Source organism: Tamandua tetradactyla, chromosome 9 (assembly GCF_023851605.1).
Source record: "Tamandua tetradactyla isolate mTamTet1 chromosome 9, mTamTet1.pri, whole genome shotgun sequence".
In the NCBI taxonomy this organism is placed as follows: domain Eukaryota; kingdom Metazoa; phylum Chordata; class Mammalia; order Pilosa; family Myrmecophagidae; genus Tamandua; species Tamandua tetradactyla.
This window is the reverse complement of record NC_135335.1, coordinates 94,056,576-94,200,754: the sequence shown is the minus strand read 5'-3', so window position 1 is coordinate 94,200,754 and position 144,179 is coordinate 94,056,576.

Below are 144,179 nucleotides of genomic sequence, written 5' to 3'. Positions count from 1 at the left end.
AAAAGCATATAAAATATCCAAGCTTGGCTAAATTAATCAGAAAGTTGATGTGATTCCGGTAAAAATATCAGTAGTTTTTTGGGGAATGGTGAACTGATTATAAAGCTAATATAGAAAAAATTAGCAAGAATAGCTAGGAAAAATCAGGAAAAAGAGAATTACAATGGAATAATAGCCCTATCAGGTATTGAAACACATTGAATAGTCTCAAAAATTAAAACACCATGGGTTACTGACACATGACTAGCAAAACACAAAATGAAATGTATTTCAAACTCCAGAACTGCATCTAAACACACATAGTAATTGTATGATAAAGGCAGTATCCTAAATCAGTGGAGAAATGATGAATTATTCAATAATTGTCTAAATACTCTCATATACTGTGCAGTTGGGAGTGTAAATTTTACATGCATAGGGATAACATTTTTACATAAATGATTATTCACAGCTGTATGTTTATAACAACAAAGTTTGGAAACAATTTAAATGCTCCAATAAGATCATATAAATGATGAAATATTTATCCTGTGAAATAATATACAACCATAAAAATGATAAAGGCACTCTTAAATGGAAAGATCACCAAGGTCTTTTAAGTTTAAAAAATGCATAGCATGCTCTTATTTCTATAAAAAAATAGAAAAAAAATGTGTATATGTGTGTATTATATACATAAAATGCATACTGTACATAAAATATCTCTGAAGGGAAACATGTCAGTTACCTTGGAAAGAGGATTGACCAAGAGATTCAAGAATAAGATGTAAATGATTTTTGTGTGTGTTCTTCTTATATTTTCTGAATTTTAACCATATGAATATATTACATATTATAAAAATGAAACAAAATAATTAGCTTAGGAAGACCAAAAAAAAACAAGCAAACAAAAAACTGTAAGAGGGTCTTGAAATGCTCACTATTTGGCAGAGCACTGTAGGGAAGTCTAAACACAGATTGAAACTTTTCCTCATTATTTTAACTAATTTCTCAATTCCAAATTGTTGGCCAACTACATGTATCAAACACTTTAATTATAAATAAAAACATTTGCAGAGGTTGAAAACTTTCTAGTGAATTAAGTTGATCTTTAGACTAAAACTATTATGGTTCTGTCGATTCCAATTTAAAAACTCAATGATACAGATGCAATTTTTCCAGCTTTTCAAAACTTTAGTTTGACATTTCCTTCACTAAGAATCAGTAAATTCAGTTCTTAACCCCAATTTTTATACCCGGTTATATAAAGACAGATCTCCTATAACCCCAATCATCATTCATTCCTTGTTCCTGTCATCCTCTGAGACCACGCAGAAGACAGATCAAAGAATATTTATGCATTGTGAGCTGATGTCATTGAAGAGAGCAGTTTTCTACAAGAATTCTGTTTCCAAATGGAGTGGAATGAAAACGTGTATTCTTATTCCTTGCTCGAATAAAATATATTTTCTTAACAACAGATTGCTCATGTTGAAGCAGCTTTAACTCTTAGTTTCCTTGTCATTTTATTTGGATGTATAAAAACCAACACTGGAATAACACTCTCATGGACTTTATTTAAGTAGTTATTTAACAAAGCAACCGAGAGAAAAATAAATTTCAATCTAGCTATGATTCTGACAGCATAGATGAGCTCTGATACTGCATGATTGAGCAGAAAGGTTTCTAATATTTGAGTGTACAGCTGAGAATTCCCCAACTAAAGATGAAAGTAAGCTAAAATGGTCACTAAGGGAACCCTATCAGTACCTGCATTTTGCATATGTGCATTTTACACAGCCTATACATCCCTGACCTTACCTGCCCAAAACAACATGACACAGCATCACATCATTTTTATAACTACATTGTTATAGCAGGATCTCCTACCAGAATAATTGCTCTAAATCATCCCCTTCCCACCATCTACTAGTATTTCTTTGAGAGTTATTCAGGAAGTCTACCTGAACAGTTGTTTTTTTTACCCTGAGGAAATCAGATTTAAGTCTACACCCTTGGCCCAAAAAATGTTTTATCTCCTCGGTCAACTTCAGACTTAATGAACCTTTTTATTCTGAAATTATATTTCCTGAAGCAGAAACCTTAGGAGAGATTTTCATCCATTTAACACAAGCCTTTTTCTCCTACTTTTCCTCCCCGAGTACCTCTCATTGGATTTGCCCAGGAGCCCATCTGCAGGTTCATGCCAGTTTCAGGACCATTCTGAAAGGGAACAGAAATAATATTACCAGCAAAGTCCGCCATACCAGTCAGGCTGGTAAATAGGTAACATTTCATGGACTTGAACAGCTGGTCCATTCTCAGCTCTCTTTATACCTATGAACCAGACCCACTAAGTATCAAGGCCGGCGTTTGCCTTTATGTAGTACAGACCCATAACAATTCCTCCTCACTGCCACACCTGTCCCCTGGACTTTGGCTTTCATTTCCCTTCCATGGTAGTCTTGGTTAGCATGCCTGTCACCCTAGTTCCTCCTATAAAACTGAACCCCTAGCACTCTGTTTAGACCTTTCCCAGGATTAGAGCCCTCAGCTGACTTTCTGCTACATAATGATATCTCAAATTGACCATTTTCCCATTTCACTTCTGAATGAAGACCCCACCATTGATTCTTGGCTACTGAGCCTGATTTAAGGGTTGGCTCTCCTAGTCCTGATGATTACCAGCATCCAAGGATTCACTCATGTCTTGAGCTACCTGACTACACTGGATGGAATCTTACTCACAGCTTGGCACCTGAATCCCAACCTCAAGTCACCCAGCTTTTGTTTCTGCTTCTCTTCTGCCACAGGTGACTCAATAAAGGGAAAGAAGGGAAAGGAAAAACAAACCCTCCACTCCCAAAACCACCTGTATTTTGAGATGTTAATACAATTTTTCTCTAGTAGTTTAGGATTTAAATAAACTTGAATACTCCCCTATTTAATCCTCCCTACAGTTATAAATCAGGGAAAGAAAAAGCTATTATAATGGATAAAGACACCTGCATGCTTCATGAGTCACACATCACTCATAACACCTGCTGGCAACATATTTAGTAATATTTTCCAAATCTTAACCAGTCTTTGTAGACCTAAGTTTGGAATCCTATATGCTAACTAATATGACCTAGAAGAGCTATAATTCTGAGGCCGTTTTTTATAGGCCATTTTTATAGACTCTACCTACTTCAAATTGATCTTGTCTACTTTGGAGAGATTTAGCCAAAACAGAACTAAAGGAAGAGGTGGGGGTAAAACCGCGAAAGCTCTGGGCAGCAATGCTCAAATAGAAGTAAAAACAATCACTTCAGAGAAGAAACTGAGAGGAAAAGGGAGTAAGGGAGTACATTGGAATGAGTATTTAATAGCCTTTTCTTAATGTGATTAATTTCTAATATAAAAATTTATTCTCTCTTCTGCAACATCCACCTTATCTTAGTGTACTAAATGGGGTGAAGTGCTGATTGATATTTTTTCCAAAGTCAAACAGTACAGGGATTATATCACAGATAGCACACTATTAGGAAAAACCAAAACTGACTATCTCCAAAACTGATGGATGATAGCTGGCATCTGTCCGTAACCCAGCCTTGGAGCCCCGAGGGTAAATCAGATTGTAAGATCTTAAAGCTCAGCAGGGTAATCTGAAGGTAGAAAAAGAGATGCCTGAATCAGGAAGGAGACCAATGCCTGGAAGTGAGCAGGAAGACAAAACTGAGGCCAGAAAAAGCTACAAAACCCCCTCAAGATTGAGTACCTTGTTAGCGGAGCTGAAGGTGCCACCATTCACTGATGTAAAGCCACAGTCAACCTATTGGTAAATCCCAAATGCAATTACAACCTAACAAAGAAAGGAAAATGATATTGCCAGGCAAAGTCGTGTAAGGAGAAAACTGATGCCAGCCAGGCACAAGGTAAGATAAAGAATGAGGTGGGGGGGGGGTGCATTTTGTGGAAAAGGAGAGCACACTTAAAGCCACGAGTCTAGCATGTGGTGGGGGTGGAAGTGCGGGCGAGTGGGAGATGTGGGGAGCTTTGAGCGAGTGAGACAAGAATAAAAGAATCCGTAATTTTCCAGGCAATGAAATTAAGTGAAACTTTATGGAATCAAATGGGGATGTCATTACAGGAGCCCACTACATATTAGAAAATGCGAAAGGAGTTGAAAGACTACATTTGGTAGTAGGAAGAGAAAAGACGATTTCACATTTATATCCCAGGGGATGGAGACTGCTCAAATTGGACACAGCAGCATTCAGGGTCTCTATTATAATCAACAGGTAAACGAATGGCAAATTCTTAAAAGAACTTTTCTAGCCCAGTTCCTTGCATGTACCAAAAGGGATTCAGAAACATCCCATCAATTCTAAAATACCACTTAAAGGAGAGTCTTTTTTCAAAATTGGTTCTGATGTTTAATAACCCTATTGCCAACGCACTGTTCTATTTTCATGTCATTACAAATCTTTTATACCTATGGAACGCCTACCTAGTACTCTAAGAAATCATAACCACTTAAGTTTTCTCATTCTAAAAGTGCAAGTCTTATTTTACTCAGCAACATGATTACGGCATCTGGTTTTTCATGCTGACTTACACAAGTACAACGTAAAATAAAAAATATCTCGTGGTCTTTTTAGCAAATTCCTTTATCCCTGAATATGCACACTCTACCTTCATCTTCAAAAGGCTAAAATGGCAAAACATGTCAAGAAAACTGAAAATAATTTTTAAACTTGATGTGATATAAAACCAACTCATTGGTTCAATAGAAACATTGATTAAATTGATTTTTCAAAAAGGCAACAGCATATTGCACCATCACCTATAAAAAAAAAAACATTGGGGGGCAGGCAATGGTGGCACAGTGGCAGAGTTCTTGCCTGCCATGCAGGAGACCTGGGTTCGATTCCCAGTGCCTGCCCATGTAAAAAAAAAAAAAAGGGTATATCAAGTTAGGTGAGAATTAAGAAATAAGAGAGTTGATAGCAGTTAAGAATCCCTTTGTCTTCAAATTTAGGGATAAACATACATTACAGAAGAGGTTAACAGTCAACATTCACTGGTATTATAGTTATTTGCACATTGAAATCAGGTCAAAAGTATGTGATAAATTTGGAAGATAGTAACAAAGAAAGACTACCATGAGTAGATTAAATTTACAGAATGGGAAACTATTTGCTAGCACAATTGTCACATAAAGTCTATTTTGTCAGTAATTTGTCAACAAAAACATATACTATCATCGTAGCATAAAAATAAGCATAGAGATGAGAGCCAGCACCAGAATTTAGGATGGAGGAAGAGGGAAAACCCTTGTCCCACAAGAAAAAAAATCACAATTTTCATAGTGCCCTAACCAAAATATTCACAAAAAGATATCTTGCCAAGAAAAAAAAATACTTTCTTAATTTGTTTCTTTTGTTGTGTTTTGCTTAGAATTTTAAACTTTCTTTTTTGTTTTGTTTTAAGGGCAAACATAATATTTACAGAAAAACTTATTAAGCAGAAAAAGAGATTAGAAAATGTTTTTGAACAAATACAGCTCATATAAATTGAATTATACAATCAATTTTATACTGAGGAGAAAGAAATTATAAATTACAAAAAGAATCTACTTAATGAGACAACTTTTAAATGTTATGAGAAATTGCAACAAATCTAGAGTGTTGTGTTTCTATATACTCTATTTGTTATGGTTCAAGTTAAATTTAATAAACATATTGGCACCTAAGATAGTAAGCAAAATTATGTGGCAATGTTAAAGCTCCACCAAAAATTGTATTTCCCAAATAATAGTTGTTGAGTCTTCATCTCAAATTTTTTATTTAAACAAATATGACACACTGTTAGCCATATAAAATCCTGCTTACTACATAGTATTTTTGATTTTCTATTGTTTTGTTTGTCTAAGATTATAGTAAATTTATCAATAACTGCCTTCAAAATTCATAAAGTTCAACTATATTTGTGTTCAATTAGTGATTTTTTGTGCCAAAACCACATTTTGTTCTATCGAAATTAAAATGTTCTTTAAAGAAAATGCATTCACTACAGCCGTTAAAATGCTGTAGCACCATAACAGAGATATTTAAATTTCTTTTTATAATAATGCATGTCATTTTTAAATACTTTACACTAAATAGTGAAAACAGACTTTTTAAAAATACTATTTCAGGATGATTTCCACTTAAAACTGGCTTTATCAATTATAGCACTACTTAAACAAATACAGATTAAATTCAGAATGTTCCATTGTTTTAAGCATTGCATTCATTTCTCCTAGGAACTTGATAGCCCCAGATATAACTACTACCGTACTTCTTACCCATGGAGGGTGAAAACTTAGGAACTGATGTTCAACTCTAAATTGGACATCAGAAATTCTCTTACCACTCATTTAGATTTTAGGCATTTCATTGTCAAAATTGTTTTGTGCATCTCATCGGTCTTTGGTTTAATGATAAAATAATAACTCATGAGTGCCTCATAGACCCTGTCATGAAAAGAAAAATAGAAAAAGTACTAAAAAAAAGAAATCTCCACTATCTTGCCTGAAATTCTTTCTTTTAAATAAAAATGATGTGAATTGACAGAAGAGATCTTGTATCTATAGGCCAGACGTTTGTTTGGAAAAAAGTTATCAATCTTTTGTTTTGATTTTTAATTTATGCTTATTTTTAATTTTTCTATATTATGAAAGTTGTGGGTTTACAGAACAGTTCTATACACTGCCCCACCACTAACATATTGCATTGGTGTGGAACATTTGTTACAATTGATGAAAACACATTGTAATGATCATTCTATTAGAGTCCATGGATTGATTTAGGATTCACTGTTTGTGAGTTATATTTCCATGGATTAAAAAAAAATCTTTGTTCTAATACCATATATACAATCTAACATTTCTCCTTTCATTCATATTCAGATACATAATTCAGTGCTGTAAACTGTATTCTCAATGTGTGCTACCATCACCAGCATCCATCGCCAAAACATTGCCATCATTCTAAAGAGGAACCCTTTACATTTTAAGTTTTAACTTCCCATTCCCTATACCCACCCCATTCTCTGTTAACCTATATTCTAGATTCTGACACTATCACTTTGCCTATTCTAATCTGTTTCAAATCAATGAGATCGTATAATATTTGCCCTTTTGTTCCTCACTTATTTCATTCAACATGTCTTCAAAGTTCATCCATGCTGCTTGCATGTATCAGGACTTCATTCTTTTTTACAGAGGAATAATAGTACATTGTATGTATATATTGCATTTTATTTACCCATTCATTAGTTGAAGGACACTTGGGTTGCTTCCATCTATTGGCAATTGTGAATAATGCTGCTATAAACTTTGGTGTGCAAATAATCTGTTCAAGTTCCTGCTTTCAGTTCTTTAGGGTATATATCTAGTAGTGGGATTGCTGGGTCATATGGTAATTCTGTATTTCACTTTCTGAGAAACTGCCAAACTATCTTCCACAGTGGCTGACCATTTTAGAGTGCCACCAGCAATGACTGAGTGTTCTATTTCTGCAAATCCTCTCCAACACTTGTTATTTTTCTGCTTTTTTAATAGCAGCCATTCTAATGGGTGTGAAACTCTTTCTCATTGTGGTTTTAAATTGCATTTCCCTCATGGCTAATGACGTTGGGCATCTTTTCATGCGCTTTCTGGACATCTTTATATCTTCTTTGAATAGATGTGTATTCAAATCTCTTGCACATTTTTAAATTGGGTCGTTTTGTCTTTTTGTTGCTAAGTTGGATTTCTTTATATATTCTGAATTTTAAACCTTTATTGGATATGTGGTTTCCAAATATTTTCTCCCATTGTGTAGGCTGTTGTTTAACTTTCAAGATAAAGTCTTTTGAGGAACAATTTTTTAGTTTTATTGAGGTCCCATTTATCTACTTTTTCTTTTGTTGATTGCTTTTGGGATAATGTCTAAGAAACCATTGCCTAACTCAAGGTCCTAAAGATGCATCTCTTAAGTTTCCTTCTAGGAGTTTGATACTTCTAGCTCTAATATTTAGGTTTTTTATGCACTTTGAGTTGATTTTTTAATTTAATGTGAGGTAGGGGTCCTCCTTCTTCCTTTTTTTTTTCTTTCTTTCTTTCTTTCTTTTTTTTTTTTTGGCAAATGGAGATCCAGTTTTCCTAACACCATTTGTTGAAGAGCCTGTTCTTTCCCAATTGAGTGGTGCTTGCCCCCTTGTCAAAAATCAGTTGGCCACAAATGTGAGGGTTGATTTCTGAGCTCTCAATTCAATTCCACTGATCTATGCATATCTGTCCTTGTACAAGTACCATGCAGCTTTGATTACTATGGCTTTGCACTGAATTTTAAGATCTGGATGTGTGAGTCCTCTAACTTCATTCTTTTCAAAAGGGTTTTAGTTAGTAAGGGACATTTGCCCTTCCATATTGATTTAGTGATTGGTTTTTCCATTTCACAAAGGAAGTTGTTGGAATTTTGATTGGTGTTGCATTGAACCTTTAACTTCCTTTAGGTAGGATATCAACTCCAATATTTCTTTTTGATTCCCTTTTAAACTTTCTATCTCTTTACTAAGACTTTTGTATTCCTCATTCATTGTTTGCCTAATATCCTTTAGTTCTTTCTCTGCATTTTCATCTCCTTGAACATTTTTAAGGTCATTTTTTAAAATGTTTTGTTCAGTATGGCTACATTTTAGTCTTCTTCATTGGTGTTTTCCGGATTTTTTAACCTCTGTCTTTGGATGGCCTATTATGTCCTGTTTCTTTGTTTGTTTTGTACTCTTTAGTTGTACACTATACATTTTAATATTAAAAATATTTACTCTGGGATTGTGCCAGTTTGAAAGGATATTTGTACCCTAGAAAAGCCATTTAATCCTAATCATGTTTTGTAAAGGCAGCCATTTCTTTTAATCCCTATTCAGCATTGTATTTTTTGGAAACTTTAATTAGATTATCTCCATGGAGATGTGACTCACTCAAGAGTGGTGTTAAACTGGATTGGGTGGAGATGTGTCTCTGCCAATTCCAGGTGGGTCTTGATTACTTTACTGGAATCCTATAAAAAAAGAAAACATTTTGGAGAAAGCTGGAGACTCAGAGAGAGCAGAGAAGAATGACAGAGCCACAAGAAAGCCACAACAGAGAAAACTGCAGAACCACGAAGCAGAGAGTCCACCAGCCAGCAACTTCTGAAGATGAAGAAGGAAAATGCCTCCCAGGGAGTTGGAGAAGAAGTTAGCAGATAACACTGTGTTAACCATGTGCCATTCCAGCAGAGAGAGAAACCTGACCGTGTTCGTCATGTGCCTTTCCATTTGAGAGAGAAACCCTGAACTTCATCGGCCTTCTTGAATCAAGGTTTCTTTTTTTTTTTTTTTTTTTTTTTTTTTTTTTTTTTTTTTTTTTTTTTTTTTTTTTTTTTTTTAAAGGAAAGACAGAGAGAAGGAAGGAAGGATAGAAGGAAGGAAGGAAGGAAGAAAGGGAAACATTTTAAACATTTTCTTGTTTTTATTGTATTCTGTTTCTCCGTTTTTTGTTACATGGGCTGGGGCCGGGAATCGAACCGAGGTCCTCCGGCATAGCAGGCAAGCACTTTGCCCGCTGAGCCACCGCGGCCCGCCCTTGAATCAAGGTTTCTATTCCTGGATGCCTTAGATTGGACATTTCTATAGACTTGTTTTAACTGGGACATTTTCACGACCTAAAAACTGTTAACTTGCAACTTACTAAATTCCTTTTTTAAAAGCCATTCCATTTCTGGTATATGGCATTTTGACAGCTAGTAAACTAGAACAGGGATTTATTCCCTGAGATTTATTCCCTGTTTCTTGATTTTGTTATGAGCTGCTGATAAGACAGATTTTCTTGAAATTCTGCCCCCTTATTAGGAAGGTCTGCCCAAGGTGAATGCAGTGTGCAGAGTTTTCCCTGTCTTTCTGGGCCTCTGTATTATCTTGGGTTTTTGTTTGTTACTTGTTTTGGAGTTCCTTTGTTGATAGGATTTTGCTTGCTCCTCTGTTTCCCAGGAAACATAACTGCATCTCCTCAGTGTTGGCAGATCTTTGCTCCACCTCTGCAGTTCATTTGTTCTCCTAATCTTCTTTTGCCTGAAGGGTAAATTCTGGGAGTTGTTGCAAAGTGACAAAGATTTTCCCAAGTCAGTCTTTCCCAGAAAAATGGGGCCAGAGACCCATGAAGGGACAAGACCAGCTCCAAAGTGCCCTGGAAAGTGGAACAGGAAGGGCACAATGGCTTCTCTGATAGCTCCTGTGCTGGTTTAAATCTGTTATGTACCTCAGAAAAGCCTCTGTTCTTTTAATCCATCCTTGTGGTTGGGATGGTTTGCTTAGGTTGTTTCCATGGAGATGTGATCCCACCCATTCTAGACATGTCTTAATTATCTTGTTTGAGTCCTTTGTAAGAGGATACAAGACAGTAAAAGCCCAGAGGGCTTAGAGAGAAATACCCAGGGCATTTAAGAGACAGCCATTGAAACTAGAACCAGAGAAGGACCAGGAGACATTGCCATATGCTTTCCTATGCAATAGAAGAACCCTGGATGCCATCAGCCTTTCCTCAGAGAAGGTAACCTCTTGTTGATGCCTTAATTAGGACATATGTATGGCTTCAGAACTGTACATTTGAACCAAGTAAATCCCCATTTAAAAAGCCAACCCATTTATAGTATATTACATTCTGGTAGCTTAAGCAAACTGAAGCAGGACCCCAAAGTTGAGCTTTCCTGGCCTGCCTAGCAAATGCAGCCCTTAAACTAACTGTTCCCTGATTCCTGAGGAAGCTCTGCATCTGTAAGTCTTCATCATTGCTGCCCTTGGCCAGGGAAGTTTGAAGCATTAGCTGGTGCCACCTCCATCTAGGCAGGCTGAAACAACAGCCACCCTCAAAGCAGAGCCCATAGGGATCTTAATTCACCAATCATACCCACCTTTGCTCTTTGGGAATAGGATTTTAATGTCCCTTTCTGTCACCAGCTTGCTAGCCAGGGGCTGGACTCCACAGTGGACTTCTATGAGAGAGGGGCATGGGTACCATTCACCACCTCACAGAGAGTACAACTTACTGTGCTTTTCCATAATTTATCAGCCTCTTCCTCTGCTCTTCCCTGGATGTTATACAGTGTTCTTCTGGCCTCTAGAGTTTCAAAATAGTTGTTTTAGACAGTTCCTACCTGTTTACTAGTTGTTTTGGTGGAAGGACTAAGTTCCAGAGCTCCCTACTTCACAATCTTCCCACAATCCTCTCTTTACTCATCTGATAAGAACTTCTAAAATGCAGCTTCAAAGCAAAAGTTGACCACACACACACACAGACACAAAAACAAACACACACACACACACACATACACTCTATGTCTCTCAGTCTAGTTCTTTTGATATTCTCAATTCCCATTTCAAAATTCCTGCCCATATTTAAAATTGTCAAATTGGTATCAAACACTGCCCCTGGTTACAAAGTCCTTATTTTTATATTCTTGGAAACAACGATGTGCAAGGAGAAAAACAAAACCTTACAATTCTTATTTTATCTCCATTCTTGTTTCTAACCACTTCCCAAACTCAGAATTGTTCCCTATTTCTTTACACAGCCCATTTTTTTCCTGCTCATTAGGTTTCCATTATTTGAAAGTTCAGAAATCATAGTTTTTTATAAAAGAAATTTAAAAATCACAGTGGTAATTAAATTTCTTTTAAATGTCTTCTGCTTTCAAGAAAGAGGTCATAATTGCTTCAAAAGTAACTCACTATTAAAAAATGAAAGTTGAAAATTTTTAGACCCTATTAAAGATTTAATCCTATTAAGTCAATTAGTTTTTATTAAATAAAAATTAGCCTTACTAAGTGCTTCATTAAAAGATGGGGGGGAAATTGGGCAGGCAAAAAGTTCAGGACTGTCTGCTGAAAGAATGGTTAGGAGGAAGTCCCCTTGAAGTTTCTAATTGGAATGGGAGGGAATTCCATCTGTCTATATCTTCTTTAGGTGGTCCCTGGTGAGAAACTATGGAATATTACCCAAACCCCACAATCAAAACCGAGAAATAGAAATTTTGCTCTTCAAAGCTAGAGAGAGGGAAAGAAAGAAAGCACTGTACAAAAAAAATAGAGAATTACTTTAGTATTTAAGTGAAGAAAAGACAAAGCTAAGTAAAAAGCACCACTGTCTTCAAAAATTCCACTCAGAAGAACTTAAGGTCATGAATAAATCTAGGTTCCTTGACTCAGTCAGTTACAAAGTAGGGGAGAAAGTTAGATGATTTAATTTAATATGATTCAGGTGATTTGCATGTTTGAAAGGTGTGGAAAGAACAATCCATATAAGATCAATGGAATAAGCTAGTTGTAACTAAATTGTGTTGACCCTACAATAGATTGTGAAAAGCTGATGGAAGTTAACAAATAATTGATAATTAAATGTGAAGGTCAAAGGGTCTCAATGGCAGCTTACAAAAGATGCTTATTCTTTATTTCCTACAGTGCCAGAATAGAAAAAAAACTGAAATCTAAACTCAGGATTTAATAGTAGTGAAGGATCTCCTAGCTTCAAAGAAGATTGAACACTCAGCTGAGGCAGTCTGTTATCCCAAGATTAGGATACTAGTGAAGAAAACCTGAAACCCTAACATGGATACATTGGGATGGATGCCTCTGAAGATTTTGTCTCCCAGGACTCTCCTGAAGCCTCAGAAGCAGCAGAGGTGACCCACCCGTCCCTATTAAGACTCAGTACTGCCCCCATATAGGAAAGAACTGCAGAAGCCCCTGCTCTGCAAAGCAACAGGAGCCACCACTGAGGATCTGCCCTCACTTCCTCTTATTCCAGGTCACCAAATAGCAAGGATTAATTTGCAGCAATAATCTAGCTAGGACAGGCAGTGCCTAATAAGAGAAACAGATGAACTGTATCCGAAAGACACATGAGAATCAGCCAGCTTGTACCAGTGGGGGCAAGGATAGTTTGTACTGACTGGATTTTGAGGATGCTTGTTCAAGGAGGGTGAACCATAGGACTGGATTTGAGTATTATTGATGTGGGGCCACTTTCTAAGCACATGGTTTTAATGTCCTGGAAAGGACCCCAAGAAATCATGTAAGTTTTCTGCTAGGGTGGCTCCTAGAAGCCCAGAGAAAATGATAACTAATTCTAAGAAAAGTTAAAATGTCTCAATTACCATGTTATAGAACAGGATTAAAAAGCTTCAGCTTCCTGGGACATCTAATTATGTAAGACCTGAAAACCCACCAGAGGATTCTATGTCACAGGAAGACCGTCTAGGTCTAAATCCATCAAGATGCTACTGGTGAAGGGGCACCATCATTATTAATAAGTTCACTATGACTCTATTCTGCAGTTCAGGTTGATGGTTGGAAACACTGTATCAGAATTTGGCTCATTGAAATCAATAGACATGATGGGGTTCTGAAGCAATAGAAGCCTGGTGATGGAGCACAATCGCCGAAGCTCAGGCATCACAATGAGTATAATGAATGGAAAGGTGCAAATTAAGCATATGTACATATACATACATATATACACATACACACACACAAAAATGAGAAATTTTCAGTACATGATGTTGGAACGATTTGCTATCTATATGCAAAAAAAAAAAAAAAAACTTTCAACCCTTACCTCACACCATGAATAAAAACTCAAAATGGATCAAGACTAAGCTGAAACTATAAAACCTTTATAAGAAAACATAGAAGAAATTTTCATGACTTGCAGGTTAAGCAAATATTTCTAAGATTGGACAGAAAGCATAAACCATAAAAGAACAACTTGATAAATTGGCCTTCATCAAAATTAACACATCTTGCTCTTCAAAAGTTATCAAGGAAATGGAAAGTTAAAACACAGACTGTAACAAAGTATTCTAAAAATACATATCTGTTTTTTTAAAGCCTTGTGTTTTGGTTTACTAAAGCTACCAGAATGCAATATACCAGATATGAATTGGCTTTCACAAAGGGGATTTATTAAGTTACAACCTTCAATTCTAAGGCCATGGAAATGTAAAAATTAAAGCATCAACAAGAGAATACCTTTACTTTCAAAGAGAGAACAATTGCATCTTTACTTGTGAAGGACAATTGCATCCAGGTTCCTCTTTCACCTGGGAAGACACATGGTATTGTCTTCTGGCCCTTCTCTCCTAGGTTGGTTTCAAACTGACTCTCTCAGTTCCTGTGGACCCTTCAGGCTTCTGCTGGAATGTTTTCTTTCTTAGCTTCTCTAAAGGTCTCAAGCAAGCTGTGTGTTCTCTTAAAGGTCTCAAGCAAGCTGATTAAGACCCACCCTGAATGAATAGGATTACATCTCATGGAAACAACTTAATCAAAACCTCCCACTCAATGATAGGTCTGCACCCACGAGATTGGATTAACAGAACATAGGCTTTTCTGAGGTACATACCAGATTTAAACCAGTACATTCCACCCTCCACTGTAGTAGTTGGGGTTCTCTAGGTAAATGGAACCAACAGGAGAATTTATAAATATGAGATTTTATAAAAGTGTCTCAAACAACTGTGGGGATACATGAGTACAAATTCTGTATGGCAGGCCACAAGTTGGCAACTCCAATGAAAGTCTTCAATGTATTCCCCATGAGAGGCTGGTTGGCTGAAGTGGAGAGAGCAATTCTCTCTTGTGACTTCTCCTTTAAAGCTTTCAACTGATTATATTAAGCATCACTCATTATAGAAAGCACTCCCCTCAGTCAACTGCAGATACAATCAGCCATAGATGCAATCAATGTGCTGATTATTTAAATCAACAAAATGTCCTCACAGCAGCAGATAGAGGACAGTGTTTGTTGACCCGACAAGTGGGCACCATCACTTGGCCAAAGTGACAAATAAACATAACATCACAGCTTGTTCCCAGAATAAAGAAAGACTTCTTACAGCTCATAATAAAAACAAAAATTACACTTTAGAAAATGGGCAAGGCATTTTAATAGACTCTTCACCAAGATGATATAAAAATATCTGAGATACAAACAAGCACGTGAACAGATACTTGCTTCATTAGTCATTAGAGATGTCATGGTCAGGTTCATGTGTCAACTTGGCCAGGTGGTGGTACCTGCTTGTCTGGTTGGACAAGTGCTGGCCTGCTTTTTGCTATGAGGACATTTCATAGAATTAAATCATGATCATGTCAGCTACATCCACAGCTGATTCCATTTGTAATCAGCGAAGGAGAGTGTCTTCTTTAATAAGTGACATTTAATCTAATCACTGGAAGACTTTAAAGGAGAATTCAGTAGAGTCAAGCTCTCTTCCTGCTTCAGTTGGCAAGCCTCTCCTGTGGAGTTCATCCAGACATCAGCTTTGGAATCATCAGCTTCACAGCCTGCCCTACAGATTTTGGACTCTACCTTCCCATGGTTAGGTGAGACACTTTTATAAATTTCATATTTATGAATATTTCCTGTTGATTCTGTTTCTCTAGAGAACCCTAACTAATACAAGGGAGATCCAAATAAAAACTACAATGACATACCACTGCATATCCCCCAGAAAACTTAAATTTAAAAGACTGAGAATACCAAGGAACTAAAGCAACTGTAACCTTCATACATTGCTGGTGTTTACATCCACTTTGAAAAGCAAGGTTAGTGGTTTCTTATAATGTAAAATATACACTTGCTATACAACCCAGAAATTCTACTCCTAATTCATTTCTCCCAGAGAATTGAAAGCATATTCATATTGAAAGCACAAAAACTTTTCTTGAAAGTTCAGAGTATCCTTATTCATAATAACCAAAAACAGAAAAGAAACAACCCAAATGTCTCACAACTGGAGATATAATTGCAAGATATCCATTCAATGGGATACTACTCAAAAATAAGAAAGAACTACTGATAAATGCTATAGCATAGGTAAATGTTGAAAGCATTATGTTAAGTAAAAGAAGCACATCATAAAATACTACACACTGTATGATTACATTTATATGAAAATTTACAAAAGGCAAAACTATAGTGACAGAGCACAAAACAGTGGATACTCAAGGCTGGTGTTGAGGTGGAGAATAACTACAAAGGAGCTTGAGTGAAATTCTGGAGTGTTAGAAATGTTCTATATTATGATTGTGATAATGGTTACATGATTGCTTACAAAGTATTCTACTGTCCAATCTCACCAAATAAAACACTTCAAATAGGAGAATTTAGTTGCATATAAATTCTATCTCAAGAAATCGCATTTAAAAATAAATGAACAAGAATGAATAAGCAAGGGGTATAGGGGAATTCAGTGGTAGAATTCTTGCCTGCCATGAGGGAGACCCAGGATCAGTTCTCAGTCCATGTACTTCCCCAAAAAGCAAAACAAACAAACAAACAAAAATTCAATGAATTGTGCTCCAATAATGAGATACCCACATGGCAAAAAATGAAATGTGACCCCACCATACAGCATATATATATATAAAAAAAAAAAAAAGGAATGAATAAGCAGAAGGCTGAAGGCCATTGCCTATGAAAATATCATGACCAAATCCCAAACCTGACCCACCTTTCAAACCTGAAAATTGTTGATTGGAAAGGTGACCAGGTCTCCAGGAAAAAGGTAGAGCAGAATAATAACAAGTAAAACTGTGATCTAACTATACGCAGCTCACAAGAGACTCATCTCAGATCCAAAGATATCAACAGGTTAAAAGAGATACGGTGAAGGGCGATGCAACAGTGGCTCAGTGGCAAGAGTTCTCACCTGCCGAGCCAGAGACCCAGGTTTGATTCCTGCAGCCTACCCATGCAAAAAAAAAAAAAAAAAAAAAAAAAAAGATAGGGTGAAAACATATTTCATTGAAATAATAATCAAAAGATAGTGGGTGTGGCTATATTAATATCAGATAGACTTTAAGTCAAAAAGTTATAAGAGATAAAGAAGGATATTACATATTGATGAATGTGTAGATTCAACAAGATTTAACAACTATAAACATATAAGCACATAACAACAGGACCCTGAAATATATGAAGCAAATATTAACAGAACTGAATGGAAAAAGAGTTCCACAATAATAGTTGAAGATATCAATATACTATTTTCACTACTGGATGGAATATCTAAACGTAAGATCAACAAGGAAATAGAGTACTTGAGCAATGATATAAACCAACAAGACCCAACAAACATATGTAAAACACATTCTATTCAAGTATACATGAATCATTCTCCAGAATAAATCACACATTAGGGCACAAGTTTAATCTTGAAAAGTTTTAAAATATTGAAATCATACAAAGTAAGATCTCCAACCACAATGGAACGAAGTTAAATATCAATAACACAATGAAAATTTTAAAATTTACAAATATATTAAATAAACCTAACCAAAGAATTAAAGAAATTAAAAGGGAAATTAGAAAATACTTTGAGAAGAATTGAAACAAAGACACAACATATCAAAACATGAGATCCAGCAAAGGCAGTGCTCAGAGGGAAACATATAGCTATGAATAGCTATAGTAAGAAAAATCTCAGATAAATAAATTTACAACTTGAAAAACTAGTAAAATAAGAGCAAAATAAACCCAAAGTTAGCAGAAAGAAGGAAATAATTAGGATGAGAGCAGAGATAAATGAAATAGAGAACAGAAAAGCAATTGAGAGAATTAATGAAACAAATAGTTGGTCCTTAGGAAGATCAATAAAATTTAAAAACTTTTGGCTAGACTGACAAAGGGAAAAAGAGGAAGATGCAAATAACTAAAATAATAAATAAAAATGATGATATTATTATTAACCTTATGCCAACAGATTAGAAAATCTAGATGAGATTAAAACATTCCTAGAAATACACATATTACCTAAATTGACTCAAGAAGAAATAGATTTCTCAACAAATCTATAACAAGCTCAAAGATTGAATCTGTAATAATAAAACATCCACCAAAGAAAAATCCAGGACCATATGGTTTCTCTGGTGAATTCTACTGAACATTTAAAAAAGAAATGACATCAATATTTTTCAAACTCTTCCAAAAAATTTAAGAAGAGGGAACATCTTCTAAATCATTCCATGAAGCCAACATTATCCTGACACCAAAGCCTAGCATAGATTTCATAAGAAAAGAAAACTATAGACCAATTACCCTTATGAATATAAATGCAAAGATTATTAACAAAATACTAGCAAACCAAGTCCAGCAGCATACTAAAAAGATAATATACCATGACCAAGTGGGATTGTCTCAGGAATGCAAGGATGGTTCAACACACAAAAATCAATCAATGTAATACACCACATAATTTGAACAAAGGCAAAAACAAAAAGACAAACAAGCAAACAAAAATTGATCATGATCATCTCAATACATGCAAAAAGGCATTTGACAAAATCCAGAACCCTTTCTTGATAAAAAAAATACCCAGAAAACTAGGAATAGAAGGAAGCTTTATCAAGATGATAAAGGCCCATTACAAAAAATTCACAGCTAACATCATATTCAAAAGTGAAAGAATAAAAGTAGAAAGATAGCCTACACAATGGGAGACAATATTTGGAAATGACATATCAGATAAAGGTCTAGTATCCAGAATTTATAAAGAGATTATTCAACTCAACAACAAAAAGACAGCCAACCCAATTACAAAATGGGAAAAAGACTTGAACAGACACCTCTCAGAAGAGGAAATACAAATGGCCAAAAGGCACATGAAGAGATACTCAATGTCCCTGGCCATTAGAGAAATGCAAATCAAAACCACAATGAGATATCATCTCATACCTACCAGAATGGCCATTATCAACAAAACAGAAAATGACAAGTGCTGGAGAGGATGTGGAGAAAGAGGCACACTTATCCACTGTTGGTGGGAATGTCAAATGGTACAACCACTGTGGAAGGCAGTTTGGCGGTTCCTCAAAAAGCTGAATATAGAATTGCCATACGATCCAGCAACACCATTGCTAGGTATCTACTCAGAGGACTTAAGGGCAAAGACACAAATGGACATTTGCACACCAATGTTTATAGCAACATTATTTACAATTGCAAAGAGATGGAAACAGCCAAAATGTCCATCAACAGACGAGTGGCTAAACAAACTGTGGTATATACATATGATGGAATATTATGCAGCTTTAAGACAGAATAAACTTATGAAGCATGTAATAACATGGATGGACCTAGAGAACAGTATGCTGAGTGAGACTAGCCAAAAACTAAAGGACAAATACTGCATGGTCCCATTGATGTGAACCAACATTCGAGAATAAACTTGGAATATGTCATTGGTAACAGAGACCATCAGGAGATAGAAATAGGGTAAGATAATGGGTAATTGGAGCTGAAGGGATACAGACTGTGCAACAAGACTGGATACAAAAACTCAGAAATTGACAGCACAATACTACCTAATCATAATGTAATTATGTTAAAACACTGAATGAAGCTGCATCTGAGGTATAATTTTTTTTTCTTCTTTTTTTCTTTTTTTCTCTCTATTATCGTTTTATTTCTTTTTCTGTTGTCTTTCTATTTCTTTTTCTGAATCGATGCAAATGTACTAAGAAATGATGAATATGCATCTATGTGATGATATTAAGAAGTACTGATTGTATATGTAGAATGGAATGATTTCTAAATGTTGTGTTAGTTAATTTTTTAATTAATAAAAAAAACAGTCATAAATTAAAACAAATAAATTTTTAAAATAAATAAATAAATAAAAGAATAAATATTCCTATTTAAAAAAAAAATGAAAGAATGAAAGCTTTCCCTCTAAGATAAATAACAAGATAAGGATGCCTGCTTCCACCATCTTCATTCAATATTGTACCAGAAGTTCTATGTAGAGCAGTTCAGCAAGAAAAAAATAAAAGATATCCAAATTGAAAATGATGAAATAAAACTATCCATGCTTGCAGATGAAATGGCCTTATATAGAGAAAATTCAAAGGAATCCATAAGAAAATATTAGAGTTAATAACTAAGATCATCAAAACAGCAGAGTACAAGATCAACAAAGAGAAGATAATTGTGCTCCTGTACACCAGCAATGAATAATCCAAGGAGGAAATAAAGAAAACAATCCAATTTACAATAACATCTAAAATAATAAAATATCTAGGCATAAACTTAATCAAGGTTATAAAAGACTTGTACACTGAAAACTATAAAACCCTGCTGAAAGAAACTAAAGAAGACCTAAATAAATGGGAGGAAATACCATGTTCATGGAGTGGGATAGTTAATACTGTTGTCAATATTACCCAAAATGATCCATAGTTTCAATATAGTCCCTATCAAAATCTCAGCAGCCACAGAGTGCAAGGGTAGTTCAGTGTTAGAATTCTTGTCTGCCATGCAGGAGACCTGGCTTCAATTCCTGGCTCATGCACTTTTCAAAAACAAACAAACAAAACAAACAAAAAATTCAACAAATGGTGATGCAATAACAGGATACTTGCATGGAAAAAGAATGAAATGTGATCTCCACCATACTGCACACAAAAGAAAAAGAAAAGAAAAAAATCCAGGAGGCTTTTTTGCAGAATGAAAAAAAAAAACAATCCTCAAATTTATATGGAACTGTTAGGGGTTCAAAATGGCCAGCAATTTCAAAAAAAAAAAAAAAAGACAAAGTTGGAGAACTCACACTTCTTGATTTCAAATTGAACTACAAAGCTACAATAATCAAAACAGTGTGATACTGGCATAAAGACAGAAAAATAGACTATGGAACAGAATTGAAAGCTCAGAAACAAATCCACATATATGTGGCCTATTGATTTTGTCAAGGGTCCTGGGTACGTGGTCTAAACCGTGATGGCTTTCCTTGCCAGAATCACTGATCTCAACTTGTCTATTCTATTAGTCATATTAAACATCTACTTAAGATAATTGCTACATATCTTCCCAAAGCCACATAATGAACAAATTCATTGTTCTTTTTTAGATTCATCTCTTATATTGGCTGTTTACAATGAGCCAACACTCTTTTCTCTCTCTTGACAGTATATTGCCTTCCAGATCACAGGTAGGCACAGTCACATATTTTTCTTAGGTATCTAACAACAGCATCATACCTGTATTATAAAAGCAGTGGACACTAACTTTACATAAAATAAGCAAATAAGCTTTAATACTAAATAACTGGGGTAACCATATAATCAATTATCCAAACTGAGTCACTGATGAAAGTGAAACAGAGTACTATGAATAACTGAGCCAAAATAACAGACACAAATCGAAAGTGTCCTAACAAACCCACATTCTACCCACTAGAGAACAAATTTCCTACAGAAGTTGCATGTCACAGCCCTAAAGAAGAAAGATCAAATTACCTCATGTGTCATCCTTTTATTCACTCTTTCAACAGGCATTTAATTCAGTACAATACCAGTTACTTTGCTAGGTTCTGAGTTGAACATTATAAACAAAGCAAATATAGCTATTGTTTTGGGGGAAGAAACAAAACAAAGGAACATACAAGTAACTAAAATAATTATAAATTGTTATTTTAAATCCTATAGAGAAAATAAGAAGCTTTGGAAGACAGAGAATCTATTTGAGATAGTCTATTCAGAAAAGACCTCTCTACAATCATGAAATTTGAACTATGCATCAGATTAACCACTGGGGTGGCTGAGAAGTGAGATGTAAGAGTGTTCCAAGATGGAAGAACAGCATTTGCAAAGGCCCTGTGCAGGAAAGATTTGTTTACGTGAGAAAAGGAAGAAATCTTCTTGTCTATAGTTTAGTGAAAAAAAAAGTTGTAGGAGTAGACTGGAGAGGGCAGAAGTCTTGCATTCTTTATCTAGATTTCTCAGGTGAACTGAGAGAACAACTTTAACTGCCCGTGCCGGTTTGAAAGGATTATGTGCCCTAGAAAAGTCATTTTAATCCTGATCCATCTCGTGATAGCAGCCATTTCATTTAAACCCTATTCAGCACTGTACGTTGGGAACTTGATTAGATTATCTCCAGGAAGTTGTAGCTGTCCAATTGTGGGTATTAGCCAATTATTAGAGGAAGATGTGATGCCACCCATTCCAGGTGGGTCTGGATTAGTTTACTGGAATTCTTTAAAAGAGGAAGCATTTTGGAGAAAGGTTTAGAATGTGAGAGGACAGAGCAATGAAAACCGCGAGTATCCAGGCAGCCAGAGACCTCTGAAGATGAAGAAGGAAAATGCCCCAGGGGGAGCTTCATGAAACAAGAAGCCTGGAGAGAAAGCTGGCAGATGTTGCCATGTTCACCATGTGGCTTTCCAGTTGAGAGAGGAAGCCTGAACTTCATCAGCTTTTCTTGAGTGAAGGTAACATCTTGCTGGTGCCTTAATTTGTACATTTTTATAGATTTGCTTGGGATATTTTCATGGCCTTAGAACTGCAAATTTGCAACTTAATAAATTCCCCCTTTTAAAAGCCATTCCATTCGTGGTATATTGCATTCTGGAAGCTAACAAACTAGAACACTGCCAAAGCAAACAGCAAAACTAACTCATTCAGAGTTTACTCTTGGGCGGGTCATGGTGGCTCAGCAGGTAAGAGTTCCAGGTTCGGTTCCCGGTGCCTGCCCATGTAAAAAAAAGAATTTACTCTTCTCTCCGTTTTACCATAAGCCACCCAAGGAGATAAATTAAGTAAAAAATGAAAGAGGATATTGAAACTTCTTAAAAGTTAATCATGCTCATTTCCTTATCTAGTACCCTGGTATAATCAGAAAATTGGAAAGGAATGGGTATCCTCTTTGCAGCAGCAGAATTGCTCACACTACACCACATGCTTCCTCATAGGGAATCACTGTACTTATCTCTGCAGAATCAGATCTGATGGTCTCTTTCTCCTGCATCTTCCAAAATAATTCTGGTTCAGGCCTTTTTCAAGTAACCACAACATGGGGAAAAAATTCTAGATAGCTTATGTAGTACTTTTAAGGCTGAGTGAGATAAAAAATTAAGATCGCACAATTATTGATAGGGAAGCAGAGTTCATTTACTCTATGAAAAGTCTGATGACATTTGAACATAAAGAAGTTGGATGCTCACTTCTGCATGTCAGGGGTTTCATCTGTAATGAAATGAAGCAGTAAGCCAAGGACTTAATTAGAGGTAAAAACCATTTTCAAATTGAAAAAAAGAAAAACAGTATTAAGCCTAACATGAATCAATTTTAAAACAAGAAAGACTCCAGCATGATTTGAGGGTCCAGGAAAACACTGAGCTTTAGTCTAGTATTTTGGGTTCAGCAAAATACATTTTGCCAAGGTTTTTCCCCTTCATTTGGAAAAGGCACGCATATTTCAAAGGAAATTTAATCCATATGTTTCTGATTCATTTACACTTAATTCATCAAAATGTTTTGTAAGAGTTATTTGGTGTCCAAGAAGTCTTATAAGGCTCTTCTCTTTGAACCAGAAAGCCTTGTGTTGCCAAAACTAAATGGAACTTTATATGCAAAAAGAGTAGGACCTAGTGTTCCTCTAGGAAGTTTGGCTCATAAACTAGACTCTACTTCTGGAGTTATGAGGTCAAGAGTAACAGGTAATGCTGAGAACTAGCAGGGAGCCTTCAGTTAGATAAAAAAGGAAACTGCCAAATGACGCTCTCCAGTGGAAGACTCATCATTCTGTTATTGAGAGCAGTTTTTGTTTTCTTTTTTTTATTATTATGAAAAACCATTCCAATGTTTTGACAAGAAAATGAAGGACTTTGGTCCTTTCATGGAATGTTATACTTAGTTATTAACCATGAATAAATATGTTATTATATAATGCAATACCAAAGTGTATTTCCTCTGGTATTTCAAGCATTTCGTTACATGAATTGTGACCTTTCTCAATGAATTCGTATACTTTCTTATTTGTTTTGGACCTTAAGAATTCTATTTTGTACCTAATTGATGTTCAAGTTTCTTCACTAGCCAGTAGGCTTTTCTTTTGGGGTATGTGCTTGCTTAACTTCCAAGACTTCACATATTGGTTCTTCTGTCATTTTTTTAAATAAGCATGCAAAGTCTCAACATTTAAAGCCATATTATTCTGTGATGGATTTACTGTGCTTATTAACTTGATTGTGCATATGTTATGTCAACAGTTCAAACATCTTTTCCAATGATCCAAACATCATGATGCAGTTATAGTGTTAGCCCTTGACAGATCTGGGAAAGCATGCAGTCTCTTGAATGACAATGACACAAAGAATTCTGAAAATATAGTCTTCATCAAGTTCAAAATGGTTATGAATATTTTCCATGACTGAAACCATGAAATAGTTCTGTGAAAATAACTTGAGTAAAATATTAAACAGTAACAAAAGTGGTTCCTGGTAATGTTTTAAATAACCAATTTAAACTAAAAAACAAAAATAGAAGCAAAAATGAAAACAAAAAAACCCCTCTGATTTGTAAAAACATACACCATGGATGTGTATTATTTGAAAGTATTGATTATGAACCTTCATATAGTATACTGTAGTGATATAATTTAACTCTTTTAAAATCTATAATATTAGAGGGTTATATAATCTTAATTTTCTCTGAAAAACTTTCCCCACTATATGTACACAGTTTAGCAGAGTACAACTCACAAATTAAAGATAAAAGTTGGTTGCAAGAAATTATTGGGATCCTAGCCTAGAATGCAAACAACATTTTTTTTCAAACATAAAAGGTATATCTGTGTGTCAAAGTATAAAATTTGAAGCAAAATACCTTATTTCTTACCTGATACTTATTACAAGAGAAAGAAGCATCCAAAAACACAACATGAATCAAGTTCCAACTCTATGATTTAAGAATTATGTAGGTATTATTTTTTTAATCTCTATAAGCCAGTTTACTCATCTGTAAAATGGGTGAAATATTACTCTTAACTCAAAGAACAAAGAATTAAATACATCATATATGTATGTTAAAACAAGGCTAGCTGTTACAACAATTAAATGTCCAAATATATAGATTCCAACATGACAAAAATTTTTTTCTCATGCTCATACAATCCTGAATGGGTATTCCTCATTGTCAGGAGCCTCTACTCCTAGCAGGGATATTGGAACCAAAGCTCTTTGCATCTCATAATTCCACCCTTTCAATGCACCACTTCCAATATAATTGTGCTTTAATTATATTGGAAAGCAGCAGAAAGAGCTCAGATGATCACATGTGGGAAGATTTTTATAGGGTGGATCTAGAAGTGGTACAATTCACTGTTATTCACATTCCATTGGTAAGACCGAACTTCGATGGCCACACCTAATTACAATTGAGGATGGAAATGTAGACTAGTTGGGTTGCCAGGAAGAAGAGGAAACCAGATGGGTGAAAATGAGCCATTCTTTGCCATAACATGTCAAGTACCTAGCACTCTTCCTGTCATGTAATAAATGCCCAATAAACATTAACTATCACCATACTAGGGTTTCTCTTAAGTAAAGATATTTGGCTTGAGAACACTGGCCTCATTGTCAGGGTGGGTGACATATATATTTTTTTCCATATTTTACTCTGTTGTGTGACAGAGAGACTCATATATGTTCAAAGTTAAAATACAGTAGCAAAATGTTTTAGAAAATAACTAATGCACTTAATAACCACATATATCAAATAGAGTTCTAAACAAAAGACTTTCTATGTATATTCTTTAATAATACTATGCTAAAAAAGAATCATGCAGGCTTCCCCAGACTTCAAATGTCTAAGCTTAGTAGATTAGAACAAAATCCTTAGACAGCTGTATTTCAAATCCCATTAAAGCAAACCCCAAGCTACTGTCCAAATTCCTTTCCTGTACTATCATTCTTTTGCAAAGCAAACAGCTTCCATGGTGTGGAATTGAATATTGTTTTTGTTGTATGCATAGAGTTCCCATTGTAATATTGATTTCTACCATGGAATAAGGCCCATGCAGTCCACCAATATTTTCACATGTTTTTCTTCAAGTAAAGATCTAAAATTGTGCCTGTTTCTCAAGGACAATGAAGAAATCTTGTAAAAAGATCATTGCTTCTTGCTAACATAAAAGAAAAGTTCAAGATTTTTCAGCATCTGTCTGGTTCTAATGGTAAAGTATTGCCAATCCAAGGGGCAGATTTCAGCAGCTTTAAACAAGTCAGTTAATTAAAATCACCCTTCTCTTAACATGCCTCTTTTTCTGTCTCTTTAGTTGGCTCAATTTGTCCATTAGTATAATATTAAACAAATGAAAGCCAAAAGGAAAAACGAAGCAAGGTTCTTTCTATGCATATTTCTAAGACCAGGCAGTATATGGTCCAAAACCATGTCTACATGAGCCAAAAGAACTGTTGTGAAATTAAAGCAGCTTTTTAGCTGAAAACTATTTGCATCCTATGCTTATTTTACATACAAAATACAATGCACATCCTTGGAGTTTAAAAAGTAATGGCAAAGCAGATGCTACTAAAATATAGCACTCCTTTCTACATACAAAGTTTGTGGGTCCTTTGAAATATCCCCAAGAAAATAAGTTACCTCTTCATCTTCCCAGGCAATGTCCAATCAGCTCTCACATTATTTGCCCCTTAATAACCTGCTAACCTTGAAAAATAAAAGCTTTCTTGAATTTGTCCCCAACAACCTTGGCTTTATGATCATGTGATCAGTGAAAGAAATACACTCTGGCTTTCATTAGTACGAGGACATCTGCAAGTGGAACTTACAACACAAAACAATCTCAGTTGCTGATCTTGTTCTCTCATCTGGACCCGAACAGTGTTAGTGTCAACAATTTCAGTAAACAGCACGGCTACAGCTAACATAAACATTTCAGAAATCATAAGCTTAATATCGTCGTTCAGAAGTGGGACCAAGCTATGACTAAACTCTTCTGTACTTCAGACCGCAGGCTAGAGGCTGATTTTGATATATTTCCAGATAGAAAGGGTATCCAAACCTGCATAGTGGGACAGAAGTAAATATTCCTGGCATTGGAAGTAAACGTGGCAATAGGTCCCTCTGGTGGGTGGGTAAATGCAGAAGGTAGAACAAAAGACAGTAGTGCCCTGCCTGAAGTGGGTGGGAGACATTCCCTGGTCCCATAGTTATTAAAGTCAAGTCATAAAAGTTGGTACTGTTTATTTCTGCGGTGGCGGTTCTTCAGCTCTAGCTCCTTCTCTGGCCACATTTTTTTTTTTTTTTAAATAGCTCCATGCCATTCCCATTATGAGCAGGCTTTCTTTAGACCCAGGGTGAGACAACGGAAAAACAAACCTAAACAGAAACTAAATGTTTTGGGTTTACTTTATAAGCATGTCGGCCACAAGGAAGATAATTACCTTCAAATAAAGGAATATTTTGCTTGATTATTGTGTCCAAGTGAGAGTTTTGATGACATTTACAAGATCTTAGCATTCGCTTTAGACCTTTTTGTCCCTAGTTCTAAATACACAAAGACATTTTGAGTTCTATATTTATTCCCAGGGCTAATTCTGTGATAAGGATTGAGTAAATTGAATGGCATCTCCTCTATCAAAGGTGCGGCTTCGATGGTGTGCTTAGCCTGACTGGACTGAATCTGAAGGCTTAGGACCTAACTACTTCTTTTTAAAGAGTTTCTCAGTCAGAAAAATGGGAATGTTCTCTTCTTTGTCATAATTGCATTTGTGCAGCCCTTTATAAGTGAGATACTTTTGCATTGCCTCTCTCATTATTGCCCCATGGCAACCTTGAGAGCTGAACCAGCAAGGAGTTAGGACTCATATTTGGTATTTGGCACAAAAAGAAACAGGAGGCAGTAAGTGTCAGGGCTGGGATTCAGATGCTAATTTCTGATTTTTTCCACTACATCATGTTGTCTCTATACAAATGTAAGGAGCTCATATTAATCCCTGCTTTGCATCTGATTCTTTCAGTGTTCGGCTGATTTATAGTGTCTTGGCAAGTGAAAGTGGGCCAAACATACCTAGAAAATGCATAAAAAGATGGCTCATGTAGGTACTCCATAGAATCATCTTTTCTAGATATCTATGATAACGGTCAAAAAACAATTTTAGATACCTATTATGGGTAGTACTCATGATCTCCTGGAAAATTCTTAATAATCCTAAAATGGCAGTATGTTTTTAATTTACATATGAGAAAATGAATCCAGAAAAATGCCAAGAAATTTATTCAAGATCAACTTGCTAGTGAATGTCAGAGCTAAGATTTGAACCTGAGTGTGACCAAGTACAAAGCCCATGCTTTTTGCACTAGAATACACTGCCAGACCTCACAAACAACAGGTCAGCCAAAGACTATAAGATTTGCACTTAAAGCTAACCAAATAAATAAGAAACTTTAGAATTCCTTCCATTTCTTCAGGATCTTGTTCAGCTCATGTCCTTACAGCTCACGTCCTTATTCTAGACCTTTTTGTCTCTCAGCATTTGGTTCTATAATGAGGTCTCAGGATAATCCTTTTTCTTTCTTTTTTCTTTCCATTACCTTCAGTCTTTAAAAGGCTACATACAATTACTATCTCCAAGTTAGTACTCCATCTTGTATCAAATGGAGTTTAGTTCTCCTCTAGTTTGGTCTAAAAATCAATCAGGAAGGATTTGTTAAGTGCTTGCTACACATTGCAAGGTATGAAAAAAGAAAAAGATATTGAACTTATATTCAAGGACTTACAGTACATCTGAAGTTAAATGATTTCAGATAATAGAAGGAAACATGTATGTGTTCAACTTGGAAACACTTGAAACATGAAATGCTCAAAAAAGAAAAAGATGCAGTACATCCCAGGATTGCTGATGTTATGGCCAAGGAATAATAATATTGTAGTAGTTATCATGTCTTTAGTACCTGCCATTGTGTTAAGATAAAGAATCTATGGTACTTTTCTTTCTAATTAATTGAAAACTTTACTTCATTCCTATTGGATCCAGATAAATTAGTGAATTATTTCCCACTCACAAGGCCCTTCCCTCTTCTTTCAGTTAATCTAAATTCTTCCCAGTTCAGGTCCTACCTCTTAAATGAAAATAGCACTCATCTCCAATTACCAGGCTCCTCTCTTCCATGTCTAAAAAACAAAACTTTTTCTCCATTCCACATTTGAGCAGAAAGGAATCTTCCAATTGCAAGTGATAGAAGCAATTCAAATTAGCTTGGGCAAGAAGGGGAACTGATTGGCTCAAATTTACAAAAATTTCCGCAAATCCATCATTGTTTGCAATCCTGGTCAAAAGACCAATTTTCTCTTAATAGAAATAGCTACCTATGTCTCTAGATGTATTTTTTTAATTCATAAAGAGTAAAACCCAGCTTGTATTTTAGTTTCATTTTAAACATTTTCAGCTCATAAATTATACAGTCACAAATATTGTAGAGGGCAGGCCACAGTGGCTCAGCAGGCAGAGTTCTCACCTGCCAAGCCAGAGACCCAGGTTCAATTCCTGGTGCCTGCCCATGCAAATAACAATAATAATAGTATTATTATTTAGACCTATAATATTATTAATTACTATTTAATAATAATAATAGACCTATTAATATTGTGATTATTATTATTATAGAAAATATGTTACTTGTTTTTTGTTTATTTGTTTTCTGAAAGGAAATGCTATCTTTGCCAACTGATATGCCTTTATATAAGTAGTAGTCTCTACCTCCCCTAGCTGTCATGGCTGTCTGTACAGATTGTCCATTAGAACCATAAGAGGGTCTTTTAAAAAATATATATTAATGTTGTCCCCCCCACACACACACCAGACAATTCAACCAAATGTTTTGGAATTAGTATCTAGATGTCAGTTTTTCTTCAATACTCAACAAGTAATTCTAATGTGCAATGAGGGTTGAAAATCCCTCTGCTGTCCAATACCTACACTGTACTATATAATTAGTCGACTGCTTAGCTATATTCCCTAGGTATTGGAGAAGGGATGGCAAGCTAGTTTAGGTCACTAGCAGAGGGCAAAATAAGAAATAACTAACAGAAAAATTCAGACATACTTATTTTTCTCCCTAAATCTGGCAGTGATTCTTGGCTATGGTACCCAAAAACAATTTACAATTTCATAGCAAGGATCTCTTACCAACCATAAAATTCTGGAAGCTTTATATGTGTCTCCCATTCTTTGTTTTGGTTTTTGTTTTAAGTTATTTCATGGCTGTGAAATTAGCCAGGGAATTATTTACCATTATCCATAGGCTTTACAGAAAATGTGAACTGAAGGTTTTAGACTATTGCCTCCAGGTAGAGAAGGGCAAAATTGAAAGTATGTTATTTTGCCTTCAAACACCAGAGCCATTTGATAGATTGTCTTACGCTCTCTCCTGAAGCAGTAGGCCAAACACTCAAGGTTGTTAACTAATAGTTATTTTAAGGGGCTTGTTAGTGAGCCACATGAGATGACAGAAGCTATAAAATCAACAATAAATGTCGCTTGCAGTTAAAGATAATTTGTGCATGGTGGTTCATTTAAGAAAACATAAGACTGCATTAAAAAGAGGACAGAAGCTTGGTTTCTATTTTACCCATAGGTTACCAGTAACAAAAGAACAGAGCATTTTGTAGGAGAAGAGAGTCATTTACATTGACAAAACTTAAGGGTGGCAGCTGATTTCTAACGTGTTATTTTCTTCTGCTCAAAAGGGTTCAAAAGGCTGCCCTGTTTTTTCTTTACTTACCTTGACTCCTTAGCCCTTACTCATACATGAAGGAAATCTAAGACTTCAGAATCCATGACTTGCTCTAAGTGTCCCAATTGGCAGAAAGTGGAAATAAACCAACACAAAGACCTCTTATTTTGCAATATTAGCAAAAATACTGACCTTCCACCTCCTACCAAATCTACCCCCAATTGCTCCTTTGACACCATGCCTAGTAAAATGAATAGGGGGTTTCAAAAGAAGGAAAGAAACATCTGCTTGGACTTCAGAATCCCCTCCAAAGCAAAAACCAAGCCTAGAAAGGTTACATGTTTCAACAAGCCACGCAGGACAAAGGAGAAAGTTCAACTGCTTATCCCACTTGACCTTGGCTTTAACGCAGGATCACGTTGATCCTGATGGAGCGATTAAAACACCAAGTCCAGAACCGCTCAACAAGCAAATTCACAAGGGGAGTTCTAAGAGTTCTTTGGCACTCTTGCTTCATATGGAATTAGCAGAGACGATCTCAGGCCACAAATGTAGCAATATTTTAACTCAGTATGCAAAATTTCAAAGATAAAGCCTCAGATTGGAGGCCATACTAAACTTTTCAAACACTGCTTTCCTGAGAGGCTTTCTCAAGAAAATACAGCTACACAGAGCTGTTGAAAGATTTATTTTTGGAGAGAAGAAAATGGAGACTCATTAGGGCCACATGAGGTAAAGGACAGGGCAGGAGGGTGGAGGGGGAAGGGATGCAAACCCCTGAAACATGTTCTTTTATAGTCCTTACTCTAAACTACAATTAATGCTACCTTCTGAGAAAAACACTTTCATAGTACAGCAAAATGGCATATAAATGGTCATGCATTTTCTCGGTAAACACTATAGGCAGTTTTGAACAATGAATCAGAAATAACTAAAGTTTTGAAAATCTCAGAGAAAGTTTAACAACAAAAGAGAGATAGCAACAAAGGCTTTTGCTGGCCCACTAGTCTATCTCTTCAATTGCTATAACAGAAAGTTCCCTGAACCAAGGGTTTGATGGATTTCTGCCACCACTGCCTGTGACTTGAGTCAATTCCTTAGGCTCTTTGAGCCTCAATTTTTTCATCAGTAAGATGAAAGTGTTGGAGTAAAAGAACTCTAAAACCAAAATACTCACAGATTGTATGGAAGTTATGCAAAGCTGCACATCAATTCCATGCCTCTATTTCCAACCTGATGTTTCCCTGACAAGCCCAACTCACGGTGCTCTCTCCCTCTTCCTTGTTCAGGCCACTCATTAACTCTCCCACTGATTTAGCTCTTAACTTAGCCCACTATTTTTCAATTGCTCTAATGTCTTCTCTCTCCTGAAGACTGTAAATTCCCCTAAGGTATGTAATAACTTGCTTTTAATTGCTTCCTATACTGAAATTAAAAGAATGCTATGCACATTGTAAATGTCTGGTGCATGTTTTTTTGGATAAGTATATGGATGAATGAATGTTTGACACTTAATAAGTCATTATTGTTTGGGATAGGTGACAAAAATAAGCCAAGAGAAACATCTATTTCTAGAAAGATCTGGTTATTAGCAGACCAAAGAATTGCCTGAGCTGTGTTTGTTAGGCAGTAAAGAGAACATTCACATTCCACTTTAAAATCCTTATATTATCCCTATTTTGACAGAATTACTAAAATTATTTATTTCATATGAATATTTTAAAGATATATGGTAAACAAATAATTGACATAGAAAAGTATTTATTGTCAGAGCATCTTTGTCTTAACTACTGTGAGAAATCCTACATCTTCCAGTTCTTATTCATATGTGCTTATTTTCTAATATTTCTTGGGTTTTTGCTTTATTTAATTAAAGCAGAAATGCTTAACTTTCATACTCCTACAACTGTTTGAAATGATTTATACTATCACATTTTTGTCTCTATTAAAACTTAATTCAAGGCAGGCAACGGTGGGCTTAGTGACAGAATTCTCGCCTGTCATACCAGAGACCTTGCTGGATTCGATTCCTGGAGTCCACCCACGCCAAAAAAAAACAAAAAACTTCATTGAGCACAATTAGTATAATATTATTTGCCATCTTTGATACATCAACCTATTTTCACTAAGTTCCTACTATATACATACTAAAAAAAAAAAAAAGCTGTTAAGGAAAATCCCATTCATTTGGATACATGAATTAATATGCTTATGTATTTTTATCAAGATCAATGTATCCTGTGGCCTGATATATTTAGTGTTTATCATCCCAGAAAAGTGCTTATGTCATAAGATTGGGCAGGAGAAATAATTATTAAACTTCTATAGGCAAAAGGAGAAAATAAAAGGCTCTGAAAGCATAAGTCTTGCAGCATCACCAGCTAAAAAAGATCTCTCTTACTAGCACGTGGAAAGCTTTCTTCCTTACTGATTAGATTTACCAGTCTTATACATTTTATTACATAAAACACCAGCTTTATTCCACACATAACCCCAATCTATTTTTCTTATGTTAATATCTAAGGAGACGTGGCACATATTTTTCTCTCCTGTGTATTGGATGTCAGTTTATATTTACAAGTGAAGCACATAGAGAAAAATCTTAGCTAGATGGGCAGAGCTACCCCCTAAGAGAAAGAAGTCTCTACGTGCAGGCCTTATTGGTGAGCAACTAATATGATATCTTGCTCTATATGCTAGATATTCATCCAGTGGCTGAAATATGAGGAAATAAATATTTCCTTCATGTACAGTTTTCAATTTCCTGTTAAAGTTTACTATCTCAAAATTTTATTCAGGCCAAAATGTCCTTTAAAATATTTGTTTTTTTGTCACAAAAATATCAGTAGAAAACCCCAAATCAACTGACTTTATTATAAGTTGGTTGAAATCAAGCACACACATTCCGACACACATGTGATTGCACTAATTTTTAAATCCCATTCATCACTAGAACTTTGTTTTGAACAGATTATCCTTCTTCCCATATCCCTTCCTTAAAAGGACTATTCCAAGTGTCCCAGTTAAATAAGAACAGTGGTAAAGGCAGTCAAACAGAAATCAATGCTGACAAGATTAATGCATGATACATATGCCCTTAGCATCCTGCAATGAGCGACTCAGACTGGGACCATGCCCACCTCCCAGCGATTGCCAGCTGAGGCTCACAGCGCTCAAGTTTAAGCCTGAATTTTAAGCAAATCAATAGGGAGCCGTGGCCAGGAGAGCCAAATCACACCTGTGATGTATCTTCTGGTCTTGACTATGAGAAATGTCTAACAGAGTAACAGTCATTGAAACGGCAGAGCTGTTAGGCATATTTATCAGATTGGCCTAAGTTTGATATGACAGAAACAGCATGTTCTACTATTCAGTGAACCCACTGGTATAAATACCACTCAAGCAGCCCATGAACTCCATTGGACATGTTTATTTTGCACATAACAGAAAGAGGAGGCTTTTTCTGACATTTTTGCTTGGAAGTAGAGGGAAAAAAACTTAACCACAGAATGAACCTGACACAAAAAGAAAAGAAAGCAGTGCCTGAAACAAAAATACATCTCTAAATTATAAATTGTTTAAAATATTTTTAGTGACCATCAAAGGACATCCTCTGTAAGAAATCAGACTTAGCTGATCACTTCCAGAATTATTCAGTTAACTCATTATTTATCTAGAAGAAGCAACCCAAATATAATTTTAAGCAACTACATAATGAATCAGAATAACTAAATGTCACATAGACTGAGGTTCTCAAAAATACAAATTATTTCCAAAAATGGGTCCTTTCTTTTCCACTGAAATGGTGTAGCCTTCTGTTTCTCTGAAACTAAGTGAAGTCCAACAGGAAAAATGAAGTAAACAGAGAAATGAGCCAACTGAGAGAAAAAAAAAACACTAATCATTGATATTGAGAGTATTATTAAAATGGTATGACTTTTCTGGAGGGCAATTTGGCAATAGTTACCAAAATGCTTAAACATTTTTAAACCCTTCAGAATAATTTCACTTTAAGGAATTTATCTAATAAACCAATATGCTGAGAAAGCGTTGCCTGCAATAGTATTCATGGTGTTAAAATTGGAAATAACCTTGGTGTATAAAAAAAAGAATTCATTAAATAAATGTGTTATATCCAATGGTATGGAACACTAGTTAGTAATTTAAGTCATGTCACAGGAAAAATTTATCAGCCTAAAAATATGTTCTTGGTATTCTGTAAAATGGAAAAGCAAGTTAAGAGACAGTATTATAACATGTTCACAATTTTAATTTATAGGTAAATGCATGGAAAAATATTTGGCATATATCCTCTAGTCCAGTAGAAATAATGGTATAAGTCACATATATAGTGGTTACTTTCTTTCTAGTATAAACGTTAAAGTAAAAGAGAATGCATGGGTAGTTCAGTAGTAGAATTCTCAACTGCCGTGCAGGAAACCTGGGTTTGATTCCTGGATCATGCACTCCAAAAAAAAAAAAAGTAAAAGAAACAGATAGAAATTGATTTAAATAATATTTTTAACTGAATATATTCAAAATAGTATCATTTCAATATGTCATCAATACAAAAATCATTAAGGGGATATTGCATTTTTTTCAAACTAAGTCTTTGAAATCTGGCATGTATTTTACACTTGACAGCACATCTCATTTTGGACCGGCCACATTTCAAGTGTTCAATAGTCACATGTGGCTAGTGGCTATCAGTGTGCCACCAGAGTGTAAGATTAAGGGTAACTTTTGTTTTCATCTTTAGGCTTTTCTATATATTATAATTTTACAATAAAAAAATCAATATAATTAAACAGGGACAGAGGGAAAAATATGTGGATTTTGGAGTCACAGACCTAGATGTGGAGGCTTCTGATTCTACTTCTTTGTAGCTACCCTTCAAGTCCTTATCTAAAAATGGGAATAATGATATCCATTTCATCAAACAGTGACAATAAATGAGATGCACTCATGAGATAACATAGTTGGGTAGCACCCAGAAGAATGCCTGGAACATAGTGGCTACTTAAAAGTTTAATGTTTGTTATCTATCTAGAAATTTCCTACCTAAAAAATCCTACATCTCTCTGCATATAGAATGATCTTTGATTTATAATGGTAAAATTTAGATATGCTGCAAGCTCTCTAAAGGAAGTAATTTCGGTTTTTTATTCAATTTTGGATCTACACCACCTTGCACAGTGCCTGTAGAATTTGTTATATATTAGCAAATTAATGAACAGATTAGTGACATTTGCAGAGCCTTTATTTTTTAAAAGCATCTTCACCAAAATCAAAGTTCCTTTATATTTTCTTCCTCTTACAGTGTTATAATTTGAGATCATGTGAAATACAAAAGCAAAAACAAACAAACAAGAAACTTAATTTCCATCTATTTAGGTCTTCTCTAATCCTCCCATTCCTTTTTCTGCTGGCTTTCACCATCCTCCACCAACCTCACCCAAGAATTAATCTAGAATTTGATATCCTTTCCTGGGACTTCCAAATACTTTAGGTTTCCTTCTATTTCAGTGTTCATTATGGCCTACTTTAAATTATTTCTGTGCATGATCCTCAGTAGACTGTGAGCTCACTGAAGGCAGGCTCTGTGTTCCTAGCAGTGCCTAGAACAGAGAAAGTACTCAATAAATGTTTTTTGTGAGAAGTAGTGAATGAATAGTATTACTAGACTGTGAGCAACTCAAAGTCTGTGAATTAGCTGGTGTTCTCTAGAGAAACAATCAGCAGGAGATATCTGTAGATATATAACTTATAAAAGTGTCTCACGTAACCATGGGAATGTAGAGTCCAAGGTCTGTAGGGCAGGCCACAAGCTGGTGACTGATGAAGTTCCTCAGCGAATCTCAGGAGAGGTTGGCTTCAACCATGGGAATGGAAGAGTCCAAAATCTGTAGGGCAGGCTGTGAAGCTGGTGACTCCAGTGAAGGTTCTGGATGAACTCCACAGGAGAAGCTCACAGGCTGAAGCAGGAAGAGTGCCTGTCTCTTCTGAATTCTCCTTAAAAGCCTTCCAGTGATTAGATTAAGCATCACTCATTGCAGAAGACAGTCCCTTTAGCTGATTACAAACACAATCAGCTGTGGATACACCAAAGTAATCATGATTTAAGACCCTGATATGTCCTCATAGCAACAGAAATGCCAGTGCTTGCCCAGCCAGATGACTGGGCACCATCACCAGGCTAAGTTGACACATGAATCTGACCATGACAGTTTGTATTTCAATTATTTTCTATTTTCCACTATGCCTCTTATGTCTATGTTTAGGTATATGTGGAGATAATAGTTTCAAGAATTAATTTGTTCCTTGCTTACTCCAACACGGTCCAGCCCCCTGTCACTCACTGAACTCTCTCACTTGGTTCTTCCTGTCCCCAACTTCAGGAAAAAAGTGACACCTATTGTGGAAACTAAAAAGGATGGCTCCTATTGAAAGGTACAGATATTTAATTGCAGATTGAGTTACTCTGTTCTTAAAGACATCTAACTAAGAAGGAAAAGAGAAAATGATGGAGGGTCCTCAGAAACTGGGAGAAAGAAGTAGAAAGACTTCAAATTTTGCAGATGCAAAAGCTGCTTGGTGAAGGATATAGCTGTTTAATTTATGTGATGCTCTCCTCTGAATAGCCTGGAGTCCAATAGGAAGGTTTAAGTGCTTTGTATAAGTGATGAAAGACTTGCCAACCAGAAGAGATAATGATGATATCCAGGTTAATTTTACCCCTGGTCAAAGTTGGATGAAACAAACCAGTTTAGGACCATCCAATTTATGCCTGTTGTATATATATGTTGAATGAAAGACGGACAAGTCAAACAACCCCAGAAAGATTTTTTTCCACTGCTACTTTTAAACAGTGTTGAAGTCATCAATCTTATCAAACAGTGCAAAATAATCTGTACAAATACTTAGCTAACATATAGGCAAATAAAATTCCATAAACACATTAGTATTAAGCTCTGCTGATTTCTAGATTTATATGACTCTTACAATATAAATCTAGTATTTATATGGAGTCCAACTTCACACCAGAGAATTTGTTTTAGACTTTGCTTTTAAATTCCAAGATTTAATTTTGTTTTTCAGAGGTTTGCTGATTCATTGATTGGTTGGCTTTTTGGAACTATCATATGAAAAGAGTTGAATTAACCTCAGTCCATAAAATGTTGCCCCTTTTTATCCATCTCTTTCATTCTTTTCTTTACACAGACTTCAATTCTAATATTTGTTCCTCAACATGGTCTTTTAAATATCTATCCATGGTGATTCTAATTGCTGTGCAATATTCCATTGTGTGTATCTGCCATATTCACTTTACTCATTCATTTCCCCAGCGATGGATATCTATGTTAATTACTCCCAGCTGCCATAAACTGTACCAAAATAAGTGCCCTATGAATATTCTCTCTGTAGGGTTATATACCCAGGAATAGTATTGCTGATTCAAAGAGCCTAAGCAGATTGATCTCAATAAATTTGATAAGCTCCTGCAAGTTTGTTGTACCAGTTTATACCCTCTATAGCACTCTTTATAGCACATATAAGAATTCTACCCTCTTCCTTTTATCTTCATATCCACTTGGTATTCTCCAATTATTTTTCCTTTTCTTTTATTTTAGTATTTAAATGAGCAGGGAAAAAATGTTTAATGAGTTCCATGTTCTAAAAATGTTAGCATCCAAATAACACCTTCAGACTTGTTAAGTATTTCAGACCATTTTACAATCTTACAATATCTGAGATACTTCTCCCTCTATATTGTAAATTCTTATTTAGTGTAACAGTTTATAAGGAAAGTCTCCAACTTACTATCCTTCAATACCTAATTAGAAGGAGGATTACATATCTTTTTATGATTTTGTTATGAAATTGAAGATTGAGGCTCCATAAGCTAATAACTACTATTTATTGAGCGTCCGGTATGTGCTTGGCATTGCACTAAATTCACTGATATCATTACAGTGTGTCTTCTAAGTATGTTAGTAAGTAAAAATGATGTAAATTCATCCACTGTCTAAAATTTCTTAATAAACTAAGAAGAAATTTCTAGCCTACACAGAATACCAACCCAGTAATTTTAACACAGTATTCCCGTCCAGCTTTTATTTTCACTGAACTGCTTTCTAATAAGACACAAATGAAATGAAATGTCTTAGGAAAAAAGTACACAAATCACTGGCCTTCTTAATTTCCATTACCAAATTCCTTTTTCTGAGCACACGAGTTGGATTTTTTAAGGTGCACATATTTTTTCTTATTTCTGGGAGTGGGTCAATTTGCTTCAGAGACATGAGACCAGAAGAAAATATTTTAAAAAGTGGAAAACAGAGAAATATAGAAAGGTATAGGGTGATAAATTTATTGGGCCCATAGAAAATAAGGTGGAGGTGGCTGCTTCAAAACTTATCTTTAGCAATGTGAAGGGACATTTTAGAAGGGCCCTTGGTCAGCTACCATCCAGTATGAGAGGAAAAACTAGAAAAAAGTAGATTTAAATGACAGAAAGTGGTATTTACAGAATACTCACTAACTGGGGGAGATGAAGAAGTAGTGAAGCAGGTGAACAGAAAAGTCATGAAATCACTTGTGCCAGTTTGGAAGGATTTATTACCCTAGAAAAGCCATGTTTTAATCCTAATCAGTCTTGTGGGAGCAACCATTTCTTCTAATCCTTATTCAGTACTATAGGTTGGAAACTTGATTAGGTTATCTGCACACAGATGTGACTCACCCAATTGTGGGTATTAACTTTTGAATAGAGGGAGATGTGACTCCATCCATTCCAGGTCGGTCTTGATTCGTATACTGGAATTCTTTAAAAGAGGAAACATTTTGGAGAGAGTGTGAGAATGGTAAGAGTAACAGAGACATGAGATCTACAGAGTCCACCAGCCAGCAACCTTTGGAGATGAAGGAGAATGTCCCTGGGGGAGCTTCATGAAGCAAGAGGCCTAGAGAGGAAGCTAAAAGACATTGCCATGTTTGCCATATGCTTTTCCAGTTAAGAGAGAAACCCTGAACTTCATCAGCCTTCTTGAACCAAGGTATCCTTCCCTGGATGCCTTAATTTGGACATTTTTATAGACTTGCTTTAACTGGGACATTTTCTCAGCCTTAGAACTGTAACTAGCAACTTATTAAATTCCTCTTTTTAAAAGCCATTTCATTTCTGGTATATTGTATTCCAAGAGATAGCAAACTAGAGCATCACCCAACCCCTATTTTCATTAAAAACTTATTAAGTAACCTCCAGCACTGGGGTGGAAGGCAGGTGTCAGAATAACTATGCTTGTAGACATGGACAAGATTAGTTCAATTCTTGAGATTCCTTACTAGTATTTCTTGAATCTTACCACCTGATGTAAAATTTTTAGCCTTAACATAATGAAAACAACAAAAGTTATTCATTTAACATTGACCAAACTTCCTGACTTCCTCCAGCAAATAAAACTTTTTAACAGTACAATATTGTTGCCTCTGTTGATATTCAGGTAAACCAATTCCAATGAATCTTCTAACTCAAGGTTTGTAATAATATGCATGTTTTGTACTTTTCAGAGTGAGAAGAAAGGAGAAAAACATATGGCTTGCAGCTTAGAGGCTGCCTTTACTCCTGCTCTGATCTGTAGAAGTAATGCAATTCCAATTTATGCACATTCAGAAGTCATTGAGAGTCAGTTTCAGATGTAGGTAATTTATATTTTATACACCAGGTCAGATGTAAACATTGAATAGGAACACATATGTTGGGGCCAATAAATGATCATGTTTATGGAGTACAATAAAACCAATATCTCTATTGCATTTGGAGAAATCTTACAAACTGGATAGAATGCAGTGGCTATGGTACTGAATGATGAAACTACAGAAAAAGTGAACTGAGCTTCTTCAACTGAACTTCCAACTTCTGTAGTACTATTTCCAATGAACTTGAACATCTAATATCCCCATGTTAGAAAATGGGTAAGTGGAAAAATAAACAAGAAAAAAATACCACACCATACCACTTTCTTTTGGACTCATTAGCACATTGCTATAACCTATACAGAACTGTTAAACTCGGACTAATTTTTGAGTAATATAATCCATATGTTGCTTGATAAGAACAGAAGGATTAAGCTTGACCCTGTGTAATATAAAATGGGTAACCAGCAGCAAGGTAGAGTTTTATCAGCTCACTGTTGTTTTATTCCATATACTGAATCCTGTTTGGACAGTCTCAAAGTGAAGTTGAAGATCAGGGCTTGGTTTACTTTAAAATCAGAAGTGGAATGGATTTAGCCTCTCAAATATAGAAAACACACACCACTAATTGTTGAGTCCTGGTGCTAGGAACAGAATGTTATGACATACAATGGTATTTCAGTGGCTGTGTCATGAAGAAGGAGCAAGCACATGAAGCTGGAAGAACCTTTCTATAAAAAGACACTGGGGCTGTACTGCTCCATAAAAAGCCTAGGCTTATAATCATTTGCAGCTCTGAAGTGCAAACCCATGGCTTCCCAAAACTAACAGCTGATTCCTCACACACACTTCAAGACAACCTAGTATGGCCATCTACCCACACATCTCAACCAAGGTTGGGACTTCCTAGTAGCTAGTGAGAATCCAACACGGCCTGATCAGTTGTGGTTCTGTATTTGAAACACCTGTGTAGGCAAAGGACACTCAAATCCAAAGGTGAGTGTCACTGTGTGGCTCTGGTGTGCCTGCTGGCAGAAAGCATCCCCATCGGCACTGTTCCTGCTCTTCAGGGGGCAGCACAGTTGCCTGGAGAACTTTGTTAATCCCTAGATCAGTGGATGAGGACTCCTCCTCCAGAGTGCCTAGCTCCATAGTTCATGGCATCATGGGGGTAGAGCGGATTGGGCAACAGTTTGCATTTCTGATGATGCTGATGCTGATGCTGCTAGGCCACATTTAGAGAACTACTATAGGGTGTGGAACTTTTGAGGTGCTGGTTAGGCTGGGTGAAGAGGAAGAAGGCTGGATGTGCCAAGCACATTCCTCATGGCTCTTTGTCTCCCTTTGAGCTCTGCAGCAAACCCCAGCTCAGAGCTGACCCCGGATAGAGGGACACAAAGATGCCCGACCAGGGTCTCCTCACCATCTTTTTTAAACTTTGTTTTTGCTATGCCTTTGGTGGTAAGTCTTGCAGTTTTGATTCCAATATATAATGAGCTTGGAAGTTTTCACTCCATCCTTACAATGGGAAAAAAGTTGAACAGAAACCCAATGCTTTTCTTGCACTTATCAGAGAATTGAGGTATCAGAGCAAAACTCCACCCCAAAATCTGGAGAGCCAGGAAAATCCAAAGTCACAGCCAAGATCTGCTTATCTGGAGCAGAAGCCACTGGAACCATAAATTGGTAGGAGCAAGCCATAAATTGGTAGGAATAAACAGTAATTTTGACAAGTTGTTTTAGGCTAAGTGTGGACTAGTAGGAAACTGAGAAGTTCCTGGGGGGGGGGGGTGCATTCTTAGGGAAGCCCTCACCAAAGCACCCCACACTTTCAAGTATTTTACCTCCAGGAACCCCACTAGATTCTCCTTATGGCTCTGGCAGGAGGAGGAGAAAAGGAATCATTGTGAAAGACACAGAATATTCTCCATTATAAAGGCCTACTCTCTGGTGAAAATGACTTTAAAAGACTTTACCATAGGCTTACCCTTGGGGAGGGGAATTTCCCCAGCTATCGCTGACCTCTAGACTTCCTGTCTCATGTAAGCGTGCAGGTGCAGAGGAGCCAAGAAACATTTGTGAAAGTCATAAAGCAGGGATGAAGGCCTACTAAAAATCTGAGATTTAATCATAAGACTATAGAATGTTTCCCTGCTTCTATACCTAACTAGCACATTAATAGGGTTTCAATAAAATAAAAGTGAATTACTTGCTGAAGGACTTGCAAGATGCAGACTTTATCTAAAAAGGAGTTCTTAGAGAAGCCCAAAGGCAACAGAAGATACCAAAGCACACAAGTGGAGGAATTTGAAGCTCTGGCACCTATACCTATAGCAAACATAAAATAAAATACAGCCAACTCCCAGGCTGGTTAACCTAAGTCCTATTTACATCATGCCCAGCTCTCCAACAAAATTACAAATCATACTAAAAAAGAAAGAACAAAGTCTGCAAAGACAAAGTAAGCATTAGAAACAGACTCAGATATGACACCGATTTTGGAATTATCATACAGTGAATTCAAAATAACTTGCTATGTTAATTAAATATGCTAAAGGCTCTAGTAGAAAAAAATAGACAACATGCAAGTACAGAGAGGTGATATCAGAGAGAAGAATCAAAAGGAAACATTATAAATCAAAACTGCAGAACAAAAATGAAGAATGCCTTTGATCGGCTCATTCACGGGTTAGACATGGCCAAAAAAATAATTGGAGAGCTTGAAGATGGGTCAATAAAATTTCACAAACTGAAATGCAAAGAGAAAAAAGGTTTTAGAAAACAGAATTTTTCTGTTGAAGAATTCTGGGGCAATTTCAGAAGGTATAAACTTTGCCTTCCTGATGGGTATTAAGTGATGTTTCAACGTTTTCTAAGCTTTTGAAATCTTGTTCTAGCCTTCAAACTTGTGGTTCTAAGAGTCCCCAAAGTCAACAATCCAACAGTCTTAACCTGCATGCTCACCTCCATCCCTCCCACTGCTGCATTTATCTCTCTAGTCGGATTGCAGGCCTATATTTACAATCACCATGATAACTTCATTCTTTCCTACTGATAAAGCATTGTTACTACTGGATTCTGGAGTTTCCATGTTGCTTCAATATTACTTTATTTTCGAAATGGTCTCTCTGCCTATGGAGCCTCCTGGAGGCTGCCAAATGCTCACTAGGTGTCCCCAGTCCAATTCTTGTCTCTCCCATGTTTCATATTAGCATGAGCTAGTTGGGTCTTTCTGTCTCTTTCCAGTTTTATCTATGCCCCATCTATCCTCCACCCCCACCCATTCTGATATGCTCAGGTAACCTGGAGTTTAATGTGTCCACCGTCTCATGACTCAGATTAAACTTTCCACTTATAGACCCTTATCTATAGCTCCACCATTTACCTGAGGTCTGTTTCAGAGACATATACTATGCATTGTTTGGAATCACTGCACAAACACTTAGTTCAGGAAGGCGTGGTTTACTTCAGAGAGCCTGTATTTGGCAACGGGAAGCAGAGTTTGCCTTCATACTTAACCCTTTCTAGCCACATGAGGTCAGACAAGTTACTTGAGCCTCTATTTTTTACATCTTTAAAAAATGATAATCAACTGCACAGGTTGTTGCAAGGATTAAGTAAAATAAACAATTTATGTAGGAGCAATTATCAAAATGCCTGTAATATAATAAGTGGTTTAAGAAATGTCTGTTTACGTTTTTGAAAAGAAGTTATAAAAGCTAGGATACAGGTGAGCAGAATGTTAAAGTGATGAAAAGTGCTATTTAATTTTTGGTATAAATTGGTTGAAAGGCAAATATTTTTTTCTTTTCTAAATCTTCTAGTATTCAGCCACCAATTTTGATTAAGTCATCAAAGAGAAGGACTTTTCCAACCTTCTTAAGCTTTTTATGCTATATTTTAATATTCTCACGGATGTTTATAAGACTTTAAAACATTATAATTAAATTTCCTTGCTTTGGTACTCTGGATAAATTCATAATGCATTTAGGCATATAATCAGAGCAACTGAAGCTTCTGTAAGCGGATATCTCAGAAAGGAATCTCCTTGTGAGTGAAAAGAAATAATTCTAGAATTCACATACTTAATGATGGCTCAGTTAAAAGATTGGAATTGAAAAATCAAGACAATACATTTCATGAAGAATGACTGTAGGAAAAATTCCCATAATCAGGGTTTTTACCAATCACAATCAAAATATCTTAAAGTGAGAGTCCTACAAAAAAAAAAAAAGAATTGCCTTCAGCTAATGGCTACAGTTAATATGGAACTATTTGCTACAAGGCATAACTATAAAATTTCTTGGGTTCGACATCATGGCATGCTGGAAATCAATCTTAGAAAAATATCAAAAGCATGCAAAAAGGGTCTCCTAACAGCAAAACTTAATATTGTCTGATTCTCCATGTCACTAGGACAGAACAACCAGCTTTCTGTCACACTCTTGGAAGGGCCCCAATCTGAAAGACCATGCTACTAGCAGAATCTGCAATCTATAACAGAAGCTATCTTCAGCCAGACCTCACATCACAGCAAAGAGGCCTGTCTGGTAGTCACGAATTCAACCTTCTGCCATTTTCTTCCTACTTCCCTAGAGCAGCTCAACTTGTGTAGACTGTACAGGGTTATGAATTTTTTTCAGGAACTTCATGAGAGTTGCAGAGCCAAAAATGTCTGGGGAAAAAAAGCCTAATACACTGAATGTCATACAGTCATTTATCTTTCCCCATCACCTACACTAGTCTCTTTGCAGAAAAGCACTGGTACAAAGGAAAAAGAATGAGTGGCCTGAGTGGTGTGACTTAGAGATTCCTGAGCAAACCAGTGCCCTTGCTGTGGCTGAAATATCACCACTACAGACCCACCCCATTGCCTTCTTTTCCAGTGTTCCTGAAAGCACTATTGCTAGGTCCCTTGAATGCAGTGAATGAATTCACAGGACCATTTCCCCCCATGAGTGGAAAAGGCAAATCTGATCACGGAAGTAAAAGGGTACCAAAGTTATTGCCAAGTGGCATGGAATATCTTTCATCTTCCCGGTCACTACTCAGCTGAGCCCCTCAAGTCCTATGTTATGACCTCCAGACTTCAAACTTTTCAGTTCAACCACCATTTGGGTATTAATATCAGTCTCTTTCTGCAAAGTCTGTAATAGAATAATTAACTTTCATTATGTACTTGGGTGTGATAAGATCCCTCATTTTGGGATCTTTTTTTTTTTTTGCATGGGCAGGTACAGGGAACAAACCTGGGTCTCCGTGTTCAGAGAACTCTACCACTGAGCCACCATGGCCTGCCCTATCTTACCATTTAGTAGGAAAATAAAATGATTATGGGAGATGACAAAGCTGCTTAACAGGTAGGGATAAGGTTGGTGTAATGGCCTTATCTTATCCTGGTCTTCCCCAAAAGCAGAACCTGGTGGCTCAGTGATAGAACGTTCAGTTCCATGCTAGATACCTGGGTTTGAGTCCCAGACCATGCACTCCCCCTAAAAATTAACCTCAACATGAAAGCAGAGCCTGAGAAATATTTGTATATACGTTATTTATTTGGGGGTAATCCAAAAGCACAGGAGTAATGGATGAGGGAGAAAGAGGGAAGGAGGAAAGGCCACTATAAAGGAGCATTCTCAAGGTCACTATTGATAACTAGGACAATTGAAGCTCTCTCCCACCCCAGGTCCTCTAGGAAACCTATAAAATGCCTTTCAGAATTGTCAACCTAAGGATTGTTTCAAAGTTTTTATTCATTGTCTCCTATCACTCACTGGTTGAGATTTGTCCCCATGACAGTGCTAATTTCCCTACACTTCTGAGAAGTGTGTATATGTTTAAAGTCTGCTGCACTGGAAAAGCCCAGGACAGAAAAATGAAAAAACCATGATGTGTCCTTAAAACAAGAAGTTATCAGCATAAGGTGGGATTAGAGCTTGAACAGCTCTGTCCACTATAATTGAAATGAAAGGTGAGATGAAGATGCACCAGGGGCATCTACCTATGCAAGCAAAAATCTAATAGCTATGTTGAAAATTAATTCTACCATCTCTAATAGAATTTCATTTTAGCAAATAAAATGCTTGACATTGAAATTCAACAGCCTACCCTAAGATCTCTAAGTAGGGTCTGACCTACAATGAGTGAGTTGCTTTAAAAATTATTGTCAACATTCCCAACTCTCTTGTTGAAATGATGACTGTTTCCTTGAAATTTCTAGGCATTTTCCTACAACTTTATGTGTCAAAGAAAAGCAAGATGTTCCTCAGAACTTCTTAATAAGGCTGATTCAATTTCCATTCTTTATTGATCAATAAATGCCCATTAGTTTTTTCTTAATATAGTTGAATATTAAAGATTTTAATTTCCCTAAATCCCTTCAGCTTTGATATCTGCTTTTTTCCTTTTACTATGTAAATTGCACAAAAGATATTTTTATTTGGATTCGGGTATGAGTTGTTTCCAATAAGCTCATTGCTTTAACAGGTGGAAGATCATTCTCATCAAACATTCTTTTGAATATCTTTGTGGCCTTCAAAGTATCACTCATTCTCATAGTGGCTTACCTCTCACAGTGTTATTTCAGATCCCTTTGTCCACGTCTATTCCTCAAGATAGTCATAACATATTTGTTCTATATCTTGAAAACTTGCTCTTGATTCATTATTTCTATTCATACTCCTGAGTTTGGAATTTCAAGCACTGTTCTATTTGATATCCAGTGCCAATTAAGGGCTGCTTTCTTTTTCCATTATAAAACAGTAATACCTAATACAAAGATACCACACTTAGAAGCCTTTAAGTAGCCTTTCTCTTTGTTATTTACAAGCTAAAGATGGTGTTAATTGCTTCAAATTGATGTTGGCACATTTCCTGAGCCAAATTCTACAATTCTGTGAATTCTCATCACTTTTCTCCCCATTTCAGCATCACTGCCAACATTTGAGATAAAATCTCCCATGATGATTAGCCTTATCAGATGCTGAGAATGCTGCAATGGATTTGTCAAATTCCCTCTAGAATCTTTCTTTTCCATCAGTACTTTTGTTATGGTCGTGTGGTAAAGTTAAACCACAAGAATATCTGTGTCTCATCACCCAATTTATGAAGAACAGAGATTTCTATCCTACCCAGGCTCATGAAAGTTAAGTACTTTATTCACAGAAAGCCAGATAAAATCTCATGAGTAATTCACCATCACAGTGAACTAAAACTGGATAAAATCTCTGCATGAAGATTCTGTGCTCAAAGAACAGTCTTCCTCAAAATGGAACAAAATGGCATGGCTTCCTCTGTGCTTCACTTAGAATATCTTTATTTCTGTTTTTCATCCTATATTAGAAATTGCTTTCATAGAAATTAGGCAATGAACAAAATGCTTTCCAAAAGGTTCTCAAAGTTGTGTATTAAGAAAAACTTCACATTTCATAAAATTCACTCAATCTCCCCTCTTTTTCTTAATTCAAAATTACTGGTATCCTGTTGATATCGCATTCCAGTATTTCAAACTTACTGTAATTTCCCACATTTATTTCCTTAATCATATGTCACATTTCCATCATTTGTTCAGTCATATACTCTGCTGCCCAGCATTTCTTTTAATTAAATTAAACTTACTTCTTAAGCCTTTAAACAATATTAGTAACTCTACTTGTTACAAGGACATGTTGCAGCTAAACAATTATAACAATATCCTAATGGTATCTATATCAATAATCCTTTTGGATACTGTGTATGAAAACAGAATGAAAATTTCAAGTTATAATTCTAGAAATGTTGTGAGATCTATTATATTAAATAAGGAGTCCCTTTAGACATTAAGCGTTGGGTATTATTACTCTTACACTCTTTCTTAATTTGGGGGGAAAATTTAAGGTTGTTAATAGGCCAACACCTTTATCAAAAAGTAGTGAACATTAAAATTTTTATCCTTAAAAGCAAAATATTTCGAAATAATGTTACAATTTCTAGTATGGAAACATACCTAGAAGGCAGTGAAATGCCCACCACCATGTTCTCTAGCTTCATCAGCACAGCTCTGCTATAGAAAAATCCAGGTTATACTATACCCTCTTATCACAATTTTAATAAAAATTACACTAAAATCAAGAAAGAGGGGCTACAAAACAACCGAAGTAGATGAAAGTTTCCATTTTGGAGAAATGAATGGTGCATCAAATAGCCCAATCTTCAAAGTTCCTCAAAGAACACTGACCCTACCCAGGGAGTGCTGAGAAAAGAGAAAGATGTATGGTAGGGAATAAATACCTTCATTCAGCAAACTGAGGAAATTTGTCCCAGTCTTTCAAGACCAATAAGCAGAGCATCCAGAGAGGAATTTAAGAAGTCTGATAGTGTCCAAACAGTGAACTCAGCAGTCAGGGAAAAGGGAAGAGGGAGCACGTGGTACCTACAACATGATGTGGTACCTATCATTTCTAACTCTGAAGAAGATTGTCCCAGTTTACCAATCTTAGAGTTACCATTCTTATTTTCAACCTCAGCAAATACAGCCATTTATTACTCCTGGAGTCTACCCAAATTCATAGACAAAATTCTAGACTGGGTAAACTTTGGTCATCAGGCCTGACCTTGGCTTGCTCTTGGTCTTAAACACAACCCCCAAAATATAAGTGATCCTCGGGTTCCACTTGAAGTCTTCCAAGAAAAGCTGGGGTGAACAGGGTGCCTTGACTTCACTGTATAGCTGAAATATGTTAGGACCGAACTAAATACACATGATTCTTCCAACTATGGATAAACTACTATCAAACACTAAACTCAGGCCAACACCAGCCTATTCCTGGAGCTAATGAAAATCACATCAGTCATACCTCAGTTCAAAAAATTGTTCATTCAGACTACAAGTATTAAGCTATTGCCTACTGTATATATAGGAATGAACAATAAAGAGTTCTATAGAACTTTCTGATACTCTTTGGTTGCTTTCATTACAGTGTTACTTCCATACTCTTGCAACATTCCATGCCCATCTTTCAACATTCCTGAAACGTATCAAGAATACCAGCTAGGAGGTTTAGTCACAGAAAGCACTAGTTAAAAGATACATCTACAAAGTAGCATAACCCAAGGAACACAAAAATAGCATTTATCAAAGACCAAAAGAATAACAGCTAAGAAAGAAAACAAAGCTTTCACTGATCTTCTTTTCTCATTTTCTAATAATATTTAATATTTATGTTACTAATTACTAAGGACTGTAATAGCATTTAAAGGATTTTGGGGGTGGTGGGGAAAGGATCTAAAATTGTTTTGACTCAAAACGCTGCCAGAATCCTCCTCTTTCTAAACGTGGAACATAGAAAGACTAACTATAGACGGGACATGAAAAGGTGAAGATACAACCAGAGTCAAAATGAACTTTGTGTTTTTGAAGTAAAGCTATTTTTCTTTAAACCAATCTTTTGCTATCTAAGCAGACACAAAATAAGACACAGGGCAAAATCATCTAGCTGATTTAAATGAAGTGGATGCAATAATAGGGACCCCGAATACAGAAAATGGCTCTTGGGTAGAAAGTGCCAATCTGTAAATGAAATACACCTTTTTAGGTGGGATTTTCTGAAATCCACTCAGAAAGTAAATTTTTTAATTTTTTATTTCATTTTAATTTGTCTAAATTAATCTTAAAATTTGATACCCAATTCAGTTATTAGAAACTTTTAAGTACTGTAATAATTTGTGTGTGTGAATCTGCTTTTTCAACTATAAATTTCATGAAATATAAATTTACACTAAGTACTTATTACATATTAAAATAATAATGTATTAGGTCATATACATTACTAAAATTGCTTTCTTATGTTTCTTTTTGCTTTATTCTGTTATTATTAGAAAATTTTAAATTATGCATTTGTTTTATATTATATTTTTATTGGATACCGTCTACTAGAGCATAGTAATGCTACTGCAGCCCTGGGTTATCTTACATTTCTTTTGCATTTCCCTTAGCATTTAGCACAATGTCATGCATGTAATTGATTAAATACATTTTATACAAATACAAACAGCCCATGTTTCAGGGCAAATATTTCTTATCATACTGTACAAAAAATTTATTTAAAAATGAACTCATTTTTTTCAGAGAAAGATGGTTTTGGACAGAGATCAGGCAATGAAAGAATTAGGAAAATTTTTCTCCTCTTGTTCAGAGGACCCACAATTAGTCAAAGGGTCAAATCAAATCACTGCATTTTTATCAAGTCCCCACAATATTCCCAAATGTCTACTAAACTAACCACCCTTTTGGTTGGGGCTTTCCCCACCTATCTCATCATGGCTGCATCTAAAAATTATAAAATCTCTAAATAATTCTTCAATAATTCCAGGGAGCTGTGGTAAAGATAATAGAAAGATCAAAGGGTTTAGAAACATAAATTTGGAATCACATAAAATTGTTTGAATCTTGTTTTTACATACAAAGAACATGAGAAAATTATTTAACCTCTATAATCCTCATTTCAGCCATAAATTGAGGTTGATAATAATAACTATTTATTAGGACTGATTTGTGGGAAAATAGGTTAAATAATTAGCATAGAGCTTGAAACATAGTAGAAACTCAATAAATGGTGATTGAGTAATGCTGATGATTAAGTATCACTATTATTAATACTGAAATTTTACTACTTTTTTCCAGCAATTCTGGGAAATTCTAAAAGCTTCTTAAGTAATCATCATTTTGATAGTTCCCAGCCCTTCCAGGAATAAAACACCCTTTTAGCTTTAGTTTCTTATGCATCCTGGGTGAAATTATTAATAAAGCTGCTGGCACTGAACACTAATAAACCTAAAGAGAAATACAGGCAGATTTCACAATCTAATGAGTTTTAGGAAACAGGTACTTATATTTTATTTCTTTCCAAGAAATCTAAGAGATTTTCCCTATGTATTTTTAGATACCCCTCACTGGCAAAGATCAAGTGTAGCTAATTAAGTTGATGTTATAAATGTTTCACGTTTCAGTTGTGATTGGAGAATCCAGGGTCCAAGAGCTGTTGTAATAAGGCTATTACATTCTATTATTTTATATTTTAAAGCACATAGGGACCTTATAAGCCAGGGGTGACTTATCCAGTAGGCACAGTGCCTCGGACCACAATATTTTTTAGGGTCCACAAAAATGTTTTAATTTATTTTAAAATCACACTAAAAATGAACTTTTAGGTTGAAGGAAATGTCTTAATATGTAATATATAATGTTAATATATTTATCTTGATTTTTAAGATGGCTTATCGAGGAAATGGCCTATGAAGACAAGGGTTTCCAGGCATAATATAGACCTGCATAAGCCAGGTAACGAGAAGGAACAAACAAGGTGATACTGAGTAATGTTAGTACATAACTCTAAATGTTAAGAAACACATGTAGACTCTTCAAAGCTACAAGGAAAAGGGACTGGAAAAAAGGAAGCCTAAAGAATTGGGACATCAGTACAATCTAATCCAACGCTATGTGACCAAGTTTTACATCACTAGTCTGTATCACATAGTAGATTCTATGTCCTATTGTTGCCCAAGATTTTTAGTCTGTCAGTAAAACTCTTGCAAGACATTTTGCAGAATTTATTTTAGAAAATATTCTTCTGCTTGTATTAGAATACATGTTAATTCCTGGTAATATCTTTATTCAATAAGCAAGTTTTCAAAATAGAAATATATATACATGGTTAAGTATATCTAAAGTTAGCAACTACCTAAGAAGTTCTCCCTTTAAGCTTTTCATTGGTTGTTTTACATCTCTGTTTCATTGTGCACTGGTTTGAAACTGTTTTGTACCCCAGAAAAGCCATGTTCTTTTTCCTAATCCAGTCTTGTGGGGGCAGACCTATTGTTTGGGGTGGGACATTTTGATTCGGTGGTTTCCATGCAGATGTGACCCACCCAATTTGGGGTGGGATCTTTTGATTATGTGGTTTCTATGGAGATATATCTCTGTCCATTCAAGGTGGGTCTTATTCCACTTACTGTAGTCCTTTAAAAGGAAACCATTTTGGAAAAATCTGAGAGCCAACACAGACAGAGATGTTTGGAAAAGGAGAAAGAAAATGACCTTGGAGTATCTGTTTTACACCAAAATCCAAAGGACCAGCAGATGCCAGCCACATACATGCCTTCTCAGCTGACAAACATGTTCCAGATGCCATCAGCCTTTCTTGAGTCAAGACACCTTTTTCTGAATGCCTTAGTTTGGACATTTTTATGGCTTTAGAACTGTAAACTTGTAGCTTAATAAGTCCCCTTTATAAAAGCCAACCCATTTCTGGTATATCGCATTCTGGCCGCATTAGCAAACTAAAAGACATTGAATAATTCATTTTCCCAGCATAGTAAAAGCTGGAGGAGATGCCCTTTTAGACCAAGTCTTTACCAACCAACCTTAGTAAATGTTTGACATCAAATACTGATAGCAAATCTTACTGTGCTATCAGTGAGTATCCATGAGCAATGATGCAGTACATTCCACACTGAACAGGATGATGAACAGGAAGTAGGAAGCCCCATGTACAGGTTTGGTAGGCAGTGTGTTTTCAGTTCAACAAACACTTCTTGAACACCAACTATAAGCAAGGCTGCCTATAAGAGAAGATAGAGATAAAAGTATATTATATAAGGTCACTGATATCAAAGAACTCATTTTCTCTAAAAAGTTGTATAAATTCAGAATTTCCTAAACACCACTTTGAATGTAATAAAACCCATTCAAAGAAAATAAAATTATTTTTGTACCCTCCATCATTTTGGTTTGTCTGTCCCCTGCCATCACTCCCTCATGAGTGCAAATAATTGAAAGTCAAATTTATTTTCAAAACAGAGAATAGCCAATTGGCCCACCAACTGGGAAATGGAACAATTTCCAGATTGTAATCTTAATGGTCATTTTAAGCCTAGAAGGGACATGTCAGTTATTCCACTTCTTTGCTTGCAGGCAGGACACATCTCCACTATGTTCATGCAGATGGAACTTAGGGCTTCAAGTCCATCAGTTAATGTGTTTGCCCAAGTTTTATCCCAAACTATATTTGTCCATCTCCTTGCAGGAAAATTATATTGTATGCTAATTTTGCATTTCTGAAAATGCTTTCTCTTTCCTCACTCTTAAAAACATAGTAATAAATTCTCAAAGAACTCTTAATGAACAATACATAAAAGTAGAAGTTATTAGGGGTGGGTGGTAGTTATAGTCTTAGGCATTTGGAATTGGACACAAATTTTTATTTTCAGAAGGAAAACCATAAGAAATCAGTAAGGCCATTTGCTGTTATTAAAGCTAAGCAAAGCAGACATTATTTTAACCTTTGTTGTGTTTCTGGCTTACATTTACACCACCATTTTACTGAACTTTCTCTTGCACTACCCAATGTTTGGTGCTTGCACTTTTTCTCCCTACATCTGTTTTATCTCAAACTCCATAAGTCTCTTTACTTTCAGTATAATTTTCATTTTCCTTCTGTGACTTTTTCACCTGCCCCATTGTTTTTATTGATATACATCATTATGCTACATCATTATATTTTCGTTTTTATTAATTTTAAAATATATTCTCTTGGTCATTTTGTCCTTTTACTCTTTTTGTTTCATCATGATTTTTAAATCCTTCTTTCTCTTCTGCCCTAGTAAATACAAGTCTCGTGCCCTTTTGAAACATAGCTGTAATCCTAACCATCTCCCATGATGTGATCACACATTGGCCTCTCATCATTTTGTTAAATAATCATGTACATTGTCCAAGGGAAACAGAAGACTATTTCAAATCAAGTTACCCACTGAATCACAAAGTTAAGAGATACTGTAATTATACTGCTGCAAACTTTTATTTCACATTTCATCTACAACATCTAAGGAGAAAATGGAATTAACATTAATTTCAATACCGGACTCATTAAAGGGTGAGAAAAAAACATCTATTTTAAACATTATTATACAATTTTTAGGTGGCATTTTATAACTATTAATTTAGAAAAAAATGGGCTTTGACTAGGATGGCATTCATGTCTGCAATATATTTGCTGACACCAGCAGTGGCCCAAAAGTTTGAACAGTTGACAGTCTCCTGTGGAGTTCATCAAGATGCTTCATTGGAGCTGCCAACTTCACAGCCTGCACTGCGAATTTTGGACTCTTGCATTTGCACAGTTGCATGAGACACCTTTATAAATCCCATATTTACCAATATCTTCTATTGATTCTGTTTCTCTAAAGAACCCTGACTAATACAGCATGGTACCAGGAGTGGTTCCTCAGAAACAGAATCTTAAAAATGTGTTTTTACAATTGGTTTTATACTCTGATTAGAATCAAAGGCACTGACTCTGTTTCCAAAAATCAAGATGTCACTGACAGTCTGTGGTGTGAGTTGGCAATAGAGATATGCAAAATATCATTATTTGATTCTGCTAGCTGTACACTTATATAAGGCAAGGTTTTTGGGTGAGAGTGTTTTTGACACCTTAATGGAGTTTTGTGGAGTTAAGGGGTATAATGATGTTGCCTGGTTGTTGTTAGATACACTGGATATAGTTATGAGGGGAAAGGCTTTAAATCTGAAAATTAAGTGCCATATGAAAGATGTAAAAGTTTCCATATGTGCACTGAAAGAAAATCTTATTTCCTATGGTCGCAGACTTAAGATCTCTGAAAAACAAACACAAAGCCTCATTGTGTGAGTTGCAGATTTACAGCATTAACTAAAATCTCAACCTTGCAGGGTGTCTGCTGCTAAAGTAAGGGCTTCGATTGGAAAATAATGGTATTCTGAAATTTGGGTTGGGGACATATGGTTTGATAATGATGGTCATAGGGTCATGGAAAGCCCGGACTTTGCTGAGTCATTGCTAGATAGATATATAATAGTCTGTTCTGAGGAAACAGCCACCCCATCTCCAGCCTGCCCTGAGGAAAGAGCTTCCAGACCTCCAGCCTGCCTTGAGGAAATAACTTCTCAGCCTCCATTCTGCCCAGAGAAGTCAGCAATCCAACCTCCACCTAAAGAAATTAACTCTTCAGTACCTGCTAACCTGTAATTACCTCTCCTATGGAAATAGCCTTCACTCTTCTGTAGGGAGCAACTAATCCTGTTTCACCATATGAAACTGCAGTGGAATGTTCTGAGGTAGTTGGCTTGAAAGATACTTCTAATTCTTTTCATGACCCACCCCCACCACCCCATTTTTCTTCAAGACCTATAAGTAGCCTAAAGTTCTAACAGGCCTCAAAAGGTGAGGTACAAAGCGTGACCCATGAGGAAGTATGCCGTACTCCAAAAGAACCGCATGAGTTCTCCAGCCTGTGTAGACAGAAATCAGGGAACTATGTGTGGAAATGGATATTAATGGTGTGGGATAATGGTGGGAGGAATACAAAGTTGGAGCAAGCTGAAATTATTGATATGGGCCCACTAAGTTGAGGTTCTGCATTCAATGTTTAGGTCAAAGGATTATAAAGGGCATTGACTATTTGGATGATTGGATGAAAAATGAATCAAAAGGTAGATTATATTACCTGAGGCTGAAATGCCATAACTGCCCTGGTAAAATGTGGATAAGAGATCCAAAAGCTTAGAGAGATTGGAATGTTGGAGTGGATTTATCATGGAGGACATACTCACACACACACCAGGAATGTCCAGAGGACACATCTCTCACCACAACTTTGAAAAATAAATTTGTGAGACTAGTTTCATCATCTCTGAAGGACTCCATAGTCACCCATCTCTGTAGTCCAGGTATTACCATGAGAACTAGTGTCATTGAGCTGGATTTCTTAAACACGATGGGGATGATTGAATCCCAAGTTGGTAGAAACCATGTGGTGACCATTAATCATCATAGGCAAGGTGGATGTGGCAACCATAAGACAGCAGACTCAAGGCAGTGGTCAAAATAATCTAACTCACTGAAACTTGTGGCCTTGGCTGGTAGAGCATGGGGTACCTAGAAGTAAAATAGATGGCCAGGCTACTAAATTCTTGTTTGAGCTCTATAAGCAGAAGAATTCTAGGTCAAGTGAATAGAAATCTAACTTAAATTACAAAAATGGAAAGTCACAGCCCCTTGATCAATTTCCAGACTTGAGACAGTTTATAGGTACTCTTGAATGAAGGAGGGCCAGGTACTCTTGGGGAAGGACCCTGTTATACTGCCCAAAATTTACACTGTTAACCTTCCTCCCAAATTTCCCCAAGGAGACCTTTTTCCAGGGTGACTGTGCATTGCAGAAAAAGAAATTATTTGATATTTCTGCAATTATTAGACAGTGGCTCAGAAGTGTTCCTAATTTTAGGAGACCTAAAATGTCACTCTGGTCCACCAGTCAGTGTAGGTTCTTATGGAGGTTAGGTGATCAATGGTGTTTTAGCTCAGATCCATCTCACAGTGGGTCCAGTGGGTCCCCGGACCTATTCTGTGGTTATTTCCCCAGTTCCAGAAGCAATAATTGTAATCAACATATTCAGCAACTGCCAGAATCCCTACATTCATTCCCTAAGTCATGGCGTGAGGGCTATGGTAGGTAATGCCAATAGAAACCACTAGAACTGTCCCTACCTAGCAAAATAGTGAATCAGAAGCAATATTGGATACCTGGAGGGATGGCAGAAATTAGTGCCACTCTTAAGGGCTTGAAGAATACAGGAGTGGTGATTCTCATTATTCCCATTCAACTCTCCTATTTGGCCTGTGCAGAAAACAGATGGGTCTTGGAGAGTGACAGTGGATTATCTTAAATTTAACCAAGTGGTGACTCCAATTGCAGCTGCAGTTGCAAATGCGGTAAGATTGCTTGAGCAAATCAACACATACCCTGCTATGTGGTATGCAGCTTTTGATCTGGCAAATGCTTTTTTCTCAATAGCTAGTCAGTAAGGACCACCAGAAACAGTTTGCATCCAGCTGACAAGGCCAACAGTATACCATCACTGTCTTACCTGAGGGGTATAACAACTCTCCAGCCCTATGTCATAATCTTGTCTGCAGGGAACTTGATCATCTCTCCCTCCCACAAGACACCACACGGGTCCATTATATTGATGATATCATGTTGATTGAACCTAGTGTGAAAAAAGTAGCAAGTACTGTAGACTTATTGGTAAAGCATTTGTATGTCAGGGGATGGGAGATAAATTCAACACAAACGCAGGAGGCCTCTACCTCAGTCAAATCTCTATGTATTCAGTGATATGGGGCATGTCTAGATATCCCTCCTAAGGTAAAAGATAAGTTGTTGCATTTGGTCCCTTCTATGACCAAAAAAGATGCACAACACCTAGTTGGCTTCTTTGGATTTTGGAGACAACCTATTCCTCATTTAGGTGTGCTACTCTGGCCCATTTATTGAGTGACCAGAAAAGCTGCTAGTTTTGAATGGGGATTGGAACAAGAGGAGGCTCTGCAGAAGGGCCAGGCTGCTGTGCAAATGCTCTGCATTTTGGGCCATATCATCCAGCAGATCTGATACTGCTGGAAGTATCAGCAGCAAATAGAGATAGTGTCTGGAGCCTTTGGCAGACCCCTATAGGATAATCACAAGGCAGAAACTTAGGATTTCAGAGTAAAGTCTCACCATCTTCTGCAGATAAATACTCACCTTTTGAGGAACAGTTTTTTGGCCTGCTACTGGGCCTTAGTAGAGACTGAGTGCTTAACCATGGGCCACCAAGTTACCATGAGACCTGAGTTGCCTATCATGAGCTGGGTGTTATCTGACCCACCAAGCCATAAAATTGGGTGTACACAGCCATTCTCCATCATAAAATTGAAATGACATATAAGAGATAGGGCTTGGAAAGGTCCTGAAGACAAAAGTAAGTTACATGAGGAAGCAGTCCAAATGCCCATGGCCCATACTCCTGCCACATTACCTTCTTTCCCAGACCAGAGCTATGGCCCCATGGAGCATTCCTTACAATCAGTTGACTAAGGAAAAGAAAACTTGGGCCTGGCTTACAGATAGTTCTGCATGATACGCAGGTACCACCCAAAAGTAGACAGCTGCAGCGCTACAGCCCTTTTCTGGGATGTCCTTAAAGGACATTTGTGAGAGGAAATCCTCCCAGTGGGTGGAATTTTGAGTACTGCACCTGGTTAATTTTGCTTGGAAGAGGACTTGTCAGAGGTGTGTTTGTATACTGACTCATGGGCTATTGCTAATGGTTTGGCTGGATGGTCAGGGAATTCAAAGGAGCATGATTGGAAAATTGGTGACAAAGAGGTCTGGGGAAGATGTATGTGGATAGACCTTTCTGAGTAGGCAAGAAACATGAAGATATTTTGTGTCCCATATGAATGCTTACTGGAGGATGACTTCAGCAGAGGAAGGTTTGAATAATCAAGTAGATAAAATGACTCATCCAGTGGATATAAGTCATCCTCTTTCCCCAGCTACTCCAGCCATTGTCCAATGAGCCCATTAAAAGAGTGGGCATGATGGTAGGGATGGAGGTTATGCATGTGCTCAGCAACATGGACTTCCACTCACCAAGGCCAAGCTGGCTACTGCCACTGCTGAGTGCCAAATCTGCCAGCAGCAGAGACCCATAATCAGTCCCTGATATGGCACCATTCCCTGAAGTGATCAGCCTGCTACTTGGCGGCAGGTTGATTACATTGGACCACTTCCATTATGGAAGGGACAGTGATTTGTTCCAACTGGAATAAACACACACTCCACATATGGGTTTGTCTTCCCTGCACACAATGCTTCTGCCCAAACTACCACCCAGGGACTTATAGAATGCCTTATCCACTGTCAAGGTATTCCACACAACATTGCTTCTGATCAAGGAACCCACTTCATAGCAAATGACGAATGGCAATGGACACATGCTCATGAATTCTCTGATCTTACCATGATCCCCATCATCCACAAGCAGCTGGGTTGATATAATGATGGAATGGCCTTTTGAAGACCCAATTATGGTGCCAATTTAGTGGCAATACCTTTCAGAGCTGGGGCAATGTTCTCCAGGAGACTGGGTATGCTCTGAATCAATATCCACACTATAGCACTGTTTCTCCCATAGCCAGTATCCACGGGTCCACTAGTGGGAGTGGCATCACTCACTATCACCCCTAATGATCCACTAGAAAATTTTTTGCTTTCTGTCCCTGAAACCTTAAGTTCTTGCTGGTCTATAGGTCTTAGTTCCAAAAGGAAAAGTGTTCCTATGAGGAAACACAACAATGATTTCTTTGAACAGGACATTAAGACAGCCACCTGGCCACTTTGAACCTCCCATGCCTCTGTATCAACAGGCAAGAAAGAGAATTGCTGTATAGGCTGAGGAGATAAATCCTGACTATCAAGGGAAAATAGGACTGCAACTACACAATGGAGGTAAAGAAGAGTTTCCCTGGAATACAAGAGACCCCCTAGGGTATCTCTTAGCACTACCATGCCCTGTGAGTAAAGCCAATGGAAAACTGCAGCAATCCAATCCAGACAGGACTTACAATAGCCCAGAAACTTCAGAATGAAGGTTGGGTCACCCCACCAGGCAAAGTACCACAGTCAGCTGAAATGCTTGTGAGGGTAAAGGGAATACAGATCAGGTAGTGGAAAAAAGTAATATAAATATGGTCTTTGATTACATGACCAGTTACAGAAATGAGGACTGTGAAAGTACGAATATTTCTTCCTTGTTTTGTTATGAGTATGTTTGTATTTGTCCATAAAGGAATATCTTGTTTCTTTTCTTCTTATCATGTGACATAAGTTGTATTGTTCATGTTATGGTACTTAAATATAGGATATCAAGTTTAGGATCATATATTACCTAGGACTTGCACCCTATTCTGGAGAGATTTAGTGTATTTATGGTTATATGCAGGCCAGTTGAGTATTGTTAGGTGAAACATATGTACGTTATTGTGTTCTATTTAGAAATTAAGCATGTTTTAAGGTGTTGCATATAGCTGCCAAGTTGATAAGGGGTGGACAGTGATAGTTAAGGTCTGGTGTCAACTTAGTCAGGTGATGATCTCTGGTTGTCTGATCAGGCAAGCACTGCTTAACCCTTACTACAAGGATATTTTGTGGCTGGTTGATAAACCAGAAGTTTGGTTTATTAAAAACATCAGTCAGTTGATTAAGTAGCTGTGGATGATTACATCTATGATAAACTAAGGGTGTGTCTCATTGCCACAAATGAGAGAATCCAATCAGTCGGATTTGAGCCAATCAACTGAAGACTTTTAAGTATGAAGAGAGGATTGATTTTCACTGCTTCATTAGCCAGTGAGACTCTCCTGTGGAGTTTGCCAAGACCCTTTATCATAGTTGCCAGTTTCACAGCCTGCCATATGGATTTTGGACTCTTGCATTCCCACAGTTGCATGAGACACCTTTATAAATCTGTACTTACAGATATTTCTTATTGGTTCTGTTTCTCTAGAACACCTTGACTAATACAAAAGTATTATACAGCATGACCAAGTGGGGTTTATTCCAAGCATGAAAAATGGTTTAATACAAGAAAATCAATCAATGTAACATAATACATTAACAAATTGAAAGAGAAAAAGTCTGTGATCATCTTGACTGATGCTGAAAAGGCATCTGACAAAATTCAGTATCCTTTCTTGATAGAAACTCTTCAAACAGTTGGAATTGAATGAAATTTCCTCAACATGAGAAAGGATTTATATGAAATCCCACAGTCAGCATCATAGTCAATACTGACAGACTGAAAGCCTCCCCCCTATAATCAGGAATGTGACAAGGATCCCCACTGTCACCAGTTATTCAACCTTGTACTAGAAGTTCTAGATAGAGAAATTAAGGAAGATAAATCAGTAAAAGGCATCCAAATAGGAAAAGAAGAAGTAAAACTCTCATTACTTGCAGATGACATGATCTTATATTTGGAAAATCATGAGAAATCTATGACAAAACTACTTGATCTAATAAACCAATTTAGCAAAGTGGTGGGATACAAGATTATCATACACCACTTCCTGGAAGATGGCGGCTTAGTAAGACGCGCGGATCTTAGTTTCTTCTCCAGGACACCTACTAGGGGAGTAGAAACGATACAGAAAGCGCCCAAAGCCACAACAGAGATAAAAAAGACAGCGTACCCCATCCTGGAACGGCTGGCTGGCTGAGAGAAGCAGCTCGGGTGAGATCGCCGAGGCGCGCGGGCCTTACCGGGCGGGGTGGCAAGCGGCCGGAGTTACTCCCTTCCCCCTTCCCGGGCCGGCTGGGAGAATTGGAGAGGCGGTCCCCTGAAACAAAGACGGCTGGCGCCCACACCACGCGCAGCCCCCGGACCAACTGAGAGAATTGGATCGGAAACCCCCAGGCCGCGGAGAACGGTGACGGGTGGGGGAGGCCCCTTCCAAACCCGTGACTCCCGGGGAACGTGCACTCTCTCGGGCGGGCCGCTGCCGCTGGCGCCCTCCCGCCACGCTTGTTGCCCAGGGCCGACTAGGAAATTCGGACGGGCTCTTTCCCGGGCTGCGGCGACCAGCAACCCTCCCTGCGTTCGGACCGAGGGCCGGCTCAAGCCGCTTCGGCTAGCGAACCCCCAGGACGGCGAGAGTTTTCCAAAGTTTAAGGTCCCACAGCACCTTTTACTGGTGGGACCCGCAGACAAACGTGTGCCACGAGCGCCACCTACTGGGCAGGATAAGAAAAACAGAACCCAGAGATTTCACAGAAAAATATTACAACCTTGCTGGGTCCAACACCAAGAAAAATCTGAATAAATGCCCAGACGCCAGCAGCAGAAGATAACTGTCCACGCTCAAAAGATTGAGAATATGGCTCAGTCAAAGGAACAAACCAATAGCTCAAATGAGACACAAGAGCTGAGACAACTAATCCTGAATATACGAACAGAAATGGAAAACCTCTTCAAAAATGAAATCGATAAATTGAGGGAGGACATGAAGAGGACATGGGCTGAACATAAAGAAGAAATAGAAAAACTGAAAAAACAAATCGCAGAACTTATGGAAGTGAAGGATAAAGTAGCAAACATAGAAAAAATAATGGATAGTTACAATGATAGATTTAAAGAGACAGAAGATAGAATTAGTGATTTGGAGGATGGAACATCTGAATTCCAAAAAGAAACAGAAACTATAGGGAAAAGAATGGAGAAATTTGAACAGGGTATCAGGGAACTCAAGGACAATATGAACCGCACAAATATACGTGTTGTGGGTGTCCCAGAAGGAGAAGAGAAGGGAAAAGGAGGAGAAAAACTAATGGAAGAAATTTTCACTGAAAATTTCCCAACTCTTATGAAAGACCTAAAATTACAGATCCAAGAAGTGCAGCGCACCCCAAAGAGATTAGACCCAAATAGGCGTTCTCCAAGACACTTACTAGTTAGAATGTCAGAGGTCAAAGAGAAAGAGAAGATCTTGAAAGCAGCAAGAGAAAAACAATCCATTACATACAAGGGAAACCCAATAAAACTTTGTGTAGATTTCTCAGCAGAAACCATGGAAGCTAGAAGACAGTGGGATGATATATTTAAAATACTAAAAGAGAAAAACTGCCAACCAAGACTCCTATATCCAGCAAAATTATCCTTCAAAAATGAGGGAGAAATTAAAACATTCTCAGACAAAAAGTCACTGAAAGAATTTGTGACCAAGAGACCAGCTCTGCAAGAAATACTAAAGGGAGCACTAGAGTCAGATACAAAAAGACAGAAGAGAGAGATATGGAAAAGAGTGTAGAAAGAAGGAAAATCAGATATGATATATATAATACAAAAGGCAAAATGGTAGAGGAAAATATTATCCAAACAGTAATAACACTAAATGTCAATGGACTGAATTCCCCAATCAAAAGACATAGATTGGCAGAATGGATTAAAAAACAGGATCCTTCTATATGCTGTCTACAGGAAACACATCTTAGACCCAAAGATAAACATAGGTTGAAAGTGAAAGGTTGGGAAAAGATATTTCATGCAAATAACAACCAGAAAAGAGCAGGAGTGGCTATACTAATATCCAACAAATTAGACTTCAAATGTAAAACAGTTAAAAGAGACAAAGAAGGACACTATATACTAATAAAAGGAACAATTAAACAAGAAGACATAACAATCATAAATATTTACGCACCGAATCAGAATGCCCCAAAATACGTGAGGAATATACTGCAAACACTGAAAAGGGAAATAGACTCATATACCATAATAGTTGGAGACTTCAACTCACCACTCTCATCAAGGGACAGAACATCTAGACAGAGGATCAACAAAGAAATAGAGAATCTGAATATTACTATAAATGAACTAGACTTAATAGACATTTATAGGACATTACATCCCACAACAGCAGGATACACCTTTTTCTCAAGTGCTCATGGATCATTCTCAAAGATAGACCATATGCTGGGTCACAAAGCAAGTCTTAACAAATTTAAAAAGATTGAAATCTTACACAACACTTTCTCGGACCATAAAGGAATGATGTTGGAAATCAATAATAGGCAGAGTGCCAGAAAATTCACAAATACGTGGAGGCTCAACAACACACTCCTAAACAACGACTGGGTCAAAGAAGAAATTGCAAGAGAAATTAGCAAATACCTCGAGGCGAATGAAAATGAAAACACAACATATCAAAACTTATGGGACGCAGCAAAGGCAGTGCTAAGAGGGAAATTTATTGCTCTAAATGCCTATATCAGAAAAGAAGAAAAGGCAAAAATTCAGGAATTAACTATCCATTTGGAAGAACTGGAGAAAGAACAGCAAGTTAACCCCAAAGCAAGCAAAAGGAAAGAAATAACAAAGATTAGAGCACAAATAAATGAAATTGAAAACATGAAAACAATAGAGAAAATCAATAAGGCCAGAAGTTGGTTCTATGAGAAAATCAATAAGATTGATGGGCCCTTAGCAAGATTGACAAAAAGAAGAAGAGAGAGGATGCAAATAAATAAGATCAGAAATGGAAGAGGAGACATAACTACTGACCTCACAGAAATAAAGGAGGTAATAACAGGATACTATGAACAACTTTACGCTAATAAATACAACAATTTAGAGGAAATGGACGGGTTCCTGGAAAGACATGAACAACCAACTTTGACTCAAGAAGACATAGATGACCTCAACAAACCAATCACAAGTAAAGAAATTGAATTAGTCATTCAAAAGCTTCCTAAAAAGAAAAGTCCAGGACCAGATGGCTTCACATGTGAATTCTACCAAACGTTCCAGAAAGAATTAGTACCAATTCTCTTCAAACTCTTCAAAAAAATCGAAGTGGAGGGAAAACTACCTAATTCATTCTATGAAGCCAACATCACCCTCATACCAAAACCAGGCAAAGATATTACAAAAAAAGAAAACTACAGACCAATCTCTCTAATGAATACAGATGCAAAAATCCTCAATAAAATTCTAGCAAATCGTATCCAACAACACATTAAAAGAATTATACATCATGACCAAGTAGGATTCATCCCAGGTATGCAAGGATGGTTCAACATAAGAAAATCAATTAATGTAATACACCATATCAACAAATCAAAGCAGAAAAATCACATGATCATCTCAATTGATGCAGAGAAGGCATTCGACAAGATTCAACATCCTTTCCTGTTGAAAACACTTCAAAAGATAGGAATACAAGGGAACTTCCTTAAAATGATAGAGGGAATATATGAAAAACCCACAGCTAATATCATCCTCAATGGGGAAAAACTGAAAACTTTCCCCCTAAGATCAGGAACAAGACAAGGATGTCCACTATCACCACTATTATTCAACATTGTGTTGGAGGTTCTAGCCAGAGCAATTAGACAAGAAAAAGAAATACAAGGCATCAAAATTGGAAAGGAAGAAGTAAAACTATCACTGTTTGCAGACGATATGATACTATACGTTGAAAACCCGGAAAAATCCACAACAAAACTACTAGAGCTAATAAATGAGTACAGCAAAGTAGCAGGTTACAAGATCAACATTCAAAAATCTGTAGCATTTCTATAAACTAGTAATGAACAAGCTGAGGGGGAAATCAAGAAACGAATCCCATTTACAATTGCAACTAAAAGAATAAAATACCTAGGAATAAATTTAACTAAAGAGACAAAAAACCTATATAAAGAAAACTACAAAAAACTGCTAAAAGAAATCACAGAAGACCTAAATAGATGGAAGGGCATACCGTGTTCATGGATTGGAAGACTAAATATAGTTAAGATGTCAATCCTACCTAAATTGATTTACAGATTCAATGCAATACCAATCAAAATCCCAACAACTTATTTTTCAGAAATAGAAAAACCAATAAGCAAATTTATCTGGAAGGGCAGGGTGCCCCGAATTGCTAAAAACATCTTGAGGAAAAAAAACGAAGCTGGAGGTCTCGCGCTGCCTGACTTTAAGGCATATTATGAAGCCACAGTGGTCAAAACAGCATGGTATTGGCATAAAGATAGATATATCGACCAATGGAATCGAATAGAGTGCTCAGATATAGACCCTCTCATCTATGGACATTTGATCTTTGATAAGGCAGTCAAGCCAACTCACCTGGGACAGAGCAGTCTCTTCAATAAATGGTGCCTAGAGAACTGGATATCCATATGCAAAAGAATGAAAGAAGACCCATCTCTCACACCCTATACAAAAGTTAACTCAAAATGGATCAAAGATCTAAACATTAGGTCTAAGACCATAAAACAGTTAGAGGAAAATGTTGGGAGATATCTTATGGATCTTACAACTGGAGGCGGTTTTATGGACCTTAAACCTAAAGCAAGAGCACTGAAGAAGGAAATAAATAAATGGGAACTCCTCAAAATTAAACACTTTTGTGCATCAAAGAACTTCATCAAGAAAGTAGAAAGACAGCCTTCACAATGGGAGACAATATTTGGAAATGATATATCAGATAAAGGTCTAGTATCCAGAATTTATAAAGAGATTGTTCATCTCAACAACAAAAAGACAGCCAACCCAATTACAAAATGGGAAAAAGACTTGAACAGACACCTCTCAGAAGAGGAAATACGGATGGCCAAGAGGCACATGAAGAGATGCTCAATGTCCCTGGCCATTAGAGAAATGCAAATCAAAACCACAATGAGATATCATCTCACACCCACCAGAATGGCCATTATCAACAAAACAGAAAATGACAAGTGCTGGAGAGGATGCGGAGAAAGAGGCACACTTATCCACTGTTGGTGGGAATGTCAAATGGTGCAACCACTGTGGAAGGCAGTTTGGCGGTTCCTCAAAAAGCTGAATATAGAATTGCCATACGACCCAGCAATACCATTGCTAGGTATCTACTCAAAGGACTTAAGGGCAAAGACACAAACGGACATTTGCACACCAATGTTTATAGCAGCATTATTTACAATTGCAAAGAGATGGAAACAGCCAAAATCTCCATCAACAGAAGAGTGGCTAAACAAACTGTGGTATATACATACGATGGAATATTATGCAGCTTTAAGACAAGATAAACTTATGAACCATGTAATAACATGGATGGACCTAGAGAATATTATGCTGAGTGAATCCAGCCAAAAACTAAAGGACAAATACTGTATGGTCCCACTGATGTGAACGGACATTCGAGAATAAACTTGAAATATGTCATTGGTAACAGAGTTCAGCAGGAGTTAGAAACAGGGTAAGACAATGAGTAATTGAAGCTGAAGGGATACAGACTGTGCAACAGGACTAGATACAAAAACTCAAAAATGGACAGCACAATAATACCTAATTGTAAAGTAATCATGTTAAAACACTGAATGAAGCTGCATCTGAGCTATAGGTTTTTGTTTTGTTTTGATTTTACTATTATTACTTTTATTTTTTTCTCTATATTAACATTCTATATCTTTTTCGGTTATGTTGCTAGTTCTTCTAAACCAATGCAAATGTACTAAGAAATGATGATCATGCATCTATGTGATGATGTTAAGAATTAATGATTGCATGTGTAGAATGGTATGATCTCTAAATGTTGGGTTAATTTCTTTTTTTCCGTTAATTAAAAAAAAAAAAAAAAGAGAAGGGATAATTGGAGATGAAGGGATACAGACTGTACAACGGGACTGGATATAAAAACTCAGAAATGGACAGCACAATACTACCCAATTGTAATGCAATTATGTTAAAACACTGAATGAAGCTGCATGTGAGGTATAGGTTTTTTGTTTTTGTTTTTTTTTGTTTTTTTTTTCTTTCTATTATTGTTTTAATTCTTATTCTGTTGTCTTTTTATTTCTTTTTCTAAATCGATGCAAATGTACTAAGAAATGATGAATATGCAACTATGTGATGTTATTAAGAATTACTGATTGTACATGTAGATTGGAATGATTTCTAATTGTTTTGTTAATTCTTTTTTTAATTAATAAAAAAAAAAAAGAAAAAAAAAAAAGATTATCATACAAAAATTAGTAGTGTTTCTATTCATTAATAATGACCTAATGGAGAAGACAATAAAGAAAAAAATTCCATTCATAACAACTAAGAGAATCAAGTTTCTAGGAACAAACTTAACTGAGGATGTAAAAAAACTATACAAAACTAGAAGAAATCAAAGAAGTCTAAATAGGTAGAAAGACATTCCATGTTCATGAACAGGAAGGCTAAATATTAAGATAACAATTGTACCCAAATTGATCTACAGATTCAATGCAATACCTATCAAAATTCCGAGAGCCTACAACAACATGGGTGAAGCTTGAGGACACAATGCTGAGTGAAATAAGACAGCTACAAAAGGACAGATATTGTATGATTTCACTAATGAACTAACTAGAATGTAGACTCAGCATCTTAAAATGTAGAATATAGGGTACCTAGAGATAGACATAGATAGAGAAGGGAGAGTGGTGACCTAATATGTACAGAGTTGTTAAAGAGGTTGAACATCATTGCTTGAGAATAGATAGAAGTGATGGTAGCTCATTATTGGAATTATAAGTAATAGTGCCATATTGTAGGTGAATTTGATTGAAAGGGGTTGTTTAAAGTCATGTATGTCATCAGCTAACCCTACAAATATAAATAAGTTCTTGCATAAACCACTACAATTGTGTGGCACTGGTACAAAGAGTTAATAATAGAGTGGTATATTGGGCAAAAATACCTACTACAAGCTACAGACTATATTTAACAGTAGTATCTAAATATTCTTTCATCAACAATAACAGGTGCTTCACATCAATACTAAGGGTCGATAATAGGGGTATAAGGGATATGTGGTGTTTTGGGTTTTCTGGGTTTTTTGTTTACTGCTATTTTTCTCTTTGGAGCAATTAAGATTGAGTGTGATCATTGCACAACTAACTGATAATACAGTAAGACATTGATGGTATACTTTGAATGGAATATATGATATGTGAATGTATCATTAAAAACTGCAGATGTTCAAAAACATCTTATATTGAAACATGTTTTGGATATTATCTAGATATGATATCATCAACGTAGTTTCATAAAATAAATATTATCATAAACATTAAGCTTCTTAAATAATTATAAGATTTGTATTTCATTTCAGCCTTAGAAATGCTGAGCCCTAATTTTCTCATTTTAAATGTTTCTCTTTTTCTTGGAACTGTTTTAATCCTAAACAGGATAACTGAGTCTAAAAATTCTGTCTGGTTCCCATGCAACAGAACTTAAAAGTCAAATCATGTATGATTAAAGGTTTTTAAACTTGTTAGGTAAAGTCTCTATTAAAACTATTTGAATGTTGAGATTTTACAGAAATTTGTAACTATCTTTCTACTTTTCTCTCCACATCAGAAACATTTATATTTTCTATGTGTGATTTTAATTGAGTTATCTAACCTCTCTGCATCTCAATGTGTCAGACCAGATTATTTAAGATTCCATGATCCCATGTTTTTAAAATGTGCATAGACGTTTGGTGAGAATGGTGAGAATTATAAAAGCATTATAAACCGTTCCTTACTTGTGGTCATGCTTAAAATCTAGAGCTCCAGAATATTACAGCTATTAAAATTAATTACCAGTATCATTCAGGCAGTCATGGGAGGTTAAATTTCATTTATTTACATACCACAAATAGAAACAACTTTCCTAAAATACCACATCTAGGTTCCAGAGGAGATGGCGGCTTAGTAAGACGCGCGGGTCTTAGCTCCTCCTCCAGAACAGCTACTAGAGAAGTAGAAATGATTCAGAACAGCTCCCGGAGCCACAACAGAGACCAAGAAGACAGAGTACCCCATTCTGGAACGGCTGACTGGGTGGGAGAACCTGCTGCAGTGAGATTGCCAAGGGGCACGCGCTTCCCCGGGCCGGGGCGGCAGGCGGCCGGAGTCCCTCCCTCCCTCCTTCCCGGGCCGGCTGGGAGAATTGGACAGGCGATCCCCTCAAGCCGCGGCGGCTGGCGCCCCCCCCCACGATGCACGGCCCCCCGGACCAGCTGGGAGAATTGAATCTGAGATCCCCCAAGCCGTGGAGACCGGTGACTGGGGTCCCTTCCAAACACATGGCTTCCCGGTCCGGCTGGGAATGGTGGATAGGCACTCCCCCAAGACGCGGCAGCCAGCACCCCCCCACCACACTTGGCATCCCGGGCAGGCTGGGAAATTTGGACAGGCACTCCCCCAAGCCGTGGAGGCCAGCGACCCTCCCCATGCGCGGATTCCTGGGCGGGCTGGGAGATTCGGATTGGCACTCCCCCAAGCCGCTTCGGCTGGTGACCCTCCTTACAGCGAGAGTTTTCCAAAGTTAAAGGAGCCACAGCATCTTTTACTGGTGGGACCCGCAGACAGACAAGCACCATGAGCGCCACCTACTGGGCAGGATAAGAAAAACAAGCCCAGAAATTTCACAGAAAAATCTTTCAACCTGCTGGGTCCCACAGCCAGGGAAATCTGATTAAATGCCCAGACGCCAGCAGAAGATAACGGATCATGCTCGGAAAATTGAAGATGTTACCCAGTCAAAGGAACAAACCAATAGTTCAAATGAGATACAGGAGCTGAGACAACTAATGCTGAATATACGAACAGAAATGGAAAACCTCTTCAAAAACCAAATCAATAAATTGATGGAGTACATGAAGAAGACATGGGATGAACAAAAAGAAGAAATAGAAAAACTGAAAAAACAAATCACAGAACTTATGGGAGTGAAGGACAAAGTAGAAAAGATGGAAAAAACAATGGATACCTACAATGGTAGATTTAAAGAGACAGAAGCTAGAATTAGTGAATTGGAGGATGGAACATCTGAATTCCAAAAAGAAACAGAAACTATAGGGAAAAGAATGGAAAAATATGAACAGGGGATGAGGGAACTGAATGATGATATGAAGCACACAAATATACATGCTGTGGGTGTCCCAGAAGGAGAAGAGAAGGGAAAAGGAGGAGAAAAACTAATGGAAGAAATTATCACTGGAAATTTCCCAACTGTTATGAAAGACCTAAATATACAGATCCAAGAAGTGCAGCGCACCCCAAAGAGAATAGACCCAAATAGGCGTTCTCCAAGACACTCACTAGTTAGAATATCAGAGGTCAAAGAGAAAGAGAGGATCTTGAAAGCAGCAAGAGAAAAACAATCTATCACATACAAGGGAAACGCAATAAGACTATGTGTAGATTTCTCAGCAGAAACCATGGAAGCTAGAAGACAGTGGGATGATATATTTAAATCACTAAAAGAGAAAAACTGCCAACCAAGACTTCTATATCCAGCAAAATTGTCCTTCAAAAATGAGGGAGAAATTAAGACATTCTCAGACAAAAAGTCACTGAGAGAATTTGTGTCCAAGAGACCAGCTCTGCAAGAAATACTAAAAGGAGCACTAGAGTCAGATACGAAAAGACAGAAGAGAGAGGTATGGAGAAGAGTGTAGAAAGAAGGAAAATCAGATATGATATATATAATACAAAAGGCAAAATGGTAGAGGAGAATACTACCCAAAAAGTAATAACACTAAATGTTAATGGACTGAACTCCCCAATCAAAAGACATAGACTGGCAGAATGGATTAAAAAACAGGATCCTTCTATATGCTGTCTACAGGAAACACATCTTAGACCCAAAGATAAACATAGGTTGGAAGTGAAAGGTTGGGAAAAGATATTTCATGCAAATAACAACCAGAAAAGAGCAGGAGTGGCTATACTAATATCCAACAAATTAGACTTCAAATGTAAAACAGTTAAAAGAGACAAAGAAGGACACTATATACTAATAAAAGGAACAATTAAACAAGAAGACATAACAATCATAAATATTTATGCACCAAACCAGAATGCCCCAAAATACGTGAGGAATACACTGCAAACACTGAAAAGGGAAATAGACACATATACCATAATAGTTGGAGACTTCAATTCCCCACTCTCATCAATGGACAGAACATCTAGACAGAGGATCAATAAAGAAATAGAGAATTTGAATATTACTATAAATGAGCTAGACTTAACAGACATTTATAGGACATTACACCCCACAACAGCAGGATACACCTTTTTCTCAAGTGCTCATGGATCATTCTCAAAGATAGACCATATGCTGGGTCACAAAGCAAGTCTCAACAAATTTAAAAAGATTGAAATCATACACAACACTTTCTCGGATCATAAAGGAATGAAGTTGGAAATCAATAATAGGCAGAGTGCCAGATAATTCACAAATATGTGGAGGCTCAACAACACACTCTTAAACCACCAGTGGGTCAAGGAAGAAATGACAAGAGAAATTGATAAATATCTCGAGGCGAATGAAAATGAAAACACAACATATCAAAACCTATGGGACGCAGCAAAGGCAGTGCTAAGAGGGAAATTTATTGCCCTAAATGCCTATATCAGAAAAGAAGAAAAGGCAAAAATCCAGGAATTAACTGTCCACTTGGAAGAACTGGAGAAAGAACAGCAAACTAACCCCAAAGCAAGCAAAAGGAAAGAAATAACAAAGATTAGAGCAGAAATAAATGAAATTGAAAACATGAAAACAATAGAGAAAATCAATGAGACCAGAAGTTGGTTCTATGAGAAAATCAATAAGATTGATGGGCCCTTAGCAAGATTGACAAAAAGAAGAAGAGAGAGGATGCAAATAAATAAGATCAGAAATGGAAGAGGAGACATAATCACTGACCTCACAGAAATAAAGGAGGTCATAACAGGATACTATGAACAACTTTACGCTAATAAATACAACAATTTAGTTGAAATGGACGGGTTCCTGGAAAGACATGAACAACCAACTTTGACTCAAGAAGAAATAGATGACCTCAACAAACCAATCATAAGTAAAGAAATTGAATCAGTCATTCAAAAGCTTCCTAAAAAGAAAAGGACCAGATGGCTTCACATGTGAATTCTACCAAACATTCCAGAAAGAATTAGTACCAACTCTCCTCAAACTCTTCAAAAAACTCGAAGTGGAGGGAAAACTACCTAATTCATTCTATGAAGCCAACATCACCCTCATACCAAAACCAGGCAAAGATATTAGAAAAAAATCGAAGTGGAGGGAAAGCTACCTAATTCATTCTATGAAGCCAACATCACCCTCATACCAAAACCAGGCAAAGATATTACAAAAAAAGAAAACTACAGACCAATCTCTCTAATGAATATAGATGCAAAAATCCTCAATAAAATTCTAGCAAATCGAATCCAACAACACATTAAAAGAATTATACATCATGACCAAGTAGGATTCATCCCAGGTATGCAAGGATGGTTCAACATAAGAAAATCAATTAATGTAATACACCATATCGACAAATCAAAGCAGAAAAATCACATGATCATCTCAATTGATGCAGAGAAGGCATTTGACAAGATTCAACATCCTTTCCTGTTGAAAACACTTCAAAGGATAGGAATACAAGGGAACTTCCTTAAAATGATGGAGGGAATATATGAAAAACCCACAGTTAATATCATCCTCAATGGGGAAAAATTGAAAACTTCCCCCTAAGATCAGGAACAAGACAAGGATGTCCATTATCACCACTGTTATTCAACATCGTGTTGGAGGTTCTAGCCAGAGCTATTAGACAAGATAAGAAATACAAGGCATCAAAATTGGAAAGGAAGAAGTAAAACTATCTCTGTTTGCAGACGATATGATATTATACGTCAAAAACCCAGAAAAATCCACAACAAAACTACTAGAGCTAATAAATGAGTACAGCAAAGTAGCAGGTTACAAGATCAACATTCAAAAATCTGTAGCATTTCTATAAACTAGTAATGAACAAGCTGAGGGGGAAATCAAGAAACAAATCCCATTTACAATTGCAACTAAAAGAATAAAATACCTAGGAATAAATTTAACTAAAGAGACAAAAAACCTATATAAAGAAAACTACAAAAAACTGCTAAAAGAAATCACAGAAGACCTAAATAGATGGAAGGGCATACCGTGTTCATGGATTGGAAGACTAAATATAGTTAAGATGTCAATTCTACCTAAATTGATTTACAGATTCAATGCAATACCAATCAAAATCCCAACAACTTATTTTTCAGAAATAGAAAAACCAATAAGCAAATTTATCTGGAAGGGCAGGGTGCCCCAAATTGCTAAAAGTATCTTGAGGAAAAAAAACGAAGCTGGAGGTCTCACGCTGCCAGACTTTAAGGCATATTATGAAGCCACAGTGGTCAAAACAGCATGGTATTGGCATAAAGATAGATATATCGACCAATGGAATCAAATAGAGTGCTCAGATATAGACCCTCTCATCTATGGACATTTGATCTTTGATAAGGGAGTCAAGCCAACTCACCTGGGACAGAACAGTCTCTTCAATAAATGGTGCCTAGAGAACTGGATATCCATATGCAAAAGAATGAAGGAGGACCCGTATCTCACACCCTATACAAAAGTTAACTCAAAATGGATCAAACATCTAAACATTAGGTCTAAGACCATAAAACAGTTAGAGGAAAATGTAGGGAGATATCTTATGAAACTTACAATTGGAGGCAGTTTTATGGACCTTAAACCTAAAGCAAGAGCACTAAAGAAAGAAAGAAATAAATGGGAGCTCCTCAAAATTAAACACTTTTTTGCATCAAAGAACTTCATCAAGAAAGTAGAAAGACAGCCTACACAATGGGAGACAATATTTGGAAATGACATATCAGATAAAGGTCTAGTATCCAGAATTTATAAAGAGCTTGTTCAACTCAACAACAAAAAGACAGCCAACCCAATTACAAAATGGGAAAAAGACTTAACAGACACCTCTCAGTAGAGGAAATACAAATGGCCAAAAGGCACATGAAGAGATGCTCAATGTCCCTGGCCATTAGAGAAATGCAAATCAAAACCACAATGAGATATCATCTCACACCCACCAGAATGGCCATTATCAACAAAACAGAAAATGACAAGTGCTGGAGAGGGTGCGGAGAAAGAGGCACACTTATCCAGTGTTGGTGGGAATGTCAAATGGTGCAACCACTGTGGAAGGCAGTTTGGCGGTTCCTCAAAAAACTGAATATAGAGTTGCCATATGACCCAGCAATACCATTGCTAGGTATCTACTCAGAGGACTTAAGGGCAAAGACACAAATGGACATTTGCACACCAATGTTTATAGCAGCATTATTCACAATTGCAAAGAGATGGAAACAGCCAAAATGTCCATCAACAGACGAGTGGCTAAACAAACTGTGGTATGTACATACGATGGAATATTATGCAGCTTTAAGACAGAATAAACTTATGAAGCATGTAATAACATGGATGGACCTAGAGAACATTATGCTGAGTGAGTCTAGCCAAAAACTAAAGGACAAATACTGTATAGTCCCACTGATGTGAACTGACATTCGAGAATAAACTTGGAATATGTCATCGGTAACAGAGACCAGCAGGAGTTAGAAACAGGGTAAGATAATGGGTAATTGGAGCTGAAGGGATACAGACTGTGCAACAGGACTAGATACAAAAACCCAAAAATGGACAGCACAATAATACCTAATTGTAATGTAATTATGTTAAAACACTGAATGAAGCTGCATCTGAGCTATAGTTTTTTTTTGTTTGTCTGTTTGTTTGTGTCTTTTGATTTTTTCTTTTTCCTTTTCTTTTTTTATTATTATTATTATTTTTATTTTTTCTCTATATTAACATTCTATATCTTTTTCTGTTGTTTTGCTAGTTCTTTTCCTAAATCGATGCAAATGTACTAAGATATGATGATCATGCATCCATGTGATGATGTTAAGAATTACTGATTGCATACGTAGATGGAATGATTTCTAAATGTTGTGTTAATTTCTTTTTTTTCTTTAATTAATAAAAAAAAAAGAAAGGAAAAAAAAAATACCACATCTACTTCCTTCCATTCTTGCAACTGCCAACCTAGGTCTGCCAGGTGTTTAATATTACTGATAGAATAAAAAAATCCAAAACCCTTAGAAATATCATTTAAAAGGTTCTGAATCCTAGGGGAAAAAATGAAGAGGTCCAGGCCAGAAATCTCTAGGGATTTCTCCTAAAGAAAACCTTAACAGCAATTTTCCACCTTCAATCTCGCATCTCCCCATTCCAATCCTTCATCCTCTTTGAATTCTTCCATAACCATGAAAAGCTCTGTCTGAGGTTATAGCTGGGAAAGTACACATTCTCATTGCCAGAGACAAAATCTTCATCTTTGTTATCTCTTGGTTTTTTTTTTTTGTATGCTGTATGGTGGGGGTCACACTTCATTCCTTTTCCATGTTGAGTATCCCGTTATTACAGGACCATCTGTTGATTTTTTTTTTTTGCATTGGGGTGCAGGGAGTACACAGGCCAGCAATTGAACCCAGGTCTCCTGTGTGACAAGTCAGAATTTTTATCTTGTTTAGTACTGGGAGGTCAGGAGGAGTGTATGTGTAGGAATATGTCCTTGGAATTCCAAATTAGAATTATTTTTCCAAAAATGGAAATAGTAGTATATAATGATTAGACTCCATAGTATAAAAAATCAGTAATATTACGGATTAATAAAACTCCAAATTTTTCAATAATCTAAAATCTGCTTAAACTACCAAAAATATAATGTTCTCTTAAAAGCACATGATATAAACTGCCAAGGTTAGTCTTTCATAAATCATGTGCCACATTTCAGATTTATCTTTACAAATGTCAATCTTAGCAGAAGACATGCCAGCACTGACCATCACTTACTAAACCTCTTGAATACATTTCTAATAACAAAAGTAGAATGGAATCTCCTTTTAAAAATATGGGAGTTACATTTGAACTTCTGGTTCTCCTTTTAAATACGCTCTATGTATTACCAATTTCTGTTGTTTTTGCATAGTACATGGCCTTCTTTCCTTAAAAGAAAAATAGTAAAATACTTTCCCTTGACAGACTGTTTCATTGTGTCAACTTGCCACTGAACCATTTTGCATCTCATTATTCAGCCTGATTTGCCAATAACTAATTACAGCCATCACTGGCTTACTCCATTCTCACAGCATCCTAATAATAAAATAAGGAGTTGGATGGAAACACATACATGGAATTCATTATGATAGCAGTGACTATCACATTGTTACACTTCTCTGTTCATGTGTATGCATTAGTTCCTCCAGGCTTTCACGTCTAAAATAAATTCACTGGAATCCCAGCCCCTACTATACATTAAATCAACAATTCAAAAACAGCCAGGCCAAGGACATAGTGTTCCATCTTTACAATCGAATACAGATTTCCCATTAAAAGGAAAAAGTTCTATTTCAAAAGATTTAATAGTATGGTCTTTAAAAAATAATTCCAGATGGCTAAATTTTAGGACTGGAAATATCCCACCACAAGAAATATTTTTGCCTTACTGTAATTTGTACAAATTTTCAGTCACTGGAGATCTTACCACTTAATGTTTTAAGAGATAGATTGATTTTAGGAGTTCTGTTTCATTTTCTTACATTATTTGTTTCCGTTTTATTTGTGCTTATTCATGATCGCTCACATTAAGACGACATATTTTCAGTGATTGATTGTGCAAGACATGTTGATATTTTCTACACTGTTTTGCTACTTTTTGTATCAACTTGGCCATCTTTTCTTACTCCCTTGCAACCCCACCCTCTTTTCTTTGAAGTCCCTGTCTGCTTAACATGAAAAATATACTTCATTAAGCCTAATGGCCTATTACATCAAGAGGAAAAAAAAAATTCAAACACAACAGTGATTAAGTACCTAACCTTTAACTGAAATGAATATTTGCAAAATAAGCAACACTGAACAAATATTTCCCAATAGCCTATTGAGAGTTCATTTATAAGACAATAGCAACGCTTTTCTCTCGCAGCATCGTATTTCACAGTAAATGTCTCCAAACAATGTTTGGAAACCATATTAATTTGTTTTCTAATAGTCAAGTCACTGAAAAATGAGTTGAAATCTTTGGCAAAACTTTTGCAGATCAAAGTCATGTGACTATAACTCAGATTAGTTGCCACTAGATGGCTCTGCTTTTATCAGCATCTCAAGGCAACATTTGCCCTGTGATTAAAGTCCTACAATATAAACACAGGCATGGATGGTTAAACCCTGTTAAATATGTATATATATATATATATATATATATATATATAGATACACATACAACAATTTTTTTTTTTGCATGGGCAGGCACCAGGAACTGAACCCAGGTCTCTGGAATGGCAGGCAAGAAGTCTGCCTGCTGAGCCACTGTGGCCCACCCTATGCAGTAAATTTTTATATACTGTTTAAGGTATTCTTACAGAATTGTCATTCTGAATTAGCTAAATGTTGGTAGCATTATAGAAATGATGCAAGAAAACAAAATAGAAAAAAATCATACGTCTCATGTGCTTTCTGTCACCTAAATACATAAATTCTTCATCTCATGTAAGTTAAGCATCCTAGTATTCACCTCTTCTTAAAGTTCAGTCTTTCTCTCACCCCTTCTTCATGGCCTATAACTTCTTGAATCGCTCCCGCTCTGCTCTGCCCCGCTGTGCTTCCTTGTGTGGGCTTAATCTTCCTTGCATGGCTGCTTTAAATTAGTTGTTAAAATAACAATAATAATAATAACAACAGAGTGTTTACTTGTTAAAATGTTTCCCCATATTGACTCATATTTTTCTTCCCAACTACCCTTTGAAGAGGAATTATCCTCATTTGAATGGCTAGAAAATTAAAGCTTAGGTAAATAGTAATTTACTTGAGGTCAGATGGCAAATAAATTGCAGTTCTAAAACTAGAATGCCTAAGACTTGTCCCCCCAAGTCCAGACTCCTTTGTGCTAACCCAGGACACTTCGCAATACTGTAAGCCATGTTTTAAAACTTGTCCATGGTTTTCCTGCTCTACTTAACTTTCATTTAGACGAAAAATATTTATTGAGTGCCAATTATGTGTCAGGTATATTTCTAAGTACTTGGGAGGCATCAGTTGAAAAACACAAAGATTCATGCCCCTGTGGAGCTTCAACTTTCATAGGGGGAGAGATGATAAAAGATTGAACCAATAAATAAGTGAATCATCGGGTATACCAGAAGGTGATATGTTATATGCAAAAGAAAGTTCAGAGGAGGTAGGGAAGAAGTAAGGGGGTGAGGGTAAGACAAGGTAGTGATAAGGGCTGCAATTTCAAACAGAATAGTCTGAGTAGGCCTCACTGAAAAGGTGACATTTGACAAGGTTTGAAAGTGGTGAGGGTGTAGAGATAAGCTGAATAGATAAGCTATTAATGAATGTGATTTCTCTGGCCACATTTTCTGAATAAACAACATGATTCCTCATATGTCTACTCTGCCCTGATTCCAGACCAAACTGAAGTAGCTCAGATGTGAGTCTTATATTCTTGCAAGTTCTTGTGGATATCTTCCCCAGTCCACTAGGGAAAACAGAGAGGAGGGAGATTGTGAAGTTAAAATGGGCAGCACAGTCTTGCAACGGTATGGCTGTATGTGACTCTGTGAAGCTTTCCAGGCTTTTGTGGTGTGCCTCCCATAGGCCTAGCGAGTTTAAATCACCAGACTTCATTCTCTCTCTCTCTCTCTCTTTTTTTTATCACAATGTGAACAGTAAAACTCTTCTGCTTAGGCTAAGCATCTGAGGTTGTGGGCCAGTCTAGCTGCTCCTAATAGACAATTACTTGTTAAAGGAACTAAAGCAGCTTGTTAAGTATTTTTAAGCTGTTGTGTTTAACATAACAAATCTCTTTGAAAACCAATAGTGCAATCTTTGCTCCTTCAGATGACTAATCGAATTATTTTTTCTTCAACTTTAATATAATCCCAAAGTACTGAAACCACTAAAACACGTAGGCCATGTATCCTTTAAGAGCTTCACCACCACTTTATGGCACATAGTAGACACCAAAAAACACTGGTTGGACTGAGGAAGGATCAGTAGGTCACCCTGGGTCAGGGGCACTAGTTGGTCCTTGTTCTTCTTTGCTAGCTGCTGGAATGCAGTATACCAGAAATAGAACAGCTTTTAAAAATGGCAATTTATTAAGTCACAAGTTTGAAGTTCTAAGGCCATGAAAATGTCTCAATTAAAAAAGTCTATAAAAATGTCCAAATTAAGGCACCAACAAGAGGTTACCTTCACTCAAGAAAAGCTGATAAAGTTCAGGGTTTCTCTCTCAACTGGACAGACACTTGGTGATCTGTTAGCTTTCTCTCCAGGCTTCTTGTTTCATGAAGCTCCACCGGGGACATTTTCCTTCTTCATCTCCAAAGGTTTCTGACTGCATGGGCTCTCGTGCATCTCGTGGTTCTGAAACATTTTCTAAAAATGTTTCCTCTTTTAAAGAATTCCAATAAACTAATCAAGACCCACCTGGAATGGGTGGAGTCACATCCTCCTCTAATCAAAGGTTAATACCCACAATTTAGGCAAATCACATTTCCTTGGAGATAATCTAATCAAGCTTCCACCATACCATACCAAATAGGGATTAAAAAAACTAGCTGCCTTCACGAGATGGATCAGGATTAAAACACGGCTTTTCTAGGGTACAAAATCTTTTCATACCAGCACAGTCTTTTAAAGGAGCAGAAGAGTTAAATCAAATTTTAAGCTGCAGCCTGAGAAGAAGCATTGTAGGAAACTGCTTAACTGCAAGGCAAGTGCACTAAGTGTGAGGATATTTTACCCCAGTTCTTAGAATCTGTGGAGAAAAACAAAAAGAGGAAGAATTGAGGGGTCTCACCAAGAAAGGGGATTTAGAATTTTCCACACCTAGATTTAGTTTAATGGCATAGCGACAAGCCAATATATAAAACCCCAACCTAGCTTAATTGGGGTACATCTCTACCTTGAGCACGCCATGGTGAATTCACCCACTGTGTACTTTTCTTTCAATAAGCTTTGCCATTTGTTGCTATCTGCTTTGTTCATCTTTGAATTCTTTCAAGCATGAAAAGACCAGATCTAGACAACGGCTTGGCCCCCATGTCAGCCAGTGTTGGCCCAGCTCCAGTAAGAGATTTTGGTTGAGCCAGTCAGGAGACCAACAACTTCCACATAAGACACTGCCCTCAAAATATGCACTTCATAAATTATAACTGGATCCTGTTGGTCCTCTTTCTCTTACTTAAGACACTCATCCTGGCTTTCCTCATTGCCTTTTCTGTCTCAACCGGTGCTTGACTTAAATCACACTGTCTCCCTTACTGCCTATCCTTCTCTTCTCCCTGTCCTCCCTTCTCCTGTCTCACAGCGTCTTTTTCTCCGACTCCTTCGCTCTTCAGTCTCTTCCCTCCCTGCCTTCTGTTGAGTTTATTTTCTTAGCAGCTGGCTGGGGTTAGCCATACCTAGGCCTGCCCCATCCTGTTTTATCACCTTTCTCTTCCTACCACTCTTCAAGGACACCTCTTGCACATTCTTCTTTGTGAATGGCCTCTCAGTCACTCTACAAAACCTCCTCTGTTCACCCTAAACTCATCCATTTTCTACAATCTAAGGGAAAAATCGGGCCTTAGCCAAATCACGCACCTCCACCTCTGCAACTCCTTTGCTTGTGGTGTTCCTGTGTAGCCCTGAAGAAAGGGTTTCACTGAATGTCCTGGACTTCTTCTTCACGTCTGGTCTAGGGTAGGGGGCAGTTTGAGACAGGTCTGGGTACTGTGGCATCTGGGCCCACCGCCCCCCTCAAAACTATCCTCCATATTTCCTGCCCTTCCCTCCTGTCTGACCTAACAGACCCTCTCCCCCATCACTTCTTCCTAGCCTTGCTCCAGTCTTCTTTCCTGTCCCATACCCCTTGTTGTTGGATATGATGGAGAAATCTAAATAAGACCTTCAGTGGAGTAGCTAAGTCCGCTGGCTAGCCCCTACATACCCACTGAGGATAACCATCCTTGGCTCTGTCCCCTATTCTCACAACCCTCCCCAGAAGACATTCCCTGGGATATTCTATCACACCAGAATATTTTGGTTATTGCCAGTCGCTAGAGGCCACTCCCATAGGCAGTGCCTTATTAGCCTACTGACCATTCTATCGTTCCTCCCTGAGTCCAGAAAAGGTCCAAGTAACAAGGGACCCCCATCCCTCCAAACTCTTTATGGTGGTTCTTAGATCAAGTTATGAGTGAAGCGTTTCCTAATAATGCCCTATCTCAAAGGATAGGAAGGAGCTGGAAGGTTGACTCAGAGCTGGCTGTAGGGTGAAAGCCTGAATCATCCACCATATGAGTCAGGCTCAGGAGTTTGTAAAGGTGTTTTCAGGCCACCCATTTCAGGAGTCACAGAGCTTTCCTCTCAGGGACACCTAGGGAGAAAGTGTTTTGGGTAAGGATCCCATCAGCTGTTAGATATGTGGGACACTGGGCCTCAGTGAGTGAGTTTCTCTATGCTTCTTTCCTTCCAGACCATGGGTAGTGCATCCAACTCCCCAGTTAATGGCCCTCTAGGATGACTGTGGAAAAATTAGAATGACCTACCAACCATCGAATTAAAAGGAAAAGGCTAATTCTCATTGTAACGTTGCTTAGTCCCAATATAGGTTGGAGTACAGAAAGTAATGGCCTCATAATGTCACTCTTAGCTTTAACATTTCTCAAGTAAATCTCTTGAAAAGGAGAAGGGAAGTGGTCTGCAATCCTATAGTCCAGCTTTTCATGGCTCTATATCAGAACATGGCCATGAGGAGGGCTTATAAAGTATGTTGTCTTAAGGGGACATCAAGAGCTTAATACAAGGGACAATATGCTGCAGAGCATAACACAGGAAAACAGGAAGAATTCTGCTTTATTTCAGCGGAGACTGTTTTTCAACAATCAGGATGGGGCAACAGAGGAAGAGAGGACAAGGAGAGACTAGAATAAGGAAGGACTCATAGTTCTAAATGTGAATGGTAAGCAGTCATCTCAGGGCTAACCTGGGCAGAAGCCACAGGGAACCTCCCATCAGTGTGAAGAGTATGGACACTGGAGACAAAAATGTTCCCAAGGACAAAGGAAGCTCCAAGGACATAGAGAGCCCCCATACCCTGTCCAAGGTGTAGGAAGACTGGACACAGGGCCCAAGACTGCATCAAGCCCCCAAGAAGGGAGTGAGACCTCTCTAGTCCCCCAAATTGACCTAAGGGGACCGTGGCCAGTGGCTCCCTGGACGTCACTGAAGAATATCAACCTCACAAGCCCCAAGTGACTCTTGACATGGTAGGTAAGGCTGTTAATTTTCAATTGATAAAGGAGCCACCTATGCCTCTCATTCTGGCTCTCTCTCCTCAAAAACCTGTCCCAAGTAGGGATAAATTGGAAGTCTCGGGATCAAACCTTCACCCTACCTTTCTCCAGCTGAATTAGTAGTATTATTTTAAGTCATCAGTTTTAATAATACCCAACCCCTTCCTGCTATTATGGAGGGATCACCATACCTTTACACTCAGATTCCCAGTTTCTATTTACCAGTGAGTGGCAGGAGCAGGGAGACACTACTGCAACCCAGCTCACTTGGACAGTTCTGCCCCACAGATTTAGAAACAGCCCTTATCTCTTTGGAAATGCACTAGCGCATTTAGAATCTAACTCCCTTCCTCAGTATGTGGATAATTTGTTAATCTGCAGTCCTACTAGAGATCATTTTTTAAAGAGCTAAGTCTTTTCCTTAACTTTTGCAGAAGAAGGAGGAGGAGGAGGAGGAGAAACAAAAATACTTCACTTCCCTGGGAATCACACAAAACTTATACAAAATGAGGGACCCAATTTCTACTTACCCCAGGGTCAAATTTATCATCTTTCAATGTGAAATATGGGGACTCAGTTTTAATCAAAACCTGGCAAAATGAAAAAGCAGGCCCAGCTCCCAGCTGGAGCCGAAATGGAAGGAACCTTACTCTGTAATTCTGGTTACTCCCACAGCAGTTAAGTTCAGCATGATTCCAAGTTGAATTCACCTGCCCAGATTCAGGCTTCATTCCCAGAAAACAGCCAAGCCTCTTCATCAAGAGGAAGCCTACAATTGCCAACCCCTTGCAGGGCTAAAATTCTTGTTCAAGAAGAAAAGGCTGCAAGCTTTTCATGCTAAACTGATGGTCACCTTCAGAAACACTGTGATACCAGCCCAGGACCAACATCTCTCAGCCTCTAATAGAATAAAGAGAGAATTGTACATCCTTACAAGCAGGGACCACTGCATCTAAACAGCCAGAAGCAGCTCCAGAAGCCTGTCCATCCTGCAGCCTGCCCTTAAGAATAAGGGTATTAAATTCTTTCAGGAGGGAGTTAAAACAGGCTAGAGAAGGTCATTCCTTGGCTAGGGGCACCGGTTGGTCCTGGAAGGGAGCAGAAGGGTTAAATCAAATTCTAAGCTGCAGCCTGAGAAGAAAGCAAACATTACAGGAAACTGCTTAACTGCAAAGCAAGTGCACTAGGTGTGAGGATTTTTTGCCCCAGTTCTTAGAAGCTGAGGAGAACAACAAAAAGAGGAAGGAATGAGAGGTCTCACCAAGAAGGGGTACTTGGAGTTTTCCACACCTAACTTTAGCTTAACAGCATAACAACAAGCCAACATATAAACCCCAACCTAGTTTCATCGGGCAACTCTCTATCTTGAGCATGCCCATGGTGAATTCTCCCACCGTGTGCTTTCCTCTCAATAAACTTTGCTGTTTGCTGCTATATGCTTTGTTCATCTTTGAAATATTTCAAGCGATGAGAGATCAGATCTGGAACAGAGCTGTCCCTGGTATCAGCCAGTGTTGGTCCAGCTCCAGTATTAGGATGAATGAATGGAGTGGAAGACTTTTTCTGGCATGCCATTACCTAAACTACCAGCTCAACTGCAATTAGAGATAATGTAAGAACTAGTAATAACTTTCTCTAGCATTGTCTTTTGGAATTTCTAAAATAAATAATAATTTAAAACTGTTTCCTAGATATTTTCATAGTATAAGTAGTGGTCACATGATGTTGACATCTCAAACCACACTAATGATTATTACACCTAAAACTCTGGGCATGCTAAAAAATACCATTCTTAGGACCACAATATAAATAGCACACCCTTTACAAATTCTTCAATTGCCAAGGTACTCAACTATGGTGGCTAATGGTCTAACTTATTACATAGGGACAAAATGAGGGGTCTAGCATATGGAGCCCATTCAACTACAACAATCCTTTTTCAGGATACCTGGAGTTCTCCCTAGTCCTGAGGAATTATTTTAACCCTGAATTACCTCATCACAAAGTTTGCAATGGAATCTGAAACTTAAGCAGCCTGCTTAAAATCTTCCTCCTCTGGGATATACCCTCATTCTTCTTCCTTTACTGCCAGTGACTGTAAAGACTGCTTGACTGTGGAAAGCAGGACAACAGCACAAGTCTGTCACACAGCCCTGAGGTCTCACACTTGTTTCCAGCTGAGGTCTCACACTTGTTTCAATGGCTTTTTGTGTAGCCTTTGGGTGAGGGTGATCTTTCAGCATTAACAAAAAATGGCTATTTTTAGTCCAATTTAAAATAGAAAATATTCAGTTATACCAAAAACATAATTTTTTTAAAAGTAAAATGTTTTCCTCTCATTAGATTTTTCCATAGCAAAACTCTCAAAAGTAAATATTGCTAAATTTCCTTCTGCTAGCTGAAAGCACATTTCCCCAGAGATGGAGCCTTTAAAAAACAGAAAAAAATGTTAGAATAATGAAAGGAGAAAAAAGGATAGTCACTTGTTTTCCCTAGCTCAGATCTAGTCCTAGAAATCCCTAACAATAACCCAAAAAATTCTGAATGTAGTATCTTGAGTTGTATCTGAGATATATCTTCTTCCTAAGTAGGAGTCAACATCTTGCTAATCCACTGAGAAGAATTTCTATCATAAACATATATTTTAAATATTTCAAACTAGCAAGCATTTTTGAGTGTGGCTACAAATCAAACATCATTCTAGACTCTGGGAGTAATAGAAAAGAAATACACAATATAGCCACTGGATTCATGAGAGTCTCACAGTTTTGTTGATGAAACAAGATTCATATATATGAAACCATTATAAACAAAACAAAGAAGTTTTAATACATACTGTGCTGGTTTGAAAGGATGTATGTCCCCTAGAAAAGCCATGTTTTAATCCTAATCCCATTTTGTAAAGGCAGCTGTTTCTTCTAATCCCTATTCAGTATTGTATGTTTGAAACTGTAATTAGATCATCTCCCTGGAGATGTGATTTAATCAAGAGTGGTTGTTAAACTGGATTAGGTGACAACATGTCTCCACCCATTTGGGTGGGTCTTGATTAGTTTCTGGAGTCCTATAAAAGAAGAAACATTTTGGCGGAAGGAGATTCGGAGCGCATAGAGCAGATTGACATAGCCACGGGAAGCAGAGTCCACCAGCCAGCAACATTTGGAGATGAAGAGGGAACATGCTGGGTGGGCCACAGTGGCTCAGCAGGCAGGAATGCTTGCCTGCAATGCCGGAGGACCGGGTTCGATTCCCGGTGCCTGCCCATGTTTAAAAAAAAAAAAAAGAAAAAGAAGGAACATGCCTCCCAGAGAGCTTCATGAAACAGGAAGCCAGGAGAAGAAGCTAGCAGATGATGCCATGTTCACCATGTGCCCTTCAGATGAGAGAGGAACCCTGACCGTGTTCACCATGTGCCTTTCCAGATAAGAGAGTAACTTTAACTGTGTTCACCATGTGCCCTTTCACTTGAGAAAGAAACCCTAAACTTCATCGGCCTTCTTGAACCAAGATATCTTTCCCTGGATGCCTTCGATTGGACATTTCTATAGACTTTTTAATTGGGACATTTTCTTAGCCTCAGAACTGTTAACTACCAACTTATTAAATTCCCCTTTTTAAAAGCCATTCTGTTTCTGGTATATTGCATTCCGGCAGCTAGTACACTAGAATACATACATATAATAATAAGAATATTAATTTTCATTTACAGCCATCCTTGCTTTCTCAACACTATTATTGTGCTGATTCTGCATCAAAAAGATACAGGGACCTAAGAAGGCAAGATAGTTCTGTCCTAGATGGATATGGAAGGAGACCCTGAAAAGTAGGATGGAAGAGCCATGTTAATAAATATTATCCCTTGCCCTGATGCACACTTGTTTAAGAAAGAGAGACCCAAACTGACATAGTGCCATGATATTGTGGACGTTTGAGTTTCAAGTTCTTATGGGAAAAAAGACAGATTTGAGATGAAGAATAGAAAGAAACCTGAGCTGGCCAAAGCTGAGGTTAGAATGAGTAATTAAATAAAATAAGCATTGTTAGCGAATAATAAGCACCATTTGTTGAGAAGCATGCACTTATTAGGCACTTTAGATAGGTTATGCCTAATCCTTACAACTTCGAGCTCAAAATTCTTTACCAACATTTACCTGATGAGGAAATCAAGACTCCAAGGGTTTAAGTGACATGTCCAACATTAAACAGCTAGGGAAATTAGATAAATTAGGATTCATGTCAGGCCTACCTGACTCTTAAACCCACAGTGTTTGCATCCTGCTAACAGTTTCTCCAAATTCACTCCATATTGGCTTTCAACCCATGAGATGCATACACATCTCCAAAAGGGTTGAAAACAGCACTGGATGCGAGACAAAAGTAAAGGAGGTAGGCATAAGCACATATGATAGGGAGCCTTGAATACATAATCAGAAGTAGATGGGGAGATAAGAAGTTAAGTAACCAGGATAAAGTGAGTTCTGAAACTATACACAATTTAAAACAGCAGGAACAAAATGCATAACTGGAGAAATGGCAGAATGTTATAATTATAATCAAACAACCAAAATTTATTGAGTGATTATGAGGCTCAATCTTTTACACACTTAACATATTAATTTCATATAAAAACCATGAAAGCATGAAAAGCAACTTTCTCCACACCATTTTTAACGTCAATAAACTGCAAGCTTAGTCTCAATCTCCTTGAATATCTTCACAACCTGTGCAAAATCATCATTTTTAATCACCGAGATGGATAGCTGAAACATTTTTTAATTAAAAAAAAAACTCCTCTCAACAACCAGTTTATTTATTAGGCACACATTTTGCAGCCAACTCATCCTCAGGCCCTTTGAGAAATCCTCTCTTTCAAGCCTCTAAGCCAAGCTTGGGTAACATGGTCCTTCTACTAGGCAGAAATTTAAATCAGTCTATTTAATTTTCAAAATAAAATATCTTTTCCACACTTACGCATGATAGCTAAATTACATGCCTTGTTCTGCAATTGAAAATGCAGAAGTCCTGTACTTCAGCATTGGCAGGTGGCCCTGGGCTCAAACTGATTGCTAAAAAAGCACCATTTCAGATAGGTCAATGGAAACATGGGCACAAGACTTTAACAGACTCTCCAAATGGCTTATAAACATATGAAAAGATGTTCAGCCTCAGGGTTACCAGGCAAATGAAAATTACAACCACCATAGGGTATTCTACCCACTTACCAGAATGATAAAATGAAAAAGAACATCAACATCAAGCATTGACAAGACTGTGGAGCAAATAGAACTTCCATACGCTGCTGGGGGAATGTAAATTGGAAAACTGGCAGTATCTACTAAAACTGAATGTCATTGTGCCCCATGATGCAGCATACCCACTTTTAGGTATATGCCCAATAGAAATTCATAAATTTATCACAAAAAGCAACGTATAAAAATGTCCATAACAGCACTATTTATAATAGACAAAAGTTGGAAATGATCCAAATGCCTATCAAGATTGAAATGAATAATCAAAATGTTATTTCACATAACTGAAAGCTACACAGCAGTGAAATTATCAACAACTACACTCAACGTAGATGACTCTCACAAACATAACATTAGGAAAAAGAAGTCAGATCCAAACGAATACACACTGACTACCTGATTACCGTCATATAAAATTCAAACACAGGCAAAACTAATAAATGCTGTTAGAATTCAGGAGAGTAGTTGCCTTGGGAAGGTAAGTAATAATTAGGTGGTGAATATATCTCTGTCTTCTACAAACCTTTGCTAATATCAGTGCCTCTAAATATGTTCCACATAATAAATTCCTGTTAGAATATGTCATAAGAAAAATGTTTGTCTTTCCTGAATACCTTTATGCTTCATTTATTAAGAAGATCAGAGCTGACTTTCACACTTCAATGCTGTAATCATTCTTTGCCTAAGTTTTCCAGTATTTCCAACTCTCCAATAAACTCTTGTTTTATGTCCTTGAACCCATTTTTGAATGATTCTATCATATTCATGTCTGTTCAAGCTACACTCCTTAAAATCTTTCTGTCAAGATATAAAAATAAATACCTGAGAGTAGTGAGGATAAATTGGTGATCAAACTGCCTCCAATTGTATAATAAATTTATGACAAGGTATAATATTTCAGTTGTAATAACTCTTTCTAAATGCATCTATGATAGAACTAATAATCCTTAAGCAAAAATCACAAATCCAAATAAATAATCGTAAGGCATTAAATACAAGTATTACAGTTGGTACAGTCTACCCAAGTAGACTGTACCAACTGCCTGGTCAGTACATGGGGCTGTTCCAAATTAAGCCTACCTCTTAGAGAGGAGAGGAACATTTACGTCATCATCATGTACGGTTGCCATTATAAAAACCCACAAAGACATCCTCCATGCGAGGAGAAATTGATGATAAAAAGGACCTTGAATGTGCAGCCCCAAACTCTCAATATACAAAAAATTTTAAAAAACAAATGTAACAATGCAAATGGTGACAAAGTAATAAAGATGTTATTGATGAGTTTATTATAAATTCCAAATAAAGGAAAACGGAAAAGAACTGAAGTGGAGATAAGTATAAATTGAATGCTCCTGGTTTTCCTATTGCTTGTAAAAGCAAATAAATGTCAAATTGTGTAACTGTAATGGAAATAAGTGAACATCAAAAATTTGGAAAAGGGTTGTTTTGAAAAGAAAATCCAAATTGACTTCCAACTATTCATAATTTGAGCTTCCCAAAGGGATAGTTTAATTTGAGGTTGTTGTTGCTGCTTTTATTGTTGTCTAAAAAAATAGCATAACAAACTTTTTCAAGGAAGCAGAACAATGCTTTTATTTCCTGACCCTTCTGGTAAATAATCACCAAATTCCTTTATTGATCCATTTCATAACTAGGTAGATTCTACCTATTTAACTGTTTCTCTCTAGTTTTTCTTCTCTAATTATTCTTGCTCAGCAATGGTAGTTTACTTGCTAAATAATAGCTTTAAAATAATAATAGGTAAGATAATAACAATTAACATGGATTGCGTGGTAACTGTAGGTCAGGCACTTTTTCAAGCATCTTACATGCAATAATTCATTTAATTGCATGATGGAGTGGAGACTATTACAATCTTTCACTGAAGATTTTAGAAAACTGAGGCACAGAGGGTTGAAGTTGTATCCCAATGTTAGCCAGCTATCATGGGCTAAGATTTAAATCCAGTTAGTCATACAAGAAGGTCATGCAGGTTAATAATTTATTACATGGTGAAATGAACATGTAAAATACAAAAATTAAAAGGTTATGTCTATAGAAGAAACAACTTTCCAACAATGTTGAATTATTTTACTCAATATTATCTTCTCCCAAATTACCGCTTTTCTCATTAGAATAAATTACAATAAAAGTAAGACAGAAAGAGTACCTAACTATGTGTGATAACTTGGAAGGCAATAAGGGCATTTTGTTTTGAGGACCACATCAGCTGAAAGGTTCTCCATAAGCAGAAGTGGAAATTGTAAAATTCATATTGTAGAATGGCATGCTTGACATCAGACAACCTTAAAAAACTCCTCAAAGTTCCTCAGTTACCAATTTCATAAAGAGCCCAGTCTGCAGTTTTTAATCAAATGAATAAACAAACAAAATCATTAAAAATGAACAGGTGGCCACTCTCAGAAAAGGAGTAAACAAAAGGCAGGCTGAAAATGACCCTTAGCAACACTTTCTCCACAGTCTGAGGAGCTGGTCTTTAAAATAAACTTGCTAAAGAAGATGATCAAGTTAACATCTGCACAACTCCATGAAGAGATTAGACAAGACCTGATAAGAAGGTGATGGTGACTAGTCCTAGATAATACTGAAATCCATAGCAAGAGGAGATTGCATGTGTGGGATACACACACAAAGACATATTATGAAAAAAAAAAAAGCATTACAAGGTTAAGAAATTCATGTTAAAGAGAGAATTAACAGGTATTCTGGGGAAATAACTGAATAGAGTAGCTCAAGTTCAGCCTGCTCCATGGAAATATTAGAGAAGGAATGGGAGGGCGACTGAGATGGTGACTCAAGAGTGCAACTGACCTGGGAGAGCATTCTGCACTATGTAGGGCAGCCCTAGTTGCAGAGGTTTAGGAACTGAGAAACAGAAAGCTGGCACCTGGCACAGAGTCATGGTGCTCATGGGAGTGCACAGACAGGAGCCTGGGACTAGGAAGTAAACCAGGTCACATTCCTTGAACCTGCTACTCTCACAAGTGTAGCCCCATGACTGGCAACTCACCCCACACCCCATGCACCCAAATCCCATCAGTCACTCCCATTCCCCATACTCCAAGCACCCCCACCCCACATGTGTACCTGTCCCAGACCCCCACCCCAAGTGCAGCCCAACCCACCTCTCCTGTACCCCTCCCAAGCACTATATCTCCCTCCCTGTTCCATGCATGCTGTTGCCAAAGCATAAAAGCTACAGGCACTAACCTCCATACCCAGGCTACCCCCACCCCCATCCATAATGTTGCACAGCCTCACCCCCACCCCACCCCCGGCTCTGCACATCAGTTTACAGCACTCCTAGACCTATGAATGCCCCCAATCATGTCATTCAGTTCTGGGACCTGCACTTTACGACAGTCCTAGAACTGTGCATGTGCATGGCCCTCAGCCACAATTCCCAGCTCTGAGAAAGTGATGACCTGTGCAGCTGGGTCACATCTGCCCCCAATCCATGAAGGTATAACACCGACCTGCTGCCATAGCTCTGCACAGGTGCCCAAAGGGCCTCACGCCCTAGACCAGTGCACCCCCAGACTGGTGCACCCACACAGCTGCATTTTCCCTGGTTGCTGGGAAAATGTTCACAAGCACAAGCACCATGTTCACAAGCACCAGCGAAACATCACTAACCTGCGTCTATACCTGCCCTGAAACAAATCACCGTACTGAGTGCCCCACCCCGTACCCTCTTCCCTGCTGCACATCCATCCTGCAAACACAAGGCCTTAGACTACTGAAAGGAATCAACTCCAAGAGATTTTCAATTGTGATATTTACATACAATGAAAACAACAGAAGATCAATCACTAAGCATACCACAATGCAGACAGATATAACTCTGCCTAACGACCAAAGTAAAATACCAGAGGAGACAAAGACATAGGAACAACCAATCAAAGATGTTCATATAACCTTACTTAATAAAATAAAATAAGTGGGATGGCAAATAACATAAAGGAGATCAAGAAGATAGTAGAAGATCATAAAGAGGAATTTGAAAGAATAAACAGAAAAATAGAGGGTATCACAGAGATGAAAGACTCTGTTGATCAAACAAAAAAGACACTAGAGGCACACAGCACCAGATCTGAAGAGACAGAAGAAAGATTGAGTGATATAGAGGACAGGATAACTGACTTCGAACACTCAAAACAACAAATGGCAGGGCGGGCTGCGGTGGCTCAGCGGGCAAAGTGCTTGCCTGCTATGCCGGAGGACCTCGGTTCGATTCCCGGCCCCAGCCCATGTAACAAAAACGGAGAAACAGAATACAATAAAACAAGAAAATGTTTAAAAATGTTTCCCTTTCTTCCTTCCTTCCTTCCTTCTATCCTTCCTTCCTTCTCTCTCTGTCTTTCCTTTAAAAAAAAAAAAAAAAAAAAAAAAAAAAAAAAAAAAAAAAAAACAACAAATGGCAAAAAGGGTGGAAAAATTCGAATTTGATCTCAGGGAAATGATAGACAAAACAGAGCACACAAATAAAAAAATCATTGGTGTCCCAGGAGAAGAGAAGCACAAAGGGGCTAGGAAGAGTAGCTGAGGATATAGTGGGGGAAAACTTCCCAACCCTCATAAAGACATAGATATACAAGATAAAGAAGCCAAATGAACTCGAAACAGAATGAACTCAAATAGGCCTCCCCCAAGGCACATGCTAATCAGTCTGTCAGATGTAGAAGAGAAGCAGCAAATTCTGAAAGTGGCAAGAGAAAAACAATCTACTATATAAAAGGAAACCACATAAGACTAAGTTCAGACTACTCAGCTAGCACCATAAAGGCAAGAAGGCAGTGGTATGACATATTTAAGATTCTGAAAGAGAAAGACTTCCAACCAAGAATTCTGAACCCAACGAAATTGTCCTTCAAAATTGAGGGACAGATTAAAGTGTTCACAGACAAAGAAGTCCTGAAAGAATTAGTCAACAAGAGACTGGCCCTACAAGAAATACTAAAAGGAGTTCTGCCTGATGAAAAATAAAGACAGGAAGGGAGGTCTGGAGGAGGGCACTGAATTGAACAATGCCACTATGGGTAATTTAAAGAAAAGGGGAAAATAATATATAGATCTGACAAATAAAATTAAAATGATAAGATGGTAGATTCAAGAAACACCTTTTCAGTAATAACTTTGGATGTTAATGGACTAAACTTACCAATTAAAAGATGCAGATTGAAGAACAGACTAAGAAACAGAATCCAGCTATCTGCTGCTTACAAGAGACTCATCTTAGACACAAGGATACAAATAGATTGAAGTGAAAGGATGGAAAAAAATTTTCCACACAAGTTGTAACCAAAAGAAAACAGGAGTAGCTATACTAATATAGGACAAAATAGACTTTAAATGTAAAGACATCATAAGAGACAAAGAAGGGCACTATTTACTAATTAAAGGATCAATTCACCAAGAAGATATAACAATCATACATGTTTATGTCCCCAAATCAAGGAGCTCCAAAGTACAAGAGACAAACGCCTGAAGGTAGGGATAGGCATTTCAACAATAATAGTAGGAGATGAGAGGCTGTTGTGTATATATATAACCTGATATTTAGAGATAAGAATGAAGCCGATCAAGTTGGGGCTAAAGCAATTCAGAGCAAGAGGTAAGAAAGACAGTGTTTATATTTTAGAACCACACACACTCTTTGAAACCAAGAGAAGGTTTATTTGGTTCGAAACTGAAATTTTCTAACCCAACCTATATAACATGATCTAACTCAACTTCTCTGTATAGTTCATTTGAACAAATGAAACACAGGAACCCAGAATAAGAAAGAGGTCCTTTAATCCTGTATAGATTATTGTATTGACTGGATACATCCTAGAATATATTAAGTAGATCATAAAAAATATTGGCAGGTGGTGCGACAGTGGCTCAGCAGGTAGAATTCTTGCCGGCATATTGGAGATCTGGGTTCGATTCCCGGAGCCTGCCCATGTACAAAATATATATATATATATATACAAAATCCCTTGAGAGATGGGAGAAAGAATATGGAATTATTGAACCTTACCATCAGGGAATCCCCTGATACGGTGTCAAACTTTAGGGACATCCAAATCAATAGGCCATGCCCTTGATCATGAGGCTTACTCTTGTGAAGTTTACATAGGTAGCAAAGAAGCTTGGACTAACTATAGGCATGCCTAAGAGTGACTTCTGGAAGATCTCTTTTGTTGCTCAGATGTACTTCAATCTCTCTAAGTCAAATTCTGCAAGTGAAATCATTGCCCTCCCTCTTATGCAAGATTCAGTTAGACCTTGCTGTGTATCATAACCTGCCAATCCCCAACCAGAACCTTTCCAGCCAATCCTAAAGAACACCTAAGAAAATATATAAGGGTTTCATGCACAAGGGTTCCATGCACTAGAGTAGCTTTCCAGAAACCTACAACTTCCAGATGAGTCCCTGGTCCAGATAAATCCTGAAACCTAGAGGGCCCAGTCTCTCCAGAACATCAGATGGTTTCATCTCCCTAACCCATACTAGTGACAGACCCTTCCAATATGAAAAAATTAGAATGGCCATAGCCCAAACACCCCTAAAGAGAGGGATGGAAAGATCAAAGGTGATAGTGGAGTTATACAGTGAAGATAGGATTTAACAAAAGAATATGAATGTTGAATCATTACATTGATACCTCTTTTAGTCTCCAATATCTTAGAGCAGCTACAAGTAAAAACCTAAACTAGTGGAATTGTAACCTGTGCCAAATTCTGAAATATGATCTACAACTAACTGTGGTGCTGTACTTTGAACTTTATAGCTTTTTTGTATATATGTTATTTTTCACAAAAAAAGAAGGAAAAAAAAGTTGATTGTGATGATAAAAAAAATATTTAAACCTTCTAGCTGGAAGGTAACTTATGCTGGAGCAGGTAGAAGGAAAAATCTGAGAGAATCATATGGTAGCCCATGACAAACTCTGGGATTTGTCCTGTAACTACGTGTTGAAGAGTGCTTTGAAAACTATTGCTTTTTTATTTCCTTGCTTTGTATACATGTTATACTATACAATAAAAAAGTTTAAAAAGAGAGAGAATTAACTCATAATTAAAATATGACACTTAAGTAAGATATATGGTGAAAACAATAGTTCTTAAAATATATGCCTAAGTAGTAGTATAATATTATTTGAAGGGCAGAGATATGTTCAAAATGTGTAACTGCTAAGTAAATAGAGCAAAGAGTATGATTACTCTTTGGAAATAAAAATACAATACTAAAAAATAATCAATCCAAAGAAGATAAGAAAACAGGAAAAGAGTAAAAACAGACAACACCTGGTACAAGTGATTTAAAAAAACAAGAAAACAGAAGTCTTCTTAAACACAGCAATATAGAATATTATGTTAAATTGTTTATGAAATGCAAAATGGTACATTCACTTTGGAGAACTTTTAGCAGTTTCTTATAAAGTTAAATATAAACCATATAATTGAAAAATTAATGTTTAGGCCAATTCTAACTCAGGGCAATATCGAATAAGGATTCTAGGGAAAAACTTCTAGCTTAATCAAATTGGCATAGTACAAACTACCACAATATTGAATGAATAAATTGATGGAGAATGATCTCAGTTTTCAGTTAGATTCTGGGGGTTATTTGAATTAATAATCACATCTCCTTTATACCTAGTGTTTTTTAAACATTCTTTAGTGTGAAATAAGTCATATATATGAAAATGATAAATTTCAAAGTATATTTTAACAAGTAGTTATAGAACAAATTCCAAAGTATAGTATGGGTGACAGTTCCACAATTTCAGGTATATCCTTCTAGTTGTTCTAGGACACTGGAGAGTAAAAAGAAATATCAATATAATGATTCAGTATTGTGTCAGTTTAAAGCTATTATGTACCCCAGAAAAGCCAGGCTTAATCCTGATCCTATCTTGTGGTGGCAGCCATTTCTTTAAAATCTGATTCAATATTGGAGGGTGGAAACTTTCAATTAAATCATCTCCATGGAGATGTGGCATGTCCAATTTGTGGGTGTGCCCCTTTGATTAGATGGAAACGTGACCCCACTCATTCCAAGTGGGTCTTGTTTAGTTTACTGGGGTCCTTCAAAGAGGAAACATTTTGGAGAGAGCCAGAGCTGACAGAGAGAGCAGATGTAGATGCTTGGAGAACAGTTGCTTCAGAGAACAGAGACATAGATGTTTAGAGATGCTTGGAGCCCAGCAGATATCAGCATGAGATGTTAAGCAAGCTAGAAACTGGAGAGAGTCAAGAGAAGCCAAGAGATGAAAGCCAGCCCCAGAGAAGCAGTGAGGAACCCCTACAGGAACAGAAGCTAAAAGCAATGGAGCCCAGGAGCAAGGGACTAGCAGATGCCAGCCATGTGAGTTCCTAGCTGACAGAGCTGTTCCAGACCCCTCGACCTTTCTTGAATTAAGGTATCTTTTCCTGGATGCCTTAGTTTTGGCATTTCTCTAGGCTTGGAACTACAAACCTGCAACTTATTAAATTTCCTATTTTAAATTGTTCCGTTTATGGCATATTGCATTCCTGCAGTTTAACAAACTAATACAAGCAATCATACTCATTTATTAAATCCTATCTTCTCTGTTACAACTCCTCCTTCTCCTTTGATCCTTCACCCAGTCTGCAGGGATACTTGGACAACGACCATTCTAATAGCTTCACGTTGAAAAGGTCATGTTGAAAACCCAGCCCTTTTTATTCTATCATTTATTTGTGTAATAATGATTTTCTAAATCAACTTTATTGAGGTATAATATTTGCAGTAAAATGAACTCATTCTACATTTATCTTTAGAAGAGTTTTGAGCAATATATACACCCATGCATCCACGACTCCACTCAAAATATATAATGCTTCCATCACTCCAAAATTTCTCTCATGCCCTTTGCAGTCAGTCATCACTTCAGTAGCCCTAGACATCTATTGATTCATTTTATGTCACTAAAGATTAGTTTTGCTTGTTCTTCAATTTCATTTCAGTTGAATTATATAGTATGTACTCTTTTATTTCTGTCTTCCTTGATCAAGCATTTTGGTTTTAAGATTCACCCACATTGTCTGTATCAGTAGTTTGCTTCTTTTTATTGCTGAGTAGTATTCCATTGTTTGAACAGGCCACCTAATTGTCTATTCATTCATAGACAACCCAAATGTTGTTGGACATTTCGCTTCTTTCCTGCTCTAGGGTATTATGAATAAAGTTGCTTTGTCCAGAGATCGCTGCTGGAACTGTAACATGAGCTCAGAAAATAAATATGCAGCAAATTTGTGTGGAAAAATGGAGATTTTTCTCACTTCATGTTTTAACTTTTGATATCACTTAAGTGTATAAAGCAGGTTAACTAATGTTATTTGACAATGTTATTTGACATTGAAATGAACTAATCCCCAAATAATTTTTGTGTATGTGTTGTTTTGCCTTTGTAATTTTAGGGTAATATTTCTTAATATTAATAATATCAAGTCTGCAAAGGCTAATTTCCAAATCCATACAATATGCAATAATTGAATTGAGTGTATTTCTTGAGAACTATTTCATTCTTGACTATGAGCTCAAAATTCACAGTGACACTTCAACATTGCCAATCCATTGAACTGCTGTGTAGCAGGGCAAGTTAGAAATTCAGTTTCTATTTCTTGCAAAAATTCATGGAACTGATGATGGTTAAGTCCACGAGAGCTAGTAAAGTTCACCATTGATATCACTAGCTCCAATAAAAGATAATAGACTCAAAAAAATTTTTAAGTGCTTTTGATGCATAACAATGAGTAACCACAGGCTTTAAGCACCTTACATTTTCACAAGTTTTCTACACTTGTCCAACTAAGGTTTTTTCTACTCTATACATAGTTTGCCATCATCAGTTGTAACACATCTTGGCAGATTCCACTTCAGGTTATACTGAATTACTGTTTTCTTAACTTCTTTGAGGATATCTTGTCTGTAGTTGCTCATAAGGGTTAATTCTTCATATTTAGCATTGATTCCTCAGATAAACAACAACTGAGCAGTATCAGTAATATCTATCGACCAAGGAAAACTACTAGAAATCATTTGCCTTATATTATAGCTGAATATTGTGTTGCTCCTAGTGTTCTAACTCTTCAAGAAACTGTTCTCACTAAAAGATAAACAGATTTACACAGACCTATTTTTAATGAAACTAGTCTTCAGCTACTGCAATCAAACATGATTTAATTAATTCACCATTCTTTCATTGCTTGGCTTACAAGTAAGACACTTAGAAGCTTACTTAGCTTGCAGTTTCATTTTCATTTTTAATCTTGTGAAAAAAATCCCATGGTAAGATATTCCATTTCAAACTATCTAATTTTTCTGACTGTTGCTCTCCTGTAATGAGTTGTGATGAGTATTTAGTCTGGTAATGTGAATGTATTTACATTCTTTTAGCGCAGCTATAGTGTAAATGCATAAAAAGCACAATGCCTTCCCATCTGATTTGATAATAAAATCATCCACATTCCACAGTGTCCTAAAAGGGCAACAGTCAAAATCCACTTTTCTCTTCTTTCCTTGTTTTGACACAATGGGTATGCATATATTTTATAAAAAATAAAGTGTCATAGTATGGCAATGCACATGCCACTTGAGACGCTGTCAAATTATAAAGCATCACTGCATTTAATACCTAGCAGCATTGCAAAGTGATGAGAATGACACAAAAGTCTCTGCAGCAACTACTCTGCTATGATAGCATGAGCACACTCATAGATAATTTGCACATGAACAAGCATGGCTATGCTCCAATAAAACTTGATATATGGACACCAAAAAGAATTTCATATAATTTTCACATTCCATGAAATAATATTCTCCCTTTGATTTTTTTTTCAACAATTTCAAAATGTAAATCTACTCTTAGCTCACAAACCATACAAAATAGTCAGTGTTTTGAATTTGACCCGTGGGTCATAGTTTGCCAACCCATGCCTTATGTCCTAATTCATGGTGGTTCTGCTTCCCTGAATGAACCCTGACTGATAGCATTTATTCAGTCCAAATATATGCCAGGTACCCTGCCAGGAAAAGGAGATACAAAGGTGAATTAGATAGGGTCTCTGAACTCAAAAGATACATATATAAAATAAGCTCTGTGGCAAATATTAGCAAGTATTTGTCTGTCATCTGCTATACAATTGGTGAGGTCTTCCGTAAGGCATGAGCAGCCTCAGTTCTTAAGGCCTTTTTAATCTTATTTGGGAACTAAGACATGCCTAGATTTATATATATATATAAAATATATATTTATATGAAAAATTTATATATATATATATATATATATTTTTTTTTTTTTTTTTTTTAACATGGGTAGGCACCGGAAACTGAACCCGGGTCCTCTGGTATCGCAGGCAAGCATTCCTGCCTGCTGAGCCACCGTGGCCCACCTAGATTTTTTTTTATCTCTTGCAGTATAACAAATTACCACAAGCTAAGGAGCTTAAAACAACACACATTTATTATCTCACAGTTTCTGTGTCAGGAGTCCAAGCATGGTTTAGCAGGATATTCTGCTTGGCGACACAAGGGTGAAATCAAGTTATCACTAAGCTGCCTTCTCATCTAGAGGCTCAACTGGGGAAGAATACACATCCATGCTCGCTCATGCTATTGACATAATCCATTTCCTTGTGGCTCTAGGTATGGGAGCTCTGGCTTCTCTCTGGCTGTCAGCTGGAAGCTTCCCTCAGCTCTTACAGACCACCCTCAGCTCCTTGCTTCACAACATTTTTCCTTACTCTTCAAAGTCAAATAGGAAGATAGAGTCTCTAAACTGAGGCTATGAACAAGATGGAGTTTTATATAACATAACATCATCAAGGGAGTAAAATCGTATCACCTCTGTCGTATTCTTTTGATTAGAAAGGCAAGTTATAGGTCTTGCTCACACTCAAAGGGAAGGAATCATAGAAGGACCTGAACATCAGGAGGTAGATATTATAGGGAGACACCCTGGAATCTGTCCGCCACAATGACCAGAGAGCAATACAATAAAGTATACAGTCAAAAGGGAAATGTGATAAAGACCATTGGTTATTCTAAGTACTTAAAGAATCAAAAGTATGATATGGACAGGAATCATTGGGCGAGGTCTCATGAAGAAGGAAAGAGCTCAGCATTCATGAACTTTTGGGAGGAAATGACACCATTCATGATAATGCAAAAATAGCAATATAATTGGAGTTTAGCAGTAAAATGATGAGACCCACCTGAATTTTAAAAATGTTTGTTAAGAAAACTTTCTCACTACCAGTGTTGTCAAATGTTAGAAAACAAAATGTGATACACTATTTTCAACAGACCCAGTGTTTAAATCCAGAATAAATCCAGCTTCCCCAAATAAAAAATCAATACAAATTTCATTGCTAACTAAAAAAAGAAAATAATAATTGTATCCATTCCAGACCTAGCTTTTCTCATTTAAATAATACGAGTAACATTAACACTTTTAATCATTCAATTTAGTAAATACCAGAGGTCTGCTAGTTTGAAATGATGTCTGTACCCTAGAAAAGCCATGTTTTAATCTTAATCCCATTTTGTAAAGGCAGCCATTTCTTCTAATCCATATTCAGTATTGTATGCTTGAGACTGTAATTATATCATTTCCCTGGAGATGTGATTTAATCAAGAGTGGTTGTTAAACTGGATTAGGTGGAAACATGTCTCCACCCATTTGGGTGGGTCTTGATTAGTTTACTGGAATCCTATAAAAGAGAACGACAAGAGAGAAAGCCAAGAGATTTCTGAGAGAGCAGAGAATGACATAGCCATGAGAAGCAGAGAGTCTACCAGCCAGCAACCCTTGGAGATGACAAAGGAAAATGCCTCCTGGGGAGCTTCATGAAACAGGAAGACAGGAGAGAAAGCTAGCAAATGATGCTGTGTTCGCCATGTGCCCTTCCAGATGAGAGAAAAACCCTGACCGTGTTCGCTGTGTGCCTTTCCACTTGAGAGAGATACCCTGAACTTCATCAGCCTTCTTGAATCAAGGTATCTTTCCCTGGACACCTGTGATTGGTCATTTCTATAGATTTGTTTAATTGGGACATTTTCTCGGCCTTAGAACTATACACTAGCAACTTATGAATTCCCCTTTTTAAAAGCCATTCGTTTCTAGTATATTGCATTCCATGAGCTAGCAAACCAGAGCAGGAGGAGAGAAGGAAAGGAACAGAAGGAGAAAGGGAGGTGATTTCTGTTTTTCCATCATTCATATAGAAAATGTACACTGTCTGCAGAGATTGGGTCCAAATATGGAGACTCTGAGGAATCACTGGTACAGACTACACAATGCAACTGATGGTGATAATCCATGTTTACAGTTCTTTATAGTCAACAGAAGTAGTTTCATAATGAACATGGGCAATTCTGACATCATATTGAAATGTTTTTCATTCACTTTTAACTTTCTTATTTAAACATTTTTTTCCCCAAATGATCCAAGAGATTCTTTCTCAGTGAGCACAAACCACATGGAAATTTAGTTTTCAAGTAGCTCTCATTTCTGAGTTCTCTGTGTGCCAAACAGATTACATTGCTTCTAGAAATCTAACTTTAAAAATTTTGTATTTGGGTTTTAAAAAAAGCATGGAAATTTCCTTCCTTATAAGCTAATTTTAAGCAAGCCATGTGAATTCATAAGGGCAAACTCCATATTCTCAAACTCAGATCAAATTATTTAAAATGCTAGACATATCCAAGGGTAGACTTTACATCACCAATAACTATATTAAGATAAATGAAGTATTAAATAAAATAGATATATGATATAGAGATATAACTGCTTCTTGTTCTCTAAAAGACCTGGAATTTTCTGTAACAGTGAATATATATGCTTTATCTCCTAGCTGTGGTAACAGGGAAAGGATGTGACTGAGTCCACTAAGCAAAAAGCTATAAAAAAAAAAAGGTGATTTGTTTTGAGTCAAAATTTCAGACCAATTGTGAGTTTAGATTTGAAGGCTAAGTTTCAAAAAATAGATATACTGACTCCTATCTACATCACTAATCAAAAAAAAAAAAACCTTTATTCACTACATATACTAGACTATTTATATCATACATGCACTCAGTCAAAACTCAATGGTTTGACTTCCATCTTACTACTAATTGTGGAACAATTTTCCTGGATGTCAAAGTTTGATTCCTCGGGCTCTTGTTAAACCCTACCATTTCCTCAACCATCTGATCAGTCAGATACCACGTCTCTGATCATTTCACTTTCATGCCGGGCCCTGCCTCCCCACCTGTTTTGAGGCCTTACTAACTTCTGCATGAACTAATACAAATGTCTCTCAATACCTAACCCTCCCTGGATTTTTCCCCATCATATCCTATCATCCACGTTGCTACTGGGATGGACCACTTCCTGGCATAGAAAAGGAAGTTCTCCCTTTGACCTACTGCTGGTTTCTCTTCTTTGCTTCAGTGGCCACTGAGTTATCTCATAGGATTCCTCTAAGGCTATGCAAAGAGAGAACATGTTTCCCCAAGGTGACTTTTCTCCTTTTTGTTTAGAATTGAATTAAATGGCATGGCAACTTTAAGGTGGATATTGTGAATTATCCTATTTCATAGGATGTTGATGACATGTGATATCATGTCATCAACATCCTATGAAAACTAAGATCACACAAAATCTAAGTGATATCATCCTGAGAATATAATTATATTATGCCAGTCAGATTCATTGAAAATAAAAGTACAATAATCTTCTTCTTGGTGTAAGGAAAATTCCATAAGCATTGGAAATTACATCAACTTAGAGGTATTAAATGTATTGGAAAATAATGCTAATCTGAATGTATTTTGGAAATTAACCACTTTACATTGTTACTAGAACATATTTAAAAACAACAATTTTCAATTCTAATGAAACATGCCTCATTGACATACCTAAAGACTTAATAGAACCATGGCTAAAATGAAGCTACCCTAGAAAAATATTATGAGAACTTTTTAAATTGATACAAGATAATATAGATATTTAAAATAAAACCCAGCTCTCTAAATGCTCTACTGCTTTGTGGATACTGATTAGGATCTGTGGACTCATGACTCTCTTCTTTTGTTGCCATTACAGCAAATAATATTTTTATATGCTAGGTATATACCTAGGAAATATCTATCCATTCAATCATTTGATCAATATCAATACTACTTACTGAGCACCAGTCATGTGCCAGCCATTCTTTTCACTACCAGTGATACAACAGTAAGCATGACAAGATTCCTAGCTCACAGAGCTTACCTTCCAGTGGAGGAAGACAGTCAATGAACAAATGCATAAATCAATAAATAAGGTAATTTTAGATACTGTTAAGTAGCATGAGGGCACTAAAGCAAGCTAGTGTAAGAAAAAAGCATCTCAAGGGCAAGTAACATTAAGTAGGATAGTCAAGGGAAGTTTAAGATGATGGCCTTTGAACTCAGAGCTGAGTGAAAAAAAAGAAGCCAAATCCGAGAAGATATGTGACAGAGAATTTCAGGGGAAGAGAGCAATGAATGCATGGACTCTAAAATGGGAAGGAGTTTAGTCAGCATGATGAAAAGAAAGGAAGTCAAAGTGACTGGAATGTTTCAAGCAGAGGGGGACAATAGAAGGGCTATGGATGGAGGTAAGAAAATCCCATCTAACAGCTTTCTTGACCACATAAGGCCTTTGGCTTTTATGTGAATTGCAGTAAGAAGCAAAGGTATAAGCAGATGAATGACAAGACCCAATTTATGATATAGAGGAAATTAGGCTCTATAATATTATTCTAAAAATTAAGTAGTATAATCTTGGGTAAAAAAAAAAAAAAAGACTAGAATTACTATAAGTGTTGTCCCTGGCTTGAATTTATGGAGTAGTTTTCATCCATTAACACTCAAGATACATTGAAATCACCATCTATTTTATTCTTCCAACTAGGAGCCGTTACTCATTTTACAACTAGGGACTGAGACACGGTGAGATTAATTCATTTTCTATTCCTTACTTGAACCTGAGACCATCACCATGGAAAATGCATCCCAGCAGTAACTTTATAGCTACTGTCTAATTAAGGCAAGTATCTTGCTTTGCTGATTTCATTGAACACTTTTCCTCATTCCTCACTTCTGACAGAAGAATTCCTCTGAGTGCTTCTGGAAGACAAAATGCTGCTTGCCAAATTACAAGCAGACAGGCAGTCCTGCCTTAAAAGATGAATGGTACAAGTGCTGAGTCACTAAGCTCCAAATCAACTTGCTTTCGCCACTTAAAATAACAGTCATATCCTAACAATGCACTGTAGGGGATGAGTGTCTTATTGCTTTGAGGAAATGGAATTTATAAAGAAAAATAAGATGGTATTCTGGGTGCTTTGCTGACCTCAGAGTACAGAGAAGTCAAATAAACATCATCTTCCAGTTTTAGCCCATAGACCAGAAGCTTAAAATAAGTCAATCTTGAAAGGCAACCCATTAACCTCAGCCTCTCCATTATCTTGCATTAGACTTTTAGAGAAACTTCTGTATGGCGGTACTTCCTTAAACCTTGCAATCTGGAGAAGAGCTCAGAGGACTTGACATATTGTAGGAGCTGTTTAAGTGGGGTTAGTGGATTTAGTGAATATTTATAAGATCATAGAAAATTTTTTTTAGGCCAATAAATGTTTTTCTTAATCACTTAGCAGGCCTTTGTTGTCTAGATCATTTCAAGAACATTTCTGCAAGAAAAATTGCCACAACTGCCATTCAAATGGTTGTGATGGATTATAAGAGGAATAAAACTTTTTTGGGAGGATGGATTTCTGTGAATATTTTCCTTGAAATTATAAGAACAAGAATGTAGATGGGAAAGTCCCTAAGATCATCAGTGTCACATCATGACAAAGGATTATGCTGGCCTGCCCAATGTGAGAAACTCTCCCTCCTGATAAATTGAAAGTGTAATAGCTTTCTACTGTAGCTGATCTCTGCATACACCATCATCCCTTGTTAGTTCCCTTAAATTTATCCACACCTCTGTTCACAGTCAGTCCACTCATTATATTCTTTCCAATTAACCATTTGGACTGTGTCACCATTTTTCTGGGTTTCTGACTGAGGCTGTATCTGACCTCTAATCTGAAACAAACAAGAATCTACCTGAAAGAACAGCCTCAACAACCTCTTATGATCTTTTCTGAATCATCAGAACCAAGATCTTGTCCTTTGTTCCTCACTGTCCTCATTCTTATTATGCTGTCATACTGATTCTGGAGACCCAGAGCTCAGCTCAGGCCAACCAGTATTTCTTGAACATCTACTGTGTACTAGCAACTCTGCTGGGAACTGGAAAGAAAAATGTAGGAGACATTGTCCTACTACTGTCAGGAATCTCACACTCTGTTGAGTAATATGCTTCCTCTGAGCTATAAACCTCCAAGAAGCCTTCTAGGAGGTGATTCCTTCACATAAGACCCAGCCCATATGTGAAGAAAGCAAATGTAGATGCTGGCTCCACAATAACTATAGTGGCAAGGCTGCAAATAGTGAGTGTGTTTGGAGAGCTGAAAAGAAAGAACTTCAGAAACACAAAGTAAAGTAGTTTAAAAATATGAGACTTAGCAGTGGGGACAACCAAATTATTGGCCAAGCCCTCAATCTTGGTGTTTGTCTCTTTGAAACTTATTCCTGCAAAGGATAGATTAAGTCTTCTTAAAATTAGGCCTAAGAGCCACCCCCAGGGAACCTCTTTGTTGCTTAGATGTGGCCTCTCTCTGTTGACACAGCAATGAAACTCACTGCCCTCCTCCGTGCTATGTGGGACATGACTCCCAGGGGTGTAAACCTCCCTGCCAAAGTGGGACAGAAATTGTAGGATGAGCTGGGACTTGGCATTAAGGGATTGAGAAAATCTTCTCAACCAAAAGGGGGAAGAGAGAAATGAGACAAAATAAAGTATCGGTGGCTAAGAGATTTCAAACAGAGCAGAGAACTTATGCTGGAGGTTATTCTTATGCATTATATAGATATCCCCTTTTTAGTTCATGGTGTATTAGAGTGGCTAGAGGGAAATACTTGAAACCGTAAAGATGTATTCCAATAGCCATGTTTCTTGAAGATGATTGTATAACGATATAGCTTTTGCAATGTGACTGTGTGATTGTGAAAACCTTGTGTCTGATGCTCCTTTTGTCTATGTTACGGACAGAGGAGTAAAAAACATGGATAAGAAATTAAAAAATAATAGGGGAACAAAGGTTAAAGTAAATTGAATAGATTGAAATACTAGCAGTCATTGAGAGAGAGGGAAAAGGAGTAAGGCATGTATGAGATTTTTCTTTTTTATTTCTTTAGCTTGAGAGATGCAAATGTTCAAAAAATGATCATGGTGATGAATACAGAACTATGTGATGATATTGTGAGCCATTGTTTGCAACCATGTCAAGAATGTTTGTATGTTTGCTTTTTGTATACAATAAAAACATTAAAAAAAAAGAATGAGTGTGAACTGAATAAAAAAATGAGACGGGATTTAGTTGGAACCCAGAATTAAAGGTCATCAAATGCCAAAGAATTTATGTGGGTTTAATTTGATAAGAAATAGTAGATCATTAAAAGTTCTTATAAACAAAAGAGTAAACTGATCAGATCCAAATTTTAGAAGGATTATCTTGAGCAATAAACAAGATGAATTGAAGGATAGTGAAAGAAGGGGGAAGAAGGCCAGATATAAAATCCTTTCAATAGCCCAGCAAATGGTTGAAAGAGTGGGTATAAAAAACACTAACACAAAAGATTGCCGAAACTGAAAAACTAATGCAGACAGCTCATTAATTCTAGCAGTAATGTTGAAAAACAGAAACTCTTTGGTTAATTAGTGTGGGTTAAATAATTGTTAACTCAGATATCTTTGGTCTCAGCTCAAGATTTACTGATTTTTCTTCAAAACCGTACTATTGCTCCTTGTAAATCAATGGCATATCTCCTACTTAGAAATAATTAGCAGAAATGTTCATTTTGTGCACTATTGCTCCATTTTTAAAAAGTTTCTGGCATGCATCTGTTTCAATGAAATAACATGGTGGTCACCAGTCTGTTAGGAATAACGTGCTGTGTGATTTTTCTGTTTTAATGAGACAATAAGGAAAACTGGAAGCTTTGTAATGAAGAACTGAAGCTATAATCATGGCTCAGATATGATTCTGTCACGTTTCACTTTCTCCATAAACTGTCTTTGAACATGAATGGAAAGAAAAATTAAAAAGTAGAAAATGTCCCTTCTGCTTTTAACACAAGGGAACAGAAAGTAACATGAGTATACAAATGTAAGGGGAATCGTTATCATATGGGAGTGGTCACTATGATAGTATCAATCATTGTTAAAAACAGGAATATTAAAAAGATTGTTCTATCAACAAGCATGCCTCTTCAAACAGAATACACCTACACATAATGAAAAAAATTCTTAAAATTCCCTCTCTCCAATTTATGTGACCATATTGAGTACTTCAGAGAAAAATTCCAAGACAAAATCAAAGACAGTAACCTTCAAACTCAGTTTTCAGTTCTTGATTCTACTCTCTTCACATTTTCTCTAAGAGCTTATTTATTCTCTATCTTCCTAAAATTCTGTAGCTTCAATTCTTCCATGATAACTAAATTGAAAGCCCTTTTCTGTCTGCTAGAAATTTCCAAGTGGATATCTTGCAATTGCCACAAACTCAATATATCTAAAGCAGAATCCACCACCTTCTCTCTTCCACCACCGAATTAATTCACCATCCAGTCATTACTGCATCCAAAGCACCACATTCTCCCCAATCAGCCAATCTTGAAGTCTTGTTGTCATCTTTCTCTCATTCCTCTCCTCTACCTCTTTCATTCCCAGGAATGCTGCCTTCCAGATACACACATTATTCTCCATCTTTAGCACCGTCACATCTGAATTAAAAATTATAATACATGCTTCCACAGAAAAAATGTTGAAAAAATGTGACTTTAAGCAAATTTTACTTCCTAAACTCCAATCTCCTCTTCTGTATAATGGGGAAAATAATAGTAGTGGCTTCGTAAGGTCATCAAGAGGATAAATGGCATAACCCATCTAATAAGAACTCAGTAAATGTTAGATGCCTATACTATTACTACCTCACCCAGAATGTGTATTATATATCATATATTATAACCAAGCGCATCTTAATTAAACATATATCATGACACACTCCTGCTCCAATTCCATTTGTTGCCCACCTAAATAATCAAAATTTATTTACCAAAATTTTCCTCTGCTGGAACTTGTATCATTTGCATATAAAACATTTCTTGCTTGTGATGGTATTGATAATACCATGTAAGATGCCTCCCTAAATTATCATCTATAAATCCCAAGTACTCAGGCCTTATGCAGTTATCTTTTTCTGGCTTTCCATCTCATTCAAAACCAAAAAAAGAAACTCTGGTCATTAATGAAATTTGTTCTTAAACTAAAGTATTTAAAACCCAAATATCAATCACTTTTGCTTTGAAAAACTGGTCTTCAGTATCAGACAATAGCATAATTTATTTAAGAATGTGATGCCCGTGGCCTGGTCAGACACTAGATACCAGATCATGGAATCTAAATAACTGATTAATTATGACCACTGCACTGCATTATCCTCTCTGTCAGCATACTGTGATGAGTGTGCTAGATAGCACGGGGGAGCTGGAAAATGTTTCAAACCCTTTTCTAAAAGTTGGGGGTTTTTCTTTTTTTTTTTTCTCCCCAACACTTAAAAACTATTGTATTTCAAGGGCAATTCAATCCATCTGTCTCTTACTGTTCAAACACTGTTGTTTTGTAAGAGCTATTTGATGTTGCAAAGCCTGACGAGGCTCGGCAAAGCTATTTGATTCCCAATAAAAGGCTATAGTTCTCTCTAAGGAATTAATGAAACTAGAACCTTAGGCATCTTAAGCATCACAGACCTCTATCACCTTTCTAGAGTTTCTCCTAACTTGAATTTCCCTTGTTGAAGAACATCTCAATAAGAAATTGCTTCACAGTAGCAATACCTGCCAATCACTTGAAAATGTAACATCTAGCTCATGTTTATCTTTTCAATACTGTTTTATTCTGACCACTATGATACAAATAGTTAATATTTTACCTAGGCAAGGTAACCCTTGTGATAAGTATTTAGAATTACTATTTTAATCTCGCTATAACATTTTTTAAAGAAAAACTATAGTGGCATCGTATGACACATCTGAGGAGAGGCTTTTGAGGAAAATATCTTAAGATGTATAGAATAAAATGGCAACAATAATGAAGGGGCTTCTTTTACCTAAATAGCCACTTTGGAAAAGTCTAAGAAATAAATATAAACTAGAAGATGCAAAAAAATCATTTCATAAGAATAAGCTGTAAAAATATAGCTTTTCTTCTTCTTCTTCTTAGAGTAAGCTACAATTGCAAATACAGTCCTGGGGCTCTGAACTGAAGCAATGAAGGAAATGAAATTGCAAGGTGATTAAGAAAGACGCTATTTAACTAAATTATAATTTTGCTTTCCTAATGTAACTCAGGCTTTTGTTATTGCTTTCTCAAATAAGTTAGTTAATTAAGTAAAGAAAATAACTCAAATTAATGTGTGTTTTGCTCTCCAGCAATCGTGTAGAAAGCAGTAATCTTTTCTATGGAAGATAAATTTAATCAAAACAGCAAAGAAATGTTCATGAAATTTTACATAGTAGAGTCTGAAAAGATCAGGATTCCAAATACCCCCAGTATGAAATAATATGTGGGAATGCCACTGCATTTATTTTTATAAAACTTTCCCTCTGACTATGTTTACACTGATGACTATGTTATAAATACGGAGCCAACGGTGACATAAAGACCTCATTAAAGGTCAAAATGTCCGTTTTCTAGTTACTTGGGCCATACAAGAAAAAAATCTCCTAATATGTTACCAAAAGCATATCAATCTCTGTGAGCAGGGACTTTATCTTTTGCTAGTCTTTCATACTCTACTTGGTAATTTATGTCTTGTTGGGTGTTGGATTCCTCCATGAGATCAATTTCTCCAAATTAATTTCCTTTTGAGTTAAATAATATTAAATTCAGTCCCAGTGTGAAACCCATGCATAACTTGAAACGCAGCAGAAGAGAGAGAATTCTCAGATGGAACTGTTTGAGAAACTGGACAGTTTTCACCTTATTCAGATCACATAAAGTTATGATATCCCAAGATGGGTGGGAGACACTGACATCTTGCACACGTTGCTTTTCCTTTGATAGAGACATAATCTTGTTAAAATGGAAATGTATTAGGAAAAGTCAAACAATTAATTGATGCAAGAAAGGTTGTTTCATGTTTTGTATAAATCAAAGCTAAAAATTCATTTGAGGAACAGCGCTGTATTGTAGACTAAACACAATTTGGCCTTAGTATTGGGTTTGGTGTGGGTGTTAAAGTTGTCCTGGGCTACACATGGTCGGTTAATCCTCAGCAGAAATGTTAACTCAATTTGTCAGTATTATCTTTATGTCAACAGTAATGCTTAAATATTTACAATAGGCATAGTATGCTGAGAGTAAGTAACACAAGATAAATTGGAAAAATGCTAACAAAATGGATGGTACTAATAGAAATCCTTGGCACTACAGACTCTGATTTTATATACAAGAGGCTTGCCCAAAGGTAAGGTTTTATTAGGTTCTAAGGTGGATATGCAGCCCCAAAAGCTTCCTTAAATTATAAAAAAAGTATAAAAGCATTTTTAAAAAAGCAAAACCATGAATTTACTTGGTTTATTCTCTATAATACTGTCAACATCTGAGTCAAAAGTACATCCCAGCTACTAGTCTCTTCAGACATAAATATATATTGCACAACTTGAACACCTATGCATTTTCCAGATACACTGCATTTTCCCAGCTCTCTACAGAAATAAACAGCTACCACATCAAAACATAGAACAGATGGAGATGGAAATAAAGAGCTATGAAAAAAGGAGAAAATGCCTTTTCTTTTCTTTCATTTCCCCAGCCCAGCTTCCGTTGCTACTGTTTGTTGTGTTAAAGGAGTGCCGTGTGTTTACATTCTTTGTATCCTGAGTTCATTGAAGAAAAGACAACAGATAAAATTAATAAATGTATCTCATGGACTAAAGCATTATCACTGACTTCACAAAGCCACCTAGCAGCTATAAGTCAGTCTTTGAAAATATAAACCCCACAATGCCAACAGCAGAAAAACAAAAGCACTTACACCAAAAGTGGCAAGTTTTAAGAAGAAAGACAGAAACATGAAAGAAGCATGCAGAAATGCCAGAGATAAGATTATGAAAAATTTTTTTTAAGTAAAAGAACAAAATTTGAGTAAAATTCCAAAATTAGCTACTGCCTATAAAAGAGTAGCATTTGTTATCCACAAGAAAGGGGCAGTGAGATGAGTAGGTCCATGATACTGTAACTTTTATTGTAAAACTTGCTTTAGAGTTAATCATTTCATTGGATCTGTGTCTGAAGAGAGAAAAAGCCTCTTGTTTGAGTGATAAAGCCTCCATCTTTATGCTTTGCTTCTTCCCATCGATCAAGCTGTCCTATAAGAGTTTCACTGCGGCTTTAGGAGAATCGATGGGAGATATTCAACTACCAAGAAATGTGCAGCAACTCATGTCTGTAACACCTTCTGCAGGACCAAATGCTTCCTAAAGAACTTTATTGCATTTTTTTGCAGGAAAGCAGGCCAGCACCCAGTCCAACAGAATCTTCACATTCCCTTTCTGTGAGGGACTTTTTACTGGTGGAGAAGAAATATAGTAGGTTATCCATTGTATCCTTAAAAGCAGCAATGTCAGTCACCTGACACTATTACATTCTAGATTTTACCCATTTCTTCCTCTTATGTCACTTGTACTTGGAGGAGTGTCAAGCTATTAGGAAATTTCAAGAAGAGAACTACATAACCACTTGGATAGATTTTTTAATTAGGCAAGTTATGGGAAAGAGCAGAACTGACATCAACAAAGCCAGTGACTTTAAATAAAAGGTTTGTTTACAAACGCTTTATACATACCAAGCAAAAACTCTCCCTTCTCCCCTATCTTTCCCCCATCTCTGGTAACCTCGAATCTACTTTCTATCTCTGCAATTTGCTACTCTTTCTAGATATCTTATAAAAGTTAGCTCATACAGGCTTATAATATAGAATACAGGGGACTTAGATAAGCCTAGAAGCTAGAGATGGGTGCACCGTTAGCTAATGAGGTTAAACTCCAATGTAAGGGAATAGATAGGAGAGAAGATGGTTCTCTAGTGGGTCTACAAGTAATATTACCACTTAGAAATTGAACAAAATTGAAAGGAGTTGTATACATCTACATGTTCCACTGATTAACACTAGAAATATGAATTAGTTCTCACAAGAATTACTTCACAGATATGATTCTTGTACAAACAGTGCTTAAGTCCAGGGTACAGAGGGGAAACTGCTATTGTATGCTATGATCTGTGTTCAAAAGGAAACAATCAGCACTACCACAGCAACAGCAGAGGTAAATAAGTGGGGGAAGGACAAGAGTTAAGAGGAGATTTAGATTTCCTATTTGGTGAGAGTGTTTATTGGTTTTCTTTCTCTTGGGAATAATGAAATTATTTAAAATTGAGAATTTTTATGTAATGTGGACTTTGGGACCTATACATGATACCCAATGAATGCGGGGTGGCTGAAGGATGCACTGATGCAGAAGTAGAATGGCGAACAATGGTGTATACTTATGAACAAAGGTTGTGCTGTTACAAAAAGGAACAAAGTCATGAGGCATGCAACGATGTGAATGAACATGTGGGACATTTGGTGAAACAAAATAAGCGAGAAACAAAAGAATAACAATGGTATGGTCACCTTTAGAAAATGTTCATAAGAAAACGGGGGCCTAGATTGTAAACTTTTAGAGCAGACACATGAAGTCTGGAGTGGTGATTATCATTTCTGGGTTTTGAGAGGCTGTTTTATATAACCTGATATTTAGAGGTAAGAACGAAGCCGAACAGGTTGGGGTTAAAGTAATTCAGAACATAGAGGACAGTGTTTATATTTTAGAACCACACATACTCTTTGAGACCAATGGAAGAAAGGTTTATTTGGTCTGGAACTGAAATTTTCTGTACTACATAATCTAATTCAATCTAGATTACAGTTTATTTGAACAAATGAAGCACAGAAAAAGAAAGAGGTCTTTTAATCCTGTATAGATTATTGTAATACCTGGACACATCCCAGAGTATATTAAGTAGATAATCAAACAGTATTGGCAAAGTCCCTTGAGGGAGGGGAGAAAGAATATGGAACGATTAAACCTTACCATGAGGGAATCCCCTGATACTATGTCAAAATTTAGGGACACCCAAATCAATAGGCCATGCCCTCCATCATGAGGCTTACTCTTGTGAAGCTTATGTAGGTAGCAAAGAAGCTTAGACTACCTGTAGGCATGCCTAAGAGTTACTTCTGGAGGACCTCTTTTGTTGTTCAAATGTGGCCTCACTCTCTCTAAGTCCAACTCTGCAAGTGAAATCATTGCCCTCCTCATTATGTGGGACATGACATCCAGGGGTGAAAGTCTCCATGATGATGTGGGAGAGGACTCCCAGGGATGAATCCAGACCTGACACTGTGAGAGCTACAATTCCATCCTGACCAAAATGGGGAAAGAAAGTGTAACAAAGTATCAGTGGCAGAGAAAGTTCAAATAGAGTTGAGAGGCTACTCTAGAAGTTGATCTTACACAAACTTCAGGTAGACCTTGCTACCTATCATAACCTGCCAATCCCCAAACTGGCCATTCCAGCCAATCCTAAAGAAAACCTAGGGCAATATATAAGATTCCACAAGGGTTCCATGCACTAGAGTAACTTTCCAGAAACGTATATCCTCCAGATGAGTCCCTGGTCCAGATTGTTGGAGAAGCCATAAAATATCGCTCACCTGGCTGCCATGGCTGAGGAAAGGCAACAATGATGACCAATCCCAGAAATCTGCCCTCCGCCCTAGCAACAACGGCCACCAATCCCCATCCGACACGTGTTCCTGCATGCTCCCAGCCTATATAAGCCTGTGCACTTCTTCAATAAAGCGAACGTCTTCCACTCACTCCTGAGGATTGTTTTCTGAGCCGTGTGCTGTGTGCTCTGTATCTGTGTGACTGACTCAGTATGGCTGCTTACCCCCAGCCATCAGCTAACCAGCCATCAGCAACCCAACAAGTGGCACCCAACGTGGGGCCACTCCAGCCCCTTTTGGCGGTTCTCCGTGATAGTCGCCCCCTTCGGTGGTTCTGAGTGACAGCCACCCCCGTCTCGATCTATTGCAGACGTGGCTGAGAGGGAATTAAGCACTGGAGAAGTTGAAGATTTTATCGCGAGCTGCCATCATCAACCTCCTGTGCACCCTTCCCCCCTGCTTTCCCACCAGCTGCTGTGTACCCCTGAGTCCCAAGGAAGTCCTCGGGCTCCTTGAGGCCCCCATCCTCCTCCCGAATACTGGTGGTTTCTAGCCTACCCCTTCCCTCATGCACTCCTGTTGTCTGGGCTTTGGCTTTGTCATAAAGTAGCATCGCCTGCATCTCCACGGTCTCCATGACAGCCAGCCTACGCTGTGCATCACAATCCTCCTGGGTGATGATCAGCAGGCAGCCAGTGAGGGGTAAGACCTCCTAGGGAGGCAACCTAAGACAAGCGCTGCTGCCCCTCGCTTCTGGTGGCTTAGCTGGTAGCCAAAGACGGGTAAGACCTCCAGAGGAGGCAACCTAAAACAGGCACAGTTACCCGGAAAGCTAAAAAACAAAAAGGGGGAATTGTTGGAGAAGCGATAAAATAGCACTCACCTGGCTGCCAGTGGCTGATGCAAGTCATCACTTGTTGGGTTGCTGATGGCTGGTTAGCTGATGGCTGGGGGTAAGTGGCCCATACTAAGTCAGTCACACAGACACAGAGCACACAGCACATGACTCAGGAAACAATCCTCAGGAGTGAGTGGAAGACGTTCGCTTTATTGAAGAAGTGCACAGGCTTATATAGGCTGGGACCATGCAGGAACACGTGCCAGATGGGGATTGGTGGCCATTGTTGCTAGGGCGGAGGGCAGATTTCTGGGATTGGTCATCATTGTTGCCTTTCCTCAGCCATGGCAGCCAGGTGAGCAATATTTTATGGCTTCTCCAACACAGATACGTCCTGAAACCTAGCCCAGCCTCTCCAGAACATCAGATAGTTCCATCTCCCTACTCCATATTAGTGACCAACCCTTCCAATATCAAAAATGTATAATTTCCATAGCCCAAACACCCCTAAAGAGAAGAATAGAAAGATCAAATGTAATGATGGAGTTATACCGAGAAAATAGGATTTAACAAATGAATATGAATGCTGAATCATTCAATTGATATCTCTTTTAGTCTCCAGTATTTTAGAGCAGCCAGAAGTAAAAACCTAAAATCATGGAATTATAACCCATGTCAAACTCTGAAATATGTTCTACAACTAATTGTGGTGCTATGCTTTGAAATTTATAGCTTTATATATATATATATATATATATGTTATTTTTCACAAAAAAGGAAACAAAAGTTACCTCATACAATATTTATTATTATGTGCCTTGCTTATTCCACTCATCATAATGTTTCCAAGGGTCTTTCTGTTGCAGTATATCCAAAAATTTTACTTTCTTATGGTGGGGTAATATCCCATTGTGTGTGTGCAGTACATTTTGTTTATGCACTTATTTGCTGATAAACATTTATTTTGTTTCCAGCTTTTGACTACTGTGTATAATTCTGCTATGAGCATTCATATACAAGTATCTGTTTGCGATGCTTTTTTCACTTTCTTTGGGTATGTACCTAGAAGTGGAATTGTCAGGTCATACGGTAGTTTTATGTTTAACTTTTTGAAGAAATGCCATATTGCTTTCCACAGTCACTGCACCATTTTACATTCCCACTAGCAATGCACTAGTGTTCCAAGTTCTCCTTATCTTCTTCAACACTTGTTATTTTCCATCATTAAAATAGCCAGTGGTGTGGGTTGAAGGGGTAACTCATTGTAGTTTTGCTTCGCAATTGTTTCCCTGTTGGCTAATGATGTTGAGCGTCTTTTCATATGTTTACTAGCCATTTGCATATCCTAATTGAAATAATGTCTGCTCAAGTCCTTTGTACATTTTTAATTGTGTTGTCTTTTCGTTGTTTTTAAAGTTCTTTATATACTCTTTATAGTAAGACCTTATCCAATATATGGCATGCATTTTCTTCCATTCTGTAGTTGTCCTTTCACTTTTTTTCCCTTTTTTTACTAATTAAAAAAAAATTTAACAAACAAAACATTAAGATATCATTCCATTCTACATATACAATCAGTAATTCTTAATATCATCACATAGTTGCATATTCATCATTTCTTAGAACATTTGCATCGATTCAGAAAAAGAAATAAAATGATAATAGAGAAAAAAGGATTATACATACCATACCCCTTACCCCTCACTTTCATTTACCACTAGCTTTTCAAACTAAATTTATTTTAACATTTGTTCCCCCTATTATTTATTTTTATTCCATATGTTCTACTCTTCGGTTGATAAAGTAGATAAAAGGAGCATCAGACACAAGGTTTTCACATTCACAGAGTCTCATTGTGAAAGCTATGTCATTGTTCAATCATCATCAAGAAACATGGCTACTGGAACACTGCACTACATTTTCAGGCAGTTCCCTCCAGCCTCTCCACTACATCTTGAACAACAAGGTGATATCTACTTAATGCGTAAGAATAACCTCCAGGATAACCTCTTGACTCTGTTTGGAATCTCTCAGCCATTGATACTTAGTCTCATTTCACTCTTCCCCCTTTGGTCGAGAACTTTCTCTCAATACCTTGATGTTAATTCTCAGCTCATTCTAGGGTTTTACTCAGTCCCTTGATGCTGAGTCTCAGCTCATTCCAGGATCTCTGTCCCACGTTGCCAGGAAGGTCCACACCCCTGGGAGTCATGTCCCACGCAGAGAGGGGGAGGGTGTTGAGACTGCTCGTCGTGTTGGCTGGAGAGAGAGGCCACATCTGAGCAACAAAAGAGGCTTTCTTGGGGGTGACTCTTAGGCCTAAATCTTAAGTAGACTTGACCTATCCTTTGTGGGGTTAAGTTTCATATGAACAAACCCCTACAGGGGGCTCAGCCTATAGCTTTGGTTGTCCACACTGCTTGTGAGTCTTTTCACTTTTTGATAATGCCCTTTGATGCAAAAAATTTTAATTTTAATGACGTCCAAATTATTGATTGTTTCTTTTGTTGATCATGTTTTTGGTTTCATATTTAAGAATCAATTTCAAATCCTAGGACATGAAGATTTCTCCCTATGTTATCTTTTAAAAGTCTTATGGCTTTAAGCTATTATATTTAGGACTTTTATCCATTTTGTCTTAATTTTTGTATATGGTATAAGGGAGGAAACTAACTTCATTAATGTGCATGTGAATATAGTTTTCCAAACATAATTTTTTTGAAGACACTATTCTTTCACCTTTGCATGTACTTGGCACATGTCAAAAATCAATCAGCCATAGATGTGTGAACCTAATTCTGGACCTTTAATTCTGTTCCATTAGTCTATTTGTCTATCCTTATGCCAGTAAAACACCACTGTCATTATTGTAGTTTGGTAGTACTTTTTAAAATTGGAAAGCATGAGTCCACCAAGATTGTTTTACATTTTCAAAATTGTTTTGACTATTTGTCAGCCTTTGCCCTTCCATGTGAATTTGAGTATTGGCTACACCATCTCAGGGGTAAAAGTTGTTGGAATTTTGATAGGATACAATGGTTTGGGTGATATCAACATTTTAGCAATATTCCGTCTTCAGATCCATAACATGAGATGCCTTGCCACTTATTTGGGTCTTCTTTAATTTCCTTTATCAGTGTTTTGTAGTTTTTAGAGTAAAAGTCCTTCACACTGAGAGGATTGTAGGAAGATGGCAGAGAAGTGAACTCCAGCTCTTAATCCTTCCACCTATCACAGCTATTAAACTGCCAGGAACTGTCTAAATAATTATTTTGAAATTCCAAAGGCCAGAAGAACACTTTATAGCATCTGTGAAAGAGTGGAAGGAAGAGGCTGAAAAATTATAGTAAGGAACAGAAAATAGCTCTCTCCAGATGGCAGATACTGGCAACCATCTCTCACTCTTGACACAGGCTGCTGTGGGGTCTAGCCCCTGGATACTTACTGGTGACAGAAAGGGACATAAAAATCCTCTTCCCCAAGAATAAGAGGTGGTCATGGCTGATCACTGATCACAGCTTTTGATTAATGAACCCAGATTACACGGGACCTGGCTCTAATGGCAGCCATTTTTTCAACCCACCCAGGACAAAGACAATGGCAGTTTTTGCTTCAGTCTGCATCAGACAGGGACCAGGATGGAGGAGACTTAAACATGTTACACTTCCTCAGGGCTGCTGGAGACACTTAGTTGATTTGTTGGGCAGGCCAGGAAAGCTCAGTTTTGGGGAGCAGCCTGGGAAGGTCTTGGTATCCCTCTGATCTCTTCCCCAGGACATGGCAGGGCTACCCACACCCCTGACATGGAGAAGTCCACACTAACATGTACCTTTGCCCAGAATCTGCCCTCCAAACAAAAGCAGCTTGAGAAAATGAAAGGAGTATAAGAAGCCATAAAGAGAGACAATCTGGGGCAATGGCTAGTTGGCTTCAACACCTGGGAGAGGAAGAACTGTCCTGGGGAAACAGAGGGGACAACCAAACCCCTGTTAGTAGGGGAACTCCGAAACAACTAACAAGTCAAATCCCAGGACAAGACACAGGCCCAAAAGTACAGGGAAAAACCTGCACACTGCCTTGCGAAAATCTTCTTGACAAGAGCACTGAAGTTCAAGAAAATTTCTGCCTTATTACTAGGTGGTTACAAAATCAGGAAACAGGCATGTTATGCACTAAATCCCAGAGTTAACATTTTAAAATGTTAAAAAATGTACCGTGTGCAACAAAAGGGGCCAAGTCAAACAAAGATATAGGAAATGATAGCCCAATCAAAGGAAGAGGATAAAAATTCAGAAACAGCAACTAAGAAGATCAGAATGTGGAAATACCAAACAAAGCCTTTAAAAATGATCTTAAAAATGCCAAGGAGATTAAAGAAAATACCGAGAAAGAACTGAAGGATATCCAGAAACAATGAAGAAGTAATATGCAGATCTTAGTAAAGGCATAGAAATTTTAGAAGGGAACCAAACAGAACTATTAGAGTGGAAGACTTTAATAACTGAAATGTAAAACTTCCAGGAGAGTTTCAGGAGCAGATTGGATCTATCAGAAGAAAGAATCAGTGAACTCAAAGACACTACACTTGAAATGAGTCAGGCTGAGGAGCAGAAAGGAAAAAGAATTATTAAAAGCAAAAATAAAGTTGAAGTTAACTCAGGGACACCATCAAACATACCAACTACACTATTATGGGAATCCCAGAAGGACAAGAATGAAAGGGAAGAAGAAATATTCAAAGACATAACGACAGAGAACTTACCAAACTTACCAAAAGGCATTAATAAGCACACCCAAGAAGGCCAGAGAACCCCACCAGGATAAACATGAAAAAATGCATACACCCTATCATACACTGGTGACACTATAAAATGCACAGGATAAGGAGGGAGTTCTGAAAACTGCAAGAGAAAAACAACATATTATGTATAAGGAAGTTCTTATTAGATTGAGTGCCATTTTCTCACCAGACACCATGATGAGAAGGCAATGGGTTGAAATACCTAAAGTGCTGAAATAAAACAACTGCCAGACAAAAATTTTATATCTGGCAAGACTTTCTTTCGCAAATGGGGGAGAAAGTAAGAAATTCCCAGGTAAACAAAAGCCAGAAGACTAGCCTTATAAGCAGTGACAATGGGGTTTCTTCAGACTGAAAGGAAAGGACATTAGACAGTGGAATAAATAAATAAAGACCTGCTATAGAAGTAACCATTTGGGTAATTATAAATGTCAGTATTATTATAATGTATTCTTTGGTATATAACTCCACTTCTTATTTCCTATGGATGCTAAAATGCAAATGTTACAAAGTAATCATAAATCTATGATTTGGGTTATAAAATGTGCAAATATATAGGTGGTAACAAGGATAAAAAGGTGGGGGTGCAGATGAGTATAGGAAAAGTATATATACATGCTATTTAACTTAAGTTGGTATCAAACTGAATATGATTGTTGTATGTTTAGGATGTTAAATTTTACCTGCAAAGTAACCACAAGGAAAATAAATGAAAAGCGTATCCAAATAGTAATGAGAAGACAGTCAATATGACACAACACAAAGAAATCAAATAACTATAAAAGCAGGCATTAGTGGAAGAATTGAGGGACAATAAAAGTATAAGACACATAAAGAATAAATAGCAAAATGACAGGAGAAAATCCTGCATTATTACTAGTGACTTTAAATGTAAATGAATTAAATGTATCAGTCAAAAGGCAGAGATTGGAAGAATGGATAAAAGCAGGACCCAACTATATGCTATCTGCAAGACTCATCTTAAAGTCAAAGGTATAAGGAGGTGAAGGGTGAAAAAATGGATAAAATATACGAGGCAAGTAATAATCAAAAGAGAGCTGAGATAGGCTATTCTAATATCAGATAAAATAGACTTTAGTCAAAATAGTTGTGAAGGGCAAAGATGGTCTATATATAAGGAGGACAATTCAATGGGAAGATGTAACAGTTACGAATATACATGCACCTAAGAACAGAGTCAAAAATATATGAAGCAAATATTGACAGATGTGAAAGGAGAAAGTGATGGTTCTACATTAATAATAGGAGACTTTAATACACCACTTTCAATAATGGATAGAACATACAGTCCAAAGATCAATAAGGAAACATAAGACTTAAACAATACTGCAAACCAACTAGACCTAACAGACATATATAGAACACTTCACCCAACAAAACACAGAATGCACAATCTTCTTGAGTGCACATGGATCATGCTCCAGGACAGACCTCATGTGAGGTCACAAAACAAGTCTCAATAAATTAAAAAATATTGAAGTCATGCGGTATATATTCTCTGACCACAATTGAATGATGTTAGAAATTAATATGGGAGGGATAAATGGAAAATTCACAAATGTCTAGAAATTACACAACATACTCTTAAACAACCAATGAGTTAAAGAAGAAATCACAAGTAAAATTAGGAAACATATTGAAGATATTAAAAACGAAAATACAACATGCCAAATCTTATGGGATGCAGTGAAGGCACTGCCTAAGGGGAAATTTATAGCCCTAATGCTAACTCAACAAAAAAGAAAGATTTCAAATCAGAAACCTACCTCAAAAGTGGAAGAATAAAGAGTAAACTAAATCCAAAGCAAGTAGAAGGAAGGAAATAACAAAGATTAAAACAGAGATAAATGAAATAGGAAAAAAAGAACAATAGAGAGAACAGTCAAACCCCAAAGTTGGTTCACATGTCATTCATACCTAAAGCAATTAATAGATTCAATGTAATACCAGTAAAAGTACCACCAACTTTCTTTACAGAAATGGAAAAAGCAATTCTCAGATTTATATGGAAGGATAAGAGGCCCTGAATAGATAAAACCTTTTTGAAAAAGAAGAGTGCAATTGGGACTCACATTTATCAATCTTAAAATTTATTACAAAGCCACGGTAATCAAAATGGCCTGGTATTAGCCTAACAACAGACCCATAAGCCAATGGAATTGAACTGAGAACTCAGAATCAACCCTCACATTTATGACTAACTGATTTCTGACAAGGGGGCAAACAGTATTAACTTGAGAGAGAATAAGCTAACTAAGATACCCATATTTGGTGATTCTAAGTGTATTGTTTGTTTTCTCAAATTAAAAAAAAAAGAAATGGTGCTGGGAAAACTGGATCTTCATTTGCAAAAAAAAAAAAAAAGGACTCCAACCTCACACTTTATACAAAAATCAATACAAAATGGATCACAAACCTAAATATAAGAGGCAGAACATTCAGATTCCTAGAAGAAAACATAAAGACGGAGCCTCAGGAATAACTGTTCAGCAATAGTTTCTTAGACTTTACACCCAAAGCACAAACAACACACACACAAAGAAGAAGATAAATGAGACCTCATCAAAATTTAAAACTTTGAGCCTCAAAGGACTTTATCATGAAAGTTAAATGACAACCTCCCCAATGGGAGAAAATATTTGGAAAACATGTATCTGATAAAAGCTTAATGTCCAGAATATATAAAGAAATCCTTTAATTTAACAACACAAAGACTAACAGTTCAATATAAAAATAGGCAAAAGGCTTGAATAGACATCTGTCCATCGAAGACATAAAAATGACCACAAAGAACGTGAAAAGATGCTAAACATCACTGCTATCAGGGAAATGCAAATCAAAACCATGAGATACCATTTTACACCCAGTAGAATGATTGTTATTAACAAAATTGAAACTGACAAGTGTTGGAGAGGATGCAGAAAAACAGGAACACTCTTTCATTGCTGACAACCATGGAAGACAGTTTTGTGGTTCCTCAGAAAGCTAAATATAGAACCTGCATATGACCCGGCCATCCCTCTACTGGTATATACCCAAAAGAACTGAAAGCAGGACCTGGAACAGACATTTGCACACTGAATCCACAGTGGCATTTTTCACAATTGCCAAAAGATGGAAGTAATTCAAGTGTCCTCAATGGATGAATGGATAAATAAAACATGGTATATATATACAAGGATATATCATTCATTTGTAAAAAGAATGAAGTACTGATTTATGCGACAACATGGAACCTTGAAGACATCACATTGAATTAAGTAACTCTGGCATAAAAGGACAAATATTGTATGATATCACTATTTGAAATAATTAGAACAAGTAAACTCATGGAATCAGAATCTAGAAATAGTTTACCAGGATATGGGATGGGGCTAGGGAATGGGAAGTTAAGACTTAAAAAGTACAAGGTTCCTACTTGGAATGATGGTAATGTTTTGGTAATGGATAGTAGTGATGGTATCACAACATTGGTAAGGTAATTAACAGCACTGAAATACATATGACTGCGACTAAAGGGGGAAATCTTAGGTTGTACATATGGTAACAGAATAAAAATAATCCATGGAACTACACTGCACAAACGGTGAACCCTAAGTTAAACCATGGACTTAATTAATAGTACAATCATAAAAATAAGCTATCATCAATTTAACATGTCCCACCCCAAGTTGTTAATAATAGTTGGCATATGGGAATCCTGTATTTTATGCGTGACAATTGCATAAACCCACAATTACTAGAACAAAGAGTGGCCTTTTTAAAATTTATCCCTAGAGAGTCCAGATACCTACAACCTCTAGATGGGTCCCTGGTCCAGATAAGTTCTGAAACCTAGCCCAGCCTCTCCAGAATATCAGATAGTTCCATCTCCCTACCCCATATTAGTGGCAGACCCTTCCAGTATCAAAAATTTAGAATGACCATAGCCCAAACACCCCTAAAGAGAGGAATGGAAAGATCAAAGGTGACAGTGGAATTACACAGAGAAGATAGGATTTAACAAATGAATATGAATCATTACATTCATATCTCTTTTAGTCTTAGAGCAACTAGTAGAAATCTAAAATAGTGGAATTGTAAACCCGTGTCAAATTCTGAAATATGTTCTACAACTAACTGTGGTGCTGTGCTTTGAAATTGTTGCCTTTTTGTATATATGCTATTTTCACAAAAAAAAGAATGGAAAAAAGCCAATTGTGATGATAAAATATTTAAGCCTTCTAGCCTCCTATATTCTGGAGCAGCTAGAAGGAAAAATCTGAAAGGATCGTATGGTAGCCCATGACAATCTCTGGAATCTGTCCTATAACCACTTATTGAAGAGTGTTCAGAAAACTAGTGCTTTTTTATTTCTTTGCTTTGTATATATGTTATACTATACAATAAAAAGTTAAATTTATTCCTAGAAATTTTATTCTTTTAAATTCTACATATAAATAGAATTTTTTTCACTTCCTCTTCAAATTATTCATTGCTATCGTGTAGATTCACAATACATTTTTTACCTATTGTCACTTTACTGAAACCATTTATTAGCTCTAGTAGTTTGCTTGTGGGTTGCTTTGAATGTTCCATATATAAGATCATATTATCATATTATCTGCAAATAGAGATAGTTTTATTTCTTCCTCTCCAATTTGGATACCTTGGTTTTTTTTTTCTCAAATGTTCTACCTAGAACTGCTATTATAATATTAAATAGCTATAGTAAAAGTGGAATCTTTGTCTCATTCCTGATCTTACTGGAAAGACTTTCAGTATTTCACATTAAGTATGATGTTAGCTGTGAATTTTTCATAAATGCTCTTTATCACACTGAAAAAGCTCCTTTCTATTCCTAGTTTTCTGAGTGTTTTTACCAAGAAAGAGTTCTGACTTTTGCCAGGTGTCTTTTCTGCATCGATTGAGGTAATTATGTGACTTTTCCTTCAATCTATTTATGTGGCATATGATTTTGATTGATTTTCACGTTGAAGCACACTTGCATTCCTGGTATGAATCCCACTTGGTCAAGGTATAGAGCCTTTTTAAGATGCTGCTGGATTTGTTGCGCTAGTATTTTCTTTAGGACATTTGCATCTATAATCATAAGGAAAATTAGCCTCTAATTATTTTTTCTTATGATGTTGTTACAGGCTTTGGTATCAATACAATGTTGGCCTCATAGGACGAATTAGGGTGTGTTCTCTCCTCGAATTATTTGGAAAAGTTTGAGAAGTGTTGCTATTAATTCTTCTTTAAATGTTAGCAGAAAAAAAAATGGCAGCAGAATTCCACAATGAAGCCATCTGGTCCTGGACTTTTCTTTGGTGGAAGGTTTTTTATTATGAATCCAATCTCTGTGCCGATTTTAATTATTTTCACCTGTTTTTTTTTTTTCTTCACCAATCTAGGAGTTTTTCAATTTTATTGATTTTTTGAAGAAACAACATTTTCTTTTGTTCATTTTCTCAATTGTTTTATTATTTTCTATTTCTCTTATCTCTAATCTTAATTATTCTCTTCCATCTACTAACTTTGGAGCTACTTTGCTCTTCTTTTTCTAATTCTTCAAGATGTGAAGTTAGATGATTGATTTAAGTTGTTTCCTCTTTTTGAATATAGGGATTCATAGCTACAAATGTCCCTCTGAATACAGACTTAGCTGCATCCTGAGGATGGTATGCTGTCTTTTGTTTTCATTTGTTTTTAAGGATTTTCTAATTTCCTTTGTGATTTCTTCTTTAACCTATTTGTATTGTTCAGGTCCTCTTTTTCCTTATTGATCTTATGTTTAGATAGTCTATCCAGTACTGAAAGTGGTCTATTGAATTATACAACTATTATTGGAGAGCTATGTATTTCTTTCTTCTGTTCTGTCAATGTTTGCTTCATATAAGCCCTCTACTGTTAAAAGCATACATATTTATAATTGTTAAAACTTCTTGTTGAAATGAGCTTTCAATTGAAAAATAATATCTTTGTATTTGTAAGAGCTTTTGACTTAATATTTATTTTGTCCAATATTAATACAGCCACTCTCTTTAGGTTACTATTTATATGAGATACTTTGTCCAACCTTTCACTTTAACCTCTTTGTATTTATGGATCTAAGATGGGTCTCCTGTAAATAGCGTAAATTGGGTCATGTTTCTTTACCCATTATGCCACTCTCTGCCTTTTGATTGGAAAGTTTAATCCATTTGCATTTATGGAAATTACTGATAGGTCAAGATTTACTTCTGCCATTTTGCTAATTGTTTTTTGTCTTTTACTTTTTGTCCCTCCTTTCTTCCATCACTGCCTTCTTTGTGTTTATATGTTGTTTTATAATAAGACATTTTGAATCACTTATTCCCATATGTATAGATTCTAAAAAATATTTTCTTTATGGTTACCAAGGGGAATAATTTAGCATACTAAATCAATAACAATTTACTTTGTATTGATTCTAACTTGACTTCAATAGCCTACCCATGCACAATACCTATATTCCTCACTTTTTTGTTGTTTTAGTCACAACTTACATCTTTATGCATTGTGTGCCCAGTAACGCAATGTTTGTTTTTTATGCATTTTAATTTTAAGCTTTATAAAATAATAAAAGACAGCATTACAAATGATAAATAATATCATTTCACTTTTATATTTACACATGAAGATCTTTATTTCTTCATCCAGCATTGAGATCTGTATAGTGGCATTTCCTTTCAACATGAAGGACTCTTTTTTAGCATTCCCTGTAAGGGAGGTCTAATGGCAATGAGTCCCCTCAGTGTTTGTTTGTCCAGAAATGTCTTAATTTCTCCCTCATTTTTGAAGGACAGCTTTTCTCGGTTTATTATTCTTGGGTAACAGTTTATTCTTTTCCTCTCAGCACTTTAAATATGTCCTCCCACTACATTCTGTTCTCCATGGTTTCTATTAAGAAATTAGATGCGAGCATTATTAAGGATTCCTTACATGTGACACCTTGCCTCTCTTGCTGTTTTTAAGAGTCTATTTTTGTTCTTGTCTTTGGACAATTCAATCATAATGTGTCTTGGTGTAGATCTGTTTGGTTTCATCCTGCTTGACATTTGTTCAGCACCTGGATTTGTATATTCATATCTTTCATCAGATTTGAGGAGTTTTCTGACATGATGTATTCAAATATTTTTCCTGGCCCTTCATCTTCCTCTTCTCTTGCCAGGACTCCTATAATGCATGTTTTGGTTCACTTGATTCATCCCACAGGCTCCTCGGGATCGGTCCATTTTTCACTCTTTTTTCTTTTTGCTCTTCAACCTGGACAATTTCAATTGTTTTGTCTTCAAGCTTATTGACCATTTCTTCTGCCTCCTCCAATCTGCTCTTGAACACTTCTATTGAAGTTTTCACTTCAGTTATTATTCTTTTGATTGCAGAATTTCCATTTGGTTCTTCTTTATAATTTCTATCTCATCATTGATATTTTCATTTTGTTTATATATTGTTTTCCTAATTTCTTTTAGTTCTTTTCCATGCTTTCCTTTAGCTTACTTATCCTATTTAAGACTTGCTCTAATATCTTTGATTAATAATTCCAGAGAGTGCACTTGCTCCTGAATATTTTCCATCAAACTATTTTTTCCTGTGATTGAGCCGCACTTTCCTATCTCCTTGTATGTTGTGTAATTTTGTTTTGTGAACTGGACACCCTGAATGTTATATTGTGATTAGTCTGGAAATCTACTTCTCTCATTCTTCAGTCCTCCAGCCTAAGAACAAGAAGAAGAAAAATCCTTAATTCTTTATCAAAAAAAAGAAAGAATGAAAGAGAGAGAGAGAGAAAATGCTAGCAAACAGATAAAACACACACACACAAAAAAAAGGTGGGGGCGGGGGAGGATGAAGTGCAAGGTCTCTCCAAGTCTGCTTTCAAGGCTGAAACCAAGGCTGTAGTCCCTGCTCATCCCTCAGGGATCTGCCAGACCCAAAAATAAAACAGGGACAAAGAAACCAAATTACAAGGAAGAAGGAAAAGAGGTGCACTGGATCTCTATGTCTCTCTTCATGCTGCTGTAAGGCCCGATATACCAAGGCTAGTGTCAAGGCCCTCAAGGATCCACCAGACCAAAAAACACTAGAAAGCGAATGAAGACACCCAACCAATGAAAAAGTGCACTGTCTTTTTCCACCTTGTGGATACTGGTGTGAGGCCAGAAGCTGCTGTTCATAGTCAGAGTCTATGCTGTGCCAAAAGAAACACAAAAGGAAGGAAGGAGGAAGGGAGGGGAAAGAGAGAGACAGACAGACAGACAGACAGAGAGAGAGAGAATAAAGAAGAAAAGAAAAAGACCCACAGTTTAAAAAGGTGCAAAAACTCTTTATGTTCAGTGGATGCTGATGGGAGCCTGGAAGCACTGCTGCCCAGAACACTGAAACTGAGGCCAGCTCCTGTTCTGGTCCCTCAGGAATCTCCCAGACCTACCTCAACCCTCAACCACAACTTTCAGACGTGGCGGTTTCCTTTGCCAACCCTGGGCTCAATTGGCAGCTGTCAGAATGAGGGGCACATTACCGCAGCCATTCCTTCCAAAACAATTCCACCACAGCCACTATCACAGAACTAAGCAATGGAGACTGGTCACTGGTGCATGCTTTCACTTACAAAAGCTGAATCTCAGCAGTCTCTTATATCCTCTGACACTCCTGCAGTTTTTTTCTGAAAGTCCATTCTGGTTTGAGAGTTTTCACCTAGTTGATTCCAGTTTCTTTTTCCAACTCTTTCATTCTTATAGTGGAGGGAGTCATTTGTAAAGCTTCCTACTCTACCACTTTGTGCCTGCACTCTCAACAGGTTTCTTAATTGCCCACATTAGTAGTTAACATTTACCTGTCACAGTATTCTCAACACCAGGCAGCATTTGAGGTAATTAAAGAGGCAGTGAGTAATATGGAGATGAGTGGCTACAGATAACACTGACATCGTGGAGAAAAGATAATGGGAAATCTTAACCATCAGGCCAAGGAATGATTTCTATGACTAATAAAGAGTAAATTCATATTTTTAAGAATTAAAGACATTGAGGAAATCATTGCTTTGAGATTATTAGTCTGACATTTGTAAGCAGGATAGTTTGGGGATGGGGTGCCAGCACACGTGATTATCACAAACCAAGCAAACATGAAGATAGGGTCCTAGGACATATTTTAACTATGATAACTCTGCCACCACCACCACCCCAGCACCACCAACAACAACAACCCTCCAAGAAACTCAAACGTTTTAATAGAGGAAATCTAATGAACAGGATCACTGAGGAAAGTCTTGAAATGGAAAAGACATAAAGCACACAAAGCAAGCCACTGGAACGTGGAATGTAGGAATAGGAAGAAAGAGGTCTGTCTCAAGGTGATGATAGGGGGTTCTCTGCCAGAAGGCCCAATTATCTTTATTGCACCATGTCATTGCCAGCTCATTAGCATCAGGGCAAGCTCCAAAATTCTGAACCCACTTCCAGGAAGATGGCCAAATAGAGTAGCTCAAGATTAGCCCTGCTCCACGGAAAAGTTACAGAAAGGACAGGAGGGCAACTGAGGTGGCAATTCAGTAGTGCAGCTGAACTGGAAGAGCCTTCTGTACCACATGAGGCAGCCCTGGTTGCAGAGGCCAAGGAACTGAGAGGCAGAAGGCTGGAGCCTTGCATAGAGGTGGAGAGCCATGGTACCCACAGGAGTGCACAGACGGGAGCCCAGGACTGGTGTTCTAGTTTGCTAGCTGCCAGAATGCAACACACCAGAGACAGATTGGCTTTTAATAAAAGGGAACTTATTTCATTAGTTCTTCAGAGGAAAGGCAGCTAACTTTCAACTAAGGTTCTTTCTCATGCGGGAAGGCATAGGGCAATCTCTACTAGCCTTTTCTCCAGGCCTCTGGGTTCCAACAACTTTCCCCAGGGTGACTCCTTTCTGCATCTCCAAAGGCCTGGTCTGAGCTGTGAGTGTTGAGATGAGGTATGCTAAGCTGGTTGGGCTGTGCTATACTGAGCTCTCTCATTTAAGCACCAGCCAATTAAATCAAATATCATTCATTGCAGCAGGCATATCTCCTAGCTAACTACAGATGTAATGAGCAACAGATGAGGTTCACGTGCCATTGGCTCATGTCCACAGCAACAGAACTACGTGCCTTCACCTGGCCAAGTTGACAACTGAATCTAACTACCATATGTCCACCCCATGTCAACTTGGCAACTACATGCATCACCTTAAACCATATTAAGATGCAAACATTTCTCTTCTGGCTGTCAGCCTATGAATCTCAAAACAAGTTATCTGGTGCCAATGTGCAAAGGAGGGACAGTCACAGGATCCATAGGGAGAAATTGGAAGGAAAACCTGCAGGGCAAATACCATCGGATTTCAAAGTCTGAAAGTCATTTATCCTTCAGCTTTAGAAAGTGGCAGTCCCATCCTTTCCAAGGGCCTATGCTGTGGCCCGCCTCTTTCCAAATCAACGTTGGGAGACATTGAGGAGACCACCTTTTTCTCAGTTTCACTCTCTCCAGGTATCGGGGCCAAACCTGGACTCTGCCATTTTCAGGGCACACACTCAGCCCCTCCATGTGGGGGCAACCAGGCTCTCCCCACTTCCACAAGGAGCATGCTATACCTTCTCAAAGGTCTGAGGTGGCACAACTCTTCCACCACAACGAGATGGGAGACTCATCTTTTGCCCTCAGGGTAAACTCACCCTCTCCTTGTATATGGGTGGGTCCACACTCCTGGCTGAAGCTTCTTGGCTTCAGACCCAAGCTTCCATGGTTCTCACTCTGCAAACTCCAATTTGTCCCTTTGTGTCCCCCTTTGTCCAGATTGGCAGTGGTTCCATTTACACCAAGTCTCTTCAAGCACTCCAGGACTTCTCTTCACAGTTCCTCCAAAATCTTCCCCTTAGCCATCCGATAAAACCGTTCCAACATATCTGGTATTTGCAAACTGCAGCAGCACCCCACTCTCCAGTACCAAATCTGTTCTAGTTTGATAGCTGCCAGAGTGCAACACAACAGAGATGGATTGATTTTAATAAAAGAGTATTTGTTTCATTAGTTCTTCAGAGAAAAGGCAGCTAACTTTCAACTAAGGTTCTTTCTTATGTGAAAGGCACAGGGTGATCTCTGCTGGCCTTCTCTCCAGACCTCTGGGTTCCAACAACTTTCCCTGGGGTGATTCCTTTCTGCATCTCCAAAGGCCTGATCTGAGCTGCGAGTGCTGAGATGAGGTATGTTAAGTTGCTTGGGCTGTGCTGTGTTGAGCTCTCTCATTTAAGCACCAGCCAATTAAATCCAACATCATTCATTGCAGCAGGCACACCTCCTAGCTAACTGCAGATGTAATGAGCAACAGATGAGGTTCATGTACCATTGGCTCATGGTCATAGCAACAGAACTAGGTGCCTTCACCTGGCCAAGTTGACAACTGAATCTAACTACCATAACTGGTAAGTAAGGCAGGCTGCCTTCCTTGGGCACGCTACCCTCACCAGCACAGCCCTGTGACTGGTGACTCACCCCACACACCACACACCCAAACTCTGTCACCCACTCCCATTCCCCATACTCCAGGTGCCCCCACCCCACCAATCCCCAGTGCATGTGCCTGCCCCATACCTCCACCCCAAGTTCAGCCCAACCCCCCTCTCCTGCCTCCCTCCTGAGCATTGCCTCCCCCTCCCTGTTCCCTGCAGGTTGTTGACCTCCTGCCTGCAGTGCCCTGCCACAGACATAAAGATTGCAGACACTGACTTCCATACCTAGGCTACCCCTGCCCCCTTGCCCATAGTGTCACACAGCATCACTCCACCCCTCTGTGCTCTGTGCATCCATTTATGGCACCCCTAGGTCCACACATGCACAAGGGCCCACTTATGTCATTCAGCTCTGGGAACTATACTTTACAGCAGTCCTAGAACTGCACATGTGCACAGCCCTTTGCCACACTTCCCAGCTCTGAGAAAGTGCCAACCTGCACAGCTGAGTCACATCTGCCCCCAATCCATAAAGACATAATGCCAAACTGCTACCATAGCTCTATGCATGCGCACAAAGGGCCCCATGCCTTAGACCAATGCAAGCCAGAGTTATGCCCCCCAGACCAGTGCTCCCACACAGCTACATCCTTACTGGCTGCTGTGCCCCCACATTCACAGGCATCAGTGTAACATCCCCAAACTGTGACTATACCTTCCCTGAAACAAATCACTCCACTGACTACCCCACCCCATGCCCTGCCCTTGCTGTACAACCATCCTGCAAACACAAGGCATTGGACTACTGAAATAAATCAACTCTCAAAGTAAATTAATTAAGATATTTACATGCCATGAAGACAGCAGAAGATCACTAAGCATATCACAATGCAGACAGATATGGCCCTGCCTAATGACCAAATTAAAACACCAGAGGAGACACAGATATTGGAACAACTAATCAAAGATGTTCAAACAACTCTACTTAATAAAATAAGTGGGACAGCAAATAGCATCAAGGAGATCAAGAAGACAGTAAATAGCATAAAGAGGATTTTGAAAGAGTAAACAGAAAAATAGCAGCTATCACAGAGAGTAAAGATTCTGTTGACCAAATAAAAAACTTACTAGAGGCATACAACACCAGATTTGAAGAGCCAGAAGAAAGAATAAGTGATATAGAGGACAAGATAATTGACTTTGAAGACATAAAATAGCAAATGGCAAAAAAAGATGGAAAAAATTGAATTGGATCTCAGGGAAATGACAGACTAAACAAAGCGTGCAAATATAAAAATCACTGGTGTCCCAGAAGGAGGAGAGGAGTAAAGGGCTAGGAAGAGTAGTTGAGAATATAATGGGTGAAAACTTCCCAACCCTCATAAAGGACATAAAATACAAGTCAAAGAAGCCAAATGGACTCCAAACAGAATAAATCCAAATAGGCCTTCCCCAATGCACATACTAATCAGTCTGTCCAATGTCAAGGAGAAACAGAAAATCCTGAAAGTGAAAAGAAAAAAACAATCTACTCCATACAAGGGTAACCAAATAAGACTGAGTTCAGACTAATCAACTAGCACCCTGGATGTGAGAAAGCAGTGGTATGATATATTCAAGAACTTGAAAGAGAAAGACTTCCAGCCAAAAATTCTTTATCCAACTAAATTGTCCTTCAAAACTGAGGGAGAGATTAAAGTTTCACAGACAAACAAGTCCTGAAAGAATTTTTCAACAAGAAACTGGCCCTATAAGAAAAACTAAAAGCAGTTCTGCCAGCTGAAAAAAAAAAAAAAAAAGACAAGAGAGGGGGACACAGAATTGAACAATACCACTAAGTATAAAGAATACAAAGAGAAAGAGGGAAAAGAATATAGACTAACAAACAAAATTAAAAAGATAAGATGGTGTATTCAAGAAACACATTTTCAGTAATAACTTTGAATGTTAACAGAGTAAACTTACCAATTACCAGATACAGATTGGCAGAATGAATTAAGAAACATAATCCAGCTACATGCTGCTTACAAGAGACTCAACTTAGACATGAGGATACAGACTGAAAGTGAAAGGCTGGAAAAAGATTTTCCACACAAGTTGTAACCAAAAGAAAGCAGGAGCAGCTATACTAATATCAGGCAAAATAGACGTTAAATGTAAAGATATCATAAGAAACAAAGAAGGACACTATTTACTAATTAAAGGATCAATTCACCAAGAAGATTTAACAATCATAAATGTTTATACTCCCAATCAAAGAGCTCCAAAGATCAAGAGACAGACATTGGAAAAACTGAAGGGAGTGATAGATGTTTCAACAATAATAGTAGGAGACTTCAATACATCACCTTCCTCTATAGATAGACAAACCAGACAGAAGATCAACAAGGAAATAGAGAAGTTAGACTTCCTGGAAGATGGCGGCTTAGTAAGATGCGCGGATCTTAGTTTCTTCTCCAGGACACCTACTAGGGGAGTAGAAACGATACAGAAAGCGCCCAAAGCCACAACAGAGATAAAAAAAGACAGCGTACCCCATCCTGGAACGGCTGGCTGGCTGAGAGAAGCAGCTCGGGTGAGATCGCCGAGGCGCGCGGGCCTTACCGGGCGGGGTGGCAAGCGGCCGGAGTTACTCCCTTCCCCCTTCCCGGGCCGGCTGGGAGAATTGGAGAGGTGGTCCCCTGAAACCAAGGCGACTGGCGCCCACACCACGCGCAGCCCCCGGACCAACTGAGAGAATTGGATCGGAAACCCCCAGGCCGCGGAGAACGGTGACCCCGTGACTCCCGGGGAACGTGCACTCTCGGGCGGGCCGCTGCCGCTGGCGCCCTCCTGCCACGCTTGTTGCCCAGGGCCGACTAGGAAATTCGGACGGGCTCTTTCCCTGGCTGCGGCGACCAGCAACCCTCTCTGCGTTCGGACACCCTCCCTGCGTTCGGACCTCGGGCCGGCTCAAGCCGCTTCGGCTAGCGAACCCCCAGGACGGCGAGAGTTTTCCAAAGTTTAAAGTCCCACAGCACCTTTTACTGGTGGGACCCGCAGACAAACGTGTGCCACGAGCGCCACCTACTGGGCAGGATAAGAAAAACAGAACCCAGAGATTTCACAGAAAAATATTACAACCTCGCTGGGTCCAACACCAAGAGAAATCTGAATAAATGCCCAGACGCCAGCAGCAGAAGATAACTGTCCACGCTCAAAAGATTGAGAATATGGCTCAGTCAAAGGAACAAACCAATAGCTCAAATGAGACACAAGAGCTGAGACAACTAATGCTGAATATACGAACAGAAATGGAAAACCTCTTCAAAAATGAAATCAATAAATTGAGGGAGGACATGAAGAGGACATGGGCTGAACATAAAGAAGAAATAGAAAAACTGAAAAAACAAATCGCAGAACTTATGGAAGTGAAGGATAAAGTAGCAAACATAGAAAAAATAATGGATAGCTACAATGATAGATTTAAAGAGACAGAAGATAGAATTAGTGATTTGGAGGATGGAACATCTGAATTCCAAAAAGAAACAGAAACTATCGGGAAAAGAATGGAAAAATTTGAACAGGGTATCAGGGAACTCAAGGACAATATGAACCGCACAAATATACGTGTTGTGGGTGTCCCAGAAGAAGAAGAGAAGGGAAAAGGAGGAGAAAAACTAATGGAAGCAATTATCACTGAAAATTTCCCAACTCTTATGAAAGACCTAAAATTACAGATCCAAGAAGTGCAGCGCACCCCAAAGAGATTAGACCCAAATAGGCGTTCTCCAAGACACTTACTAGTTAGAATGTCAGAGGTCAAAGAGAAAGAGAAGATCTTGAAAGCAGCAAGAGAAAAACAATCCATTACATACAAGGGAAACCCAATAAGACTTTGTGTAGATTTCTCAGCAGAAACCATGGACGCTAGAAGACAGTGGGATGATATATTTAAAATACTAAAAGAGAAAAACTGCCAACCAAGACTCCTATATCCAGCAAAATTATCCTTCAAAAATGAGGGAGAAATTAAAACATTCTCAGACAAAAAGTCACTGAGAGAATTTGTGACCAAGAGACCAGCTCTGCAAGAAATACTAAAGGGAGCACTAGAGTCAGATACAAAAAGACAGAAGAGAGAGATATGGAAAAGAGTGTAGAAAGAAGGAAAATCAGATATGATATATATAATACAAAAGGCAAAATGTTAGAGGAAAATATTATCCAAACAGTAATAACACTAAATGTCAATGGACTGAATTCCCCAATCAAAAGACATAGATTGGCAGAATGGATTAAAAAACAGGATCCTTCTATATGCTGTCTACAGGAAACACATCTTAGACCCAAAGATAAACATAGGTTGAAAGTGAAAGGTTGGGAAAAGATATTTCATGCAAATAACAACCAGAAAAGAGCAGGAGTGGCTATACTAATATCCAACAAATTAGACTTCAAATGTAAAACAGTTAAAAGAGACAAAGAAGGACACTATCTACTAATAAAAGGAACAATTAAACAAGAAGACATAACAATCATAAATATTTACGCACCGAATCAGAATGCCCCAAAATACGTGAGGAATATACTGCAAACACTGAAAAGGGAAATAGACTCATATACCATAATAGTTGGAGACTTCAACTCACCACTCTCATCAAGGGACAGAACATCTAGACAGAGGATCAACAAAGAAATAGAGAATCTGAATATTACTTTAAATGAACTAGACTTAATAGACATTTATAGGACATTACATCCCACAACAGCAGGATACACCTTTTTCTCAAGTGCTCATGGATCATTCTCAAAAATAGACCATATGCTGGGTCACAAAGCAAGTCTTAACAAATTTAAAAAGATTGAAATCTTACACAACACTTTCTCGGACCATAAAGGAATGATGTTGGAAATCAAAAATAGGCAGAGTGCCAGAAAATTCACAAATACGTGGAGGCTCAACAACACACTCCTAAACAACGACTGGGTCAAAGAAGAAATTGCAAGAGAAATTAGCAAATACCTCGAGGCGAATGAAAATGAAAACACAACATATCAAAACTTATGGGATGCAGCAAAGGCAGTGCTAAGAGGGAAATTTATTGCTCTAAATGCCTATATCAGAAAAGAAGAAAAGGCAAAAATTCAGGAATTAACTATCCATTTGGAAGAACTGGAGAAAGAACAGCAAGCTAACCCCAAAGCAAGCAAAAGGAAAGAAATAACAAAGATTAGAGCACAAATAAATGAAATTGAAAACATGAAAACAATAGAGAAAATCAATAAGGCCAGAAGTTGGTTCTATGAGAAAATCAATAAGATTGATGGGCCCTTAGCAAGATTGACAAAAAGAAGAAGAGAGAGGATGCAAATAAATAAGATCAGAAATGGAAGAGGAGACATAACTACTGACCTCACAGAAATAAAGGAGGTAATAACAGGATACTATGAACAACTTTACGCTAATAAATACAACAATTTAGAGGAAATGGACGGGTTCCTGGAAAGACATGAACAACCAACTTTGACTCAAGAAGACATAGATGACCTCAACAAACCAATCACAAGTAAAGAAATTGAATTAGTCATTCAAAAGCTTCCTAAAAAGAAAAGTCCAGGACCAGATGGCTTCACATGTGAATTCTACCAAACGTTCCAGAAAGAATTAGTACCAATTCTCTTCAAACTCTTCAAAAAAATCGAAGTGGAGGGAAAACTACCTAATTCATTCTATGAAGCCAACATCACCCTCATACCAAAACCAGGCAAAGATATTACAAAAAAAGAAAACTACAGACCAATCTCTCTAATGAATACAGATGCAAAAATCCTCAATAAAATTCTAGCAAATCGTATCCAACAACACATTAAAAGAATTATACATCATGACCAAGTAGGATTCATCCCAGGTATGCAAGGATGGTTCAACATAAGAAAATCAATTAATGTAATACACCATATCAACAAATCAAAGCAGAAAAATCACATGATCATCTCAATTGATGCAGAGAAGGCATTCAGCAAGATTCAACATCCTTTCCTGTTGAAAACACTTCAAAAGATAGGAATACAAGGGAACTTCCTTAAAATGATAGAGGGAATATATGAAAAACCCACAGCTAATATCATCCTCAATGGGGAAAAATTGAAAACTTTCCCCCTAAGATCAGGAACAAGACAAGGATGTCCACTATCACCACTATTATTCAACATTGTGTTGGAGGTTCTAGCCAGAGCAATTAGACAAGAAAAAGAAATACAAGGCATCAAAATTGGAAAGGAAGAAGTAAAACTATCACTGTTTGCAGATGATATGATACTATACGTCGAAAACCCGGAAAAATCCACAACAAAACTACTAGAGCTAATAAATGAGTACAGCAAAGTAGCAGGTTACAAGATCAACATTCAAAAATCTGTAGCATTTCTATACACTAGTAATGAACAAGCTGAGGGGGAAATCAAGAAACGAATCCCATTTACAATTGCAACTAAAAGAATAAAATACCTAGGAATAAATTTAACTAAAGAGACAAAAAACCTATATAAAGAAAACTACAAAAAACTGCTAAAAGAAATCACAGAGGACCTAAATAGATGGAAGGGCATACCGTGTTCATGGATTGGAAGACTAAATATAGTTAAGATGTCAATCCTACCTAAATTGATTTACAGATTCAATGCAATACCAATCAAAATCCCAACAACTTATTTTTCAGAAATAGAAAAACCAATAAGCAAATTTATCTGGAAGGGCAGGGTGCCCCGAATTGCTAAAAACATCTTGAGGAAAAAAAACGAAGCTGGAGGTCTCGCGCTGCCTGACTTTAAGGCATATTATGAAGCCACAGTGGTCAAAACAGCATGGTATTGGCATAAAGATAGATATATCGACCAATGGAATCGAATAGAGTGCTCAGATATAGACCCTCTCATCTATGGACATTTGATCTTTGATAAGGCAGTCAAGCCAACTCACCTGGGACAGAGCAGTCTCTTCAATAAATGGTGCCTAGAGAACTGGATATCCATATGCAAAAGAATGAAAGAAGACCCATCTCTCACACCCTATACAAAAGTCAACTCAAAATGGATCAAAGATCTAAACATTAGGTCTAAGACCATAAAACAGTTAGAGGAAAATGTTGGGAGATATCTTATGGATCTTACAACTGGAGGCGGTTTTATGGACCTTAAACCTAAAGCAAGAGCACTGAAGAAGGAAATAAATAAATGGGAACTCCTCAAAATTAAACACTTTTGTGCATCAAAGAACTTCATCAAGAAAGTAGAAAGACAGCCTTCACAATGGGAGACAATATTTGGAAATGATATATCAGATAAAGGTCTAGTATCCAGAATTTATAAAGAGATTGTTCATCTCAACAACAAAAAGACAGCCAACCCAATTACAAAATGGGAAAAAGACTTGAACAGACACCTCTCAGAAGAGGAAATACGGATGGCCAAGAGGCACATGAAGAGATGCTCAATGTCCCTGGCCATTAGAGAAATGCAAATCAAAACCACAATGAGATATCATCTCACACCCACCAGAATGGCCATTATCAACAAAACAGAAAATGACAAGTGCTGGAGAGGATGCGGAGAAAGAGGCACACTTATCCACTGTTGGTGGGAATGTCAAAGGGTGCAACCACTGTGGAAGGTAGTTTGGCGGTTCCTCAAAAAGCTGAATATAGAATTGCCATACGACCCAGCAATACCATTGCTAGGTATCTACTCAAAGGACTTAAGGGCAAAGACACAAACGGACATTTGCACACCAATGTTTATAGCAGCATTATTTACAATTGCAAAGAGATGGAAACAGCCAAAATCTCCATCAACAGAAGAGTGGCTAAACAAACTGTGGTATATACATACGATGGAATATTATGCAGCTTTAAGACAAGATAAACTTATGAACCATGTAATAACATGGATGGACCTAGAGAATATTATGCTGAGTGAATCCAGCCAAAAACTAAAGGACAAATACTGTATGGTCCCACTGATGTGAACGGACATTCGAGAATAAACTTGAAATATGTCATTGGTAACAGAGTTCAGCAGGAGTTAGAAACAGGGTAAGACAATGGGTAATTGAAGCTGAAGGGATACAGACTGTGCAACAGGACTAGATAAAAAAACTCAAAAATGGACAGCACAATAATACCTAATTGTAAAGTAATCATGTTAAAACACTGAATGAAGCTGCATCTGAGCTATAGGTTTTTGTTTTGTTTTGTTTTGTTTTGTTTTGATTTTACTATTATTACTTTTATTTTTTTCTCTATATTAACATTCTATATCTTTTTCGGTTATGTTGCTAGTTCTTCTAAACCAATGCAAATGTAGTAAGAAATGATGATCATGCATCTATGTGATGATGTTAAGAATTAATGATTGCATGTGTAGAATGGTATGATCTCTAAATGTTGGGTTAATTTCTTTTTTCCGTTAATTAAAAAAAAAAAAAAAAAGAGAAGGGATAATTGGAGATGAAGGGATACAGACTGTACAACGGGACTGGATATAAAAACTCAGAAATGGACAGCACAATACTACCCAATTGTAATGCAATTATGTTAAAACACTGAATGAAGCTGCATGTGAGGTATAGGTTTTTTGTTTTTGTTTTTTTTTGTTTTTTTTTCTTTCTATTATTGCTTTAATTCTTATTCTGTTGTCTTTTTATTTCTTTTTCTAAATCGATGCAAATGTACTAAGAAATGATGAATATGCAACTATGTGATGTTATTAAGAATTACTGATTGTACATGTAGATTGGAATGATTTCTAATTGTTTTGTTAATTCTTTTTTTAATTAATAAAAAAAAAGAAATAAAAAAAAAAGAAAAAAAAAATAGAGAAGTTAAATGACTTGATGAATGAATTAGTTCTAACAGATACATATAGGCCATCGCACCCCAAAGCACAAGGATATACATTCTTCTCTAGTCCTCATGGAATATTCTCCAGGATAGATCATGTGCTGGGGCACAAAACAGGTCTTTATAAATTTTAAAACATTGGAATTATTCAAAGCACTTTCCCTTATCACAATGGGATGAAGCTGGATCTCAATAACCACCAAAGAATGAGAACATTCACAAATATATGAAGATTAAATAACAAACACTTAAACAATAGTGGGTCAATGAAGAAATTGCTAGAGAAATCAGTAGCTATCTGGAGATGAATGAAAATGAGAATACAACTTATCAGAACTTATGGGATGCAGCAAAGGCTCTTCTGAGAGGGAAATTTATTGCCCTAAATGCCTACATTAAAAAAATAAGAAAGAGCAAAAATCAAGAACTTAACAGCAAACCTGGAGAAACTTGAGAAAGAGCAGCAAACTAATCCCAAAGCAAATAGAAGAAGAGAAATGGCAAATATTAAAGCAGAGATAAATGAATGGGAGAACAAAAGAATAATAGAAAGAACAAATACAACCAAAAGTTGGTTCTTTTTGAGAAAATTAATAAAATTGATGTGCCACTAGCAAGACTGACAAAGAAAACAAGAGAGAGGATGTAAATAAAATCAGAAATGAGAAGGGGTGTGTTACCACAGACCCTGAAGAAATAAAAGAAATCATAAGAGGATACTATGAACAACTAAATGCCAACAAACTAGACAACTTAGATGAAATGAACTAATTCCTGGAAACACACAAACAAGCTACAATGACTCAGGAAGAAACAGAAGATCTCAACAAACCAATCACAAGTAAAGAGATTCAATCAATCATCAAAAATCTTCCTACAAAGAAAATCCCAGGGCCAGATGGCTTCACAGGGGAATTTTATCAAACATTCCAAAACAAACTAACACCAATCCTGCTCAAACTTTTCCAAAAAATTGAGGGAAAAGGAACTTTACTAACTCATTTTATGAAGCTAATATCATTTTAATACCAAAACCGGGTGAGATGCTGTAAGGAAGGAAAACTACAGGCCAATCTCCCTAATGAACACAGATGCAAAAATTCTCAATAAAATATTAGCATGTCAAATCCAGCAGCACATTAAAAGAATTATATACCATGACGAAGTTGAATTTATACCAGGAATGCAAGGATGGTGCAACACAAGAAAATCAATTAATGTAATACAGCACATTAACAAATCAAAACGGAAAAATCACATGATCATCTTGACTGATGCTAAAAAAACATTCAACAAAATTCAGTATCCTTTTCTGATAAAACCACTCCAAAAGTTAGTAATCAAAGGTAACTACCTCAATATGATAAAAGGAAAATATGAAAAACCGATGGTCAGCATTGTACTCAATGGAGAGAGACTGAAAGCTTTCTCCCTAAGATCAGGTACAAGACAAGGATGCCCACTGTCACCACTATTATTCAACATTGTGCTAGAAGTTTTAGCTAGAGCAATCAGGCAGGACAAAGAAATAAAAGGCATCCAAATTGGAAAGGATGATATGATACTATACTTGCAAGATCTTGAGAAATCTACAGCAAAGTTACTTGAGCTAATTAACAAATTCATCAAAGTGGCAGGATATAAAATGAATGTGCAAAAATCAGTAACATTTCTATACACAAGCAATGACCTAGCTGAAGAGTTAGTTAAAGCAAAAATTCCATTCAAAACAGCAATTAAAAAATCAAGTACTTAGGAATGAACTTAATTAGGGATGTAAAGGACTTGTACACAGAAACCTACATAATTTTGCTAAAAGAAATCAAAGTAGATCTAAATAGGTGGAAAGATATTCCCTGCTCATGGATAGGAAGGCTAAATATAGTTAAGATGTCACTTCTTCCCAAATTGATCTAAAGATTCAACACAGTACCAATCAAACTTTCAACAACCTACTTTGAAGATTTGGAAAAGCTAACTACCAAATTCATCTGGAAGGGAAAGAGAGCCTGAATAGCTAAAATCCTCCTGAAAAAAAAGAACAAAGTGTGAGGATTAACACTTCCTGACTTTAAGACTTATTATAAAGCTGCATTGGTCAAAACAGCGTGGTACTGGCACAAAGATGGAAACATTGACCAATGGAATGAATCGAGAGTGCAGAAATAGACCACGAAATCTATGGTCAATTGAGTTTTGACAAGGCCCCCAAATCCTCTGAACTGGGACAAAATAATCTTTTCAATAATTGGGTATGGAAGAACAGAATATCAATATCCAAAAGAATGAAAGAGGACCCCTATCTTAGACCCTACACAAAAATTTACTCAAAGCAGATCAAACACCTAAATATAAGAACTAGCACCATAAAGTTTCTAGAAGAAAATGTAGGGAAACATCTTCAAGACCTAGTGATAGAAGGTAGCTTCCTAAACTTAACACCCAAAGCACAAGTAATGAGAGAAAAAATAGATAAATGGGAACTCCTCAAAATCAAATGCTTCTGCCCTTCAAAAGATGTTGTCGAAAATGTGAAGAGGCAGCCAACTCAATGGGAGAAAATATTTGGAAAGCACATATCAGACAAAGGTTTGATTTCCTGTCTATACAAAGAAATCACACAACTCAGCAACAAAAGAACAAACATGCCAATTACAAAATGGGCTAAAGATATGAATAGGCCCATTCATGTCTTTTTTCTGAAAACCAAGTACAGATGGCTCAAAAGCACATGAAGAGATACTCATTTTCACTGACTATAAGAGAAACGCAGATCAAGACTATAATGAGATACCACCTCACACCTATAAGAATGGCTGCTACTAAACCAATAGGAAACTTTAAATGTTGGAGAGGATGTGGAGAAACTAGGACACTTACACACTGCTGGTGGGAATGTATAATGGTGCAGCCACTATGGATGACTGATTGTCAGTTCCTTAGGAAACTACATATCAAGTTGCCCTATGACCCAGCAATAGCACTACTTGGTGTATACCCAAAAGAGCTGAAAGCAATAACACAAACAGATATTTCCACACTGATGTTCATAGCAGCATTATTCACAATCATCAAAATATGGAAACAAACCAAATGCCTATCAACAGACAAGTGGATCAACAAAATGTGGTATATATATATATATATATATATATATATATATATATACACACACACACACACAATGGAATATTATGCAGCAGTAAGACAAAATCATGTCCTGAAGCATATGAAAAGATGGATGAGCCTTGAGGGCATAATGCTGAGTGAAATTAGCCAGACACGAAAGGACACACCAACTGGATGATTCCACTTTTATGACCAGCATAAAGGTATAATCAGAGGATTATAATATAGAATATAGGGAACTTAGAGATACATAGAAGCTAGAGATGTGTGAACTGTTAGCTAATGAGGTTGAACTCCAATGTAAAGGAATAGATAGGAGTGAAGGTGGTTCTCCAGTGGGTCTATAAATAATATTGCCATATTGAAGATGAATAAGATTGAAACGGGTTGTATAGACCTATGGGTTCCACTGATTAACACTAGAAATATGAATTAATTCTCACAAGAATTACTTCAAAGATATGATTCTGGTATAAAGAGCGTTTAAGTCCAGGGTACAGGGGGAAAACTGCCATTGCATGCTATGAGCTATGCTCAAAAAGAAACCATCAGCACTACCATAGCAACTGCAGAGGGAAATAATGGGGGAAGGGATAAGAGTTAAGAAAAGGTTTAGATTTCCTATTTGGTGAGAGTATGTTTCTGGTTGTCTTTCTCTTGTGAACAATGAAATTATCTAAAATTGAGAATGTTGATGGACTGTGGACTTTGGGTCCTCCACATGATGCTCGATGAATGCAGGTGGCTGAAGGATGCACTGATGGAGAAGTAGAATGGCAAATGATGGTGTATACTTATGATGAAGGTTGTGCCTCTATAAAAAGGAACAAAGTCATGAGGCATGCAACGCTGTGAATGAACATATGGAACATTTAGTGAGATAAAATAAGCCAGAAAC